We start from the raw sequence: 126,814 nt of genomic DNA on the forward strand, positions 1-126,814 counted from the left end.
TTTATTATAATTACATAAACTTGAAATATTATATGTACTTCTAATATAAATATGTTAATAATAAACTCGGGATTCATAATATATTTACAAGTCGTCGTGCACATAAGTTTTGTCCGACAAATTTTTACAAGATACTAAAGGTCTTTATGCGTCTCATCATCGCTGATGTTCTTATTCGGATCCGCTCGACCCACACTTATCCTAGGATTCACGTAAAATTCTCCAGTTGGATTTATGACCTCATCTAGGAGGAATCCACAGATTGATTCTTGAATTGCTTTGCTTCTTTCCGGTTCGATAAGGGCATTCTCTATGCAAGAAATCTGTCAAGTGCAAACACCAATATTTTGAATTAGTACCTAGACAGAACTAAATGCAATGAATTATTAGTAATGTTGTTCTACGTATATTGAATTCATGTTGTGATATCGAGCTGCGGCAGCAAAAATCCATCATGTAGTCACAAACGTAGTAGCCACATAGGTTGTTTCCTTCCGTCTGTCTCAAAATCTATATATACATACATACATACATATATATATATATATATATATGGGTTATGAAATATTGATGTTGATTAAAGAAACGACAGTAGATGTGCGATATGTATTCGTACCGGCCAGTTAGTTGTGAATTCTAGCGGGGCTGGAGGTGACGATATTCCTATATGTTTTTGGAGGAAGCGAGCCCATGCTTTTTGGATGATGTTTATGAGGTCTTGGTAATAATATGTTGGCTTCCTCAAGGAGTCGTACACTCGAACTCGGCATCTATCGATCTCAATAATAAGAAGGATCCAGTGAAACCTGTTTCATGCACATATATGTATAAGAAATATTGGATATATATATATACACATATATACAGTGAAGTCAAGAAAAAAGATAAAGAACTCACTCGAAGTTGTACGGAAGCAGAATGAATTGAAACTATTCTGCTTATGCAAGGCCCTGAATATGTTGTTCTCGGTCCGATTAGGCCATTTCCTGACACTCTCCTCATGTATATTACATGGGTCTATGAAGCTGACATGATATATCCCTTTTCTCTGGCATTCTTGAACCTTCATCCTACACGATTAAAAATAAAGGAAGAGGATGAGAAAACACATAATTAGTAGAGCTATGGTACTATATACAAATGGTAGGACAAAATACACTTACATACAAAATACACAGAGGAGAGACTTGTCTAGGGCGTCTTGATGGTACAGATCATAAAAATTTTCAAAATAAATACAAATGTCATCCAACCCCCGATGGAAATGCCTATCATGTACTCGGGCACGAAAACATACATCCTTCGATGCACTTGCTTTTATATACCATGCATGCAACTCACGCATCCTAGTTGGTAGCGTCGGAATCAACTCTTCCCACATAAGAGGTTCCCCCAACACGAAAGGTTTTTTATTTGCCCCTGGGTGAACCTCGATTGGAGCCTCTTCGAGCAGCTGAGCTTTTGTGAGGCCGCTTTCCAGCACAAACTGAACAGTAGCTGCATCCTGATCGGAGAGGACTTTGAGCGGGGGTATCGATTGCTTTGACTGTTGTCCGAGCTGGGGAACTTGGTTGCGCAGACGGTTTCTTGGCTTCTCCTAGGACTTTGTGATCTGGCGGTTGTAGTCCGATAGGGGTGCGCTGTACTTCGGTTGGAGTAAAGATCTGAAGTATTTCTTATCTGCCTCTGACCATTGATGCACCGGTGGAGGCTTTTTTGGCGCGAAATGGGCTCTGACTTGCTCGCGCACAGTTTCTTCCAATTCCCCCTGAGTCTTATGGTATGCTAACTTCGGTGGTGGAGGCTTTTCTTTCTTCTTCTTCTTGGGGGTGTTCCTCTTCTTAGGAGGCAGTGCGACCTTTGTGCTCTTCCTCGCCTTCGGAGGCGGTGGCGGTGGGACCGAAGGCTTCGCGCTCTCCTTCTTCGCCTTCGGAGGCGGTGACGGTGGGACCCAAGGCCCTGAGCTGGCACTTGAGTCCCTTGCATCATCGGGAGCCGGACTGGGACTCTTTTCTACTGCCGGTGCTGAGCTTGGAGCCGGACTGGGACTCCTTTGTGGTGCCGATGGTGATCTCGGAGCTGGACTGGGACTCTTATATGTGCTGCCAGTGGTGATCTCAGAGCTGGACTCTGACTGGGACCTCTATGGGCTGCTGATGTATCGGCAAATTGTATCCCAGAGGCAATCATATGTACCTCTTGTTCCAACAGATCCATGTGTGTACAGCGTGTCTGAGTTCCTCTTCTCCATCGCCTCCAGGGATCTCGAGGTTGAGGTCTTCCCATCCTGGCTTGACTCGATCGACCATGACCCTAGCATATCCTTCCGGAATCAGCCTGCCATGAATTGTCCCACCTTGGACAGGCACTTCAGCAATGCCGTGCACGACCAATTTGATCTTTTTCCTCTGCTGATACAGAAGCTCGCAGGGTGTCCTCACGCTGATGTCATCTACCGGGTAATGTTCTGACTCGTCCGCAACCACTGTGGGTTGACCTCCGGCTGGGTGCTCCATGGAAGTGACGCTGCTACGGTGTTGCGAGCCGGGGCTGCTCTCCAAATTGGTAGCTGATCTGGCTTCTTGTTGGTGTGCCTGGCTGCTACCTACCATTACCCCTTCAATCGAAGCTATCCTCTGTTCCAGGGCACGCATCTTATCTTCTGTTCAGCCTTCTTCCTAGATCGGCTTCGATAGGTCTCAATGTCAGCACTGAAGCCATGCTTCCATGGAACTACACCCATACCTCGCACACGTCCTGTGTGTTCCGGTGTCCCGAGAGCATGCGTCAGCTCATCTTTCTCTCTGTCCGTCTTGAAACTGCCTTCGAACACGACCTTTAGTGCCTCATCCAGCCTGTTGGCCGCTTCTCTTATGGCGTCGCTAGTAATAAGCGAGCCATCTTCCGGGTTTAGGGTGCCTCCATGAGCGTAGAAGAAATGCTTTGCTTGCTGCGGCCAGTCGAAAGTCGCCGGTACGATTCCCCTTGCAGTGAGGTCGTCTTCCATATTCTGCCATTTGGGGATCGTCGTCGAATAACCTCCTTGCCCAAGATGATGAAAGTGTATCTTCTTGCTCGTGTTCTCTTTGGCTTGTGCTGTCCTTTTCTCGCTGGTCTCGGACAGATTGTACTCCACAAATGCATCCCAAAAAGGATGTTGCTTCTTGAAGTGCTTCTCGAAGTCTGGCACATGGCCCTTCTTTATGTAGTCTTTGTTCAAGTTCTTCTTGAACGTCTGGAAAGAAATAGCAATCTTCTTCATGACCCAATCCTTAAAGATTTCTTCTTTATTCTCTGGAAAACTGGAGTGTTGTTTGACATCTGCCCATAGCATTTGCTTCTCTGTTTCAAGGATGATGTCAACATCATTATCTGTGCTTTTGGTTTTCTTCCAGAGCTTAAAGCTAATGGGGATGTTCTCCCTGACATAACATCCACACTGATTCACCACAGTCGTCTTAACCCCCTTGGGAGACTTGGGTTCCCCATCCGGGTGCAACGAGGTGATTGTGGTACGGCCCTCCATCTTTTTCTTCAAGCCTCGTTTACGTTTCGAGCTCTTCGATCCGGAAGCCTAAAATTATATATAAGTATATATGTTACTACACGTTTGACATTCATAAGTCTCTCATATCCTGTGATCGACTTTCCGGTTACCCGGGGATGTCATCTTCCACATGCATTTCTTCCCTAGTTTCGGCATCGCCAACACCAGTATCATTGAGATATTGGCTGCCATCATCCTCGTTTTGTACCTCTTGGAAAGACCCTGCGGCCTCGGTACCTGCCTGGATCATTTCATGGAGGACGTACTCATCTTCGAATTCACGTTGAAAGGGATCCATCTCGATCACTATGCAAACATATATAATACGCGGAGTTATGTGTGATACGAGGAGTTATAAATGACGCGGCGTTGTTGTATGGAATTACACGAATTAAAGCAACAAAAAAAAGATAAATTTAGAATTTAAATTTACAAGCTGAATATATCATGAAGTGACACACAATCCAACAACAACAAAATTTACATAAAATATGAAAATTATGTAAACTCAGATATAAGTTAAATACATCATAATGCAACAACATGAAAATTATTACTCATATATAAGTACATCATATTTTCAACAATAAGTACATGATTCTATAATTTTTCATGATTGTCCAACAAATTTCAACAATAAAAACATGATTCTACGATTTTCCATCTAATTTCTACGATTTTTCATGATTCTCTAACAATTTTCAACAACAAGTAAATGATTTTATGATTTTCCATATATTTTCTATGATTTTCTAGAAAGTCATACAATTTTTGCATAAATTTCTATAATATTCAAATATTTTCTACAATTTTCTACAATTGCTAGTAGTTTTTCTATCTTTTTCTACAATTTCCTAACTATTTCCTATAATTTTCAACAATATCCGATAATTTTCTACAATTTTCTAACTACTTCCTATAATTTTCTACAATTTCCAAACTATTTCCTATAATTTTCTATCTAATTCTCTAATTTTCTACCTATTTCATATCTAATTACAACTATTTCTAAAATAATAAAAAAATGCTAACGTCAGCACTGAGTAGTGCTGACATCAGCAAAGGGCTTACGTCAGCCCGCGTGTTCTCCTGGCCGGCGGGTCGGGGTGGGTCGGGCGGTGGTGTGCGGTGGCCGGGGAGGCAACAAGGCGGCGCGGCGGCGATCGAGGTCGGGCGCCGGCGACGGGCGACGCGCGATCGGCATCCAGGAGGCCGGGGCGGCGCGGTCGGCAGGTCGGCGTCGAGGTCCTGCGCGCGCGGCGGGGCAGCAGCAATGGAGGCGGAGGTCGTCGAGAGGCGGCGGCGGCGGGCGGCGTCCAGGCCGCAATGGGGATCGACGACGCCCGAGCTCGACGACGCAGGGTGGCGCGGCGGCGGTCGTGGACCAGCGGGACGACGGCGCTTCGTCGGTCGCGGGACAGCGGCGGCGGCGGCACGCGGGACCGCAGGTGACGGCGGCGGCCGGCGACATCGACGAGAGCGAGGGAAATCGAGAGGGGACTGAAATCGATCTAAATCCCAGGCTATTTATAGGGAGGGCAGTTTAGTACCGGGCGCAACCAAGGCCCGGTACTAAATTGGTGACTTTAGTACCGGGCCAAGGTCCTGCCCGGTACTAAAGTGCTCCCACTGGCGGGAAGTTTTCGTAGTGACAGGTTAGTACCGGGCCAAGGCCTTGCCCGGTACTAAACCTCCAAAATTATTTATTTGCACCAATTATTTTATTTACGAAATATGCATTTCTATTGTGTAATAAATTGACAATGGCATTAAAAAATAGAATGATATAATATTTTGAACATGCAAAAATTTTGTAGGGCACTTTGCATCTTGGAAAATTTTGTTGGGTACTTTGCATCTTGGAAAATTATAGAAAAGTGTTTTATTTATGTTTTAATTGTTTTTGGTGTGTAACATATTTAAAAAATCATATAAATGCTAATATATATTACTTATTTATTTAAAAAAATCAGGAAAATTACACTGAATGAGTAATTAATACATAGGTAAACAATACTAATCTATATTTTATATGATCACAAAATACAAATAAATATTACAAAAATCACTTCATTAAATGATAATAAAATAAAACATAATGGATACACAGTACTATGACTCAACATTATTCAATGGAACATTTACAATTTTTTTTGACGAACGTCCCTTGGTCGTGATCGCGACGTAAATAAAGAGCGTCCTCTTTAGCTAACAAGATGCTTGGGTCAACATCAACCGAGAACGGAGGACGGTCATCAAACTGATCAAAGTCTTCTGACTTTGTCCGAAATATCCTCAACTCCAATGATTTTTCGTTTTCCTGGAAGAACTATGTGGCGTTTTGGCTCGTCATCGGACTTGACTGAATTTTTCCTAGGCTTGCTTGACATGTCCTTCACGTAGAACACCTATGCGACATCCTTGACTAGGACGAATGGTTCGTCTTTATATCTAATTTTTTTGAAGTCCACAATTGTCATCCCACACCGGTCTATCGTTATGCCGCCTCTAGCTCGGTTCACCCATTGGCACCGAAACAAAGGAATCATCAAAGGCTCATATTCTAGTTCTCATATCTCCTCTATGACTCTGAAGTAGCTATTCTTATTTCCATCATTGCCTATTGCGTCTATACGCACACCACTATTTGGGTTTGTGCTCTTTTCGTCTTGAGCTCTTGTGTAGAATGTATACCCATTAATCTCATACCCTTGGTACTGCATGATTGTCATTGATGGGCCCCTTGGCACCCATTGAAGTTGCTCTGCAATCGTGCCGTCACCCATCAACTTTGCTCTAAGCCAAACAACAAAGTTATCAATGTGATGCTTAGTAATCCAGGCCTCAGGCTTCCCTGGGTTTTCAGACCTTACGATATTCATGTGCTCATCCATATATGGAGCCACGAGGGATGAATTTTGTAGAACTGTGAAGTTTGCTTTGCGGATTTCACTCTCTAGGATGTGCATATTAGATTTCTTCCCTAGTTTGCCCTTTCCCTTCAATCTCCCCTCGTGGCGTGACATAGGGACTCCTATTGGATTAAGATCATCAATAAAGTCAACACAAAACTCAATGACCTCCTCTGTTCCATAGCCCTTGGCAATACAACCTTCTGGTCGAGAACGATTGCAAACATACTTCTTAAGAACTGACATGTATCTCTCGAAAGGGAACATGTTGTGCAGGAATACAGGTCCCAGAATATTTATCTCTTTGACAATATGAACCAAGAGATGTGTCATAATATTAAAGAACGAAGGTGAAAACACCATCTCAAAGCTGACAAGGCATTGCACAACGTCATTCTGTAGTTGTATGAGCTTCTCCGGATCGATTGCCTTCTGTGAAATTTTGTTGAGGAAAGCACATAACTTCACGATTGCCAATCTAACATTCTCCGGTAGAATACCCCTCAACACAACTGGAAGCAATTGTGTCATCAGGACGTGACAGTCATGAGACTTTAAATTTGTGAACTTTTTTTCCTTCATGTTTAATCTTCCTTGTATATTTGACGAGTACCGGACGGTACCTTTATACTATTCAAGCAATCAAACATGCTTTGCTTCTCCTCTTTACTGAGAGTGTAGCTAGCAGGATGTAAATAGTGTTGTCCCTTCTCTCTCTTCTCAAGTTGAAGATCTTCTCGTTGTTTCATTTCTTTCAGGTTGCATCTTGCTTCGAGTGTATCTTTTCCCTGACCATAAGTACCAAGAAAACCTAGTACATTCACGCAAAGATTCTTTGTCAGGTGCATGACGTCAATTGCGTTGCGGACCTCCAAGGCTTCCCAATAAGGTAGCTCCCACAATATAGACTTCTTCTTCCACATCGGTGTATGGCCATTTTCATCATTCGGAACTGGTTGGCTGCCGCGACCCTTTCCGAACACTACATGAATATCCTTTATCATCGAGAAAACACGCTTTCCATCACGGAACATAGGCTTAGCACGAGTTTCCGGTTCCCCTTTGAAATGTTTCCCTTTTCTTCTCAAGGGGTGTTTGAGGGGCATAAATCGACGATGGCCCATATAGACGACCTTCCGAGAATTTTTCAGGTACAAGATGTCGGTTTCATCTAAGCAATGAGTGCAGGCCTGATATCCCTTGTTCGACAGCCCGGACAGGTTGCTAAGTGCAGGCCAATCGTTGATGGTTACGAAAAGCAATGCTCGGAGGTAGAAATTCTCTTGTTTGTACTTATCCCACACACGTACACGTTCTGTCTTCCACAACAGTAAAAGCTCATCAGCCAATGGTTTTAGGTACACATCAATATCATTGCCAGGTTGTTTGGGGCCTTGGATAAGTGCCGGCATCAATATATACTTCCTCTTCATGCATAGCCAAGAAGGAAGGTTAAACATACAAAGGGTCACAGGCCATGTACTGTGACTGATCCCCCACTCACCGAATGGATTCATTCCATCTGTACTTAAACCAAACCTTATGTTCCTTGGGTCCCTATCAAAATATGTGAATTGTCTATCCACAGAGACCCATCTGCAGGGTGTCTCATCAGCTGATCTTGCTTACGCTCTTCTTTGTGCCACCACATCAACTTAGCATTTGTTTTGTTTCTGAACAAGCGCTTCAAGCATGGTATTATCAGAAAATACCACATCACCTTAGCCGGTACTTTTTTCCTTGCGGGCTCACCGTCGACATCACCAGGATCATTTTGCCTGATCTTATACCGCTTTGTATCACAGACAGGACATGCATCCAGTTCCTCGTATTCACCGCGATAGAGGATACAATCGTTAGGACATGCGTGAATCTTCTGTACGTCCAACCCAAGAGGGCAAACAACCTTTTTTTGCTTCGTAAGTTGTCAGGGGCAGTTCGTTCCCCTCTGGAAGCATCTTCCTTACAAGTCCTAGTAGCTCCTCAAATCTCTTATCTGAAACACCATTAGCTGCCTTCCACTGCAGCATTTCCAGTGTGGTGCCCAATTTGTTTAACCCTTGATTGCAATCTGGATACAACACTTTCTTGTGATCCTCCAACATCTTCTCAAACTTCTTTGACTCCTTCAAAGTTTCAGTGTCTCTGTGTGCATCGACTAAAACCTGACCTAGTTCGTCAGGTGGTTGTTGTTCATCTGCAGCATTTGCTTCTGCCTCATGCATTGGTTCATCTTCAAAGACACCCGCTTCATACAAGTGAGCCCAGTCTGGGATGTTATCATCATCATTATTTTCTTCATTGTCTTCCATCGGAACTCCAGGTTCACCGTGCTTGGTCCAAAGAGTATAGTTATCCATGAAACCCTTTTCAAAAAGGTGGACATGTAGAGTATGTCTTCTTGAGAACTCCTTTTGATTTTTGCAAATGCGGCATGGACAGAACATGAAACCTTTCGACGACTTGTGGGCATCAGCATCATCGAGGAAAGTTTTAAGACCGTTAATCCAATCCATTGTGCAACGATGGCCGTACATCCATTGTCGATCCATCTACAAATAATATATTCTCGTTAGATAAGCAATTTCATTCAGTGGAAAAGAACTTCACAATTTTGTAATAACAAATATTTTAATTACATCCAACACAATTTATTCCACAACACATACACATTTTATTCCACAACACATACATTCCACAATGATCAACCGCACCGGCGCCACTCCCTCCAGCTGCTGAAGCCATATTTTAATGGAAAACACTATTATTTTTTACAATATTATAAATTCTTATAATTACAATAAAATCTGAATAAATTAATTAAAATAAATCACATTAATTTGCAAATTGATTGAAAAAACTCTTACAATTACAATGTAAATATGTACATCATTATATTCTCATATTCGAATTGCACAGGTACTTACAATGAAGTCTGAAATATAATGAAATTAGAGTTGTTATTGAGACATTAGTCATCATTGTGTGTTGTGCTATGTCATAGCTCTGTCTAAGCCCTTATTCTTCGTCAGTCCTGACCTCACCCTATCTACATAATGAAGGGTCTAGAAAGAGCTGTGACAGAGCAGGCACAATATGACTAATGCCCCAATAGCAACACTACTTTGTTTACATTTCACACTTGCTGGTAAGTGTCTGTGAACAACAATGCAAAATCACATTAATTCTCAATCAGAAAAACCTAAATAAATTAATTGAAAGAAATCTCTAATTAATTGAAATAAATCTCTATAACTCCTAATTATTTTGACACCCTTCAGTTCAAGGAGAACACTCTTTTCAATATCCAGAAACCATCTAGAAGAAAAAAAACTTTATTTTGGAAAATATATATGTCGGTAACATCGACCCTGCGGCGATGACACTGCCTTTCGGGGGGACACGGTGCGGTACAAGTACATCACTAATAGGCCAGTCGCAACACCAACATTTATGGTTGATAGGAACACATCACTTGGCACAGGTAGCATGCTCGTTGATATGCTCTCAGTGCAACAACGGCCACGCTGACTGCGCCAAATGTTGTGTTCAGATCAACCGCAAATGCTGGTGTTGCGACCGGCCCATTGGCGACGTCCTTATAGCACATCGTGTATCCCCGAAATGAAGTGCCACCACCATTGAATGGAGATTAACGACGTATACTTGTTTCGAAATAAAGATTTTTTAAGCTTCTAGATGGTTTCAATGTGAGCATGACTAAATACATCACTAGAGTGTCAAAATAATCCATTCATAATACAAAAAAATATATTATACTTATTTCAATAATTTATTATAAAAAAATTTACTTTTCATATGTGGTCATATATACAAGTAAATCACATGAACTCTCTAAACTCATTACAAAAATTTCCACTGTCCACGTATATATACTCATCTCATTCGAAAAATTAAAAAATATACTACAATCATTTCTAATATATAGAAAATGATTGAAAAATATCTCTATAAATTATCCACATTCAACCTAGCCAATAAACCTACTACCACATTCAAGTCATCTGTTCTATATATTTCAAATCATTGCACAAATCAAAGAAAAGCTCATTGTCACTATTTCTGAAAATCTCAAATTTCTCTAACTATGGAGCATAAAACGAAGCATGAAGACCATCAAAGAGGAGAGGATGAAGTTTCAAACCTTTGGAACACTTGAATGAGCGCAAATATCACCAAAAAAAAGGATCAAATGGCGGCACCACTCTAATATGAGAGAAGAAACCGAGGTCGAGCTAGCTCTCTGGTGAAATGGGCGGTGGCTCGGCTCGGGGATGAAGAAGGGCCGATATATAGTGGGAGCATTAGTGCCGGCTGGTGGCTCCAGCCGGTAATAAAGTTCTCTATTTAGTACCGGCTGGAGCCACCAGCCGGTACTGCTGGAGCCACCAGCCGGTACTAATCGGCTCCCATGGGCACTGTTCCTTTGGCCCGGCACTAAATTTGCACGTTAGTACCGGCCGAAATCGTGACCGGTACTAACGGCCGCGGACGAATGTGCGTTTTTCCGGTAGTGACAGTTCATCTAATGATGGAATGATAGATGGTGCATCAGCCGACTAACTAAACTGGACAATGGGTTCAGTCGTTCAGAACTATGTCCTGTAAAGAGTGAGTTGATATTATATAACTTCTTTTTTGCAAATCTTAAAAGTGACATTTAATATGTAACTAAATTTGAACATAGTCAAATGTGCATTAGGATTTACTGCCTTTTTAGTAAGCTTTCTTTCTTGAACTTGGCAGGAGAGCTGTGTGTCTTCTTAGTAAGTTATTAGGTTAATCCTAATGCATTTTCTCATGCCACTTTCTTCATATGGCTACAAGTATGGTAATCTTGCTAATGCATATATAGCGTCTTTGTCTTTTAGGCTCCCACCACCCAGTTTTTGTGTTGCTTCTTGTACTTGTATGATATTCTTTCTATGAAATGGACCCAAGACAAATATCATAAGAAATATACGCATATCGTGCATTTCCCAATTGTGCTCAAGCAGTATCACCATGAAGATATAGCTTTTCCATCTCTACTTTCATTAAATTATTGACAAGTAAAAAAATCATATATTACACACAACTAGTGTGCATGATACTATCCACTTAATAGCATTAGTATTATCCCTTTGTAATTCATCATGCAATTTTAACGTTATGCGCTTATCATCTAGGGCAAAGGAGGAGTCATCTTCGTGGTTATGTACGTAGGTGTGTTGTACATATGGAAGAAATGCTTTTTCATGCATGAATATGATTCTAACAGTTTCCTTCAATATTGTGGGTGAATTAGTTTTTAAGAAAAACTTGATTAACCTTGCTGAGATATAAAATAATTTGTTTATTTCGAAATTTAAGATATTTAGTTTATATTGTGGGGCAAACATCAATTAAGGTCACAGGGGAACTGTATGGCCCCCTTGCTGCAACTGCTTTTGCCCATTTAGTTGCAGCTGCAGCTGCAGCAGCAGGCCCATTCAGCCATATATGGAGTAAGGTGGACCAGGCTAGGGCTATAGACTACAACCATATATGGAGTAGGATGCAACTGGGAATTCAAAGAACAATTGAAAGTAGAGCAAGCATCTAGTGTGCGTCAACCGCAAAGCCAAGTCAATTACATTGATCATATCAGGCATATCCGCATGCCGGTGATCGCATGGAGAGAGATGCCGGGTTCGTCGTGTGTGCCCGCAGTGGTGGCCGCCGCCATGTTTGCCTCCGTGTCGTCGAACCCGACGATCTCAATGACGAAGAGCTTCTTGCACCCTCGACATGGCGCTGGTTCATCTTGGCCGGTAACAAGCACCGTCGTGGCAGAGTAGACGTGAGTGCTGAAGTCCTGCCCGACCCTGCCGTTGTCGACGACGCCGAGTCATGGGCCGTCGTAGATGAGGTGTTAGCTGACGCGGCCGCCGCGGGAGTAGACGCCGCGCAGATCGAGGAGCGAGCTCCACTTGTGTGCCCGGGATCAGTCGTCGACAGGTGCAGACGTTGCTCGTAGGCCCTGGCTAGCATGATGGCGTCGTCGAAGGAAGCTGGGCGGCGAAGGGTGACGTCCGTCTTGAGCGGGTTGACGAGACCGGTCGTGTACATGTAGACCAGTTGGGACTCCGTCAAGTCGGCGTCGCGGCAGGCAAGGGCAAGGAACTTGTCGGTGTAGTCGTCCACGGTGTCGTCCCGGCGGAGCAGCATGATCTCGCCAATGGCGCTGTCCGTCATGGGTGGGGCGAAGCGCTGTTGCACCAGCTGCGCAAAGTGACACCATGACTGCGTGCCTGTCGTCAACTCCAAGCGGGTAGTACCAGAGTTGGGCAGACCCCGTAAGATGCCGGGAGGCGTACGGGATGCGGCGGCATTCTGGCGTGTTCTAGCACATGAAGAACGTTTCACAGCGATTGAGCCAGGGCAGGGGGTCTTTTTTGAAATGTCGGAAATTTGATGCGGGCGCGAGGGTGGAAGCGTGGATCGGCGGTGTCATTGTCATTGGAGTCCCGGCAAGGTAGCGGCGGAGTCTCGCGGAACTGCAGTTGTCCGGGCACTGAGGCGGCCGCCCTGGCAACATCGTCCATGGAGGGGTCCTTGTCACCACGCTATGCCTTCTCCAGGCGTGACATGGCGAGGTTCAGGGTGGCGATCTGATTGGAGCCCTCGAACGCCGCTGCTTGGAGGGTGGTCACCTTGTCCAGCAAGCCATCTAGCTGCTTGGCGAGAGGGAGCAAGGGTTTGAGAGTGGCGGTCTGCGTGGCGAGGTCGGAGACATTGGCGGCGAGGTCGGTGAGAGTTGTGAGCATCTCGTCGACGGTGTTCTCCAACGAATTCTGCTCGCCGGTGGTTGACATGGATCCGGAACCAAGGCAATCTGATACCAAGGTGTCACGAGCAGCGGATGGATTGAAATTGGTGGGAGGAATGTTGCATAGATTTTGTGATCAAAAGAGGTAAGTGGCCGTGGCGTAGATTTTGTAATCAAAAGAGGTAGGTGGCCGTGGCCCTGGACCTCGCGGGCGTGCAGGAGTAATGGTTGATGCTCTCGATAAATTTTTTGCATGGCCAGAGCGAGAAGCCGAGGCTTGCTGCCCGGCTGTAGGCGCCACGCTGGCGGTGCACGGGATCCGCTATCGCCATCGGCGGGTGCCGAGACGGGGCTGCAAAACGGACGAGCGCGGAGTGGCGTCGCGCAATGGCAGCGACGCGCCAGCTTGAGCGCCTAAGCGAGACTGCAGGGAGGTGTGGATGGTGAACTGCCGAAGTTGGCAGCAGCATTTGGTGGCAAGAAGACACATTGCTGGGCTGGGGTGCTAGACTGAACTGCTTAAGAGGCTGTAGCCCACTCGACCGGACGGCCCACGAGGCCCCGAAGTCCTCTCACCCAATGCCCTAATAGCCCAATCTGAGTCTCGCGACTCTCAGTGGTAGAGGACTGTCGCCCTCGGATTCGGAGGGTGCCGTCGCACCGTCATGAGCCCCTGCCAGAGTTGAGAATGGGGGATATTGTCAGCACCCAACCGGAGGAAGCATCTAGTAATATAGACCGCCGCATTAGGAAGCCTAGTGTCTGTCTTGGCACGAACGGGTTCGCTTGATGTGATTGCGCGCACGTATCAGATCTAGCCCGTGTAAACAAAAGAGAGTTGCTAATTAAATATTGAATGCGTGCAAGGAGGAAGGGTATCGAACAACTTGTATGAACTTTTTCTTGTTTCTCAAATAACCTGTTTTGCGGAAGCCAATTCCCTGTTCTCTTATATTATTCCTATGTTTTTCATATACATCATTCTTCTCCTTCCCGACTAACTTTACTATTAATAGATATACTCTGAACCTCACCTAGAGGGACCTAGGGCAGCCGCCCTGGCTCGCCTTAGTGGTGGCTCCGGCCCTGGAGGCAGGAACACGAGCCATGTTCAGATACAATCTAATTGATCTACTAATCGCAGGTCATGCCTTATATATGCCAAGCCTGTAAAAAGTCGTGTAACAAACTAACCAAAACAATCTAGATGACTCACACCATATCTGACCAAACCGACTAGAACTCCTAGCTTGACGTGTTGCGTCGTTTATACTGGAGTCCGACCATGACAACATCAGGTCACATCCTACCGTGCAAAATGCAGGATAGCACAGGACGATGGACTGCTTTTCCTTGTAGCCCAGCCAGCTATAGAGCTTCCCATGGCATTGGCAAAATTATCTAGATACTGTATGTGCAGTACTGCAGTGTGCTTTTTTTTAGGAGTGAGAGGCACCGAGAAGCACGAAGAGGCTAAACAGCTGCAATAAGCACGACAAGAACACAGTGAATGTGTAAGAGAAGAGAATGGTGTGAATGTAGCCACATTCCCGTGATGCAGCAAAGGCAGGGGTGCAGCGGCAGGGTGTTTGCAGCGAACTGACTTGTTACTCGGCCTTGTGAGTTGTACAGGTCAAGAGCGTCATGGACAGCAATGACAGCAACAGTACTCAGCCGGCAGGCTTACTTTTGTACAGTACCTATTTTTTGCCAAGATTGAAAAGGACGAATTTTTCTCAAAAAAAATAATTAAAATTATAGGAGTTCCCCTCTTAATGAAATACGTGCTCAGGCCTCGGGCACAGTTGCGAAAAAAAAGTTATAGGAGTAGGAGGCAAAATTCAAGGATTGAAAGTACGGACAAGCCTATAGCCAAATCAGCATCACACTGCCAAGCGCAAGGCCATTTCAACTACACTAATTGTATCAGGTCAAATGCTACATCGCAGAATGCAGGAGTGCACTATTGCGCCGAAGAGCACGTGTACAGAGCAGAGCTTTTTTACCCTTCTTTTCCCTTGAAATCCTTTAATGCCTAGTCCTTGCCAAAACTTATCTTTAATTAGCCATCACCTACTTTCCTCTCTGTGATTGTCTTTATATAGCTCTTGCCATTTGTTCCTTATAGCCCTGCCCAGCTACATGTATGTGTGTGGAGTGTGATTTTGTTGGTAAGAGTATGAGGCACCAGGAAACACGTAGAGGCTAACCAAGCTGCAGGACGTGGTACTGATAGACCGTGAGCGTGATTAAAGAATGGATTGCTGTGGGTGTAGCCTCATTACGGTGATGCAGCAAAGGCAGGGGCGTCCTGACGGATACCGCGAGGTGGCATGTCACTCGGCCTTGTGTGGTTCTAGTGATATTCATGGGCAGCTACAGTTAGCCGGCCGGCATGCATTTTGCAGCGCCTATTTGGGTGCAGGCCTACCATTCTCAGAATCAGCTAGTACTCCAACAAGAAAATGACTTAGCAAGCTGATGGTGTTGGAACAACTTCCTCGGTACTCATCTGGAGAAGGAACCAAATGAAAAGAGTGACTAGATCTTCCGGAACACCTGTTATATATATTTGGGCTGTGAAGTCATATTAGTTGTAGAGTTCGATTTAGCTCTCATATTTGAACTCTAACAATATTGCCAAGCTCAAGCTCAAGGTAGCACAAGCAAGAGTAATGAAAGATTATGCACCCGGGAATAAAACACAATCCACGTATTGGACAAAGGTACCAAGAATATCAGAGAAAAATGATTTGGCTGCGATTTGAATAATGTTTTTTCGCTGAAGTGCACGTATGTACTAACAAACAAAGAGAACCTACAATCAACAAGTATTAATCATGTAGGCCTCTTTCGGAACACGGGATTATCAAAACGTATGAATATGAAAAACACAAAGTTGAGTACTTGAGTTGAGTTGGTTGTAAATTGCAATCTTATAGGAATTCATAATGCGAGAAACTTTCCAATGGAAATGTTTGGCTACAACACAACCAAAACACAGGAATTTGAGGAGAGAGAGAGAGAGAGAGAGAGAGAGAGAGAGATGTAGCAAAATTTTCAAGAGGTTGGACCTCATGCTAGATTTCCTACGAAATTCCTACAGATTCAAAATTTTCGTTGGAATTTTATAGGATTCTAGTATGTCCAATCCTTTGTTCCAAAGGAACACATAGGAAATATCCCTGCACCAATCCTTTGTTCTAAGGGGCTTACATTTTTTTTGAAAAAAAAGGTAGCAATTCTGATTCCTGACATGGCCTCCGGCCTCCCTCACCAAGCCTTATGAATGCTCACTGACTTAGGAACTGAGAGGCGTCAGGATATTATTAGGAATGCAGCAGCTGCGCGCTGCAGTATCGATCATGAGTACATTAGTTTTCTGAAAAAATAATCATTTCGTATCCATCAATGTTGTGGTTCAACTTTTGCCTTCAGTCTGTGCAGTGCTGCCAAGCTTCACTGAGGGTACATTAATTAGTTTTTCTTGTAGTCACTGCAAAGACTAATGATACTTCTATAAAAAAAAAGTTCATGAAAAATTACTTCCATTTTAATTTGCAAGGATAAGTCACGTGTGAACTGTACAGAAGTAGATGCACCGACGTAGTTGTGGTAGCCCTCGCCGTATATATACGGTGCCCTCACATAGGTATGACTCGTTTTCCAATCTCATGTGGCAACGGCATGGCATAAATTACTTCTCTAGCTACAAATGTATGAAAAATATGGCCTGCAAAACGAAATGTGTGGGAAAGGATACAACCGTAGGAGTCGGAGACATCATGAATCTACAGTAGAGTCTGAAACAATTTATACGTATGAAGGTCAAGAAGGTCATAAATACAAGAGCAATGTCACGAAGCATGCATAGACAAAGAAGTCTGAAACCGAAGATGCTGGTAACTCTGAACTTTCCGATGAGAGCGAATCTGAAGCCATTTCTGATCACCGTGAACCTTTAAAACTCCAAGGAATGTAAAGATTGGTTAAAGAAAATGATGATCGATCTAGTACTATTTTGCCATAAAAATATCAAAAGCTTCAGTGGCAGGTCATTAATTTTTCTATGAATGGGAGTCATTACATGTTACATATATTTGTTCTTCCAAAATTAGATCTTGTTAAGTAGAAATTTTTTTGGAATTTCTATACTGTAGCACTTTCGTTTGTAGTTGATAATTATTATCCGATCATAAGTTAACTATGCTCAAAAAATTCGTCTCGTAAATTACAGACAAACTGTGTAATTAGTTATTTTATCTAGTTATATTTAATATTTCATGCATGCGTTTAAAGATTCGATGTGATGGAAAATCTTATAAAATTTTGAAATTTTGAATGCAACTAAACTAAAAGGAGGGCTTAGGCTAAAAAGCACTTGCCATCAGGAGGGCCCATTCCCTCCCTCGAGAAAATACATTTTGCAGTCCACACCCTTTTTTCCACTACCTTTCACTTTTGACCCTCGTCGTGACGTCGTCTCCCACAGTCCCACGTCGATCTCGAGGGATTCCCCAGGAACGAAGCAAACGCAACTAGGAAAACCAGTAAGATCCGGCGAAGAATCAGAAGCAGGAGCAGAAGCCAAATTCACGTGGCGAGAGCTAGGCGCGGAGAAAGGGTCCGATGGATCAACAACCCCAGGTTATAGCTCAGCCTTTTCCCTCTTCTTGCTTCGTGAATAAGATTCAGATCAAACAATTAGGTTCCCCTCTCTCCTCTAGGTTTTGGTTTGGAGTAGGGATTGCTTTAGATCTCTGGATTTCTAGGATTACTTAGCTTGGTCCGGAGTGCAGATTGCGGTTTTCTTTGGACTGCTTCCGGATTTCAATCGGATAAGATAGACTGAAGGAATTGTGAAATTTTTGTCCTTCGGATAGCCGAGTTCGTCATCTGGGCTTATTTTCTATGACAAGTCGATGCGATTTGATTATTTTTTCCATGGATTAGTCACCTGTCCTGTGCCCAACTTATCTTCTGCATACTCGAGTTTTAGAGGTATGGCGGTAACTACTGTATGATAATATGTGTGCTTGTATTGTTTCAGGGGATTAGTGAGAACTATGCAAATCCGAAGACATGCTTATTCCATGTGCTCTTCAAGGTACTCTGCCCGCAGTTTCTGATCTTATATGCAACAAAACTGTGGGTAGGTTTTGGCTGATTTTGATTATTTCTCTGTGAAGGCAGCGGCATTGGCGTTCTACATACTGTCAGCGCTTTTTGTGAACAACTTCGTCATTATCTTTGTCATCACTGTGCTCCTAGCAGCACTCGACTTCTGGGTTGTGAAGAATGTCAGTGGAAGGATACTGGTTGGGCTGCGCTGGTGGAACGAGATTAATGACGAGGGAGAGAGTGTCTGGAAGTTTGAGTGCCTTGATGGAGAGGTTTGCATTTGCCTTCTCGTTGACCTTGTTGCTGTTCCTGTGCAAGTTGGGACTCCTAAATTGAATTAGCGATTTTATTTGCAGTCTCTGGCTAGGATGAACAAGAAGGACTCATGGCTGTTCTGGTGGACTCTTTATTTGACTGTAAGTAATGTTGAGAGCTCCTATATCTAATACATATGGAAAAGAAGCATATGAATGTTTTAATTTGTATACTTCAAATCTACATGCTGAGGGCATTGAAAAATTGGAACTGAACATAAAGCTATCCAAATAAATGTGTGACAGGTTAGTAAGAGGACTGATGTAGAGATGCATATAAAGTGCTAATTGTATTTCTTATTACTTGCTGATGAGGCTCAAAGGTTTTCTGGGAGACATTGGTTGTTACTTATTGGTATATGATTATCGGACTCCTGCATATCCGTGAGAAAAAATGTGCTTGTTTATTGTAGACTTCATTTCCTTTGAATGCTGGTAGCTCTGAAGTTTTGCTTCACCAGAAAAGAAAAGGAACTGAAATCTGGGTATGCGTAAATGTGTTATAGTGTTAGACACCTCTTCAATTGAATGCAATTAACTACCTATGTCCTTAGTACAGATTGTTTATTTGTTTTATTATACAATAGGAAAAATCTGTCTGCTTTCCACATATGGTGCTAAACCAGTTATATGCTTCATACCTTCTTTCATCTGCAGATTAGGACCATGTGAAAACAAATGTTCACTTTGACATAAAATTGCATGGGTTGGAATGTAACATGAATTGATTGGTATAACATGGCAAACAGTAGTTGTGAGGCCTTGGCTCAATGGGCCATACGCCCAGTACCTGTAAGCCCGCTTTTATAAATTACTGTCCAAAGCCTAGCAAGTAATAACTCGCAGGCATACCCTCTCCAAAATGGAGTTAGGCCTGAGCCAATCTGGATGCTTGGCTGTTATAGTGGGAAATGGTTGGGTCATTCTCTTTCATACCCTGATAGTTCGGCAACACAAGTGTAATGTCTGAACTTTAGAATCATTGCACCTACACTGTTTATGTATATGTTGTTTTGCAAATACAGACATAGTTAGGATTCATTAGGAACATAACTTCAATTCATCGTTACTAAGTTTAGGTTTGGGAATTCACTATTCAGGATGCATATCCCATACCATACAAAGAGATTGGTATGGAATACTAGGGAAAACATCAATTAAGCACTACCAGGTCATAGACTTGTTTTTTGCTGCTGTGGGGTAAAAGTGACCAGTTGCATTATTATAATGTTTTCTTTTACTTCTCTCTTTGCTTCATGTGTGTGTATGTGTATACATGTGTGTTCTGAACTGTTTTCGTCTTCATACAGAAGTTCATTTGCCTAAGTATGTATTAGAACAAATTTCAAATAGAGCACAGTTCCTGTAACAGTAGATTAAATGGGTGGCAGAGAGGTGTAAAGCTACATTCATATCCATTCATATGTTTATTTAGTTGGTATTTCTTCATGGAGCTTTGCAACATGTTTCTAGAATGTTTGTAAAGCAAGCATACCTTCATTTTCAGGCTGCTGCATGGATTATTCTTGGGATATTCTCGCTCATCAGACTTCAAGCGGATTACCTTCTTGTTATTGGAGTTTGCTTGAGCCTCAGCATTGCAAACATTGTTGGTTTCACCAAATGCAACAAAGGTGTGTATGCTCGTGTGAAAACTACATTCACTTGAACCTTGTTGAAGGACGTTGTGGTTGCTTGATTTGGCAATTTAGAAAAGTTGTGATTGTTGAATAAACCACATGAATTTCCTATCAATTGGTCAAAGCAGAGTTGTATTTTTTTCCCCTGTAGAAACAGAGCCACGACTTCAGAAGTTTGGTTTTAACTATTTGCAAAGTATAATTCCATGTAGCAAGATAGGTCGTTCTTATGTGGGGTGGACATAGCCTGAACCATTAAGCTATCTTTCTTTTGCTTTCATACCATCACAGAAATACATCTCCTATTAATAGATACATCATACATGGTGTCAGCTTCAGATCTAATATTGTAGCTAATTAACCTAATAAAACATGTAGGTAATTAACATATCACATGACACTTTATTGGGTCATCAAAGATGTTAGGCTACTTCAATTGCATTACATAGTTAAATTTTTAATGCAATGATGCAACATTGGACACCATTTTATCTCTATAAGCTCAAATTTTTTCTTTAACAATTTGCAAAGTATAATTCCATGTAGCAACATAATGTGGATTGTTCTTGTGTGGATCTGTTGCCATACCCTGAACCAGTGAACCCTTAAGCTATCTTTCTTTTTGTTTTCATGTTTAATGCTACATTGATCAGTTTAGGTGGTTCGTCCTTTACCCTGCATGTTTTTAGTAAATAGTCAGCTTATGGTGCTATTATCCCAGTTTATATTATTATATAGCATGTGACTGATTTTTCTGGAACATCCCTCATAAATTCATCTCATATCTATGGATACATGCTATCTTGTTGCTGCATGCTGATTGCTTTAGACCTAATATGTAGCTACTTAACGTCTCACATGACTGAATATATTAGGTCATCAAAGATTTTAAGCCACTTGAATTGCATTACACACTAAAATCCATGCTGGAATGATCCAAATGTTACAGTCCATTCTAAGTATTGTTATGGTTGCATTGCAGATGCCAAGAAGAACATCCAGGATTGGACTACAAATGCCCTTCTATCAGGGAGCGTCAGGTCACATCTGCAATCAGCATTCGGTGTCTGAACTCTGAACAGATGGCCTATGACATGGTGTCACGTAGGAGTATAGTGCTTGCTGTACAATTTACTGATAACATGATGGCACATTTTGATTTTGTTCATCTTACCTAATTAATTGTCATATGAATAGATGGATCTGCCTCCTCGATGCCCTTGGTATGTTTCATCTTCTGTCACCGAGGATGATTTTGACTAGAGTTAAATGCAGAATAGCACCTCTCTGTAGTAAGCACTTGCTAGCTCCTGATTAACTTTGAAGTTGGCTTGGCCTTCTCATTGATGTTGTTGTGTTGCTAGTTAACTGCAAAACATTCTGCTTGTGACGGAATGCCGTGTGTATTGGTACATATACAGTTCTGAGTTATCCAGGCGTGCTGTGGTGGTAAGCCTTTTTGTCGGAGTGACTATACTGTTATTTTCATCGTTTCCAAAATATGCAACGTCTGAGCTGGCGTTAGCCAGACTTCAGAATTTCAGATTGCTGCAAGAAAAGCGTGTTTGGTCATGGTTAGGCTGCCCAGTTTCCGGCGGCTGCTATAGCTTTGCTTAGAAGGAATTGCAAAGCTGTATGAAAGACCACTTGCAGTTGCATCAACTGCATGGTCTTATGGAGTCGATAACTCGATATGAATGCTTACGTTACCTTGTGAATATGTCTCAAAGAAAACAAAAAAGCATGCAAAGACATATATACTCGCAATGCCTGAGATTGACTTTTCATCTGTTGGTGTTGTGATCTGACTTCTTTATTATTTTTTATTTTTGAAAAAATACTTCTTTATTATTATTTCTAAAAGGACTCGTTTTTCGCTTTGACCCTTATCCCTACAAGAATTCACGGGCACCCTGTCAATAGTTTGGCCCTACCGTGTGAACCTTTTCCTTCAAGTTGGCTGCACTTGCACTGTAAATCTGTGATATTATTCACCCCAAAAGTGCCTAGCATCACAATTCGCAAGAATCTCCCTGAGCAACGCCCAGCGTGTGCTACTGTAGATATTTGGTGACGGTTCCCCACGACAAACACACGATTTTTTGCACGTGTATGTCGCTGGAAGCGAAAGGTTTTATTCCTTGTGGAGTTTGAATGCAAATTGCCTCAGATTTCTGAAAAAATGCAAGGACAGCGACTAGCCCATGGCTCACAGCCAAGCCGCTGCGTCCCAAGCGTTATCGATATCACCTCAGCCGAATCTCCGATCCGCGTCGGACGTTATCCGTGTGAGCTCCGGAGACAAGCAAACATTTTTCTCCTCTCCCCCTCTCTCTCTCTCTCCGTCTCTCTCATCGTAATTGGGAGGTCGTTTTCACCTAGATTACTAAATAAAATTCCGTTATTTCCTTGCCACAAAAATTTGTCAAGCGAAATCGTCCATCATCACGCGAAGGGTGACCAAAATCTCTATAATTAGAGCTAAGCCTTGTGCCTAGTTTTCTGTCATACCGTGTCATTCATTTCTAAGCTTTTCTGTTCCAAACAGGTCGCTTTCTTGGCTCTCGTCCACAGTTTTTTCTTCAGATCCTTTTCTGCCAAATACATAAAAGCATGGGAAGCAGCCAAAAAAAATAGTTTTTCCTAATAAAGGATACTAGCAATTCTCACGAGTTTCCAGCTAGTGGTCCATGCTTCTGTTCTTGAGTAGAGAGGACATGTGACGGAGAAGGAAAAACATACGGGGAACACCGTAGGGCGCGCGTTCGCCAAGGACTAGTACTAGTACTGTTCTTCTTCTTCCTGGCTTCTTCTTCCTGGGTTTGCCGGAGGTTGCCCTGCCGCCGGCGCCTCCCTGCCCGTCTCCGGTGGCTCACGCAGCCGCCGTCTCGACCTCCACCACTCTAACTCGTTGCCGGAGCTCGCCGGCGCCACCCTACCCGTCTCCGGCGGCTCACGCCGCCGTCTCGACCTCCCCCATCGCTGCCGGAGCCTCGTCGCCGCAACTTGCCCCCGCCCCAACCCTGCCTAACTGCCGTCCCCCACCGCCGGCCGGCGGCGCCCCCGCCGCCGCGCCTCGCCGCCCCGCGCCCACCAGCGCCCGCCACCTCCACCGGGCCGGCCGGCCACCCCCGGCCTCCCCCTCTATATCCGGGGAACTCCGGCGACCCAGCAACCCCAAAACAAGAAGGCCGCCGCCTCTCACCGCCGCCCACGACCGGCGGCGACCTCGCCGCCGACTGCCCCGCCCACCTACCGCCGGGCTGTTCGCAGCGCGCCCTATAAGAAATCTGGGAACATACGGCTAAGAGAGAGAGACTGTAGGGGTAGCAGAAAAACTTTCCACATTGTCACCGTCAGGCGCACGCTGGACGCCCTTGGTGCCACCTTAAGGAAAGGTATACAAAATCTAAGCCAAGTCAGCTAACAAATCTTATCCCCTTGAAAATTCCTTTAAAAAACGGTTTTCCTTGTATTTCTGTTTTTTTTGTTTGGTGCTGGCCTAAATTCAGATGCGGGAGTCTTGACAACAGAACGTGCGTTAAAGGGATGTTAAATTCATTTACCAGGGAAGCAAAATCTCTTGGCTGGAAAATGGTGCCGCCAGCTAAACAAAAGGTGTCCAAAACGCCTGCCACGTCAGCCGCAAAACCTTATCCACCTGAAGTTATATCCCTTTTTCCTCATGGGCGCCCCTTGTTTTTGGCCTAGTAGTGTTGTGGCGGCTCGCTGCACCCAAGTTCAGATTCAGATTTATTGCAAAAGGAATAGAAAGAAATGTGGCTTCAAATTAGATGTTTTTGTGGATATTTGACATTGTAGGATCATCAGATGGTATTAGTGAATTTTTTTGTTCACTCGTAGGCAGAGCAAATATTGTCCCACATTGTAGGAGACGTGCATGTGAAGTAAGTACTTAACCTACATTAAGTACGTTGATTTGAAGGAGTTGCTGTACTATATATTAATGAGAGATATAACGCGCTTGCACTGTCGTGCCATATGGGCACATGCGGTGATGAGTTGTATGTCCAAATCGCTCCGTGCCCGAGGGAACATGCATCGACAGGTGGCACGTTCTGACCTATCAAAGTTCAAAAGGGAAAGTAAACTAACGTGTGTCGATCAAGATCTATGAATGAAGGCGCTGGAAGCCGCCAAGTAGAATTTGTATACTTGGTGTCCATTTTACTCCCTGTTGTTGTTATTGTTATCATTATTATTGATCCAACTGTTCTATATGCACGGATGCATATTAGTCCATACATGTGTAAAATGTACAAACACTCGTAAACATGACACTTAGACCCTATTTGAATCCATGGACTAAAATTTAGACCTAACGTTTAGGCCACTACTGAAATATGACTAAAGTTTAGTTCCACTTCAACTAAAATTTAGTTTATTAGTCCTCAAAGCTCATCTAATTTGGACTAAATCAACCTGTGAACTGCGAGAAGACCAAACTACCCCTCACTATGCCCATGTAGGCACAACAGTAGTATAATCCAAGGTTAAAAATGGCATCTCTATATTTCCACCTAAAGTTAGTTCATGAATCCAAACAAACATGATTTAGTTAGCTAAAGTTTAGTCCGAACTAAAGCTTCTGTTCGAGTTAGCCGAGAGGTCAATTTTATTATTAGGAGGTTGGTTTCAAAAGATATGTCTAAAGTAGACAGTGATTGATAGAGCGTTTAGACGGAGCCTTAGAATTTCAAGGCTTTGCATCATTTAAGTAACAGGAGGGCACCCAATGGGCAAATCTCGCTACCATACAGATTTCCAGATCTCACGTGCAGCTTTCCTTCGGTTTTAAGGATACAGCGCAAGTGATAAAAAGCTCTTATGCAAAAACACACCATATAAGATATGGATATTTACACAAGCACGCACACTTATATATTCTTATGGCTCCTCTAAGCGACGATCTAATAGGTCTTCAGATTAATGGAATCATTGCAGACCACTCGTTGTGGATGCTATATTACATAACACTAAGAATAGTGATTAGCTGAAAATGTGAATGCTCATGTTAAATCGAATACTCTAAGATCGAACCTAAATACACAAGTTCTACCACATGAACTAGATTCGTCCCCGTGCGTTGCTACGGACAGAAAAAATTTATTTAGTGCAATACACTGAATATAAGCGCCATCCATGGTGTTGGATATAATAGGAAACATGCTATTTTAATGTTTATTGAGAACCACAAACATAAATTTTCACATAATAGTGTCAAACTGTCAATGCATATAAAGGTCCACATGATATCCAAATCAAAGCAAGTCTATTTATATCTTTCATGAAGCATACAAGGCGTCTCCTATCCACCCCTATTGTGCCTCATGGGGAGTCATCCATGAACAAAAATTTTGAAGTAAAATTGTTCATCTTGAAATGTAAATAAAAGAGTATGAGGCTATAATACAAGGCAACGTATGCTATGCAAACCACCTTCGTATGCAAACTACGAAAAAACTCCAATTTGAGCCATCGGATTAACATCCAAGGGGCATGGGGATGAGATAATTTTACAATCTGGATCCGCCCTTGGATTGGATAATCACACTTTTTCAAATCTCCCCTCCCACGCCCCTGCGCCCCTCCCCTTGAATGTTGATCCGATGACTTAGATTGGAGTTTTCATAGTTTGCATACGATGATGGTTTGCATAGCATACGTTGCCATAATACAATCCGTTAACAAAAAGTCTTGCTCTATCTAACATTTTGATTGAAATATTTTTGTACCTGAAGATGTCCTTCCGGGCCCGATGAAGCTCCTAACCTTCTAAAAGATAGCTGAAAGGAAATGCATGAAAATAAATAAATAAATACGGCAAGTCTCATAAATTTCAAAATAAGAAAAATATGAGAGTAAGTGCTAATGTCCCCAAAATGCTAAAGTTTAGCATTATTATATTCTATCCAAACGAAAGTGCTAATGGAGTAGGGCTAAATTTTAGCTAATACTTAAAAGCTTTAGCAAATGTATAAAAATCGAGGATAGATCCTCCGGTATCCACAAGGAAAGAAGAAGACAAACTCCTACTAGGATTTCTCCGTAATCCTACTAGGACTCATACTAGTAATCGTACTAGCACTCCTACCTTCATGATAATGCCGCCTTCTGGAGTATATAAAGGAGGGCATAGATACATAGGTCGATAGAACCACCTCAAGCCTAAATTAGGGCACATATGTCAACCTCACGCAATATAAACCACCAAACAAAACATATAACATTACACAATTTTGCAGTCCGAATCTTTCTAAACATTATGTGCACATTCGAGTTTCTGATCTCGGCGACACCGTGCCTACAACCCTACTATCTATAAATTCTATTTACAACTCTACTATCTATAGGTTCTAAAGTTTAGTACTTAACTTTAGTCCATCCAGATAGGACCTAGCTACTCAAATGGGATCTTACTCTCGTGTATGTGTAGAGGAATCTGATGTGCACCATCTTACCTTGAAAAGTTGTACAGCGTGGAACATTTCATGGACGCGTTATTGTGAAGAAGAAGAAGGAAGCGCAGTCTTCCAAAATTGCACGGATACGGTACGTATGTATTTCACCATACGGGAGGTTTTCTTCACCCTTTACCGGCCACCTTATCAGCCCGTTGCTCAGCTGTCAGCTCCGTGGAAGGCGACCGCTGGGCCCTACATGGCAGCCTCATTTACCCACCACGTCCGATCCAGTGGGTGTCGGTCACAGCAGACCGCTGGATGTTGCATACTACTCCAATTAAAATAACGCAAAAAATATAGTAACTGTTTGAATGATGTGGACGCGCGGCGGATGCTGGTCCGTTGGATGCAAATCTAGCGGCTGGATCTGCTCCTGGTAAAAACACATCGGCGGGTTAATACGGGCGTCACGGCTTCGGGATGTGCGCCGCGGGCGGTGCACAGCACATGCGAGGCACGGACTGGCTTTACTGCTTTATAGGATGTCCGCGCACGCGCCGGACCGACAGGTCGGTGGCGTACAGGTGGGCCAGGGTGGTTCCCCGTCTCAGGGTGGACCCATACGTCAGTGAGAGCACGCCGGCACGGGACGGGAACCCGGTGCGTGGGGGGTTCCATTTTTTGACGGTGGCGTGCGCCACTTTTTAATTCTCTCCCGACACGCTTTCGGTTCGTATGAGTATTTTTTTTTCTTCCGATTCGACGGGTCGCGCCGCGGCATCCCGCCAAGCCGCACCCGCACACGAGATCTGGTCAGTCTGTCCGCGCTCCCTCCCCGCCCTAGGCCGGGTCGGGCTCGCTCGTGTGTTTCCACGAAGGGCGGCGCGGCTCGGTGTGGTCTGGCTCTGGCCCTTCGCTGTCTTCGGACGTGCAATGACAGCAATGCCCTCCCTCCATTCATCTTCGCACTATATTTGTCCCTCCGCGATGGACCGGGCATGTTTTCTTCGTGTCCCCGTATTGGCGCTACGCGGTGCTCAAATTTGAAGCACAGGCTTGAAAACTACGTGTTCATTTGGTCTACATATGATGGAGCTCAAATTTGTAACGCCACGACCCCATTAAAGTTTACTCAGCCTCTATATATGCAGTCAAGCACGGAAACTACTTTTAACTACATTTTGTCTTGCTCACCCAAATAGCACGAAAGCTTTGCCACCTTAATCCTTGATACCTTTAAAAAGATTTTCGATCGAGTTTAGCTTGCTCAATGGAAAATGATGATAAATTACTGTTAGAATTCATTTTTTTTGCCTAGTAGCTAGGAAGCAGACTTCATAAACCATTGGATAGCACTTTTTTTTTTTTGAAAAATACAATGCAGACGGAGACACTCATACACCCATCCCACTGAATACCCGTACACAATCCTATCTCTATGGCACCTCTGAAAAGCAATCATGATGTCTCGTACTGATCACTGTAGTTGTTGACGTATGTTGGTGGAAAATGAAGAACTTTTACTTTTGCACAATAAAAATATCCAGGTAGAGAAAACTCAATCATGCTATAATTTTCACATAATTTGAACGAAATACTACACTTTTGATGATAAACTCTACTAGTTATAATAGGAAACGGGACTAAGGAACAATTTTGGCGAAAAAAACATCAATGTCAAGCAACAAAAAGAATAGATGCCAGATTTTTGGACATTAGAAAGTATACCACATAGTAAAAGGCAACTACATAATCCAAAATTGACATATACGAGTCCTTTTCTTACATGTATGTTGCTTTGTTTTCCTTGAGAAGAAAAAACCTCTGCACAGCGTACATTTTTTATACACACATGTGAAACTTGGGAGAAATACCACGTTTATAATGAGGTTCATACGCTGAAAATCTAAAATTAGACGATTTACAATTACTAATTGTACTACAAGAATGCATCAAAGTACTAATATAATACACGACTCCCATGATGGTAATTGCACCAACCCCCTAAAATCCAGAGAGGAGCAATGACCTAATCCGAAATTCCCTATTTAGCCAATGGATATGGAAAAAAAGAAGAAGCTTTAAATACACATGCACTTTAAATCCAGGGTGGGTCCCACCAAACACCGGCCCCGACCTTTATAAAAGCCCCACCCCACCCCACTCCCCGTTCCTTACGTTTTCTTCCGCTGCCTCTCAACCACCTAACCCAGAAGAAACCAGCCTTTGCAGTTTCGCGGATCGGCCCTCGCCGACCACTTATTTGCCAAAAGTTGCCGCTTGCCTGTATTGCCCCTTTCCGCGTAGCCCCCCTGAAAGTTTCCCCGCCTCGCACACGGGCCCTTCGCCGGAGCTTGCCATATGAATGGTCAAACCCCGATGGGGCTCGCCGCCGCCGCCGCAGCAGCAGTGAGGCCCTGCCGCCGCCGCCTCCTCTCGTCCGCCTCCACGGCGGCGTCAAAGTCGGGGGCGGGCGCCGCGACGCCGCTCTTCCCCAGATTGCCCCACCCGCACCACCCGCCGTATGGACGGCGCCTCCCCTTCCTCGTCTCCGCGGCGTCGCAGACCGGCCCGGACGCTCCGCCAATCCACACCACGGGCCCCGTCCCCTCCGACCCCCGCGCCGCCGTTTCCGGCAACCTCCCCTTCTTCGACCGCGTCCTCTTCCCGGACTCGTTCCCGATCGAGACCCCGCCCGCCAAGGAGGACGAGGACGCGGCAGCGTCGGCGCCAGCGCAGGCCGATGAGGCCGTGGCGCCGGCGCTGCCCGTGAGGGAGGAGACGGAGACTGAGAGGGAGGCCTGGAGGCTGCTGCGGAGGGCGGTCGTCAACTACTGCGGCGAGCCAGTGGGGACGGTGGCGGCGGAGGACCCCGAGTGCACGGAGACGCTCAACTACGATCAGGTCTTCATCAGGGATTTCGTGCCGTCCGCGCTCGCCTTCCTCATGCGCGGCGAAACCGAGATCGTCCGCAATTTCCTTCTCCACACCCTCCAGCTTCAGGTGAGCATCTCTCGGCCGATTCCGATCCTGCTTGCTTCCTCGTCTGGTTAAATTTGAAATTCCAAAAGAATTTAGTTATAGTTGAGTGCCAGTAGTGTCAATGGCGTGCACGTCAGTTTTTTCTGTAAGTTGCGGGAAGTATACACCGAATTTTGCATCGCTAGGAGATATTTGAAGATTTTTTTTACTACCATGTCGGGTCGTGTATTTATCTGTACGAGCGAAAATTACCGTTTGTATTGAACGCCTACCAGCTCGTGGTTATTTAGGTCTGAGATTCTATACAGATTTCTTTTCTGTGGGAGAAGTAGAGACAAGATTTCTATTTTGCCATGTAATTATGTCGCTGTCGTATAATAGTGCAACGAAGCACGGAAGCAGACAGGGTCTTGTGTTGGAGCATCGATGAGACGATGATCTTTTACTCATCAAACTAATGTCAGATTTTACCACAAGATCAGAAAAAATGCCAGTAAATTGGAAAAGCAGAGAACCTGAATTAAAAAAAATAAAATTAGATAGAAATTGTAGTTAAGATTTGGTGCTAAAAGTCCAATGAATAGCAATATGTAAATTCTCTAAATAGCATGTGCTTGCAATTTCGCTTATGATATGGCTTGAGTCTAAACCTGATTACAAGGGCAGATTGATAACACCCAACTCGCCCTCCTAAGAGGCTATGAGTTCTTGCAGGAATTACCTACTGCCTAAAACCCTAATGAGCCGCCGGCTCTTACATTTATAGAGTCTAGGAAAATAACTAAAACACCCTTGAAAAACAGCCGAACTAACAAAAAAGAAAATAAACTCTTGCTAATCCGTTGTGGACACCGCCGGCTTCTTCTTGCGTTGATACTTCTTGCCAAAGAATGTGTCCACAACAGCTTAAGCTGGCTCCGCTACAGTTGCCGGCCATTGTTTGGCTGCTGCAGATGTAGTATTAAGACCAAGATTTCTCTTGATCTATACCACCATGTAGTAACACTTACAATTACTATTAAACTGAATAAAAGAGAATTTATATGATTTTTTAGCTAGCTTCAATAATTGCTCCTTTTTTATGATTAGAGCTGGGAGAAAACTGTTGACTGTTATAGCCCTGGGCAAGGATTGATGCCAGCCAGCTTCAAGATTAGGACCGTACCACTTGATGAGAACAATGAAGGATTTGAGGAGGTCTTGGACCCTGATTTTGGTGAGGCAGCTATCGGCCGGGTAGCTCCTGTGGATTCTGGTATTTATCCTGTGCCAACATAAGCTGCCTATAATACTTTGCTTTGAAGTTTTTGTTATCATGTATCTTCGTTCTGCTATTTTAACCCCATTTCTGTTGGCAGGACTGTGGTGGATTATTTTGCTGAGAGCTTACTGCAAGATCACCGGGGACTATGATTTGCTAGAAAGAGTTGATGTGCAGACAGGAATTCAACTGATACTAAGTTTGTGTTTGTCTGATGGGTTCGACATGTTCCCAACTTTACTAGTTACAGATGGATCATGTATGATAGACAGGAGGATGGGAATACATGGACATCCTCTTGAAATTCAAGTAAGTAGACCCTAGATGCTGCCATGTCGGAATAAATTCTTTTCTTCTATGCAGGAATTGTCTAATTTGACAAAGAAAAATGCTAAGCTATTCTTGTTTTTCAAACCTAGATCTATTTGACATTTCAGTTAAACATATGTACTTATGGAAGCTTTTCTGTTACTCAGGCTTTATTCTACTCTGCTTTACGATGCTCACGAGAAATGCTTGTTGTGAACGATGGGTCAAAAACCCTCATCCGTGCCGTTAACAACAGGCTCAGTGCATTGTCCTTTCACATAAGAGAGTATTACTGGGTTGACATGAAGAAGATAAATGAGATATACAGATACAAGACAGAAGAATACTCCCATGAGGCAACTAACAAATTCAATATTTACCCTGAGCAAATTCCTTCCTGGCTTGTTGACTGGATTCCTGAAAAAGGAGGTTACCTTATTGGGAATCTGCAGCCAGCTCACATGGATTTTAGGTTCTTCTCTCTTGGCAACCTTTGGGCCATAGCTTCATCTCTAACTACTCCAAGACAAGCTGAGGGAATTCTTAGCCTTATTGAAGAAAAGTGGGATGATCTTGTAGCAAATATGCCCCTCAAGATATGCTATCCAGCAATGGAAGATGATGAATGGCGCATTATTACTGGCAGTGATCCAAAGAACACGTAAGCACCCTTTCTCGTTGAATGAATCTTTGCCCTTCCGTGTCTTTTGGTTGGAGATATATCCCTTTTGTGGATCTATTTCTTTTTATGATTAAACTTCTCTTTCATAAACATGACATCAACTGTTGACATCTAGCTATTTTGTACTCTATTTTATGCATGTGCAGTCCATGGTCGTATCATAATGGTGGATCTTGGCCAACCCTGTTGTGGCAGGTACATAGATACCAATACAATGTTATCAAATTTCTTGCTCCTTTTCATGCTTGTAGATGAAGGGCGGGCCTGGTGCAGCGGTAGAGCCTACCGTCTGTAACCGGAAGGTCCCGGGTTCGAGCCCCAGCCTCTGCACATTTGTGTGGGTAAGGCTTGGGGCTTAAAAACAACCCTTCCCCAGACCCCGCACAGTGCGGGAAGCCTACGGCACTGGGTACGCCCTTTTTTTCATGCTTGTAGATCATCGCTGACTGATCCTTGTTTCTGTTTACAGTTCACATTGGCGTGCATAAAAATGGGGAGGCCGGAATTGGCCCGGAGGGCCGTTGCTCTGGCTGAGGAGAGACTCTCAGACGACAAATGGCCGGAATACTACGACACTCAGTCTGGGAGGTTCATCGGGAAACAGTCACGATCTTATCAGACATGGACTATTGCTGGTTTTCTGACCTCCAAGATGTTGCTGGAGAACCCAGAGCTGGCTTCTATTCTGACCTGCGATGAGGACCTTGAGCTGCTTGAAGGCTGTGCTTGCTGCCTGTCCAAGAAGAGGGCTAGGTGCTCACGCCGTGCGGCCAAGTCGCATGCTGGGTAAACCTCTGCAAAGCACATGCTGTTCTTTCTACAGCGGATGCACCATGTATACTACCGTTCTAGGATTAACCCTCAGATGGAGAGACTCTTCACATGTACATTAGTATAGGTTTATGTTAGATACCCATCCATTCATTTCCTCAGTGGCCGCTCGATTCTTTTTGCTGAGCTGCCATTGATGGGAAATACCCTGGCTGACACCGGTGGTCGGAAGAAGAGGGCAAAGCATATTCAGAGTTTGTGCTCTCATATACACAGAAAAAGGAAATTTGTTCTTGTTATTCGATCCACAAGCTGCTCCCTTTTTTTGGGAGCGCTGTTGAAGCCCTAACAATTGTATTTCTTCAGTACTAAAAAGGAGACTAAACAGTGACACTGTTCCACTTGTTTCGTGAACTATAAGAGTGCCATGGAAAAAACTTTTGTTCTATTGGATTATGCCTGAAATTGGCATACGTTGCATTTATATTTGTTTGGCGTAATGTATTGTTTGCGAGTTGTATGGTTTTGGAATCGAACCAGATCATTTTGGCATACCTTGCCAAACTAACTGCTGAAAACCTAAGCCAGCAGGAGATATCTCGATATATGATATATCTCTATATATGCATGACGTCGTGCCTATGTTTTCACTAATCATAACATGAGATGAAACTGAGTTGCAACATAAAGCGCAGTGTATTTGTCGAGGAAGACAGGAGAAAATGAACAGCCACACTTCTTAATCAGTCTGCAAATATTACTATACATCAGCAAAGGTACAAACCAAGTTTAGCCGTGATACATATAAACTGTTTACATAAAACTCTAGATAAAGTGCACAAATACTAACTTAAAATAGTTAGAACTAGCTAGTGAAGTTCGATCCCTGCATACTTCAACCCGAAAATCCACCCTTGTGCTGCTTACCCTACATCCGATGAATTAGTACACAGGTCATGGTTCAGGATGAAATTAGCTCAGAGATATGTGGAATATGGAGTAAGAGTACATATGGGCAGACCAGATAATATGGTGTACTAATGAGGATTTTAAGATAAAACTGTAACTGGGGCCATATCTGCTAATCTGCACAGCTAGAAAGTTACACGGTCAGTTCTTAACCGGATCGCCAGCATTTGCGCCATTGTCCTGATCAAACATACATGGAATCAACATCAGAAACATGGAAATTTTAACAACCTAGCCTAGGAAAACAGCTAAGATTCACAATATACGTTGAATAGACCACACCAGCTAAAGACTATCTTGCATTTTCATCCTCGCTTCACGCAAAAGGTTGCAACCAAAGTTAATAAACTTCCTCAAGCTCAGCATTAAGCTGGTCTAGCTCATCTTGCCTATGCAATATAGGACTATTTCCCTAGCTTCTGCTAGTGCTCCCAGCAACTAGCAGCGCGCTGGGTCAATTTTGGTCCAACAGCCATAAGCTGGGTTGTTACAGAAATGAAATCACCCTTGGTAGTGCCATGATCAAAATTGCACGCTGGGCCAATTTTGGTCCAACAGGCATGAGTTGGGCTGTTATAGAAATGAAATCACCCTTGGTAGTGCCATGATCACAATTTAAGAAGGAACAAATGATTAGATGCTCGAGGAGCCTAACACGTGAGTCCGCTTGCCAAAGCAGGCTCAGGGTGACCACACGCCCGTTATGCAGATGCTAGCACTGTTAAACTCATAAACATTAAACAAGAGAACGGTTCCATTAGCCGCTTAATTAATCTATCCGGTAGCTCTATCGATTCCATTGCAAAGGCGCAGAGAGAGAAAACAGAGGGTCAGGGAAGGGTGGAAACAGGGGCGAAACCAATCCAAAAACTGAGCAGACCTGTTCCTATATAGACTTTGTACTTTGTAGCTTCTTATGAGATAGAATACAAGTCCAATGAAATCTAGAACGAGTGGGGCCCAATACGTGGACCCTGGAGCCTGGAGGGCACCATCGAAATTGGAGTTGAACGTGGCTAGCATCGCTATTCACCTATGACGATGGCGCAACGTGAGCAGAGGTTGATAGGATCCTGACCCAAAAAGAACGGTTGAATTGGGGTTTTTTTTCAATTTTTAGTGAGTTTTTAATCTAGCACTAGTGTTGCCCAATCTATAAGCCTATCAACTATGGCACACTAGTAATAAAATTCTAGGTGGGTAACCACACTAACATGCTTATTTTGCCTAGTTGAGATCACACTATCAAGGATACACCTTAGTCAAGAGAGCACACTAGTAAGTCTATGTCCTAGTCAAGCAAACAAAGCAAGAATAAAGAGAACTCAAATGCCATGCTTGAATATAAAGAGTAAGGACATGGGATAACCAGATTTTTTCATAGAGTAAGGACATGAGATAACCAGATTTTTTCATGTGGTATTAAGGAGTTGAACCCCCCACTCTAATCCATGTTGGAGCACTCTCTCTGCTCTCTAGGGTAGCCTCAGGTATTCAGAGTGTCAAATGTATCTCAAATAATCCGGGGGGTCTCCTTATATTGGCTAGGAAGTCCACCATAGCTATTTCCTGCTACTCCATAGAAAAGTACACATTGCCAGTTAAATCGGTCACACAAAGCTTGAATAGCAGCTGTTAAAGTAACCGACAACCTCTGATAGAGAGATTTTGCAAACATCATTTAACCCCCACTACTTAGAAAACAAGCCTTATGTCCACCCCAAAAGTACCAGTAGCATAGGTACCGGTTCATCTTCGTACCGGTACTTTTGGGGGTGGATGGAATCTATGAATGAGCCTTAGGTACCGGGTGATAACTTTTACATTAGTACCGGGTGGTACCACCAACCGGTACTAATAGACGAGCTTAGGTACCGATTTGTATAACCAATCGGTACCTTAGGCTTATCCATATGTTACTTTAAAAGGAAAATATCTCTTTCTCAATCAGAACTGTTGTTTAGCTGAGATGGTAAAGGAGCAACGCACAAGGCTAGAGGTCGTGGGTTCAAATCCCAGCCAAAGAATATTTTACGTGAATTTCGGAGACCTTAGGTACCAGTTATTTTTATCCAGTACCAAAGGCTTTTGGGGTACTAAAGGGCACTTCCAATTGGTGCATTAAGCCATTTTTCTAGTAGTGTCCATTGAACTGATGTGTATGGGTTTAACCGTTGTCATAAGAATTTGCTGAGCCAAACTGCTGCAACCCAAACATGCTCCCAAAGTAATACCAACACCAATGCACCAACGCCTGTGCCGTCGGTTAAACCGGCGCTAAAGCACATTCCCCCCAATTTCAAGGGGGCTCAGAAGTACAGTTGTCCATTGCACCGACGGGTAGTGTTGCTTTAAGTGGTGCAGTTGTGTTCATCGTCCTTCAAATATTTCAATGCACCAATCCATTATATTTTCAGGTTATCGGTTTAACGGTCAACTGTTTTGTGTTGGATCTTGAGCAAATGACTTGGAGTTGATTTCTTCTTTGACATTTTGTTCTTCCAAATGTTTTCTTGACTTCTTTTAGATGTCTAGAATTGAGTTTGAGCAGGTGTGCATGTTTTCAAGACCAAGCTATGCTAGGTCATGCTACTAACTCAAGACCCCCCTTAATAGTAAGGTCAAAGACTAAAATCTATGAAACCTGAATGGAATCAAGTGTACGTCAACTGCTTACGACACTTTATACTAGAAAAGGTTCATATTCTTCATGTTCAAGTCCTTGGCATGTATAATAGAGAGCCAAAAGTTTGAATAGAGTACATATATTTTATTAAAAATGTATCGTGCTACATCCAAAAGCTACAGCACAAAAATGAGATATAACTACAAAATCTCATGACACGAAAATGATATAGCTGCAACATCAAAAGGTAATGTGAGAAACATGAAAAAATATCATAAAAATTTGCAACATCACACACACACACACAGAGAGAGAGAGAGAGAATGCCACTTTATGTTTATATAAATGGCAAAATACACAAATCAGAACAAAAACTAGGAACATCTTTTCTTTTCATGTGAAGGACCTTGCAATAATTTAGGAGTCACTACTACAAAAATTGATTAACAACGACATTTTTTTAGCTCTGAGATGGGCACAGAAAATAACCACCTCTGTTAATGGGAGCATTAACAGAGGCGGAGGCGGTTCATAAAACCGCCTTAGAAAAATGAATAAAAGAGGCGGTCCAGTTACGATGACCGTCTCTGTTAATACTCCCATTAACAGAGGTGGTTGAGTTACAATAACCGCCTCAGTTAAAAAGCCAAGTCCTTAGAAAAGCCCAACCTGGACCAGTAGATGCCTCCAAGTATATATACTAGGCTAGGGTTTTTTCTTCCTCACTATCTCTCTCTGTCTCTCCCCGGCGCCCCAACCCGCACCCTCCCCCTCTCCTCCCATCACCTCTCCTCCCTCTGTCACTCCAATGGCATGGCGCAGCGGCGCTTGGGGCGGCGGCCGAGGCTGGCGGCCGCAGGCGGCGGTCGGGGCGACGACGGCTCTGGGGCGGTCGGTCGGTGCGGCGGGTGAGCTGTGCTGAACGTCGTCCCCATGGCTGCGGTCGGTGCGGCGGCCCCGAGCAGAGGCGGCGGCGGGCGGTCGGCAGACGGGCGGCGGTCGGCGTGGAGCACATCGCCGTCGTCCCCTGGGCAGTTTGTTCGCGCGGCGACCCCGGGGTTGTGGCCGGGGCGGAAGAGGCGGCTGTAGGGTCGAGATGGGCGACTAGAGGGGGGGTGAATAGTCCTTTCTAAAACTAATTGCGCCGGCTAACCGAAACTTATGCGGAATTGAAACTATTCGCTTAGCCAAGACTTCACCCCTCTAACTATGACTCTAAGGCACCTCCAAAAAGATCCTACACAAAGCAAATGGAGTGCCAAGCTAGCAAGAGCTCTCCTAACAATTCTAATGTCAAGTCACACAAGTCTAAGCACTAGTACTTCACAAACCGGGGGAGCTCCTACACAATTCTAATAAGCAAAAGCACAAAGCCAAACCTAAGTTCACTAGATGCTCAAGGACAAGGATACTCAATCCAAATCCAAGAGCTCAACTTGCTTAGCTACACAATCTAAGCAAGAGCAACTAATTAAGCTACACAAGCTAACTAGTTACACTAGAGAGCAACTACACAAGCACAAGATATAGATAAATGTAAATATAAGGCTTGTGATTTGGAGAATGCAAACCACCGAGAAGAGTAGACAAAATTGACACGGTAATTTTTATCCTGAGGTTCACTTAGTTGCCACCAAGCTAATCCCCGTTGAGACAAGCTCCAAGGTTGCCGCCGATCCTCTTGCTAGTGGTGACTCTCAAGTCACACTCCCACGTGGAGTGCTCACACCGAGCTCTAGCACATGATCCGGCCGAACCACTTGTTGCTCTTCACGTCTCGCTCAACTAGAGTTGCTCTTCGCGGCTCCCGCGGGGTGAGCACAATACCCATCACAATCTCTTCTCCGGAGCACCGCATAATCTTCTTGCGGGCTTCAACGAAGCCTCTTGCCACCAAGCCGTCTAGGAGGTGGCAACCTCCAAGAGTAACAAGCATACCGGCTTGCAACACGATCACCTAGTGCCACTCGATGCAATCTCTCAAAACAATCGCACTAGAATCGCTCTCTCACTCGATCGGATGATTACTATCAAGTTAGAGTGAGTAGAGGGCTCTCAAGCACTCTCACACATGGACACCAAGTCCCCAAGGTGCTCAGAAACCTCAAATGGCCGGCCACACTCTCTATTTATAGAGGGAGGCCCCAAACTAGCCGTTACACTCAAATCCCATGAAAACAGAGTTTTCACGGACTATCCGCCTCACAGAGACCGGACCGTCCGCCATTCAAAACCAACGGCTAGAACTGCAATGATTATGTGTCAGAGTCGACCGTTAGAGCTCCGGGCGGACTGTCCGCACCCTTGGGGCGGACCGTCCGCGGTTCAAAACTTCGAACCAACCGATTTGCAAACATCTCTGACTAAATCTGGAAGTGACCGGCGGATTGTCCACACCCCAGGGGCGGACCGTCCGCCGTTCAAAAAGTGAGCACACACAGAAACCGCAGTGTTTTTGTCCCATAATTTTCAGTAGGAGGCGGACCGTCCGCCCCCAAGGGCCGGACCGTCCGCAGTATAATTTGGACACCCAAGACAGAACTAACAAGTTTCTGCGCCCGTTTCAGCTTTTAAAGGCGGATCGTCTGCCCCCATAGACCGGACGGTCCGCAGTTCATTTTGGACCACCAACAGAGCCAAAAATGGTTCGGTTCGAGCTCATCCGAGATAACGGCTGACCGTCCGCCCCCAAGGAGCGGACCGTCCGCAGGTCTATGTCTAGCAGAAATGTACCTCGGTAAAACGGCCATAACTTTTAGCTCCAATGTCCAAATTTGGTGATCTTGGACTCTATGGAAAGCTTATTCAGAGGGCTACACAACCCAACTGAATATTTGATCCAAAACACAATGAATCAAAGCAGTATTTCACTCCAAGAGCCAACCTAATCTCTGAAGAACACCGAAAAGCCTTTCTTGCTTCCCCAAGTTGATAAACATCAACTCCAACTCTTTCTCCTTTGCAAAAGTGCCAACACCACCACGTGAACAACACCATGTGCATGTGTGTTAGCATTTCACAATCATTTTCAAAGAACTTTCACTTGATCTCACCACGCCACTCGATCCTAGCAACATCGAATGTTAGATCGCTCAAGTGGCACTAGATGACTGATATGCAAACAAGTTTGCCCCTCTTGATAGTACGTCCATCTATCCTAAATTCGGTCATGCACTTCTCTACACAACCTTTGACCGGTGAAATGAAAGGCCCTACAAGTCATACCTTTGCCTTGCGCATTCCATTTCATCTTCCCAAATATTGATGCCACACAAGCACCAAACTCCATCAAGCCTTTTGATCATCATCATGAGTCAACACTTGGCTTGATATTTCTTGAATGATATGATCCACTCCATATCATCACATGACCTCTTTGGTCCATCGATCTTGACCTTGCTCGCTCTTCACCGTTGCCTCGGTCCATCGGCGCCAAATCTTGCCCAAGCTTCACCGCCTCGCGGTCCCTCGCTTCAAAGCCTTGACTTGTCCTTCTCCATTGCAACCGGTCCATCAAGCCAAGCCTTGTCTTGATCTTCTCCACTTTGGTCACATTACTCTATGTCATGTCTCATATGCAATGAGTTCCTCCATCACACTATATGAGCATAGTATCAAGCCTTAGCCATTTCTCCTCCATGGCACATGTCGCTCATACTAGTGTCTTTGTGTGGACTAATCTCCTGTGTATCTCGACATAAACACTTATTAGTCCACCTAAGTTGTCACTCAATTACCAAAACCAAACAAGGGCCTTTCAGCGGCCCCGAGCGGCAGCTGCACGCGGCCGGCGAACAGGCACGCAATCGGCGGCTGGTGCCCCAGATGGGCTTTGGCGGGCCTGGATGGGCTTTGGCGGGCCCAGATGGGCTTTGCCAGGCTCATCGGGGGTTTTCTTTTTTTATTTATATTTAATTCATTAACAGATGCAGTTATTGCAACCGCTTTGGAAAATAGGTCATTTTGTGTGACCTTAGCTCTGAGGCGGTTGCAAAAATCGTCTTTGTTGATTGGTTTTGCCCGCCTCTGTTAAGTTTTTGTAGTAGTGAGTATATGCGACACGATATATGTAGAGGATAAATACTTTTGTGGGAGTTGTATTTGTATTTACAAGCTAATTTGTGACCAACTGATGTCAGTGGGTTTACTTGTAGTATCTTCTCAAAATTTCCATCTTCTCACTAGTACAAAAATAATTTGTTAGAAGGCCTCTTTTTTCTAGAGGTGCGAGGTTACTGTAGCATCTAGCCCGCTTCTGGAAATGTATTTTTAGGAGCGGTGATTGCATCACCCGCCACTAAAAATGATTTTCAAGAACGGTGATGGCATGACCTCCTACAAATGATCCTACGCAATTAAATTCATAACTTTTTTTATGATCTTGGATGAAGTCAATTTTTATATCAAAATTGTATAGATTGACGACACCTAAAATTTTGTAGTTGATATTTTTATTTAAAGTCATTTAATATTCTAAAAGACTATTATAATTTGTAATTTTTAAAATACAGAAGTATTGTGGGATATCGATATTGCAATTATATAAAAGAGGTCCAAATTTTCCATAAATTGGCATGGCATCATACTTTAAATAATTTGTTATCATTATAGAAGATTCATAACATTATGCTTAGAGTTTGATGTACATTCTCCATAAACTCATCGACTCCCCGCACTAGTATTTCATACAACTCAAGTCATACTTTAGGATTTCCACAATCTTAACCTCCATATAATGAAATATGCTTGGCATATTTTTGTTCTATATTTAGAATAAAATAGAAAAACTTTTTAGGGGCAGGCCGGGATGTAACGTGCCCCTAAAAAGGTATTTCTAGGGGCAGGTAAGGGTATGACCCGTCTCTAGAAATTTAATTTTAGAGTTAATATAAAAGAATAACATATCTCATAGAATCAGAATTGAATGTATGGTGTGGTAGAGAGTAGAGCATGCGTAAGGCTTGAGGTAAGTGGTTCGAACTCCGATTTATTAAAAGAATTGTACCTCTAGTAAAGAGATGTGTCGGTAGCCGATTGATTGGAATATTCTTTTTTATTTTAATTTTTCATTTTTTTAGAATTTGATTTGCAAAGCAGATCACACCATGATCTGCCCCCGAAAATAGCATTTCTAGGATCCTGAAAATACATGGCGGATATGTTACCCAATCCCTCAAATAGCTATTTGTAGCTACAAAAAGTAGAAGCGGGTACCGCACTCGCCCCTTACAAATACTATTTACGCGCTCCTAAAAATATTTTCTGTAGCAGTGTCTAAAATAATACAAATTTATATGAATTATCATAGTACCACAAATATGCCTACATATAATAAGCATCTATACAAGCCTGACCTCCATCACAAATTAATAAACGGCACGTGCAGTACATCTCACTGTACGAGAAGATTTGTTGCACAACGCTCTGGTCTCTAGACAAGACGGTGAGTCCAGATCCTTGTAGTGTAGTCTCACTTGCTGTATGTTGCTCAGATCACTGATCGAGCTCTCACGCTGTACGTTCAGTTGTGTTCGTCATCTGTCGTCATCGTCGTCACCGGAGGCGAGGAAATGGTCAAGGCGGTTGTGGCTGAGCCGGCCGTGCGCGTACATGGCCTTCTTGTACTCCGACCAGGTGAAGGGTCTGTACCGCCGGGGAGTGCCGGCGGCGACCGTCTCCGGGAGCGCGGAGATCCGCGCATGCAGCGGCGGCGCGGCGAAGTAGATGGTGGACAGCCGCGGCCTGCTGGTGCTGGCAATCACCCTGTGCCGGATGCTCACCAGCCGCCCGTTCGTCAGAGCCTGCACGTCACCAAAGAATGGCACCAAGAGAACACAAGGTTCAGGCGTTCAGCTAAAACTTTGTCAGAAGGGTAGCAACAAGAACTGGAGAAATGCGCTACGCCTAGGACTGACCTGAAGGAGATCACCGACGTTGATGAAGAACGCGGCGGGGTCAGCGGGCACCTGGACCCATTCGCCGCCGCCGCCGCCGCGGCCGTCTGGCAGGAGCACCTGCAGGCCGTCGACGTCGTTGGCACGGAGGACGCTGATGATCTGCGGGTCGGTGTGCTCGCCGAAGCCGATGGTGCCATTCGCGCCGCCGTTACTGTTGCCGGACTTGGCATCCTCCGCCGTGCAGCTCCGGTCACCAGGGCCCGGCAGGGCGTCGGCGGATGTAGGGTAGTGGTTGATCCGTAGGAGGGAGTCGCTGTCGACGGCCGAGATGAGCCGGCTCAAGGACGTCGGGTCCCTGAGGCCCAGGCCCTCGCCGAGCAGGTCCAGGACCCGGCACGTGAGCCGCCGCACCGCGTCCACGTACTCGTTCACTGCTACCCTGCAGAGACGCAGAGTTCGAGACTGAAATCGCCACAAACGTCTGGCGAATTCATGCTAAATTCAGAAGAAAAGATAGCAGAGGTTTCACTCAAAAGCAGTACGTACCTGTCTGTGACGATGCAAAAAGAAATAGAAAGAAAAGAAACAATAATGTAGGTAACCGATCGGAGATTTCAGGTACAACAATACAGAGCGATTCGAGTTCTTACAAATTTTGACAGAGAACATATTTACCATGACATTTTTGGGCAAGAGCAGAATAGGACAAGGAGCCTTGCCTCTTTTGGGGTAAAATGGGTGCCAACTGTGACTGCTGAGGCAAAAGGCAGACAGGGAAAAGATTGATTGATGAATGAAACCGCAGCGACTGAAAAAGGCTGCAAACCAACCAGAACAAGGAGGACAGAATATATCACCGAGGGCACAAATTCCCCCAATTTCGGGTTTTTTAGGACAGTCAATTAGTTGTACTAATCCTGAGAAGGTGAGGTAACAGCCGCGGAATTGGGTTGTTTCAGTCCTGTCAACAAATGCTCTTTCAGGTGTGATGCTAAACTCAGGAGCATGCTTGCTCATGCAAGAACACTCCTGAGTCCTGAGTAAGCAGGGGCGAAGCCAGCCAATCAAGTCACTCGGTCGGCTCCACTAGCACAATGTTGTCAATACAGTGGTGAACAGTATTGTACACTGGATTTTGCAAATTTTATCGGGTCGGACGACCTCTATGACTCAAGACAGTTCCGCTCCGGTGAGTAAACTTAGAGTTGGTACTGAATTTCCAACGGGGAAGCGATTGAAATGATCTGTCACGCTTTCTTCAGCACCCGTTGGGGCCGCGGCTAAATAAGGCTGCACGGTGAAAGACCCCATTGGTGGTACGGCCCCCTGGATCATTTCATCTTATCGTCTCTGTAGATGAGCAGGCAGCCCTTCCCACATGCCAATGGCCACCCAAGACGCGGCTCGTACGGTTTGGCTCCTTATGGCATGGTGCGTGCTCGGAATGACCTTTCCGCTTTGTTTTGCATCTATTCGTCCTACCCGATTCTGGTGGATCTGATGTAAAATGCAAGGATGGCAGGTGCACTCGTGGAGATTCCTATGTACCATTCTTTGTTTTAACTATTATTCCTATGAGAATGTGCCATCTTTGTACCTTTTTCTATTTATGGGATTTTTCCCTGTTCACCAAGGTACATGATAACAATCATGGAACATTTTTTACACTCACGGAACACTTGTTTACTTATGAAACATTGTTTTCTCCTACCTAGATGAACATGATTCCCCTGATCTGCTTATGGGACTCTCCTTAACCTTCCTTGATCTCACTTCTCCTCAATTGATGGTTTGGATAGTTATTGAATTGTGGATAGCTTTTTATCTCATGTTCTGAATTATGATGTGGAGAAACAATGTGTTCCACAATAAAAAAATGTTCCACCGTTGGTGGGCGGTGGGGATTTCTAATAATCTTCATGTAATATTTCTTATTACTGACTTGCTTGAAAAAAAAACTTAGTGACCAACTGCTAGGCTTAGCGCTGTACATGTAATATTCGCTTGTATTTTGTAAGGTAACCATCATATTGTGGACGTGTGGTCTTAATGCATGCAAACAAGCGTCCTAGGATTTTATTTTGCATACAAGGCTAAAAAAACCTTCATATCCGGGATTAAGGTATGCATTTTTTTTGTGAAAACTGTCCATTTGGAGGAATTGTGAAAAAACCCCATCAAAATACATGTTCATAATAAGTTTTGAATAATACTTGCACATCTCATATATTTAGAGGATGTTGTGGTGTATAAAACTTGAAGGCCAAATTCCATGAAAAAAATGTACTTTGTCAATCTCTACTATTTCTAAAGCAAACAATGTTTCCTTGGTCCGTCTATCGGAATCCTAATCGGAATCCAGACAAATCAATCCGAATCCTAATCACAAACCGGACAAATCAATCGGAATCCCAATCAAAACACGGACAATCAATGTCTCGCACAATCACAGCACGATCCGTACATGAAGTGAATGAACACAAAGTTGATGGTATTACGTAGCTCTATTACATAACCCGTAGCAACGCATGTACACTATGCTAGTGATATACAAAATTGAATAAACCTCAAAATTACGTAGAGCAACGATAAGACAAAAATTAAATGTAGTAAACTCACTGTTTTTTCCTTTTTCTTTGTTCTTTGCCAATTTCACATCTAACAACACTACAAGAAAGTTAACCATCATTCTTTGCTGCACATTAGTACCGGTAATAATTTGGTCCGGTACTAAAGTTGGCATGAAGCCATTTTAGTACCGAGTCCAAATTTGAAAGCTGCCAGAGCCATTTTAGTACCGGGGCGTAACACCCGCTGGTACTAAAAGTCACCTTTTAGTACCGGTTGGTGTTTTGGCCCGGTACTAAAATGGTGCAGCCATTTAGTACCGGCCAATGACACCGATCGGTACTAAAGGGTGATATTTAGTACTGGCCAGTGTCTTGGCCCGGTACTAAATGTTCGAACCGTTCAATTTTAACAGACCGGACCATCCACCGATGGGAATTACATGCAGACGTTTCGGATATCCGAACATCTTGACCGACAGATGATGTGACCTGTGGGGGCGGACCATCCGCGTTGGGACTTACCTGTAGATGTTTTGGATGTCCGAACATCTTTACTGGCGGACGGTCTGGCCTGTGGGGCAGACAGTCCACCGGCTAACGAACAAACGTGCATCACTTTTTGGACGTCCGAACTTACCAGCGTCCGTTTAGTAATGGCAAATGACACTGATAGGTACTAAAGGATGCCATTTAGTACCGGCCGATGTCTTAGCCCTGTATTAAATGGTCCTCCGATGTGTAGGTAAGATGGTAGGGAACCTATACGTGAGGCTGGAGGTCATGCGCTCGAATCCTCCTGACCGCGCACACAAATTTACGCGTGAAAAATTTACGTGACTTGTGGCTTGCGCCGCGTGTGCGGACAGGCCTCCTGAGTGTTCCTCAATTTTTCCCTTTATTTTTGGGGTGCAAACCATTTAGTACCGGTCCGTGTTACCGGTACTAAATGGCGTCTTATTTAGTACTGGACAACTGATAGGGCGTCCGGTGCTAAACAGAGGTTCCCGCCCCGGTACTAATGCCGAGTTTTCTAGCAGTGCAAATTAAGTTGAATTTGGTTTTGAAACTTATATAGTTGAACGTCTCCACCTTTACATGGGTGATATTTTGTTGTTTTTTTTAAAAAAACTTGCAAACATGTTTTGTTTCCAATAGGGTTTGATCGAAACCTATGTGCATGCCATATGAAAAATTGGCCCTCTACGTTGACGCCGCTTGATTAGAGATTCAGTTAAAATCCTTCTGTAATTCGGTAGCATATTCTTGTGTCAACTGTTTAATTTTGTTCCATTGGTTAAGCTAGCTGAGCTCGGCAAAACTCAATGAAATTCTACTGCTGGTCACATTCATCAGAAGCACAATACTGTTCCAGTGAGCCTACAATCACAAGCTTCTAAACCCCATACCCCCAACACTTTCCGCTTGCCCACCAAGTGGACGTCGCATCAGGTTTATCCACTTGCTAGATCAAATCACATGAAAACTCTGCTAATAATAACAGACGTGCATTGTTACCATACACAAATGGATTTTTCATGAATAAGTTTATCAACGTATGCAAGAGATATTGATGCAAATTTGCAACGAGAAGAGACGACCAAATTAAATGAAGGCAGCATGCATCAGTTGATGAAACAAGCAATAATACCATGCAAATATAGAGGTTAACAGGAGCAAGAAGATGTCGAGGAGCGATGCACGCATCATGCATGCACATAGCTGCAAGTAATTATCTACCTGAACCGCGACGGATCCTCGGCGTCGATGACCCTGGCCTTGCGCGCCACCGCGGCGGGATCCGCGTGCAGGATCAGGTACTCCAGCTCGCCGACGTCGCCTTTGGTGCCGATGTTCCGGCTGCCGTACCCCAGGGGGTCCGGCGGGCCGGCCGCCTGCTTCGCCTGCTCGGGGCGCGCGAAGAACGCCGACGCCGCGGCGTCCAGCCGCGCGGCCGCGCGCGCCGGCACGCCGTGGTTGACGGCCTTGAAGAAGCCGCGCTCCGCGCACGCGCGCACCAGCCGGCGCTCCAGCTCGCCGCGCCCGGACGGCGCCGACATGTCCACCGTCGGGATAATGCCGAGCGGGAGCGACTCCGGCGCCATCTCCTGGCTCGCCGCCGACGGCACGACCATGGCGCGAGAGAGGGACGGAGCGAGCTGGAATGGCAGTGGCCGTGGCCGTGGCGCCGCGCGTATTATATGGGTGCGTGCGCGTGCGTGGAGATTCCGCTTGGAATAATGACAGTTTGCTCTGGTTTTGACCCATGATCGAACGGAGCAGGTTGGATGGTGATCCCTCCCTTTCTCCGGATTGCAGGCCGTGATCTAATTTTTAGTCCCTGGGCCTGTGTCGATGCACAGGTGGCCCGGTAGATGAGTGCGGATCTTCTGTGGCTGTCACGTTGAAGTCTTAGATACACATTCAGCTGAGAACCGCGCGTAGCGCGGGTGGCAGGAGCCGGTGGGTGGCTTCCTGCCCACCAGGGTTCAGCCTCGGGCTCGCCTGGTGTCTCACCGGGATTTTCCCCAATTTCTCCCGCTGCAGGTTCTGCAGCTGTTGCCTCACACGTGGATGTACCACAATGGTCAGGGTTACGTGCCCGTCACGTTCGAAGGTCAGGGTGACTGACCGTCACGTTCGAAACTTGGTTTACTTCGGATACCTCTCAGTCACGTGCAGTCTCTTCGTATAGGGGTAGGTCTAGCTTGCGCACTAGGGCGTGAGTGTGTGAGTATGTGCGTGTAGTGGTGTGAGTTAGTGCGTGAGTTCAGATACTACAGCTTGTATTGAAGAGTTGAGGCATAAAAAAAAAATACACATTCAGCTTCTTATTAATTTTTACTCGTTGTTACTCATATGTTGTGCTGCTGTTTTGTGTTTTATCTGTCTAATATGTTTCATAAACACACCCTTTTTCATAGTAAAATACACATAATATACGTTCTTGAAAATTAGGTAGGCAAGCTTCCAATTATCTAAAATGTCACTAATTAAATAGTTAGTTAATCCTCATTCCTGTGCTGTAAATTATACATCGTTGTGGTTTTTCCATAACTTTTGCAATGTACCTAGATATATATATAACTTTTAGATTCATAGTGAAATTTTTTTATATATATAGCAAAATTTATATATAGATTTATCAAAACGATTTACAATTTTGAACGAAGGGAATACAAGCTGCTATGGTAACCACTCAATTGTACTTTATACGTATTGATCATGCGAGGTTTGCTTGCAATGTACACAAACAGAATCACAGGGTAGAATGTCACAGAGGATCAGATGCTCCGGTGGGTGAAGAAGCGTTCCGTTCAAGTACAGCACGCTGCATTGCCGTCCTGAATTAGTTTAGGCCCTGTTCAATTCTGACGTGTAAACCCCTTAAACACAGAAAAAAATGTCATATCGAATATTTAGACACATGCATGGAGTACTAAATGAAGTCTATTTACAAAACTTTTTGCATGGATGGGCTGTAAATCGCGAGACGAATCTAATGAGCCTACTTAATCCATGATTTGCGACAGTGATGCTACAGTAACCATCCGCTAATTATTAATTAATCATGAATTAATTAGCATCATTAGATTCGTCTCGCGATTTACAACCCATCTGTGCAAAAAGTTTTGTAAAGAGATTTCATTTAGTACTTCAAATCAGCAAAATTCCATCACAAAATTTTTTTGCGTTCCATCTAAACAAGTCCTTAGTCGTCTTCCGGAGCTAACCTAGCTTACATACCACACTGACAGCAGCCAGCAGGTTCGTCGTCCATGTATCGACCGGCAGATGATGCCAATGCCCGAAAGGGAAAAGTTTGTTGTGTTCTCCGTTCAAAGCATCAGGAACATGCACCACCCAAAAAGAGAAACCATGTCCTCTTTGTCCTAGCTGTGCTGGCTGGCTGGCCGGCCCTAACAATATTTTGAGAATATATTTAAGATTTCTATAGAAAATCAATAAATAATTTTTATTATCGAAACGGGATTTATTCGGACAAAAAACACATAGAATGAGGTCTAAGTCTTCTTTTTGGTGCTAGGTTAGGTATAATCAAAGTATTGAGATAGTTTCAATCTGCTTGTATGGCTATGGTTACAAGTATATCTAATCATTTATCAAGTCAGATTAAAATAAATCCGGTATTTTTTCTTTGGCCAGAAATCTAGCTCGACACAACCATCCGGTCAGATTTCTTAGCTCGAGCCGACCCGACCCGACATGTGGTTGGATCTGGTCAAACCTAATTTTTTTTCTGTATAAATTTTGAATCGGGTCGGGGTCAAAAAATTTCTAACCCGTAATCGGCTCCAGTTTTATGGTGGGTAAAAAATTTTGGTCCGAGCCCAACCACACATTGATCGGGTTGGGTTTTGGGTGGGTCGGATGAACCATGATCAGGTATAATTACAAGTTCCATGACCGTGCATTCCCTAAATATTTGCCTTGCGCAACCCTTACTCTAAGTAGTGAGAATACTGAGAACGAGTCGTAGCTCGTTTGGCAAGCTCGCCAGGTGCGTGAGCGAGCCCGCCAGTGTTTGAGCACCGCTCGAGCGGGGTGCTCATCCGGGAACTATAGTTTCCTATAGTCCGCCGTCTCTCATGCGTGGAGCCACAAAGAGACTGTGACACACTCGTTACCTACGGAGCTATCTGGTGATCTTAAGATGAATGTGATTTAGATTTGAGTGTAGTTGTAAGTTTGTTTGTACATGTGTGGTGTGAGTGAGGTGTGCGTGTGTAGAGTAGGTATATGTGCATATACGAATAGATACTAGAGCTGTACCTAGAGGAGAGACTTAAAAAAATAGTGAGAATACTACAATAACTTCCGTCAATCCCTAGTAGTGCTTATTCGCCAGTTTGATCGACACATTGTCTCCAACGCTGGCAACTGGCAACTACACAAAAGAACATCTTGTCGACGCTTTGATTTTGACTTTGAGTAGCTAGTGCCTCGACTAGGCCAGATCCCGAACATGTTGTCGACGCATAGTTTTGTCCACCGGGAAGTAGCTTGTAATCATGTTTTGAACATGATGGACAAGAAGTAGGGTGCTACGTTGGGCAACGCTATGTAACATTTATACATATAGTGAAAAATTCGGTTTACACACTTAAACTATCATAAAAATTTGATTCCCAACCTCTAACTATGAAATCAGGTAACAAAGATCATCCTACTATCAAAATTGGATAAATTTGACCCTTTAGATGGTTTCAAAGGTAGTTTTTATTTTGCAAAAATTAAAAATATTCAAGTTTAAATTAAAGATTCATAAGAAATTTATTTTAATAAAAAAAATACAAGATTGGTGCCATTATTTTTCTAAAAATATAACATATCTTTTTGCACTCTATTTATCAATTATTAGGATACAATTTTTTTATATTCCTAGTATTTATTCAATTAAGTCTATTATTTTTGAATAAATAAGATTCAAATAGAGCAAAAGCAGATAGGTTATATTTTTAGAAAATTTTTGGCACAGTTTCATATTTTTTATTTAAAATGAATTATTTTTAATTTTTAGATATAATTAGAATTTTTTATTTTTTTAAATACAAAACCACCTAAAGATTAAACTTGTCTGGTTTCAATAATTGAATGATTCTTATTAACTGGTTTTGTTGTTGAAGGTTGAAAATCGAATTTAATAATAGTTTGAGCGTGTAAGCTGAACTTTTTCCATACATATAATAAAGATTTATAGGGCAAATAAGTAATCAAAGGAGATGCAAATAACTACAAAATCAAACGGAATGCTACATCAGAAAGGAAGAACTAAATAATTTGGGCACAAGGATGTCTGAATTACGCATGTTGCTTTTCAAGAGAAGCCCTTTTCTGCATATAAGTAATGAACTCTTACTGCAAGAATTCCCAGCCCCGGCATAGCTCTACCGTTTTTACGAATCGCTACATGATGCGTGTACAGCATACGTGTCTTCTCATTTTTTTTTACCGTCCGTCATGCGCACATGCTGTTTTCCTTCGGTAGTGGGCTGCTTCCATTTCGGCTGCTTTGCTTCCATTTTGGGCCTCTTGATGATCTATGTCTGCTGTGCGTGTCGATCGTGTCCTCAGCTTCATCGCCCTTCGTCTTCCTCGGTAAGCTACAGCTCGGCTCTATCTTGTTGGGTATTTCCAGCCTCTACGGATCCCTTCGTTACGTTTGTGTGCCTCCGTTTCCTGTTTCTGCTTCTTCAGTTTATCCTATTTTAAATGCTGATTGTCATTTTGGTACGATCACTACTAGAAAATAGGCTTATAGCAGGTACCGGTTTTTCAAACCGGTATTACGTAGCCAAAATAGGCTTATAGCACCGATTGGTGAGACTCTTAGGTACCGGTTTTTCAAACCGGCACTACGTAGCAGGGACTAAAAGTCTGAGCCTTAGTCATCGGGTAAAACAACCGGTGCCTAAGGCTCTCGTAAAAGAAAAATATTGACATAGTAGCTAGAATTCGAACCAATGATTTCTTGACTCGCGTGTACCTCTCTTACCATCTCACCTACACAGCACATGTGACAAAAAGAGAGATATTTTACTTTTGAGATAGCACGTGAAGGACCCTAAGGCTCCTAAGGTACCGGTTGGTAACACCAATCGGTATCTAAGACTCTCCATAGGTACCGGGTGGTAACTTTTCCATTAGTACCGGGTGGTACCACCAACCGGTGTCTATGGATGAGCCTTAGGTACTGGTTGGTGTTACCAACCGGTACCTAAGACTCATTCATAGATTCCATCCACCCCAAAAGTACCGGTGTGAAGACAAATCGGTGCCTAAGCTAGCATAGGTACCGGTTCATTTTCATACTGGTACTTAAGGCTTGTTTTCTAGTAGTGGATCATTTTTTCCTATTATTATGTTGGGCAGCCTAAAAGTGATCGAGTGCTCGTAGCCTAAAAGGGGGAGGGATGATTAGGCAAACTAAGAACCTTAACTTCTGGCTCCAACTAATTTGTATAAAACATAAACTAAAACATGATATCTAGATGTGCAACTAGGGTTCAACTAGTGTAAAATCTCATCCCAAAACAAATTTTGCAACCTATAGTCAATCCTATCAAGATAATACTCTATGAAAGTAAAGGCACAGAAAGATTGCAATACATAAATGCGGAAGCTTAATGAAGGGATGAGAGGAAGCAAACTCTTTGACACGAGGATTTATCCCGTGGTTCGGTTAGCCACAAAGGCACACCTACATCTACGTTGTTGAAGCACTCATAAAGAGTATTGCTTATCGGCAATCAAGTCTCTTCTGGGGATACCGAGTCACAACAGTCACCTTGATTCTGATTTCCACTAAGGAGCTTCACCAAGAAGGGTGGGAGTCTCCACGTCTCCCGGACAAAGATGTCGACGCCGCTCCACACCAAGCCGGAGGGTCATTGACGTGCCGGCAAGCCACCAATGCTCCAAGAGGCCGGCGCACCGAGATACAATGTTGGTTCACTCTAGAACCACAACACAAGGCACAACACCTTGTTCTCTCACTCACTTAAGAGCTAAACTAGCACAAACACTCACAAAGCTGCGTTAAGGACTAAAGATTTGATCACTAAGCTCTTGGATGGCTTATAGATGTTTTTGGGCGTGGGTGTAATGTCTTAGAACTCCAGCAACCTTGAAATGGCCGGGGGATGGCATATATATAGGCCTCCAAGCCCATAGAGCCATTACTAGCCGTTGGGTGTTACTAGCCGTTATCCAATTTCTGCGTAGGGCATCGGAACTTCCGATGACTAGACATCGGTGTAACCGGTCACACATGGCTCTGAACTAGCCGTTGGCCTTTTGACGCGCCTGTCCTGCTAACTCAGCCACCATCGGTTAAACCGATGCATTGCACCGACGGAGCATCGGTTCAACCGGTGCTGAAGGGTTCTGCCTTGATTTTCCTACAACGTTGACGTCATTGCACCGACGCCTTGTTCCGGTGGCCACCGGTTCAACCGGTGCTGAAGAGTTGGCTCCTTCGCATTTGACATGCTCTTTGGTCAATAGTACGGTGAATGCACTGACACATGTTTCTTGACCATCAGTTCAACCGGTGCTACTGAGATACGGTTTGAGTGTCTCGATGGTGAATTGGACACATCTCTGCAGCGAATTGGACACATTGAATTGTATCCAAGGAACCTAAAACTCCTATAAATGTGATCTCACAAACTTGTTAGTCGCATTGATTATTTTGTCACAAAATCACAAATAATGATCTAATGGACCATGTTCCTTACAACAGCCCTCTTAGCATTTGGAAGGATTTCATTGACACGATCATGTAATGCTTCCAGTTAGAGTTCCAGACTTACTCACGTACTATATTTCAATCAATCTCAATAAAAAGGAACAGGAAAATAGGACACGATTACATTATTTTTCGGTCATTCCATTACCTGAAGATTGTCTTATGTACAGATGTGTACTCCTCTGCTCAATTTGTTTTTTGCTTGACAGCTTGCTGATGACTACTCTGTATCCAATAAATCATTTGATCTTATCGATGTTTTTGTGGTTCTATAGGTTTGCATTCTGTTCTAGCGTTTTGTGACTAGTGACATATGTGATCGCACAGTGTTCTCTGATGCAGTGTTTTGTTATTAGCAATAGTAAGTGACCTGCAGGCTGCAGCGCTGCCAAGAGCAGATAAACGGGCGCGGCGTAGTGCGCCGGCCGTGCAAGTTAGACTAAGCTCCCAATATGTTTGTTTGTTTGTTTGTTGCTTAGTACGTACATTAATTGGATTTATTTGGGCACTTGCTACAACTTCTCCACGTGGATGGATACATGAACTCAAGCCAGACGCCGGCAGCTTGGCCTCTCCTGTCGCTATCGGATTAGGCTGCTCTTGCAGCTTAAATAATTTCACGGCTTTTCAGAACAGACACGTAATTCCTTGAAAAAAAAGGTTATCTGACTTCTACCACAATATACATTTATAAATAGAGCTCTTCTACGATGATTGTAAAGCACCCATGAGTACTTTTAGATACTTTTACCTTAAATTTGTTTCTAGCCGTTGATCAAGGAAAAGTATTTATAAAAGTTAAATTAAATTAGTATTCGGCCCTACTTTTTGGTACTTGGTCCTATATTTTGAAAGTACCAGGTATTTTACCCTAGATACTTCTGGTATTTACTACCTTCACCGCCAAAGGATTTTATTAGATGGACGGCTCCTATTTTTTCAATCATTCTAAAATTTCTCTTACATAAATATGCTTGAGAGACTAAGTTGGGAAGTGCCTTCATGTATCGATCTACTCAATATCTGATGAATGATTCACACACGCGCGCACACACCACAAGGCTAAAATGCAACAAGATGCATTCTCTGTGGAAAATGCACCCACTTTAAAGTTGCAACAAAGAAACTACACTGATTGCAACAGATCGGAGAGAATAGACCAATTGCAACCAGACAAAAATGATTGGAACTGGACCGATCCGGTTGCAACGGGACGCGAACCAGTTCCAACTAGGTCCGAACCAGTTGCAACTCAAACCGATCTGGTTGCATCTAGTCACAATCCATTTGTAACTGAGAGGGTGAGTTTATTCTCTATACAAAATGCACCTAGGTGCATTATAATAGAACTATATATATATATATATATAATAAAACAAATTTTTATTATTTTAATAATCGACGAGCTATTACTGAGCATTGTTCAGTAACTTGGTAAATTTAGTTCAATATCTTGATAATTATTTCTATTAATTATTCTACACCGTTTTGTTTCAGCTTTGGATTATGGATTGTGACTTTTAAAATTCAACTCCTTATCTGTGTTGGTATTTCGTAACGTCTACTTCAAAAACAGAGTCGTTCAGCCTGGTTTCTCAACCTGCAAGGGGTGCGGGTCGGAGCGCCCCTGTCGTTGCCCCGTCAGTGTAGGAAGTGGGTCACAGATCGACCCGCACCTCACATTATACAAACCGCACTGATCCGTGGGGCACCTGGGGTCGAACCTACATGTACATATGGTTGTTTTTTGCTTTGAGCTGGTTGACTTGGTTTGGCATACCACTCAGCCATGCATGCGTACCCGGAATAAATGTATAGAAATTATGCATACTTAAAGCTGCTGGCATTTGCATATTAACTAATTGTTAATCTACATAGAATAGAAATCACAAAATATTATGTAATTTCAAATAACAAAGTGTGAAATACTACTTAAATCACAGAGACTCCAACAAGTCTGGCTGAGACGAACATTAACTCAGTCCTAGAAAAGATTTCCTGACAAAGTCATATGAGAAGCATGTTCAGAAAATGAAGTTTCAGAAATGAACAAATGGATCATATGCACAACACAGCTGAACTGTCTCTCATTTTTGCACTCTACAAGATCAACCCATGGATCTGAATATTTATTAGATAAACACCATCGATCTCAGCTCACTATTACCATCAGCATAAATCATTTTGTATCCTGGATGAATCCTGCAAAATGAATCTAAACTTCAACTCCTGCTGCAGCACTAAATTGCTTGAGGTAAAAAAAATGCAGAGTATAAATGCAGTGAACTGAACAATGGAAAAAGGCAGTATGAAAGCAGTGAGCTGAACTGCACAGAGTAAGCAGTAAACTGAACTGAATTGAACTTCACAAAGTATAAATGCACAAATTATGGAAAAAATACAACATAGCACAAATTATGGGGGAAAAACACACTTCCAATAACCAATTAAACATACCCTATAGCCGACAGCTCACACAAGGCTAAGAAAATGTAACTGGCCTCAAATAAGGTCACATAGGCACATAGCAAATCACGGGGATGAAAGGTTAAACTTTACCAAACTTTATACTCACAGCTAGCAGTCTATGTACTACTTATTTTTCCCTCCTTCTATGTCAGCTCTATGATCTTAGTGATTCAGACTTCAGATTGTACACCAAAAAAGGAGTATGACCATTATGAAAGGAAAACCAATGTTGCCCTATTCTGATTCCTCCTAGCAAATGCTGCTAGCTCTTTACCATTATTAGTTGGGAACATTTTTGGGAGCAATTAGCAATAAATTAACATGTATATTCATATGGATGTGTTTTAGTTTTCCTCTGAAGCCCTATATGCATAATGCCACAAGTTGCACCCCGTCCAGGGCAACCATGATTGGTTTTCTTGAATATGATAAACACACGAATACATTTTCTGAAGATAGAACCTACCATACTATCCCATGGAACATAGAAGTCAGAAATTGCAGCAGCAAGAAAGAACATTCCACAGTGCCCCAAGCAATTCATAGAAGTAGCTACCATCTGTAGTAACTGTTTGAAACAGGAAAAGAACAAACATGTCAGATTTAATGTTAGTAAGACATCATGCACACACAGGTAAGCTTTCAATGTCTGAAACAAAGCATAGATTTACAGGAATAGGATCTCTACTTGAAACTTTATATACAGTACACATGCGAGACAATACAATGGGTACTTGGCCTGTATATGTATGACCCCCAAAATCTACAACTCGATGAAAATTAATATTAATTGATGCAACTACAGTACACATCTACACGAGGATTAAGCATCACTCAACACGTCAGGAGCAAAGTAAAACAGGAATAATGGGTCGTAGTATACAGGGCAACCAAACATCAAGAAATTGCTATTGGAAAAAGAAATATTTAGCATCTAAAGGGAAGGTATGTGCAGATATCTCACCTTGGATCACCATCACGGAGGCAGCTCTTGAGATCCGATACCAAGCAGGAGGCTTCGCAGCGGGGGACTTCTTCGGTTTCGCCACGACCTTCTCCTCCGGCGCCCTGCGCTTGGTCCCGGCGGCGGTGGCCGCGGTCTTCTTCGGCTTGGCTGTGGCGGCGCTCTTCTTCGGCTTCGCGGCAGCCTTGGCCGGCTTGGCAGCGATGGTCTTGGTGGTTGCGGGCTTAATTGGCCGGCCTTGGGAGCCTCCTTTTTGGCGGCGGCGAAGTCGTGCCGGGCAGGAGAAGCAAAGCACGGAGAAGGAGCGGCGGCGCTGGCGTTGGATCGACGCCAGGGTCGATTGGGGTCGATCGGCATCACAACCTAACGCCCCTCTTTTGTTTAGGGCTGAACCGCTTTGGCCCATGCGCTCTGGAACGGGGCGGAGCGACTTCAAAAGAGGGTCGACCCGCACCCCTTGCAGGTTGACTGGTTTAGGTATAAGCTTCAGAAATGCCCGATATCGGCGCCAACAAATGCTTCGACATTTCATATAGCAATTGATAACCAAACTAATGAACCATGAATCATTCTGCAAGCGGACGGAATAACCGGTGCAACATTTTATCTAGTGAGTATACCAGAGTTTTATTTATAATTCCACAGGGAAGGCGGCGACTAAGTTGTGTAGGTAGGACATGAACTTATCTCAATAGAATATTTAAATATATAAATAGGGGTAAGATAATCATGGATGAAGGTTGTGGGAGAAGACAAGCAACTCTTATTTCTAACAAAGGGTAAAAGAAGGCAAGAAGCTAGATAGAAATTAGTTAGTCAAGGTCTATCTAATATTCTTTTAATTATCTATACCGTTTACTAACATTTTATACTTTGCATAGAGTGGTTAGGTACTATCAAGTTATTCCTAATACACGGGAGCACTATGCAAATGGTTGACAGATATGACTGTCAAGCCATCACAGACATTTATATCCTCCTACCCCCTAACCGAACGTGGAGGATTACGATGGCACTAAATAGGGCTGTCACCACCTGCAGGCTACCTCTACAAACCGTAGGGAAGGGCGACATCCAGCAACACTTAACTAACCCAGACACTATGTCTACACTAGTAAGTGATACTCTAGTATCCCGCATGGAGCCCCCACCCTTCGGATGGACAGACATCATACTAGAGCAAACATACGAATATTGGAGCATATAAAAGCTAACTAGAACTAAATCTCTAACCAGGCAAAGCATATAATAGCAAAGTAAACTAATCATGAAATCTATGTCTGTCACCATAGGGCATAAATCATGCAAATATAAATAACTATAAGATAAGTCAAGTATACACGACCGAAGAGATTTAGTAGCGAACACATACCTATTCCCTAAAGAATGTCCGGCGACCCGACAACTAATTCACCTAAGCTCCACTAGCCTTAGAACTACTCAAAAGAGAAAAATAAGAGGAGTGTTCTTGCTTGTCTTTCATTCTCTACCTCATTCTTACCCCCCCTCTCATATTTAATGGGGGAGCTCAATGGGCATCTTGCACCTGGTTGGACGACGCGTGGCACCTTGAACCGACCTTAGGAAGCTGCCACGAAGCTGCCTACAAAGGGGTAAGGCGATGGAGCCCGGGCCTCGGCCGACCATGGTGGTCGGCCGACTGCCAGGTGGGCCCCACCAGCCTCCCCTTGCTCTGGCAGGCCGCCACGTGTCCCCTAATTACTGTTCCACGTGCCTAGACCTCTGGTATGTCGGTTTGGTGCTACATGTGGGCCCTTTGATCCATGTGAGCCTAAATTCTGCAGTCTGATTGGTCGACGGTTTTTCCCGTGGATCACAAGGCCCTCATACCCTGCATTTTAGTCCCATTTTCCATCTTTGCATATTTTCTAGAGGCATAGTGGATTTCTACTTTATTTTAGATAAAAATACATATGAATCATTTAAACGCTAAAGATTTTCTGATCAAATTGACGCTTGAAATTGATTATTTGCAAGCGTCAACAGACTGTCACCTGACTTGTATCACTCAAAGCAAATTCACATTTGCCATAGAATGCCCTCAAAGCTTCTTCTGTGCTATTATAACTCTTGAAACTTGCATGGCTGAAACCAGTAACTTGCATCTGACATGTGTTCCGGTCACCATACACATCTAGTCTTCTCCCTTTAAAAACAACACACCACTTCATCTACACAATACAACATCGAAAACTATGAGTTTCATCATTACGCATAACACAACAAATAACATGCATCACACAACATATAACAGGTATCACATGGCATCACATAGACGAGCCATCACACAACACATAAATGGCTTCACATGGCACAGAACATGATTGACAAGCACAAAACCAGCTCAATTTGTCTGCACTCTTGTTGTTCAAGGTTTTCAACAAATAAGCAGACACATGCATTGCCTAATGTGCACTCAAAACTAAGATTGCATCAACTCATCTCAACCTAATATGCCTAGCTTTACAGAAGAGGTTTTAGTTCTAAAATCAAAGGACATGTAACTTAAAAGTTAGATGGATCCTCTCAAGCATCATGATGTGACCTAGTGGCCCAAAAAAGTTACCTAGCCAGATGTTCCTACAAAAACCATTAATCAGTTGTGACATGGATCAGTAGAGCAAGTCATGCATAGTGAGATGGTTAGTCAGCGACAGATCATTCTCCTTATCGTTCATGTCCAGAAAACCAAGTTCAAATCTCTTGCACTCCATGAGATGGTCAAGACAGAATATCAGATGTGTCTTTGTGAAGTTCCTGCATCCCAAGACTGCCTTCACAATTCTAGGGCCCCTCTCAGCATGGATGGTCTGCTTCACAACTCCAGCAAATCCCCAGACAACTTCAGTTAGAGCACCCATGGTTCCCCCTTCTTCCTTAGAAGCTGCCCTCTCCCTTTTTCCCGAGGCAGAACCATCAGCCTTGTTCTTGTCCTCAGTGGCATCAGTTGGCTGCTGCTGTGTTGGTGCAGGTGCTTCAACATCCAGATCAATTGCCTCCTGGGAAGGTGGCTCACCTAGAGGTTCATTGGACCTCATATCATACTGTTGACAGCTGAATTTGGCAGGCTCAGAGGCCGACCGATCAGACCGGTCTGCCTTGTGTAATTCGAGTAGATTTTGTTTTTTTGTTTAGAATCCTTATGTAAATCGACTTGGAAAGGGGTACGACTTCCCTGGCCTATAAATACAAAGGCTAAGGCCAAGGCCGATTGAGATTATTCCCAATGGAATCAATACAATTTACATCTACTTTTTTCCTCTCAAACCCTAGCTTTTTCCAAACCCTAATTGTTGTAATTCCTGTGTCTCGACAGCGTTTGAAGGCATTCTGAGTGGCCTGCCGACCTCAGAGCAATCCTAGCTGCGCGAGCTCCGACGGGGTCCTTCCCGAGCTCGTGTTCCTAGGTCTACGCGGCGTCCTGCTCCACACCGGTCAGACCGGTCGGTGGAACCAGTCAGACCGGTCCGCCAGGGCTTCGCTGGTTTCGATTGTTTTGATGATCTCTCGCGCGTTCTAGCGCACTCGAGTGTGTTGGCACGATTCTGTGTCAACACATACCTCTCTGTTGCAACTCCACTGGCAAAGATTGATCTGTGCATAGTTGGCTAGGTGCACATTCTGGAATTCAGCATCCTTAGGTTGATCCTGCAAGGATGAGATTAAGCATCACATATTAACATTTCAATTACACTATGCCATTGTGAATCACAATGAAACACATTGAAACAAGAACACATGTTTACCTTAACATGACCAGTGTAGTGCTTAACAGATAAGGAGATCATGTAACGATTTTTGTCCCACAGCGATCTACTGAGCTCCTTCAACCTACATATCTTGACCCATCTGGAACGCCACTTCCTCAGGTGATTGTACATCTGACTACCAGATACTTCTTGACCAGTGAACTCTGACAGATCTCTGGCAACCTTATTCAGGTGCACATCTTTGAACCCCTTGTCAGTATTAACCCTTCCCCCTCAAGCTCATTGAAATGACTCAGAATAAACCCAGACATGACACTTGTCCAGTTAAGCCTCCCAACTGCACCATTGCCCTACATAGGATTCCCCTATTATGCTTCTTGAACATCATCCACAAGCATACCAACATCCACACCAGCCATTGCCTACTTAAAGAACATGCAATAAACCACAAGGTATATATAATAGAAATTCTATAATGCAGCAAAGTTCATAAGTTCATTCACAGTCAATAATATTTGCGGTAAATAGTCAAAGAAGTACAGAACACCAGAAATCAAGTTGAACACTGCTTACATGAACATTGGCAAAGTTCAAACACAAATAGTTCTAAACAGAAGATACAACTATAACAAAGAGTAAACACATGATCTAGTTCCTCATGCGTCCCCGACTTTGCCACTTCTGCTCAACCCATGTATCCCTTTTAGCTTCCCAGGTGGCTTTGTCCATTACAACATCATTGGGTTTGTTTTCATCTAAGAGGTTGGGAGTCCAAGCAGCCTCTAGTGGTACGTGATCATCATGTCCATGTCTGAGTTTCCAGTTGTGGAGAATACAACATGCCAAGACCAACTTCACTTGGCTCTTGTTGGGATGGAAAGGCTTGTAGTAAAGGATTTTGAACCGTTCTTCAATGCCCCCAAAAGCTCTCTCTACTGTAACCCTTAGTGAAGAATGTCTCAGCAAGTTAAACAGCTCTCTTGCATTTTGAGGCATCCTGGAACCATACTCCCTTAAGTGGTACCTTGAACCCAGATCTAACTACATACCCAGCATCAACCAAGTAGAACTTGCCTAATAAGGGACAAGGAAGTGGGATCAGATATCATGTTCATAGGCACAACTTTAATGCATGTTCTGGTTTTGTAGTTATCTTGTAGAACTTTCAGACCATCTGGCCTTTGAAGTGCATCAGCTAGGATTAGAGAATCATGGGTGGGTGACCCTTCCCACCCAGCTTAGACATAAGTAAACCTTAGATCAAAGTCTACAACAACAAAGACATTCTAGGTAGTTGTATGCTTCATCCCTAGGAATGCAGCTCTTGATTTTTCTGGTACTCTAGCAAGCACATGAGTACCATTAATGGCTTCAATACAATCCTACATTTAGGACCACCAAAAGATCACTATGGATTCATGCTTCCTGTGCTTAATTATCATGGTTAAATTTTAAGGACGATCCTTGAAGTAGGGGTTCCACCTCCGGATATTTTGTATTCTTGTAGGGACAGAAGTAGATGGAGGAAGGATTACTCTGCTCTAAGCTCTCCAACAACATATAGGACCTCTTGGAAATACCTAATATTTTTTCAACAGATCTAAGGAATGGGACCTAGATGCACCTAAACCTTTGGTTGTGACCAACAACATGAAGGAACATTGCTACCTGTTCTTCAATGTTGCAGTGCATGCTATCCTTCAGCAATCCTCTAGTTGTGGAAAGGTCACACAACTAAAAAAGGGGGCTCTTCTCATCTTAAGTGTGTTAATGCAATGAGTGTCATCAAAATTGTAAATAAAAGCAAGATTTTTCTACCTTTGTTCATCCCCAGAAGACATTGGACCATAACTCACAGATGCCCTAGCATGTGCAAGATGTCTATACCTAACAATCATCCAGGTACTAATGACACCAACCAATGCTGCACCCCTAATTATCAGCTCCTTGCGCCTTGTAAGGACCTCATCCACAATGTCCATGTCTAGAAAAACAAATCCTTTCTCAGATTTACAAGCAGATTCAAGGCACCATGGATTAATAAGCAGATCTACCAGCCAAAAGACATGGAAAGACATATCGACAAATTATTCACACTTGACCCAACAAAACATCCTCAGATCCACTTAGCACAATGTCTACGCACATAAATCTATCTCATCACATCAAAAAAGAAACAAGGTGATGTTCACAGGAACACCAGAAATGCATCAAGGCATACCAAAAAAATCAAACCGTGGAGGGTAGCGGATGGGGATAAGACAGGAGTCCTAAAGCTTTCACCTTTCCTTCGCACGCAGAAGCAGAACCTCTAGCCTTTTGCTCGTAGTGATAGTGATGGAACTACATGAACGGCGGCCGCCAAAGCGAAGGAGACCTCGGGCGCATGCGACAAGAGGTGACAGTGCGAGAGCAACTGAGCAAAGCAGAGCCCGTGAGGCCAAAATGGGAACAGTGCCAGCGGTAACCCTAACGCTCGCCCGAGTTTTGCTCGTGGCCTCAGATGGCTAAACTAGGCCCACAAAAGTTGGCTAGCGTGGGCTTAGCGCAGTCTACATTGTTGGAGACGCAGCTCATTTACGTTTTTGGTTATGTAGGTCATACCAACCCAATTGCATACTCGGAGCTTGGCTATGGGCCCTAGCCAACCTAACAAACACACCAATGTTGTGCAAAACATTACGTGAGCATGTCACGTGCACCATGCAAGGCGCTCTTTGAGGTGCTGCTACACAAATGGGTCAAACTGGTTAGGTGAGCTGGTCAGACCACTTTCACCGGTCGAGGAGCCCGATGAGGTCCAATGAACGCTTGCTGGGGGACCCCGTTGGGGCAAGCATACCTTCGGCTGTTCTAGAGTCGGCAGGCCAGCTAGAACGGACTCGAAGGCCATAGAGGCGAAATAAGAAGAACAATATATCGTGGTTGGATAAGCTTGGGTTTGGAAAAGTAGGGCAAAGGAAAATATAAAAAGATAAAATATTCAAGTGGATAATAGCCTTAATCAGCCGTTCTATTTTATATTTATAGGGAGGGGAGGCTTTACCCTAGTTGGAGTCAAAACAAATACAAATCCCATGTTAAAATACCACTTCTAACACGGACTTCAAAGCTAAAATCAGTGTGACCGCCCAATTAAATCTGTTTGACCGATCTTTCATGGGTCAAATCTTTTCCGAAGTCATAACCCTAACTCCGAATTGGATGTTCTAAATATGCATTTGGATAATGTCGATGAGATCTACAAGACGGGGAAGTGAAATTCAAATTTTGATAAAGTTACCTAAATAGGTCGGACATGTTTGACTGGTTGCACATATTTTGATCGTCAACTAGTTACTGAAACTAGTTGCTACTTGTTACACAGACGTTCTTTTATAAGTTCTTCTTACCAATGAGCAAGAAGTCTATTAGGCTTTTCTAAAGCTTGTTTTAGAATCTATTTACATACAATAGCAACGCTACACGTATGCCTCAACTAGCAAAACCGGATAAGTTGCCAACTGCTAACTGTACCTATTCGAAGAAAGGGCGGAGCCCAATAAGGGCCCATGAGTGCCCCAGCACCCCCCCACCCCCAATTCCAAAAAATCTTTAGAGCAAGTGAATTTCAGCCCTATGGGCACCCCCAGGCCCAAACAAAGGCACCCCATCAGTCCAGCCAACAACTCAAAAGGAAAAAAAGCCCACCACGAGTCCACAATTAAGTTCCTTCCATTCGAAGCCTCGCACCTGTACCTATGTTCGCCTCCCTCGTGATCGCTTCGCCTTCCTGGCTCCCTCTGCCTCCGGCCGGCCCTTTCCCACAGGGCCTGCTCGCCTAGGCTCGCCCCCTCGCTGCCTGCTACTTGCCTCAGTGCCACACAAGCTCGACTGCTCGCCCGCTCCCTCCAGCACCAGGCATTAGCCACACCATCGCCCGTCAGACCGTCAGGCGGTCATGGACTCAAGGTCACTGGTTCAGGGTAGTGCGGGCCCGCAGTAGCGCCGCCGCCACCACCGGCTGTCCCGCGGCCTCAGCCAGACCGGCTGGTCACCACGGCGTAACGCTCCCTACCCGCCCAACAGGCCTACCACGGTGCTGCCCAATCGTCACTTCGCCAGGCAAATAAGAAGCAAGAAGGAGCTAGCTAATTGATTTTGAATTGCCGCCCAATCGTCACTTTGTCATGCCGCCACAAACAGGGAACACGTACTCGCCTACTCGGTGGTGTCGTTCGACTAGGGCAGTAGGGCTAGCTAGCTAATTGATTTTGCAATTTGATTCTGTAATTGATGCTGCAATTTGATTATACAAATGATTAAATTTTAGGTAATTATGGAGAGGTATTTTAAGCGGAAAGCTAGCTGCCCGGCTGAAGATGATATCAATTGGGATGAGGAGATTAAATATGACCCCGGCTTAAGGAAATAAATTGATTCTTATCATCCTAACTTGAGAGAAAAGGTGAGAAGAAAATACTTGGAGAATGGACCTTGTCAACCTCGCGGCATAAACTTCCCACTTCTAAAAATTGGAGACAAAGAGAAGTCAAGAAAATTTATGCGAGAATGGTTTGATGAGTTTGGTCCTTGGCTTGAATACAATGAGACGAAGCATAAAGCATATCATTTTTATTGTTTCTTGTTTAGAGAAAAGAAAGATGCAGGATATGATGCATTTGTGGTTAATGGTTGGGATGGTTTTCATAGGAAAGAAAGGCTAAGATCACATATTGGTGAGGTTGGTGGCTTACACTATAATGCAATGAAGAAGTGTTATGATTTGTTAAATAGAAAGCAACATATAGATGTTGCTTTCGATTAGATTAGTGAAGCTGCTAAGAGGCATACTTTACTCGGTTAAATGGGTCCATTGACATTGCTAGGCTATTGATGAAGCAAGGATTGTCTTTCCGTGGCCATGATGAGTCCAAAGAATTGTACAACAGAGGGAACTTCTTGGAGTCCTATGATTGCCTAGCTGAACATGATCCAATTTTACGCAAAGCCGTGACTACACATGCTACAAAGAATAGCTGTTTGCTTGCTCCAGAAATTTAGAGGGACATTGTTGAATGTTTTGCAAATGAGATTGTGCAATCTATCCTTGAAGAACTTGGGGATGATGTGTTTTGCTTGCTAGTTGATGAGTCAAGAGATGTTTCATGTAAAGAGCAAATGGTTGTGGTGTTGAGGTATGTTGACAAAAGTGGAACTGTGAAAGAGAGGTTTGTTGGACTTGTGCATGTGACTGAGACAACTTCTTCCTACTTCGAGTCAGCTATTGATTCTCTATTTGCAAAGTAAAAGCTAAGCTTAAAGCAAGTTAGAGGACAAGGATATGATGGTGCTAGCAATATGCGGGGTGAATTTAATGGACTAAAATATTTGATTATGAGAGAAAACAATACAGCTTATTATGTTCATTATTTTGCTCATCAACTTCAGTTAGTCATTGTGGCCATTGTGAGAAAGAATAAGGGCATTAGTGATTTTTTAACCAAGATTTCCATCTTATTAAATGTGGTGGGTGGATCAGCCAAGAGGAAGGATATTATGAGAGAAATAAATCATGAACAATTGACAAAGGCCTTAGGTTGTGGGCAACTTGAAACTGGAAGAGGCTTAAATCAAGAGCAATGCCTTCAAAGACCTAGAGATACTTGTTGGAATTCTCATTATAAATTCTAAAAGGTTTGGTTGACATGTTTTCTACAATAATTGAAGTGCTGAAAGTTGTGGAAAAGGATGATAGAGATTGGAAAAATAGAGACCAAACATCAAATCTGCTAGTGTATTTCCAATCTTTTGACTTTGTCTTCTATTTGCATCTCATGTTGACTACATTTTCCATCATAAATATCTTGTCATTAGCATTGCAATGCAAGCAACTAGAATCAATTTGGATGATCATAGAAAAGATGGGTGGACAAATTTATTGGATGAAGAATTTGTGACCTGATATCAGTAAGTTGGAAATGGAAGATGCATATGTTAATCCCCAAAACAAAGGAAACAAATCTGGAATCACAAACAAGCATCACTATCAAGTGCATTGTTTTAATAACATTATTGATTGGTTGCTTCAAGAACTTGATAGCCGCTTTAATGAGACAAACTCTCAATTTCTTGTTTGTTCAGCTGCATTCAATCCAAGAGAATCATTTCGTGATTTTAATGTGGAGAGTTTGATAAGCCTAGCAAAGTTATATCTTGATGATTTTGGCTCTATGAATTTGAAGTATCTTAGGGCCCAACATAACATGTACATTGCTGATGTGCGAGAAGACAACAGATTCTTCAACTTAAACACCATTACCGAGCTTGCACAAAAAATGGTGGAGACCAGGGATTACAAAACTGGTAGGAACCGGTCTGGTTTGACCAGTTACCGGTCAAACCGGTCCGGCCCGGGTCCGGTTTGGGCCGGTACCAAACTGGCCCAAATTCAAAATTCAAATTTGAATTCAAAAAAATGAAAAATCCCAAAAAAATCCTAAAAATACTTCAAGGTGCGACGAATCTAATGGTATCAAATTTTCTCAAAAATTCGTTCATTTAGTATAGTTGGCGGAATTTAGAAGTTAAATAAAAAAAGAAAAAAACCGACGGCCCATTAAGGCACACGGCGCTCTGCATGCATAGATAGGGTTCTGGACAGCCTAGGGGGGGTCCCGCGATCCCCAGAACCCTGTCCGCCCCCCACCCGCTCCCTGTCCGCCGCTCCCAGGAGACGACCGCCGCCCGCAGCCGGTAAGCCGCCCTCCGCGCCCGGCTAGCCGGCCGGTTAGTCCGGTAAGCCAGCCCGGGCTCGGATCTGGTCTCCGACCGGTGCGCAGGGGCGGTTAGCCGGCCGGTACTCAGTTCACACATGCTACTCAGGACACAGACCATGGAGCACCGCAATCGCAGAGGAGACTAGGTGGACCGACGGACAACGACACTCCACAGTACTCTTCTTCCTCGTACAGCGATTCCAGGCACTCTTTTCACTACCCCATTCCTGACATCAGCATGCAGCCACCGACGAGATGGGTGTACGAATGGGAAGACCCACATTTTTACACTATGTTAGTTCAGTAATGGCAGACAACATCGGCGTGGACGGGCCAAACTTGGCAACACTACAAGGCTGAGCTGCTTAGAGTGCGAGGTATCGCTTTGATGTCCACCGCCGAATACCAAACCGCGTCCCAAATGGGGGTCTTCCCATTCCTACGTTGAACTTTTATTTGATGTGTATAAGTGTATGACTCCGTATTTGTATGCACTCTTATTACTAGTATGCATGATTGTAAATTGTTGCTTTGGTGTGATCATTTATATTAATATTTGCATAGCTCATGCCGAAATTTTCTTTTATTTCACACGGGGGATCTATTTTTTAACCGTCGGAAAATTTCTTTAAATCACCGGTATACCGGCCAAACCGGCCGGTAAACTGGTCTAACCGGCCGGTATACCAGTACGAACCGGTTGAATTGAGATTTTTGAATTCAAATTTGAATTCGACCGGTACCGACCGGTTTTCGGCCAAACCGGACCGGTATACCGGTATCGGACCCCGGCGGTTTGGCCGGTCCGGTCGGTAAATTAAACCCTGGTGGAGACAGGAAAAAAATCATCATTATGCATTGGTTTATCAACTTTTAAAGCTTGTACTAGTGTTGCCTGTGGCTACTGCAACAATAGAAAGATGTTTTTCGGCCATGAAGCTCGTGAAGACATATTTGTCCAACAAAATTGGTGATGAGCACTTTTTATAGACTTATTTGCTATATGGAGAAAGAATTGTTTAAGAAAGTTACCAATGATGCAGTGGTTCGTCGTTTTTATGAAAATGGAAGGAAAAGGACAGAAATATGACCAAAAGTAAGACAATCATTTTTCCTTTTCTTTTTGGAATGAATGATTTTATCATTTCTTTGCTTGAAATTGACTTGTTCCTTCTCCTTTTCTTTAAGCAGGGATGATCTTGAGTATTTTGGGCAATTGTGGCATGCTATCCTCACCATATTATCTTGTGATGTAAATTGAATTTTGGACTTATACAATAGTGGTGAGGCATGTAGATACATTTTTTTTCAATTTCTTTGTTTCTTTTCTTCTATTTTTATTTTCCTTTCTATCTTTTCATCTAATTTCTACTTTAGTAATTCTTTTTTACATATTCTTTCTTTGTTTTCTTATTCCTTACTTTTGTGATTATTCTATTTCCATACATTTTGTGATTTATATGTTTTTGCTAATATTTTTATACGTAGTATATTTCTTTTCACATGCATATTTAATTGTTTGTGGTACAAACATAATGAGGAATAATATTATTTTTTATTAATACTTTTCTTTACTTTTTAATAATAACTTTATACTTTTTTCTTGATTTTTATTTTTTTGTTTAACTAACTTGTTAAATATGTTAAAGAATTGATGTAAAGTGTAGATGTGTTGTGTAGAGTACTTTGTAGTTTATTTTCTTTATATACTAATTTATTTAGTGCATGTATATATGCTCATAAGAATATTTTTTTGCTATTTAGATGCATTCGTTCTTCTTGTACAATTATTTTTCTTCGAGTTACTAATTTGTTCACAATGCTAAATCAAATGTTCGCTTTGTAGACTGAATTGTTCGACTATGTTGACTTGTTTGTTTGCAATATTTATTTTTTATTATTTATTGCGAACAATCAAATGTTCATGATATTTATGTTTTGTTTGTCATATATTATTATTTGTTCATTTTATTTTAATTTTTGTTTGTAGAAATAATTATTTGTTGGTGTTGTTAAGTTATTTGTTCCAAGGATCCGAAACTTATTATTGAGTATCAAAGAAAATTATTTTTAAAGAATATCGTGCAAATATAGGCGAAGCATGGTCATGTTTGAAGATTATGATCTTATTAAAGAAAGATAATAGCGCAACTTAAGTTTAATTTGGACGCTCCGTTTAATACTTATAGTTTTTTTAGTTTTAAATTTGCATGCATGTTAGTGACATCATCTTTATTGCATTTTTCCGTATGCATGAGCACCAGCTGGCAGGGCAATACTCAAATAATTAATGAGGCTGGTTCAACAAAGTTGAACTGTACATCTACTTCAAGCGATGGTTTAGAGTAACTCTAGCAGATTATCTAAATAAACTTCCATCTTAAATTTGGAGAATCAAACAAAAAATCATACTCCTGTAGATCCTCTATTGAAGCCTCCATTTTGGTGAGATCTCCAAATCTCTTACTCCACTCTCTATTTTTGGAGGGTCTCCTAGAAGCTCTCTATCTATCGACAAATGAATTTCACCCTTTTATATTACGAGGGTGAGATTTAGAGATCACTGCTGAATTAAGGTTAACTAGTCTATATCGCTGGAGATGGTGTTAGCGACCATCCCGAAGTGGTGTAATCGCGCCCAGCCCGAGCGAGTCGTCGTCGACCCGGCTAGCTGCCAAGAACATCCCCAATCGAAGGATGCCAAATCTGATCCGTGCGAGAGTACCAAGGCCACTGGGATTCTGGGATACGGTCACGCAGACGCAGTCAGCCGGCTGTCGAAGATGCCCTCGGCTGTAGCGCAGCGGCAGCAAATAAAAATGGTTATCCGGCGCTCACATGCGCCACCACCTATCCCTATCTTCCCTCAACCAAACCCGTGCCGCGCCGTGATCCTTCCTCCGAGCGAGGCGCCCCCTCCAATCCAATGGCAGGCGCCATCCTCTTCACATGATCTCACCGCCACACACTTCGAGCTGAGCTGCTGACTGTGAGCCGCTAGGCCCAGAAGCCTGCCGTGCCGTCCTCTGAATCTCTGATCCCCTGCTGCACATGCGTCTCTCCGCTAGCTCTTCCTCCTCTCCCAGCCTCACCTCATATGCTCGAATGGCGACAATGGCAGCAGCGCGTCTTCTTCCCCGGTCGTCCTCGTCCAAGCTCCAGCAGTGCAGCTTTGCTGTCCTCCTCCTCTTCTTCCAGAGCTCGTGCTGCCACGCAGCGGCTGTGGGTTACAGCCAGCAGGAGGGCGACCGGGTGCGGTTCCTCCCCGGGCAGCCGCCGCACCCGCCGGTGTCGCAGTTCGCGGGGTACGTCACGGTGAACGAGCACAACGGGAGGGCGCTCTTCTACTGGTTCTTCGAGGCCCAGGCGTCGCCGGCGAAAAAGCCTCTCCTGCTCTGGCTCAATGGAGGTAGTTGCTTCAACTCGCTTTTGCCTTTCTAATTACCTTTTTACTTTGCCGTTTAACTCTGCCATGCACAATGAATGACAGAGCAAAAGAGCTGGCAGTGTTCATTGAGTTTGGTTTCCCTTATAATTAGTACCTTCTGTTTTTGTTATGGCTCCAGTAGTGAGCTTGCAACGTGCAGGGATCATTGATCATGGGGGTTAGTGAAGCAGAGTAGCAGTGCTCTGTGCTGTGGACCTGGATCACCTTTTATATTTTATATATCCTGAATCAATGCTCAAATTATCTTGCTGTACTTGCAGTTAATAACATACCATCTCTTCCTGCTATTCTCTCTGCATTGGGCAAGAAAAATTAGTACAGTAATATCTGCGCCCAACATGCAGGACCTGGTTGCTCATCAGTTGGGTATGGAGCTGCTTCTGAGTTGGGGCCTCTCAGGGTCACCAGCCACGGGGCAGGGCTTGAGTTCAACAAGTTTGCATGGAACAGAGGTGCCTGAAACAACTATTCTTTTCTGTACTTAAGATCATTGCAATTTCATCAAGCATAAGATTTTTTTTTGCTGTATCCGTTATTTTTCTTGCAGAGGCCAACTTGCTCTTCCTGGAGTCTCCTGTTGGGGTCGGCTTCTCCTACACCAATACATCCTCTGACCTGACCAAACTTGATGACGCCTTCGTAGGTAATTTTCAGTGATATTTAGGGAGTTTATGCTTTGGTCATCGCTGTTTCACAATGTTTTACATGTCTGTTGCATCATTCGCTTTCGTAGCTGAGGATGCATACCACTTCCTGGTAAATTGGTTCAAGAGGTTTCCACAGTACAAGGGACGCGATTTTTATATCTCTGGAGAGAGCTATGCAGGTACCTCTTGCCATGAGCTACAATGCTACATGGTTGAAAATAGTCAATAAAGAAAAGCATTAATTCTACATGCTTTCTCACAGAACAAAGATAGTTCCCATCAACATCCTGTTCTCTAGTGCTACTTTGAATATATCTGGGTAATTTCCTAGAAGCTATTAAATTTGTTCATGCGCATAATAGAGGACAACCTAACCTAGACACTTATTTTGAGAGCACCGACGACTACTGATACTCTTCCTGTCCACAAAGTTTTAGTGGTATGCAAAGAAAACAATGTGGATGTTACCACGTAGAAATGAATGGTTTTTAAAATCAGGAAAATAGTAATCCTTGTAATTATTCGCAAAACCATACTAGTTTTTGGGTGACATCTCATTTTCCAAAAAAAAACTTCATTACCGCAGGGTTTCAGATTCCTTGTTTTTATCTAAAGACAAAGGAGTTTAAGATTTCTTTATACTGCATCAGTAACCCTTAGTGTAGGTATGGCATTGCTGACATGTCCATTGTCCATGATATCTTATCAATGGCACAAATTGGTGGGGGAAAGTAATGTTCCCTTTTTCTTCTTGTGCGTCACTCAAAAAGAGTTTCGAATCAATGCAGGTCACTATGTTCCACAACTTGCTGAACTTGTCTATGATAGGAACAAAGATAAGGCCAGCACATATATCAACCTTAAAGGTTTCATGGTGAGAATCTGGAGAAAAGCATCCTTTGACTATTTAATTTGGCCTCGTCCTTTTATTTTTATTTCATAATTGACTTATAAGGCACTGGCATGGTAGCTAACAAGTGGACAACAATTTTGTGCTTTAGGAGAGAAACATTAACTATTTTGTCAAAATGTATTTGTATCCATAAAATGACCCAAAAAAAGGCATTCCACTTTTCTGAACCTATAAAGTTGTTGCACTTTGAGGAAACAGTTCATTGAAATGTGAAATTTTTATACAAAAGTTGTGCAGCACTTACTAAATACCAAGTTCAGAACTTGACGTGTTGTAAGTTGTAACACATGGATTCTCCCAATGTAGGTTGGTAATCCACTAACTGATGATTACTACGACTCAAAGGGGCTAGCTGAATATGCTTGGAGCCACTCAGTAGTGTCAGATGAAATTTACGAACGCATCAAGAAGGTGTGCGACTTCAGAATTTCAAACTGGTCCGATGATTGTGATAAAGCCATGAGCACTGTGTTCAGCCAGTACCACGAGATCGATATTTACAACATCTATGCACCCAGGTGCAATCTTCCTAAGTCATCAGCAGCACTTGCTGTTGATCAAGCACTTACAGCTAACGATCAGGTAAGGAACAATTACATTATAAAACTATAAGTATACTGCTTCTGAGATCCTGACACCTTTTCTTATATATTGTAGGAACATTTCAGGCGTAGGATTAGGATGTTCTCGGGATATGACCCATGCTTTTCTTCATATGCGGAGAGGTACTTCAATAAGGAAGATGTGCAGAGAGCATTCCATGCAAATGTCAGTGGAACTCGAAAATGGCAAGTTTGCAGGTGAATCAGCCTTAAATTGTTGTGACATAAGTCTTTACATAGTAGCAATTTGTATAGATTTATTATTTTCTATTCAAAGCTGAACAAACTAGTAATTAGGAATTTTTTCCCTTGAACAACGTAAGAGAGCTGAATGTCATTGCAGTAAGAAGGAGAATTAAGGAAATATTGACATGGTTTGACTTAATAATTTACTTGGAGCAATTGGCCACAGGTACATGAGTGTGAATTTGACTTAATTCTAACTTTTCATGTATCACGCAGTGACTCAATTTTAAGGTCATACAATTTTTCGGTACTTTCCATCTTACCCATCTACTCTAAGCTCATCAAAGCCGGATTGAGAGTCTGGCTTTACAGGTATGCTTCCTCTTAATCATTTCTCAGTTCTCCTATCAATGCAAAATACACCTTGTTCTTACTTATCCAAGTACAAATATTTTCCTCTGAAAAGAGACTTGCCGTAACCTTTCTTAAACATAATGATTGTTATCTCTGATTGCTCAAACTTTTAAAGTAGATCTCATATCGGTGATGGTGACTCGATAATAACTGTGTCCATCATCCATGCAGTGGAGATGCAGATGGTAGGGTCCCAGTGATAGGATCGCGGTATTGTGTGGAAGCCCTGGGCCTGCCTATCAAGACACAGTGGCAACCTTGGTACCTGAACAAACAGGTCAGAAGTTCTGAAATTTTTCCACTGTTACCGTGATACCATTTGTTAGTCTCTGAATGTAAACACAACTAATGCGGAAGATATACGATATTGTAGGTTGCGGGAAGATTTGTGGAGTACCACGGTATGACAATGGTTACAATCAGAGGAGCTGGCCATTTGGTGCCCCTCAACAAACCAGAAGAAGGGTTCGCGCTTATTGACACATTCCTCCTGGGGAAACAGCTTCCCACACACAGATGACAAGAATGTTTAGGGTCGCGATGAGTTTTTTTTTTCGAAAAGCAATTGTCAAGGATTGGACAACATAAGCGCCGAAGCGGAGAACAACGAAAGAGCTTTGAAAGAAAGCTTAATTTTGATTGGGGACTGATTATTCCTATTGAACATGAATCTTCTAGTCACATTTTGTATTTCCTGCTGCCCTTCTTGGAAGTTTTCGGTTGAACAGAACATTGCAATTTTCCCCGTGATATTAGTAATTTACGCCAATGAAGTGGTGATAAATGGTAAAGAAATGTTAGTGGCATGAACCACTTACATTGTTTTCTTCAGAAGAATGAGAGCATGAACATCCAAAAACATTCTTATATGGCCACATTAGTTGAGAAAATAATTTAAACATATATTAGCACATAGGAAAATTATTAAGGAGTTCATTCTCTGCATTAATTTGGGTACATATAGAGAGCCTATACTGGATATATGTTACATCGATCTTAAATCGGTTATTTCTTCTCCCTTACTCATTCAGCATATTTCATTCTGGTAGTGGCTCTCAGATATCTTTTGTCGGAAGTTGCCTGTCCAAAAGGAAGGAATTGACAAGCACAAGTGCCTCTGCTGGCTTATCTTGAGGCACTGTGTGACCTGCTCCTCTGACAGTGGCCATTGTCAGCCCTTCATACTCAACATACCTTCCAACAACCTGTGATGTGTTTTATGACATCCTCTTAGTATAAATGACCAATGAAAGAAAACTGAAGTATAATGTTCATCTTACATAAAGATTATCAAAATGAATAAATATGTAAACTGTCGTCTTCTAGTAGGGTGGCCGACCTGATTCTCTAGGTACCATGGTTGCCACTGTGACTTGATAGGAAGACCAAGCGCCTCTACCCAATACCGGGTTCCAATAAATGGAACCCTGCCATCCACGTCTCCACTGTATAAAAAAAACACAAAGGAGCACCAAAAAATAGGGCCTGAGAATGCACGTCAAGTAGTTGTCATATTTAATAATCCAGCAGAAGAATTATAAGGGCATGCTGAGACATAACAAGAAACTAATTTTAACAACATCAACGAGTATGCTTTTGCAGTGCCTAAAGGAAACAGGTGAATTAATTGCAGGATCCACATACCTGTAGACCCAAATTCTTATTCCAGCCTTGACAAGCTTGGAGTAAATAGGCAGAACAGAAAAAACCTCCATATCGTAGTTGTTGAAAATAGGATCACTGGAACAAATTTGTATGATGAGATGTCATATATTGTATATATCTGATTTGTACGACATGCATCTCAACTCTCAAGGAAACTATTGCATATATGTCACCTGCAAAGACTCCATCTTCTATCCTTGATCCACCCACTGATATTCGCATGAAGTGATTTCTGAACATCCATCCTGTTCAAGTAAGCTTCAATATAGTTCGAGTAGCATGGATCGTTTCCCGAGTACATCCTCAATCTTTTGGACTTGTTCTACAATTTGCATTGAGTTATACTTCTTGTCCTACCTTCATATCTTAGTTGCAGTATCTGCTACAGTATGAACAACTCACTTACCTTGCCTTCTTTTTCTACCGAGCTATTGAAACTAGATAAAAATGCTGATCCATCAGTGTTGCACCTCGGTGCGTACACGTTGTAGATATCAATCTCATGGTATATCTTGAACAGAAGGTTCATTACATGGCTGCACTCATTGCTGGTGGGTGAGAGCCTGAAGTCACAAACATTTTTGACTCGCTCATAAAATTTATCTGATATGACTGAATGGCTCCAAGCAAACTCGACGATTCCAACCTATAAATGGTAGGTAAATTAGTTCTTAAGTCCCTTCTTAGTTTATGCTTGATCTGCGCAGACCATGCTGTGTGCAGCATATGCTTCAGAATATTCCAAATTCAGTCGATTAAAAACAATTGATACAGCAAAACCACAAGAAAATAATAAGCTTGTGGAAAAACTAACACACTACTCATTGGAGCAAGGAAAAAGAACGAGGAGTCAGTGTAAAAATCAAGGAACCCAAACACGGGAACAAAATTTGCACATTTTGCTTGACATCTGCAATACAATATTGTGATACATGAGAATGATAAATTTTAGCATCCATCATTACTATAATCATTATATTTATGACAATGATTTTGAATGAGACTTACTATCAATAATCTAGTACTTTCTCTATACTTACAATAAATCCTTTCAAATTGATTTTCTGATTCGCTTCAAGGTGCTTGTTGTGGTCATACACCACTTCTGCCAGCTGAGGAACATAATGGCCTGTTGCATCAAAGTTGGTCAGTGTCTTAATCATAAATACTGTATGGTGTTACACGTGTTTCACACATTATATTAGTGACTAGTGAGTGTGGCTAGCCGCATAGACCTCATATTTTTGTGCATGACCAGTTGGATAACCACCATGCAATGCTTGAATCTTCATATTTTTCTCCCTATATTTTCTTTGATCATACACTTTCCTATCCTTTGACCCTCAATATTATTAATTTGGTTTCTTACTTTTCTGGTAACAAATGAAAAGAAGAATTCTGATTCCAATAAGGCAGTCATATATATATTTAAACGGAATAATTCCCATCAACTGGGTTCCAGACCTGATAAAAAGGCGGTAGCCGGATCCTTGTAGTTGCGTGGACTGGAGACTGTAGAGAATAGGGTCTGGATGTTTAGGATAACCTTTTTGACTAGAGAATAATGGACAGTGGAAGGATGGAATTTATTCCAGTTTTGCACGCTTAGACTACTGGTCATTAAAGAAAGGCGAAAGGTGGTATCCTTCTATTGTGGCCTCATTCAATATTGCAATTTCTTTGCTGGAAGAAAGGGAGCTGTCTACCTCCTTACCTGCATAGCTCTCTCCTGATATGTAGAAATCATGGCTTTTGTATTGTGGAAACCTCCTGAACCAGTTAACTAAGAAGGTGTAGGTGTCCTTGGCTGCATCATTTTGAAATTTCAATTAACAAACCAAGCAGCTCAATCGAATTTAGCTTTCTGTTTAGTGAAAATCATGATTCAAAGATTAATACCGACGAAGCGATCATCGATGTTGTCTAGGTCAGATGTAGTATTTGTGTATGAGAAGCCAACTCCAACGGGAGATTCCAAGAACAACAAATTGGCCTCTGATGAAGTTTTAAACCAAGGAAGCAAAAGTTGAGTAATAGGGGAAAAAATATGGAAACTAGATAGAACAGCACGAGTTTTGTGACTATGGACAAAAGCAAATTGGTAAAGAAACAAGTTCAGTACAGCCCAGTTCACCTTGGGGACTCGGCTGTGCAAAACAGAGATGCATATGCTGATAGCAAAATAAACAGTTCATATGAGTTACTCCCTCTATTCTAAAATATAAGGGATCTCAATATTAAAAATTTACCAACAAATATAGGAAATCACGTATTAACTCTCGGCTTGAAAAAAAACATGATTTCCTATATTTGTGGGTAATACATGATTTACTACCTTTTAATTGAGAAGGTGGTGAAGTTATATATATTCTACACAAGAAAAACAATTGTTGTACGAAGTTTAATTTTAGTAGTAACAAATTACTTGTATTTTTTTGAGACGAAAGAAGAAATATATTAGACCATAGCCGAGTACATCATCAGGTTACAAGCACGCTGGAATACAACCTGATCATCTAAAAGTCTTGTATAGTCTAAAAACTCAACTCCAGACCTATATGACGCTTCGTATAGAAGGCTGCACAGGCAAACACTCGGCGTGCACATGCAAACACCCGGCAACAAACTCGAGAACAGAAGCCCAACGAATGGCGGCCAACACTCCTGCAGGCGAAGTGGAGAAACTTCTTCTTTCTTGTGTCTTCCGTCTTCTTCTTTCTGCCACCGAAGAAAAAGAAAGACTGATCTGCATATTCTCCCTAGTCCTTCATTGTGGTCAGATCTAACCACAACAAAACGGAGAAGAGACCGGAGAAAATTATTTCATGACGGCGGCATCATCTCCACCTTGATGTCACCACCCGGAAAACCAAATCTCCATGACGTTAAATCGATGAAGTTGTTGACGTCGGTATCGCCCTCATCTTCAACAGATCCGCCATGGAGAAGACGAATCCACCCTGCCCTCTTGCCGTCACCGGAGAGGAGGAGGAGGAAATAAATCTCCAATACCAAGAGATTTGGCATGGAGAGACTCTAAACCTAGAAGACTTTAACTCTAGATGACTCGATCTACTGGAGAAACTAGGAAAAAATGATGGATCCCCACTCCCTTCGGCCTCCAGCGAGATGCCGAAGGGGAAGGGAGGGGGACCAAGCGGTGTTGGAGGCGGGAAACGCCGGCGGCGGCGCTAGGGCTCCGAGTGTGGGGAGAGGCGGGGGCTATGAGCGGCGATTTACTTGGTTAGTTGAGGAAGCAACAAATTACTTATATGTGACTTGAAGATGCAACGCACCATCATCCTAGTAGCTGAACAAGGAGAGGAGCAAACCTTTATTCCATGCAAATTTGTTGAATTCCAAACCAGTTCCGTTGCCAGTGACAAGTAGAGGCCCCAACTCAGAAGCTGCTCCATAGCCCACGGAGGAGCAACCAGGGCCTGGAGATGGAAAGAATTATGTTAGACGGCCACTCAGAAATTAAGAAAAGATCTGTTACATAAAAAACATGGCTTCTAAGAATAATCAAGAATACTCTCTCCGTTTTTATATTTATAACGTTTAAGACAGGTTAGTTAATTAGTTCAAAAATATTTTAAAACGGAGGGCTCCCAGTCAACTTCGGTTGTAGAAATGACTATAACTAAGCAAGACTATAGCTCTTACAACTAGATCATTACTGATCATGTTTTGGGGAGCGTTGTAGCATGGCTGACGTGTACCACAAACTACAGCGCTAAAGGGGCAAAAAGAACAAGAAAGAACTAAGAACAAAGAGCCGGCCGCTTTCGTCGTACTTGCAAATTCTTCTTTTCATCTCTCTTAGTGCAATGATAAGTCATGAAAGCAAAAGAAATGACCAACAGCTAAACTTTCTAGGCGATAATAACCTCCATTGAGCCAGAGAAGGAGAGGCTTTTGAGCCGGCAACGTCTGAGCCTCAAAGAACCAGTAGAAGAGCGCCCTCCCGTTGTTCTCGTTCACGGTGACATACCCCGAGAACTGCGACACCGCAGGTCTCGATGGCTGCCCCGGGAGGAACTGCATCCGGTCGCCTTCCTGCTGGTCGTCTCGCGCTGAGATCGCTGGCAGCAACGAGAGAGCAATCAAGATGGTGAAGAGTACTGGATGCTTCACTGCCGTAGAAGAGGCCATTGTGTTTCTGTTGTGCTCCCTCAGAATGCAAGTTGTAATGTTGTATCTGTATGTGTTCTTGTCCAAAGACCACAACCATTGAGGGAGGCACGCGATGCGAGATGGCTTCAGCTATTTATAGCGAAGGTGCAGGTGCCCTTCAATTGTTTGTTTGTCGTTTAGGGACTAGGGTGCTTTCCAAATATGCATCACGCTCACGCCTGTGCGCAATACCAGTGTTGTGAAAGGTGTTGACTGTTGACCGGTCAGATGATTAGTTACTAGTTTAGTAGTACAAGTTGTGACTTATGACTACGCGTGTTGCTCGATCATTCCAGGATTATCTTAGACTATGTTTGGCAGAGCTCCTAGAGCAGCTTTTAGGCTGAATCCAGGAGAAACCCTGGCAAACACTTTTTATGATAGAAATGATTCTATGCTGATTTTTTGGAGTGGTTATCTAAAATGAACTAAGGAGCTGAGAGCTGAGAAAAGAAGCTTCTCCTGATTCACATCGTACGCTGATCTATTTTCATAAAGTTAATTTTAGAGAATCATAAAGAATCAGTTTTAGCTGGCGAATCACTTCTCTCAAACAATCATCTCCCATAGCAAATCAAAATCAGGTGGAGCTCTACCAGAATAGAATGAACGAATCGGCCTCCGCGGATATCTTTCTTAGGACCTGGGTCTCTTTCTTGGCTCTATTTCATTTTTATGTTAGAATGTTTGTTCCATTTTAGTCAAAATATATCGGCATGCTTGAATTGGTTCTATAAAAACTTCTCTTGGTCCAATGTTTTAAATATATATGTCCAGCAGGGGCACATATGCACTGAGTTGGATGTTCAGAATTTAGAAGCTTCAAAATGTATATAATCCAACAATGCCACTTGTGTTTAGTTAGAATATTAGTTATCATTAGGTTAGAATCGCAACAGTTTTTCTATAGTTTTTGTCAAACATTTACCTAGCTTGATCGGTCATCAACATATTTTTGTTATCCCCTCCATAGCTGATTCATGCAATTAATGTGATAATATATATAGAGCGTGTTCTTGCTTTTTCCTCCCCTCAATAGCTTCAACCATGGTGGCACAATTCAACTATATATAAGTTGGTCTCTCTCCACCATAGCCAAGCAATGTGGAACTAAAGTTCTCGCCATACCATGCATACATGAGTAGGTCTTTGGAATTTGTTAGAATTATTATTTAACCCAAGGCCCAAATCTTCTAACACTGCGAGTGCGAGGACAGCGTCCGTGAGGTGACGCTTAGGCTTTTTCCTTCTCTCTCCTGGTCAGTACTCCCTTGTCACAGACATGTAATGTATTGTGTTTATTTCTGTCGGAGCCTTGGGCCAGTGTTTAAAAAGGTGAGTCTTTGGGCCTGTAAGCGGGTGTGATTTGCGGCTGCGTCCGGCTATATGTAACACGAGACTCACGCCCTGAAAACATCTGCGCTGTCGAAGCTGTCAATTCCTGTACACGACACCGCTGGGCTGATGGGCGCCCATCCATAGCTTCCTCCTCCACTCTAGTACCACCCAGCACATGTGGTATTTCCTAGGTCCCCTGTTGTCCCTGATCTGAATGCATCTAGTTCAGAGTCTAGTGCTCCTCCGGGTGCGGGTTGGAATTAGTTCCAGTGGTTACTCATCGTATTCAAGAAGTTGGGGTAGATGACCGTGCTCCAAAACGTGTTTGGCTTCTTAATATGGACTTTCCTTAGTTTGAGGGATCTGATGTCCGCATTTGACTAGATAAGTGCCAGGCATACTTTTCTATGTTCCAAATACCTGATGCTTTCCGAGTGACTGTTGCTATTATGAACTTGTCTGGTCGAGCAGATCACTGGTACCACCAGGCTCACAAGGATGTATGTGGTACTCAATCTATGGAACAATTTGAACAGTCTGTGCTGTCAGAGTTTGAGGTGAACACACAGAGATATAAGTTGATGGAACTGTCAACTCTTTGACAAAACTGACAGTGAGATTTTTCTGGTTTCTCGGTTTGTTCTAGGGTTGTTGAAAGATGAGTTGAGACCTGCATTGGAGATGCAGCTTCCTGACACCATGGTCAAGGCTGCTATGTTAGCAGCTGTGCAGGAGTCTTTGCTTAGTAGAAACAAGAAGTGTTACACTAATGCTATGTCCACCAAATCATTTGCTCCTCCTGCCAAGCTTGATACTACATCTTAGTTTTCTGCTGGTGAATTATGGAAAGCTAGACAACCGAGGGAATTCAGGAAACAAAATGGATTGTGCTACAAGTGTGGAGAGAAATTTAACCCGATATAAGTGCAAGCAGCTAGCCAGCTAGCCTTCAGCTGAATTTCATAGCTGTGGAAGATGGAGGTGATGGGGCTGAATTTCATAGCCAGCTAACCAGCTGTGTTCGCTTGGCTGTGGCTGGTGGCTGGTGCTGATTTGTTATAAGAGAACAGTACTGCTGACTGGCTAATAGCTGGTGGCTGGTGTTGATTTAGTATGAGAAAACAGTACTGCTGGCTAATTGGCTGACAAGCCAAGCGAATAGAGCGCATTGCTGCGGGATGTTCTTGAGTCACCACAGAATCTATTTGCTCCTGAGGATGTTTTGGTTTCCTTGAATGCTATCACTGGCGCAGAGAAAAGTAAGATGATCAAATTCGGAGCACTGGCTTCCAATCAAGTGTTGCTTCAACTCCTCGACACTGACAGTTCCCATACATTCATTAGTGCTAGAATGCTGGAGAAAGTTCCTTGTACTGTGGTGTAGACATTCCTCCCATAGAAGTTAAGGAGGCTAATGGCCTTATGGCCAGACTATCCTTTATCATTAGGCAGTTCACAAGTTCAGTTGATGGATTCAGGGACACTCCTTTAGAGTTGATGCTTTGGTGCTCCCTCTTGGTGCCTATATATATGGTGTTAGGCATAGACTGGCTAGAACAATTTCGACCAATGACTTGTGATTGGCAGGAGAAATGGGTTCAAGTTCCCTATCATGAAACCTGATCAAGCTGCAGGGTGTGGTACCCAAGTCTGAACCTGATATCACTAGTATTTCTGCTGAGCGGTTAGTCAAGGCTGCCAAAGGCAAGGACATTTGGGAAATGGCAATGGTACAGTCAGTTCCTAAGCATGTTAACAATGTGCCTTCTATTCCAGCTGCTATCAAGATGTTAATTAATCAGTATGATGAAGTGTTCAAGGACTCCAAGTATCTACCACCATCAAGAATGTATGACCACACTATCTCTCTACTTCCTACTGCTACCCCTGTTAACTCTAGACCATATAGATATTCTCCACTACAGAAAGATGAAATTGAGAGGCAGGTTAATGAAATGTTGGCTGCTGGCCTGATCACCCCTAGCATGAGCCCTTTTGCATCTCCTGTCCTCTTAGTAAAAAAATGGTTCCTGGAACTTTTGTGTTGATTACAGGAAGCTTAATGAAATTACTATCAAGAACAAGTTCCCCATGCCCATCATTGATGAATTGTTGGATGAGCTAGCTGGGTCCTGTTACTTTGCTGAATTGGACATGAAGTCCGGATTTCATCAAATTCAAGTGCTTCCCTCAGATGAGCACAAAACGACTTTCAGGACGCATCATGGCCACTTCTAGTTTAAGGTGATGCCATTTAGTCTTACCAATGCACCATCCACATTCCAGTGTTTGATTTTCATATAATAGAAATGAGTTCCGGCATCTACAGAGTGTACACAGCCAAATGATTATTACAAAACATAGCCATCCATTGGCTAACTGGGGGAATGAATAAAGGAAAAATGATCTAAATCAATCCTAAGGTTATGCTTCCACCCGTTGTTGGTGAATGGAATATTTGCCAAATATTTGATAAAGTTTGTGCTCATCTTTATGGATGACATCTTGGTGTAAAGTCCAACTCTTGGGGCACACTTAGAACATTTGAGGCTGGTGTTTGAGGTTCTAAAGGAGCATAAATTGGTGGCAAAATTCAGCAAATGTACTTTTGCTCAGACTAAATTGGAGTTTCTAGTTTATTTTTACTTCAGCGTGCAAAACAACTTCATACTATATCTCAATTTGCATAAAATAGGTGAAGCTGAAGTTGGTAGAAACTCTCCCAAATGGGCCCTTAGTGTGCTTCCCATGTGCTCATGTTGCCCCATGAAGAAATGTCATTTTGGTTGGTCCAGGAAAAGAATCACTCAAGTTGAGAAAACGACACAAAGCCAGCATCGACTAGGCCCTGTAGGAAACATGTCCTTAATCTGAAAAATCAAAATAAAGATAAAGAAGAGACGAAACTGACACAGGTGATAACTAATAACTCAACTTCTGAAAGCAGGCCAGAGCTTTCCATACATCATAAACTTAACAATGATATGACTCGGAACAAAGCATCCCCAGACCTGATTAAAAGCTGTATAAAGAATAAACCAAGCCTCGCTGTTAATCAAAATCAGCAATATGACTAACAACTACCACAGTGAGCTCCCAATATTTTCGCAGCTACATGACCTGCCAACAGATATCCTAAAGGTACAATCATTTACCAACAATGTAATCTTTTCATTTCGGCAAATTTCATTCCGCAAATGTGTACCTAAACTTCGTGCTCTGTTACGTCAATGCCAATATGAGTAATTTTCACTCTTTCTCATTCAGCAAATTATTATGCAGCCATTAGTTGTTTTTCTTCGTTGGCAGTTGTCTGTCTGAAAGGAAAGAACTGATTAAGACAAGTGCCTCTGCTGGTTTGTCTTGAGGCACATCATGGCCTGCTCCTCTGATAGTGGCCAGTGTCAATCCTTCATACTCAATAAACCTTCCAGCAACCTAAATTCGATTCAATATCAAGCGAACATTGAAAAGAAGTGCATTACGGGAATGGGAATTTTAGGGCTTGTTTTAAGGTGAACCAACCTGATTGTTTAGGTACCATGGTTGCCACTGTGACTTCATAGGAAGGTCAAGTGCTTCGACCCAGTACCGTGTTCTAATTGTTACAGACCTTGGATGAAGAATAGGATTGAGAATAGAATTAGAAGAAGGGAGCAGTAGCTCTGCTATCTATATGAAGAAGATAGGTACATGGGCCATATGGGCCTACAGTGTATGGATCTTCATATTCCTAACACCCCCTTCAAACTCAAGGCGCAAGCGGAGGATTACTGACATGTTGAGGGCTTGTGTCATTCACTTTGACAAGAGTTGGGATAAGTGCTTATCTCTAGCAGAATTCTCGTACAACAATAGCTATCAAGAAAGTCTGAAAATGGCACCATTTGAGGCCTTGTATGGTCGAAGGTGTCGTACTCCTTTGAGCTAGTCGCAAGTCGGAGAACGAGTAGTATTTGGACCTGATCTTGTAACTGAGGCAGAAGAAAAAGTGAGGGTAATCCAAGCAAATCTTAAAGCGGCACAATCTAGGCAAAAGAGCTATTTTGACAAAAGAAGAGATCCCTTGCAATTCGAAGTTGGAAATCATGTATACCTTCAGGTTTCTCCAACCAGGGGTGTACAAAGATTTGGAGTGAAAGGAAAACTAGCTCCCCGGTATGTTGGTCCCTATGAAATCATCAAAATTTGTGGACCCGTGGCCTATAGAGTGAGACTTCCTCCACAACTATCCACCATACACGACATCTTACATGTTTCTCAGCTTAAGAAATGTGTCCGAGTTCCCACGGAGATTGTTGACCAAGAGGATATACGGGTAGAACCGGACCTTTCCTATGTGGAATACCCTATCAAAGTTCTGGATCGGAAAGAAAGAGTAACGAGAAGAAAAGTAGTTAAAATGTACAAAATCCAGTGGAATCATCACACGGAAGAAAAAGCCACCTGGGAGACTGAAACCTATCTAAATGAACATTATCGTGGTTTTCTAGCTTCTCTCCAAGGTACACACCTTCCACACTTAGTCTAGTTACTCGAATCTCGGGACGAGATTCTTTTTAAGGGGGGTAGGCTGTGACATCTCAGAGTTTTAAAATACTAATCAAGAAATCTTAAACATGATTTCATGCTTAATAAACAAGAGAATTTCAAATTATGCATTTCTTTTTGGAAAATAACTTATATGTGTGCATATGTATGTGTGTATATGTGCATAGGTCAGGAACCTCAAATAACTTTCACACCAAGGCAAATAGGCATATGAAAATGAATAGACATGTTCACCATGAAAAGAATTGTAAATGTCCAGTTGAACTCTAGGGGTACAAATGATGAAAATCACATGAAATGATAAGTTGTTTGATTTGTAGTTTTTGAAAATTTAAAATAACTTTTAAACCTTTGCTCGTTTAAACTTGTTCCTGAAATAAAAGTTGTAGGTTTTTAAGTTCTCTACAACTTTCGTATTCGAAGTTTTCTATGTTTCAAAAGGAATTTTTGAGAAAAATTTGAATTTTGAATCAGTCAAACTCCATTTCTCTCTCTCTCTCTCTCCCTTCTCTCTCTCCCTCCCCTGTTTTCTGCTGAGCCGAGGTCGCCGTCCGGGTCAAGGTCGCCGGCCACGCGCCGTGCCCTCACCTCGCCCCGTCCTTGGCTCCTCCGCGAAGCCTCTTGGCCTCTCCACGCAGCGCCATCTCCTTGCACGCACGCCGAGGACGGCCATCGACGCGCCACGGCGACGAACGCGTCGAGCCGTGCCGTGCGCCGCTTCGCTGCTTGCTTGCGCCCCTCACTGGCACTCCTCCCTTCCTTTGGCTTCGCAAACGAGTCTCCTCCCTCCCCCTCTACTCCCCTCCCTGCTCCACGCGCCGAGCTGAGCCCTCCATGGCGTCCAGGGCCGCCCGCCGCCGCCATTTGCGCCGCCCATCCCTAGGCTTCCGCGGAGCTCCCTCCTCCGGCCTTCCTCGCGCCCATCCGACCCCGCAGCTAGCTCCCTCACCCTCCGCTGGTGCTCCCCGACCCGCTCGCCGACGCCCCAGCCCGCCGGAACGCCGCCGCCGCAGGCCCAGTCCGCCGCCGGCCGCCCCTCTCCGCGGCGCCGGCTGCTGCGGCCATCCCGCGCCCAACCATGGCCACCCCTAGGTCCCTCTCACCCTCCTCTTGCTCCTCCCCCTATTTCCCCCTCGCCCCCGGCCGCCGCCGCCTCCCCTGTTTCAAACCCCGGCCAGGGACCTCGGGTTGAGAAGAACAGAAACCCGGGGGGTTATTTGAATAGCTTGTGACTCGTTTGAATAGTAACAGCAAGGGCTCCTTTGTAATTTTTTAGCTGTAAACTTTGAAATTCAATAGAAATTCGTAGAAAATTCGTAAAATAGCAAATCCAGTTGTTCTGGAATCCTTATGAAAATCTCTATGCAGTAGAATCATAATATTATGGTTGTTAGTTGAAACTTTTTGCTGGAAAATTAGATTTATGTTACCAGGTGCATAAAGGCTAGTTGTTTATTCTTTTTCTTAATTATTTCTTGAAGCCTTGTTATGATCTGAAATTTTTATGGTGGTTTTTTCATGTGACACTATTGTTTCTATAAAAATTTTGTGGTCAGTTCTCATGTATAGCTAATTCTTTGATTTAATCCTTGTTTAGTAGACTTTAATTATGATAAATAGTTTATGTTGATGATAAATCATGAAAATATTTCTGAGTGTTCTTTTTGAATAGTTTAGCTGGTCCATGAAGTTTGAACCCCAGTTCATGACTAGAACAGGATCTAAAATTAATCTTGTTAAGCTGCTGTATGTTTTGTTTATTTTCTCCTATTTAATTCTGTGCATAATAAATCCTGAAAAATTCACAGTAGCTACTTAATCCCTTTTTTGACCTACTTTTAAAGTTTGAGATTGTTTTATACTCTTGTATAACCTGTATAATTCAATCTTGTTCTAGGAGTTGTCTGATTACATGAATTGTTCTGGATAATTGGCTACAAGTTTTGGGATGAATTTTGCAGGATAGCTAGTTCTGTTTACCTTCTGTTGGATGTAATTTTTTTGTTGAATTTACTACTGTTTGTGTGCTGAGTTGTTGATTTATTAACCAACCATGTTTTAATTGCTATAGGAAACTACTCCCACTTGTTTAGGAAGTTAGTATAGTTTTCCTGTGCTGTTGATCATGATGTCTTGTGTAGTTAGATATGTTGAGTTACTACTCTATAAACGATTGCCCAGTAAAATATGAATGGAAGTGTTTCACTCTTTAACTTCGGGTTTTGTTTGATTTACAACTTTATAGTGAAGCAAGTTATAAGTTGTTATCATCACAACAACTCACCCGTGTGCATCTCATTTAGATACTACCACTCTCGCTGACGGAACATACGAGCTGGTGCCCGAGTCCGAGAGTGAGCAGCGTGAAGCTCAAGTGAATCTAACTGAAGCTACTGAAGATCCGAACCTGATTTCGGAAGAGCCCAGATCCAGTTGCGCCCAGGAAGGCAAGCCCCGGCGCATGTCCCTCTATTTTAAATAACGCAACTTATTATTGTTTCTATCTACTTGTGCATTTAAGTTACAGGAGTTGACTGGAACCTTAGTTGCATGATCCTAGGTACCGATGCTTGAACACTAGTATGTGTAGGTCGCTAGTTAGCTCTGCTAATGATTCGGTAGAAGTCGAGTGATTTCCTGTCACTCGCGAGAAAATATAGGAATTGGTTGTTTACTACTTGCTACAACTATAAGGTCTACGGGCGGGGTCGTGATACTCGGGATGCCCCGTCTGTTTAGTGAAAAGTAATAAGGCCGCAGTGTGTGGTAGTGGTGGTTAAGCATTTGAACGTACTAATCACATGCCGAGAATATGGTAATCGGTAAGCTTAAGTACTGGATTGAACCGCGGCCGGAACATACCTTCCCACCGTCTTGACGTCGTTCTCATCTAGCTAATGACGGGTGCAGGGCCGGGCTCTGTAGTCGAGGGCGGTGGGCCTGTTCCGTGAAGCGGGAATTGAAGGGAAAAGTCGCACGTGTGACTCTAGGAGTAACCACGTGACGTGTGTTTAGGTCTGCCTGGCCAGGTTAACAAATTCGATTCGAATCGTCCGCTTCTCACGGTTTGGGACTGCTTAACCCTTCTGCTACATAGAGTAAGAAGTGAAAGATGATGATGATGAATATGGTTGATTGATGAAAAATAATTGTTTCCACCATGTATGCTATTGGATAGATGCTCACCTAGAGTGGTTAATTGAACTAGAACCAGAAAGCTAAAACCTAAGATTAAGGATCTACTCTGTACTACTTTTCGGCAAAACAAACCCCTAAAGCCAAAAGCCTTGCATGTCTAGTTAAAGGGCTAAGTATACCCTCAGTCGGGTAAGCCTTGCTGAGTATTAGAATACTCAGCCTTGCTTGTGGCTCATTTTGTTTCAGGAAATACTTTTGAGGACATGATTGCCAGTTTGACCTGGCCTTGCACTCTCCCGCCTGGTTGGTCCGTGGAGTGGGATGCGTCCCCGGCCAATGATGACAAGAACGAGTGATGTCTTGTATCGGGCTTTCTCGAGACATCCATATCGTCGTTAGTTCTCGTGTTTACTTTCCACTAAAATAAAGGACTGGTGAACTTCTTATATGTTGGCTTTGAAAAGTACCTTGTTAAATTTGGAACTTGGTTTGTAATTCTACTTTTATGTTAAACTCTCTGTGTTGTAATATATTGTGAGGTGTTGTAATCTCTGGACTCGCCTTCGCGTGAGTTATGCTGCTTTGTTCGATCCAGGTTTAAGTGGTTTTATCGGGAATTCACCCGACAGACCTCCGATGTGCTCCGTCGGCTGTGCGAGTTAAACCTAATTGCCTTTGCAACGATGGTTAGCGCACTTAAGCCGGTTTATGTCGGGCGGTTCTGCCACAGCTGGTATCAGAGCCGAACAAAGCGTGCACCAGAGAATGTGACGAGTTTTTGAAGGATTTTAATTAAATTTTGACCATAACAATTGCGTTTGCAAAATATGTTGGTTCGTTAAGGATGGTGCCTAGTTCGTAAAGCCCTAGGGAAATTATGGGAAGTTACTAGTTGGCTATCTAACTTATGTCTTTATGTACCTGACTTCCAGCACTTTACTTTCCGTCAGACCTTATTTTGTGCTCAATCAACCCCTGAATTTTGTAACGACGCACCTACGCTAAGGTAAGAAGGTAAGAATCCTCAGTCAGCTGTGGGATCTGACCTTCCCGTCGGTGATGCGAGCCGAACGTTGACCTCAAGCAATGGCTTACTTGAGGTGCTGCCAATATACCAACTATCAGTTGACTATATTGGGAGTAAAGAATACTCAGTCAGCTGAGAGAGACTGACCTTTCCGTCGGTGATGCGAACCGAACGTTGTGCTCAAGCAGTGGCCTACTTGAGCTGCTACCAATATACCGACCTCGGTCGATTATATTGGGAGTAAAGGAACTTGTGAATACGCCACTGAGTAGTGTATATTAACGTTGGCCATACGACGGAAAATTGTATGGCTGCCGTTTCTATAGTAAATGGCAATGTATGGGTGAATATGTGGGCAACTGCATATGCGTTACCCATGTGGCATAGGACGCATGGGGGCCGTTCGTGAGTGCTGGCACGAAGGGTCCAGTCATGGATATTCATATATATACATGCTAGGCATCTTCTGCAGGTACACTAACCGCGATTACGTTAAGTTAAGAACGGGTAGAACTCGGCTAGATATATATAGGGAGAGACGTAATTTTGTGCTATGCTACCGGCGCTAACCTCGTAAGTCCAAAACTATTTGGCAATTGTTTGTTTTGTGAAGACAAATAGGTCGTGCATGCATCATGATTTTAAACTGGAAATCGATAAAAGTACTTGTGGTAGTGGGGAAATACTGAGGTTTGCACCTGAGCACGCGTTGTTTTTCACAATTAAGGTCTATCTAGACTCTGATCTGTCTGCCGTGTCTGGATATAGGAAATTACCAAACTCAGTAAAGGACTCTATCTGCCGAAGTGCTTGAGTAGAATACAAATTTTTCTGCATTTACTCTTTTGTATTTTGGGGCATTGTATATTACTTGCTCACCAAAGAGTTTTTGCATGTTCCAGATGGTGGGATCAACGCGTGGCAATCCGGAGGGTTTTGTGAATGCGAGTGGTAGCGGATCGCAACAGCCGCCACCCCCACCACCAGGCTTTGCGGAAGTCCTGTCCGCCCAGACTGAGTTGCTTCGCCAACTTGTCCAAGGGCAGCAGTGAGGTGGACATCACGCCCATCAACCTCAAGCTGCTGGTTATCAGGATTTCTTTGCAACTCAGCCTCCCCTGTTCAACAAGACAGAAGAACCACTGGATGTGGATGCTTGGATTCGCACAATCGAGTCCAAGTTTGCACTACTTCCGGTGCCATGTTCGGAGGAAAATAAGACTCTTTTTGCCGCACAACAGCTTCGCGGTTCTGCTTGTCTTTGGTGGGACAACTACCATGGCATGCTTCCGGCCGATCATGTTGTTACTTGGAACGAATTCAAGAATGCATTTAGGGACCACCATATTCCAGAGGGTCTTATGGAAAGGAAACTGAATGAGTTCCTGGCTCTTACTCAAGGGACTCGTACGGTTATTCAATATGCCCAAGCTTTCAATGGTCTTTGTCAGTACGCGGGCTATCATGCTGACACAGATGCTAAGAAGCGTGACCGCTTCCGTAGAGGACTCAATACCAAGCTCAAGGAACGTCTGAATCCCATTAGGGTCGACACATACAATGAGCTGGTTAATCTGGCAATTACACAAGAGGATTGCATTGTGGCTCATCGTGCTGAGAAGAAACGAAAGGCTCCACCTAGACCCTCGAGTGCTCAGTCACCGAGGTATCGTTTCGTGCAGAATGTTTCTCCTACAATTCCTCAGAAGGCCCCTCAGCCAGGGCGTTGGGTTTTCAGACCACCACAGCAACATGGTGTAATGCGACCCCCTGTTCCTCAGCTAACTGGTCCCAGACCATTTGCCCCACCACCAGCCCGTCCAGACGATAAAAATCGTTGCTTCAACTGTGGGAGTTCAGCTCATTTCGCCCGAGAGTGTCCGCAGCCTAAGAAAGAAAACCAGGGTCAAGGTTCTACTCAGAGCAACCAGAACAAGGGGAGAAGGCAGACTATTCAAGTCAGGCAAGGGCGTGTTAACTTCACCACTCTTGCAGAATTACCTGAGGAAGCGCCAGTAATGACGGGTATATTTTCTATCCGCAATAAGCCTGCAGTTATATTATTTGATTCCGGAGCATCCCACAGTTTCATTAGTGCAAAATTTGGTGCAAAACTGGGTTTGGATTTTTGCCACACAAAAAGTTCTTATATGATATCAACACCGGGTGGTAAAATTGCTTCCAACCAGGTTATACCGTTTGTACCAATTAAATTGGGAAGTATAGTCATCAAAACCGACCTCATCCTTTTGCCACTGGAAGGCATGGATATTATTTTGGGAATGGAATGGATGACTCAACATAAGGTCATGTTAGATATTCCCTCGAGAGCTGTTGAAATAAATTCACCAAAATATGGAGCCACTACTCTTTATTTGCCCTCCCAAGAGTGCTCTAATTCTTGTGCATATGCCACGAGCGAATCCAGAATAGAAGAAATCCCAGTGGTATGCGAGTTTGTCGATGTTTTTCCGGATGACTTGCCGGGAATGCCACCGGATAGGGACATAGAGTTTGTTATTGAGTTGCAACTAGGCACTGCACCCATTTCAAAGAGGTCCTATAGAATGCCACCTAAGGAATTGGCTGAATTAAAAATTCAACTTCAAGAACTTCTTGACAAAGGTTTCATTCGCCCTAGTGCATCACCTTGGGGTTGTCCGGCCCTATTTGTGAAGAAAAAGGATGATAGTTTGAGGTTGTGTGTGGACTACCGGCCTCTCAATGCGGTGACAATCAAAAATAAATATCCCCTTCCCCGCATTGATGTTTTATTTGATCAGTTGGCTGGAGCTAGGGTGTTTTCCAAGTTGGATCTTCGTTCTGGATATCATCAGATCAAAATCCGACCCTGTGACATTCCTAAAACCGCCTTCTCTACAAGATATGGACTATATTAATATTTAGTCATGTCCTTTGGCCTCACAAATGCACCTGCCTATTTCATGTACCTTATGAATTCGGTGTTCATGCCTGATCTTGACAAGTTTGTCGTGGTTTTCATTGACGACATCCTTGTTTATTCCAAGAATGAAGAGGACCATGCCCAACATTTGCGCATTGTTCTTCAACCCTCAGAGATCATAAATAATATGCTAAGTTTTCCAAATGTGAATTCTGGTTAGACAGGGTGAAATTTTTGGGTCATACTATATCCAGTGAAGGCATAGCCGTTGATCCTAGTAAGGTGCAAGAAGTGATGGACTGGAAATCTCCTGCTTCCGTTCATCAAATTCGCAGTTTCCTTGGTCTAGCTGGATATTATCGTCGATTCATTCCGGACTTCTCAAAAATTGCCAAGCCTATGACCGAGCTGTTAAAGAAAGGAATGAAATTCGTCTGGGATGAAAGATGTGAGAAAGCTTTCCACACTCTAAGGGAGTTGCTGACTAAGGCCCCTGTCCTGGCTCAACCTGATAATGCCAAGCCCTTTGACGTGTATTATGACGCGTCGGGTACGGGTCTTGGTTGTGTGCTCATGCAAGACAATAGAGTCATTGCCTATGCTCCACGATCTCTTCGGCCACATGAGCAGAACTATCCTACTCATGATCTCGAGTTAGCAGCCGTCATTCATGCTCTGAAGATTTGAAGACACTATCTTATGGGCACTCATTGCAATATCTACACAGACCATAAGAGTCTCAAATATATCTTCACTCAAGCCGATCTAAATATGAGACAAAGAAGATGGTTGGAATTAATCAAAGACTACGATCTCGAGGTGCACTACCATCCGGGCAAGGCCAATGTAGTCGCGGATGCACTAAGCCGCAAGACTCATTGTAATTGCCTAACTGTGGAATCTTATGACCAGACACTGTGTTCTGAAATGAGAAGATTAAATTTGGAAATGATTCCCCAAGGCACTTTAAACCACATTTCCATTGAACCAACCCTCCACGATCAAATTATCATGGCGCAACTACATGATGAAGGTATTAACATCATCAAGCAGAAGCTCTCCCAAGGGGAAGAAAAATATAAGTGTTTCCGCCAAGATCACCATGGAATTCTATGGTTCGAAAGCCGCATAGTCGTTCCAAAGAATCATGAGCTCCGAAAGCAAATCCTCGATGAGGCACACCTTTCCAAGTTCTCCATTCATCCAGGCAGTAACAAAATGTATCAAGATCTTAAACAAAACTTCTGGTGGACTAGGATGAAAAGGGAAATTGCTAAGTATGTTTCCGAATGTGATACCTGTCGGCGAGTAAAAGCCAGCCATTTGAAAGTAGCCGGCCCTCTTCAACCTTTGTCTATCCCATCATGGAAATGGAAAGACATAAGTATGGATTTCATTGTGGGATTGCCAAACACATCCCAGAAGCACGACTCTATTTGGGTTATCGTGCATAGACTTACAAAGACGGCCCATTTCATCCCAGTGCACACCACCTATAATGCCAAGAGATATGCCGAGATTTATCTCGATCACATTGTTTGCCTACATGGCGTACCTAAAACGATCATTTCTGATCGTGGTACTCAATTCACAGCACGCTTTTGGGAACAATTGCAAGCTTCTCTTGGTACCAAACTGATTCGAAGCTCAGCTTATCATCCACAAACCGATGGACAAACAGAGAGAGTAAACCAAATCCTAGAAGACATGTTGAGGGCTTGTGTCATTCACTTTGACAAGAGTTGGGATAAGTGCTTATCTCTAGCAGAATTCTCGTACAACAATAGCTATCAAGAAAGTCTGAAAATGGCACCATTTGAGGCCTTGTATGGTCGAAGGTGTCGTACTCCTTTGAGCTAGTCGCAAGTCGGAGAACGAGTAGTATTTGGACCTGATCTTGTAACTGAGGCAGAAGAAAAAGTGAGGGTAATCCAAGCAAATCTTAAAGCGGCACAATCTAGGCAAAAGAGCTATTTTGACAAAAGAAGAGATCCCTTGCAATTCGAAGTTGGAAATCATGTATACCTTCAGGTTTCTCCAACCAGGGGTGTACAAAGATTTGGAGTGAAAGGAAAACTAGCTCCCCGGTATGTTGGTCCCTATGAAATCATCAAAATTTGTGGACCCGTGGCCTATAGAGTGAGACTTCCTCCACAACTATCCACCATACACGACATCTTACATGTTTCTCAGCTTAAGAAATGTGTCCGAGTTCCCACGGAGATTGTTGACCAAGAGGATATACGGGTAGAACCGGACCTTTCCTATGTGGAATACCCTATCAAAGTTCTGGATCGGAAAGAAAGAGTAACGAGAAGAAAAGTAGTTAAAATGTACAAAATCCAGTGGAATCATCACACGGAAGAAAAAGCCACCTGGGAGACTGAAACCTATCTAAATGAACATTATCGTGGTTTTCTAGCTTCTCTCCAAGGTACACACCTTCCACACTTAGTCTAGTTACTCGAATCTCGGGACGAGATTCTTTTTAAGGGGGGTAGGCTGTGACATCTCAGAGTTTTAAAATACTAATCAAGAAATCTTAAACATGATTTCATGCTTAATAAACAAGAGAATTTCAAATTATGCATTTCTTTTTGGAAAATAACTTATATGTGTGCATATGTATGTGTGTATATGTGCATAGGTCAGGAACCTCAAATAACTTTCACACCAAGGCAAATAGGCATATGAAAATGAATAGACATGTTCACCATGAAAAGAATTGTAAATGTCCAGTTGAACTCTAGGGGTACAAATGATGAAAATCACATGAAATGATAAGTTGTTTGATTTGTAGTTTTTGAAAATTTAAAATAACTTTTAAACCTTTTCTCGTTTAAACTTGTTCCTGAAATAAAAGTTGTAGGTTTTTAAGTTCTCTACAACTTTCGTATTCGAAGTTTTCTATGTTTCAAAAGGAATTTTTGAGAAAAATTTGAATTTTGAATCAGTCAAACTCCATTTCTCTCTCTCTCTCTCTCTCCCTTCTCTCTCTCCCTCCCCTGTTTTCTGCTGAGCCGAGGTCGCCGTCCGGGTCAAGGTCGCCGGCCACGCGCCGTGCCCTCACCTCGCCCCGTCCTTGGCTCCTCCGCGAAGCCTCTTGGCCTCTCCACGCAGCGCCATCTCCTTGCACGCACGCCGAGGACGGCCATCGACGCGCCACGGCGACGAACGCGTCGAGCCATGCCGTGCGCCGCTTCGCTGCTTGCTTGCGCCCCTCACTGGCACTCCTCCCTTCCTTTGGCTTCGCAAACGAGTCTCCTCCCTCCCCCTCTACTCCCCTCCCTGCTCCACGCGCCGAGCTGAGCCCTCCGTGGCGTCCAGGGCCGCCCGCCGCCGCCATTTGCGCCGCCCATCCCTAGGCTTCCGCGGAGCTCCCTCCTCCGGCCTTCCTCGCGCCCATCCGACCCCGCAGCTAGCTCCCTCACCCTCCGCTGGTGCTCCCCGACCCGCTCGCCGACGCCCCAGCCCGCCGGAACGCCGCCGCCGCAGGCCCAGTCCGCCGCCGGCCGCCCCTCTCCGCGGCGCCGCCTGCTGCGGCCATCCCGCGCCCAACCATGGCCACCCCTAGGTCCCTCTCACCCTCCTCTTGCTCCTCCCCCTATTTCCCCCTCGCCCCCGGCCGCCGCCGCCTCCCCTGTTTCAAACCCCGGCCAGGGACCTCGGGTTGAGAAGAACAGAAACCCGGGGGGGTTATTTGAATAGCTTGTGACTCGTTTGAATAGTAACAGCAAGGGCCCCTTTGTAATTTTTTAGCTGTAAACTTTGAAATTCAATAGAAATTCGTAGAAAATTCGTAAAATAGCAAATCCAGTTGTTCTGGAATCCTTATGAAAATCTCTATGCATTAGAATCATAATATTATGGTTGTTAGATGAAAATTTTTGCTGGAAAATTAGATTTATGTTACCAGGTGCATAAAGGCTAGTTGTTTATTCTTTTTCTTAATTATTTCTTGAAGCCTTGTTATGATCTGAAATTTTTATGGTGGTTTTTTCATGTGACACTAGTGTTTCTATAAAAATTTTGTGGTCAGTTCTCATGTATAGCTAATTCTTTGATTTAATCCTTGTTTAGTAGACTTTAATTATGATAAATAGTTTATGTTGATGATAAATCATGAAAATATTTCTGAGTGTTCTTTTTGAATAGTTTAGCTGGTCCATGAAGTTTGAACCCCAGTTCATGACTAGAACAGGATCTAAAATTAATCTTGTTAAGCTGCTGTATGTTTTGTTTATTTTCTCCTATTTAATTCTGTGCATAATAAATCCTGAAAAATTCACAGTAGCTACTTAATCCCTTTTTTGACCTACTTTTAAAGTTTGAGATTGTTTTATACTCTTGTATAACCTGTATAATTCAATCTTGTTCTAGGAGTTGTCTGATTACATGAATTGTTCTGGATAATTGGCTACAAGTTTTGGGATGAATTTTGCAGGATAGCTAGTTCTGTTTACCTTCTGTTGGATGTAATTTTTTTGTTGAATTTACTACTGTTTGTGTGCTGAGTTGTTGATTTATTAACCAACCATGTTTTAATTGCTATAGGAAACTACTCCCACTTGTTTAGGAAGTTAGTATAGTTTTCCTGTGCTGTTGATCATGATGTCTTGTGTAGTTAGATATGTTGAGTTACTACTCTATAAACGATTGCCCAGTAAAATATGAATGGAAGTGTTTCACTCTTTAACTTCGGGTTTTGTTTGATTTACAACTTTATAGTGAAGCAAGTTATAAGTTGTTATCATCACAACAACTCACCCGTGTGCATCTCATTTAGATACTACCACTCTCGCTGACGGAACATACGAGCTGGTGCCCGAGTCCGAGAGTGAGCAGCGTGAAGCTCAAGTGAATCTAACTGAAGCTACTGAAGACCCGAACCTGATTTCGGAAGAGCCCAGATCCAGTTGCGCCCAGGAAGGCAAGCCCCGGCGCATGTCCCTCTATTTTAAATAACGCAACTTATTATTGTTTCTATCTACTTGTGCATTTAAGTTACAGGAGTTGACTGGAACCTTAGTTGCATGATCCTAGGTACCGATGCTTGAACACTAGTATGTGTAGGTCGCTAGTTAGCTCTGCTAATGATTCGGTAGAAGTCGAGTGATTTCCTGTCACTCGCGAGAAAATATAGGAATTGGTTGTTTACTACTTGCTACAACTATAAGGTCTACGGGCGGGGTCGTGATACTCGGGATGCCCCGTCTGTTTAGTGAAAAGTAATAAGGCCGCAGTGTGTGGTAGTGGTGGTTAAGCATTTGAACGTACTAATCACATGCCGAGAATATGGTAATCGGTAAGCTTAAGTACTGGATTGAACCGCGGCCGGAACATACCTTCCCACCGTCTTGACGTCGTTCTCATCTAGCTAATGACGGGTGCAGGGCCGGGCTCTGTAGTCGAGGGCGGTGGGCCTGTTCCATGAAGCGGGAATTGAAGGGAAAAGTCGCACGTGTGACTCTAGGAGTAACCACGTGACGTGTGTTTAGGTCTGCCTGGCCAGGTTAACAAATTCGATTCGAATCGTCCGCTTCTCACGGTTTGGGACTGCTTAACCCTTCTGCTACATAGAGTAAGAAGTGAAAGATGATGATGATGAATATGGTTGATTGATGAAAAATAATTGTTTCCACCATGTATGCTATTGGATAGATGCTCACCTAGAGTGGTTAATTGAACTAGAACCAGAAAGCTAAAACCTAAGATTAAGGATCTACTCTGTACTACTTTTCGGCAAAACAAACCCCTCAAGCCAAAAGCCTTGCATGTCTAGTTAAAGGGCTAAGTATACCCTCAGTCGGGTAAGCCTTGCTGAGTATTAGAATACTCAGCCTTGTTTGTGGCTCATTTTGTTTCAGGAAATACTTTTGAGGACATGATTGCCAGTTTGACCTGGCCTTGCACTCTCCCGCCTGGTTGGTCCGTGGAGTGGGATGCGTCCCTGGCCAATGATGACAAGAACGAGTGATGTCTTGTATCGGGCTTTCTCGAGACATCCATATCGTCGTTAGTTCTCGTGTTTACTTTCCACTAAAATAAAGGACTGGTGAACTTCTTATATGTTGGCTTTGAAAAGTACCTTGTTAAATTTGGAACTTGGTTTGTAATTCTACTTTTATGTTAAACTCTCTGTGTTGTAATATATTGTGAGGTGTTGTAATCTCTGGACTCGCCTTCGTGTGAGTTATGCTGCTTTGTTCGATCCAGGTTTCAGTGGTTTTATCGGGAATTCACCCGACAGACCTCCGATGTGCTCCGTCGGCTGTGCGAGTTAAACCTAATTGACTTTGCAACGATGGTTAGCGCACTTAAGCCGGTTTATGTCGGGCGGTTCTGCCACAATGCCGATATCGAGAGGGATCCTCAAGGGGTGTACCGTCATTAGGGCGAAGCTGCAGGTGAAGATCCATAGGTGTTGCAGCCGTCCGATTATCTGTAATGCCAGAACGGGCAATAAGGTCTTGTATGTATTTGGACTGAGAAATATAATATCCCTTTGCAGAATGTATGACCTCAATTCCTAAGAAATAGCTGAGAGGACCTAAATCAGACATCTGAAATTGCTCATCAAGCTGCTACTTTAGCTGAGAAATATATTCCACATCATCTCATGTTATCAACATATCATCAACATATAAAAGCAGCAAAGTACGTCCACGTGGAGAGAGATGAATAAATAAGGCAGGATCATGATCACTAGGGGAAAAACCAGCAGCCCAAACCACAATAACAAAGCACTCAAACCAAGCATGAGGAGCTTGTTTAAGGCCATATAAATCATGACGAAGTCGACAAACATGTCCTGAAGGAGCAGCAACACCTGGGGGTGGATGCATATAAACTTCCTCATGCAGGTCACCGTGAAGAAAAGCATTCTTAACGTCCATCTGAGAGATACTCCAAGAAGAAATAGCAGCCACTGCAATCAAAGTACGGACAGTAGTCATATGAGCAACAGGGGCAAATGTCTCATCATAATCTCGTCCCTGAATCTGTTGGAACCCTCTAGCAACAAGACGTGCCTTATATCTCTCAATAGAACCATCCGACTTGGTCTTGATTTTGAATACCCATTTACATGTAATAGGTACCGCATGTGACGGTAATGGAACAATATTCCAAGTGCCTGTACGATCAAGAGCAGCAAGCTCTTCGGACATAGCAAGCTGCCATTCTGGAATACAAGAAGCTTCATGATAAGTGGATGGCTCAACAACAACAGCACTCACACGCGGATTATAGCGTACAGGAGGCTCAATAGTAGTGCGATCCCGTAGATTATACCGTGGACCAGCCTGTAACTCATCAGAGATAGCACATGACTCATCAATATTGTTAGATTCATCTGAGACAGGAGTATCAGGACTGACCGAGGAAGTAGGACTAGGCGAAAGCCCTGTGCGACGACGAGTGTAGACATGTGTTATAGGTGGTTTAGAGGGTGGAGCTGGTGGCATAGTGCATGTGGTGGAAGGAGTAGGATCAGGGATAAGGGTAACTAACAGGAGGAGGAGGAGGAGGAGGAGGAGGTGGTGGTGGTGATATGGCAGCATCAGTAGATGAAATAGGAGGAAGAAAAAGAAATGATGTGGACTCCGTGGGAGAATATGAGGGTTGAGTAGAAGGGTTATAGAAGAAAGGACGATTCTCAACAATGTTACATCGCGAGAAATACGCATGCGACGAGAGGAAGGATCATAACAACGATAATCCTTATGCTCGGGGCTATAACCTAGAAAAGCACATTCAACGGATTGAGCAGTCAATTTAGTTCGCTCACGAGGTGCAAGTAAGACATAACATGTGCACCCAAAAACTCGGAGATGGTCATAGTTAGGAGGTATCCCAAAAAGAATCTCACCAGGACATTTCCCAGCAAGTTTAGAGGAAGGTTGTCGATTGATCAAATAAACAGTTGTAGAAACAGCTTCTCCCCAAAAATGAGAGCGCACAAAAGATGCAATGAGAAGTGTTCGAGCAGTCTCTATGAGATGGCGATGTTTGCGCTCAGCGATACCATTTTGTGCATGAGCACCTGAACATGATAGCTGAGGAAGAGTGCCCTCGGAGGTGAGAAACTGACGAAAGGCTGAAGACAAATATTCACCTCCAGAATCAGAACGAAAGATTTTAATAACAACAGAGAATTGGGTATGGAACATGCGAGCAAAAGACTGATAAATAGAACATAATTGTGAGTGATGTTTCATGAAATAGATCCAAGTATATCGAGAATGATCATCGATAAAAATAACATAGTATCTATGACCACCCTTGGATAAAAAAGGTGAAGGACCCCAAACATCCGAGTGAATAAGATCAAAAGGTCTAGCAGAATGTGAAGTACTACTAGAATATGGAAGTTGTACCTGTTTGCCAAGCTTGCAACCCTTACAATGAAAGCTAGAATCAATAGGAATATGACCTAGATGTCCCTGATGAATCAAGGTGGACAATCGAGACCCACAAAGGTGGCCAAGATGATGGTGCCACTTGGCAAACGATGAAGTTGATGATGACACAGCTGAGGATGCACGGGCAGCGGAAGAAGGAAGTCATAAGGTATCCAAAACATAGAGGTTAGAAGAATCCCTACGACGATGACCAGTCCCAATCACATTCCCTGTTTGACGGTCCTGAATGAAGCAAGATGACTCATCAAATCCAACAAAACAGTTCATATCAGCTATTTGACCCACTGATAGAAGATTCATTGCTAGCTGAGGTACACAGGAAACATCAGGTATATAGAAATGAGGAGACTGAAGGGAAACCTGATGAGTAACATGACAAGCTGTTCCATTGGCTGTATTGATATAACTACCATCAGTGACAGGCTTACAAGCTACCAATTTGGACCTGTCGGATGTCACATGGAAGGAAGCCCCAGAATCCAAAAACCAAGTCTCTGGAGCAATGTAATCTGAAACAGCTGCGATAGCAATTGTATTTGTTGACTCTGACATGTTGAAGCACTGAAAACACTTGCTGCAACAAAGAGCTAGGGACCTCAATAGCAGAGAAGATGACCTGCAGCCTCCACAAAACAGCAGTCCAGGGGCAAACAACAACAGGGGACCTTTTCTGTTCTCAGCCTTCGTGTGCAGCACCAGAGTACCAGAATGACAGGACCGAGCAGCAGATGCAAACGGACAGCAGCCCCGACTGGCAGGAGCAGAGCAACGAGCCACAAAGGGGGCAGCAGAGGCAAATGGACAGTAGTCCTGTGATCTGCGACGAGTGATGGGAAGGGGCCGCGACGAGCGACAGACCGATGCAGATAGGATGGCGACGGGCGGCGAGCGTGGAGCCGCGACGGCAGCTAGATGGTACGCCTCCGCGACGGGCGGGGGGCGGACAGGTAGCAAATGGGGCGCCGCCTCGACGGGCGGACGGCAACCAGCCGGCGGTGGAAAAAAATGGATCTCAGGTAGGGGACTATGCTCGAACCTGCTCTGATTCCATATTACAGACCTTGGATGAAGAATAGGATTGAGAATAGAATTAGAAGAAGGGAGCAGTAGCTCTGCTATCTATATGAAGAAGACAGGTACATGGGTCATATGGGCCTACAGTGTATGGATCTTCATATTCCTAACACCAATAACTGGAACCCTTCCATCCATATCTCCACTAAAAGAAAAATAAAAGGAAAAGCCATAGTTAGTCCCAAATAAGAAGTAATCCCTCCGTCCCAAAAAACAAGTCATCCTGGAAATTATAGGACAAATTAACAAAAAGGTTAAATGACCATGTTTGCCCCTATTTATTACCCATATTTAGCACTAATTGATTCTTGCACGCACATGCATTTTCTAAATAGGGTAAAATGACTTGTTTTTGGGATAAGTTTTGATTCTTAGGGTGACTTGTTTTTCGGGACGGAGGGAGAGTAATCACTTGAAGTATTATATAATGGCTGTGAGCATTTGCTTGTTGCAGAGGCTGAAACTTCATATAGAAGTTTCTAGTGGTTATGAATTCAGTAAGTCAGCTGAAGAGATTTATGGCCAGGTCGAGTTACAACTTGCATTTAACAATCACTAAGGAAACAGTTTGCTCAGTGCCAGTGACACTTGGCAAAGCCAGAAAAACATTCGACAAAGCTTTTGCTGAGTGTTTTTTGTCGCCACTCGGCAAAGACTTTGCCGAGTGTTGTATTGGCTCTCGGTAAAAAAGGTACGGGGACGGTGAGGAGATAGTGACGGCATCTTTGCCGAGTGCCATGATGGAGAAACACTCGGCAAAGCTAGAGCCTTTGCCGAGTGTTTATCTTGTGACACTCAGTAAACAAGGAGACACTTGGCAAATTTAGGGTTTCCGTTAGTGAACTTTTGTTGAAATGTAATGAATATTTGTGAGTATAAATAATGACAATCATGAACCTACTCTTATAATTTCTAGTATGAAAGTTGCAATGATGCTCTGATTTCAAAAGTAAACAAGCAAACTGCAAGAGCCAAACCTGTAGACCCAAACTCTTAGTCCAGTCTTGACAAGCTTGGAGTAAAGAGGACGAACAGTAAATAAGTTGTCATCATAGTTGTCGAATATTGAGTAACTGCAACAATTTTTTATGAAGATAAACTTTCATGCCCAGCATCGATTATCAAATTGCTACTACAGATGCACCACAAGGAAGATCATGCACATGTGCCACCTGCATATACTCCATCTTCTATCCTTGATCCATCAACTGATATTCGCATGAAGTGATTTCTGTACTTCAATCATGTTCAAGTAATCTTCAATGTGGGTTGAGTAGCACGGATCATATCCCGAATACATCCTCAATCGTCTGAACTTCTTCTGAAAAATTCACTTTCAGTCATCTTCAGTTCCCTCCTTCATTTTCATCCTATTATCGTATTTGCTACAGTACTGGCAGAAGTTATTGAACAGTGAAATTACCTTCGCAGTCTTTTCTATTGTGCTGTCCGAGCTAGATGAAAGTAGTGCTGACTCGTCAGTATTGCACTTTGGTGCGTACACGTTGTAGATATCAATCTTATCATACTGAGTGTATACAAGGTTCATTGCATGGGTGCATTCCCCAGTAAAGAAGATGGTCCTGAAGTTGCAAACATTTTTTACATGCTGGTAAAGTTGATCAGAGATCACCGAGTGGCTCCAGGCAAACTCAACCAGCCCTTTTTCATCATAGTAATCATCAGTCACTGCATTGCCAACCTATCAAAGTTAGGTGTGTATTAGCGACTAAATTTTTTAGAGTACTTGGGTGTGGACAGCATATGATTCAGCTATACTCCCTCCATCCCAAAATAATTGCACATTTGCGATTCAAAAGTTTTTCCAAAATAAAGGAGCAAATAGCACAAGATTCAATGTATAGCAGTAGCAGCAGGCGGTAGAGAAATTAACAAACAAAACTGGTGGAAGGCTTCGGATGCTCTCGTCCACTCGTTTGCTTCGGTGAAGCTTAGTGAAGCTGGCAGACATCCCCTACGGCTCTGCAACAGTTGGACATGCGAGATGTTTCGTAGGGGCAGTTTCATCATTGACCCTTGCTTTTGTTACCATGTTTTAACTTACTTTGGAATGGAGGGAGTAACTCTTATTTGTAGAAACTCACAGGAGGAATGATTATTCCAAAGTCAATTGCAAAAGAAGCATAAAACAAAAAAAAACACCACAAGGATTAATTACTGTTTTCCTTCATTTCTTGTGGGAATAATTAGTTTGCAGTTGCTAAAACTAGAATATCTTTATTTCCAAGTACAAAGATATTCAGCAATAATCAGAAAGAAACTCTTCTGTCCTATGACATGTAAAAGGAGCCTTCATGTGAGAATTCCAAAATTTGTTTGTCCATACAGATTCCTCAAGTTACAAGTCCAGTACAATGCCATTGATGGAGACTCAATTATTTTGTTTTTTTGTTACATTTTGTGTACTTTTAAACTAAAACACAAATATGGAAAGGAGATTTTTTAGACACTTACAATAAATCCTTTCAAATTGATATGCTGATTCATTTCAAGATGCTTGTTGCGCTCATACACCATTTCAGCAAGCTGAGGGACATAATGACCTGTTCCATCAGATTTGATCAATATCCTCCATAAAGATTGTATAACATGTGTTTCACACGTTGACTTGACTCAAGATAATCACCATACTTAACAATGGCACCTTTTCACTCTAGATTTGTTGGGTTAGCAATTTCTCTATTCTCTAATGCTCGTCTGGCGGATGCTTTGCCGCCCTTCTGTTCGTTGCCGTGGCGGATGCTTTGCCGCTGTCTTTGTGCTACTGTTTGGGCGGATGCTTTGCCGCCTGGTGGGTCGGGTGGATGCTTTGCCACCTCTTGTCGTGTTGTCGACCTTTGCATCATATGGCTTGTAGTATTTTTTTTTCAGGTTTGGTGGTGGTCGTTCCTAGGTTTGTGGGTTTGCCGTGTTCCCCCTGTATTTCTTGCTATTCTTATTTGTGTACGGGTCGAGTGCCACTTGCGTGGTGGTGCTTCGTTTTCGCCTTAATAGCCTCTGCCTATTAAGGTTTGTAATGGTCATTTTGCTTCCCTCTTAATGAAACACGTGCTCAGGCACGTTTGCGAAAAAAAATATTTGTGTTCCATTATTTTTTATTTTGAAACAAAATAGTTATTCCGATTCCACTATGTTGGACCCATTTTTTAAACAGAACAATGACTCCCATCAAGTTGCTTCAGGACCTAACAAAAAGGCTGTAGTGCGATTGCGGGATCCTTGTGTCAGGAATCAGGATCGACCGAAGGTTGTTCTATAGAGAATAGGAACTGCATGTATTTTAGGATGCCTTTTTTGACTGGAGAATAGTGGACAGTGGCAAGATAGGATTTATTCCTCGTGTACATGTACCCTACTTATCGTTAAAGAAAGGCAAAAGGCGGTGTCCTTTTGTTGTTGACTCATTCAATCTTGCGATTTCTTTGTTGGGAGAAAGGGAGCTGTCGGCACATTTACCTTTTTTAAGATTATGGAAAAAGTTCCGACCTTGAGTCTGCACATTTACCTGCATAGCTCTATCCTGAGATGTAGAAGTCATGGCTCTTGTACTGAGGAAACCTGTTGAACCAATTCACTAAGAAGGTGTAGGTGTCTTCGGCTGGATTGTTTGTAAATTTTCTGTTAGCAATCATAACAATAACTCAAACTTGACTTTCACAGTAGAAGAATCATGAGGAAGATCAGTACCGACGAAGCCATCGTCCATGCTATCTAGGTCAGAGGTGGTATTTGAGTATAAGAAGCCAACTCCAACAGGAGACTCCAGGAACAGCAAGTTGGCCTCTGATGAAATTTAGACCAAGGACATAAAAGAACGAGTTACAGGCAATTTCTGAAACTATACTGACCATCGCCTTATTTTCTGATAGAACTATAAACGCTTCTATTTGGCACAAAACACCAACCAGAAGACAAGTAGTGAACGACAACAAGCAGTTGTATACAAGCTAGATTTCCTGGGGCTTCAGAGTTCAGACATAATAACAAACAAACTTAGTTACATTCTGAGGCAGCAAAGGATGGAAGCTAAATAGATGAAGTTTCTCAAAACCACATCTATCTGGTAGAGGAGGTTTAACAGTATTACTAGCACTAGCAGCATTACCGATGTGACTTGTGGCTGTAACAAATCCTATAAGTGCGTGTAGCTTCAATGCGGAGCGGAGCAGGAAAGACAAGAGCTTACCTCTGGTCCATGCAAATTTGTTGAACTCCAACCCGGTCCCGTTGCCATTGACCAAGAGAGGCCCCATCTCAGAAGCTGCTCCATAGACCATAGCCCACAGATGAGCAACCAGGGCCTGAAGATGCAAATTAAATTCAGCTCACCATCAGTGCCTAAAGGCAAGAATAAAAGTACAAGACAGAAGTAACATGAACAAGAACTGCGTGCTTGTTGTTAAGTACAGTAATAAATTGCTCAACATCACGATCGTCACGGCCAGGCCAAGTCATGAAGCGCAGGATATCTTTGAACAAAGCAAGCAGGTGATCGACAACCTCCATTGAGCCAGAGCAGGAGAGGCTCCTGCGCCGGCGACATATGCGCCTCGAAGAACCAGTAGAAGAGCGCCCTCCCACCAGGGACAGAGCCAGTAATTTATTTTTTTCATTATTAGGAGAGGCTAACCATGCTAATTTATATTAAAAAATTAATCAAAATTCAAATTTTCAATATAAATTTGGGAGTCATAGGGGGGCCAGGCCCCTGCCCGCCTACCCTGTCTACGCCCCTGCCTCCCGCTGTGCTCGTTCACCGTGACGTACCCGGCGAACTGCGACACCGGCGGGCGCGACGGCTGCCCGGGGAGGAACCGCACCCGGTCGCCCTCCTGCTCGCCTCTAGTGGCTGCGAGCACCGCTGCCGGCAGCAATGAGAGAGCGACTAGGATGGGGAAGAGAGGACGCCGGCGTTGGTTCGCCGCAGAGGAAGAAGAGGCCATGGGTTTCCGTTCTGCTGCCTGTGCCCTGGAGCTGCACAGTGAGGTAGTGCAGAGAAGAGCTCTGTGTGGACAGTAGCGTGCACACTACCACTCACTGACTCACAAGCTCAGTAGTGTCACTGGGACTGGGAGGGAGATGGATGGATCTCTGCATGGTTTGGGCCATGGATAGCAAGCTGCCCTTCGTCTTGGTTTGTCATTTAGGGTGCTCCTCAAATAATGCATGTGGCCAAAATCGGTGGTGTGTGCTCAATCTCAAAAGGCTTTGACTGTTGACTGGTCAACCGTTTGCATTATTATTTCTGTTGTGCAGCGACTAGTGAGCTACGAGTGTCGCCCTTGCAGCCTCTCGAGCTTCGTGGATGATTATCCGAATTGAAGTTAAAGAGTAAATTTCTCAGGAATATTTAATTCATTTTTAGGAACACGGTACATTTGGAAATGCAAATTCACATCTCGTTTGCATCCAAGTGCTAATGAGTGAAAGTGCTAAACTTTAGCACCAGCTCATCCAAACAGAAGTACTAACGGGATGGGCTAAAGTTTAGCTAAGACTCAAAAATTTTAGCAAAGATATAAATGCTAATAGAAGCTAAAATTTAGCACTCAAATTTAACCCTCAATCATGTCTATATAAAAACTGAGCTAGGATAGAAATGCGAGTACCTAATGGCGAGTTTTATCAGCTAATTAATTATACTAGGCTATCAATTTATGCTACCGCGAGCTAATTAGAATTAATATAAAAATAAAATTTATAGCTAATAATTATAATTATCTATCTCACGCCCTATTTCCTATATTAATATCAAATACATACTCTAAAATATAATTTATTATTATCTAGTTGCAATAGATTTTATTTTGCATCACAACTTCATGTGTGTTTGATATAAATTTAATTGAACTATTTTTTTGTGAATTAATATTCTTGTCTCTTCCATCATATATGAATGCATGGTGACACATATCATTGGTAGTATCTTTATATAAATAATAATATAAATAATATTTAGTAATGATAGAAATAGTAATTTAGAATTTTATATTAGTGCACTTTAATATATATAATAATTGCATAATTTAGATTCAGATTTACGGGTTGCTTTAACTTTTAATGATGATATAATTGGATATTTTATATGCAAATTTAGAGGCTTATTTGCATTATTTTTATAACAATAAGGTGGGTAATTTACATGAAGATTAGGGGTTACTTTAAATCTTTTTATAATGGCAGAGCTGGGTAATTTAGATACATGTCTAGGGGGTTACATTAGTCTATTTTCATAATGACAGAGGTGGGTAAGTTATTAGGAAAAACAGATCCAATGACTATTATGATTAGAGTTGTCAGATTGATGGCAAGATGTTTCTGATTTTGCGAGAGTTTCTAAAATTTCCCTATTTTTTTTTAGGGTGTGCACCTAGAATCCTAAGTGACTTCACGTAAGGCTTCAAAGAAAGTCTCCAATTAGTAATAATAAAATATTATATTATTTTAGTTATTTCTCATCGTAGATTAATTACCAGCATGATATTTTGAGCTAAGTAATTAGCTAGTCCCTTCATTCTAAAAAAACATAAGTTATTCCGTAATCATAGGACAGACTAACAAAAAGGTAAAAAGACATTGCTTGTCCCTATGTATAAGCCATATTTAACCCTAATTGACTGCCATATGCACATTCACATACTAAAATTAATTAATAATAACTTATTCTTTTGATAAATTTTGAAATCTGGAATAATTTGCTTTTTGGACGGATGGAGTAAGCTACAAGTAGGTCATCTCATCTCATCTTTATCATCGTCATATTAAAATAATAACTTAGCTAATACTTAATCGTCCAGAATTTCGTCTGGAAATCACCAGAAACTATCACGGTTGCGAACCCAAAGCCGTGTTCGATTCGATTAACTTCCCCGAAACCCAAAGCCGTGTTCGATTCGATTAACTTCTCCAAGGCCATAAGCCGATTGGCCCACAAAGCTGGTTGGCCTGCTTCTCTTTCTTTTCTTTCTTTTCCTCCTGCTTCTATTTCCAATTACCGATTCCCAGTTAGGGCTTCTACTTCTATTGATCAAACTTTTTTCAAAATGGCTGAAATGTTTGAAACATTTCAAAATGTGACAGAACTTTTTTGATTGTTTGAAACATTCTAAAATGTTTGGAACATTTCTGAATGGTACATAACTTTTTAAATTATTTTTGAAACATTTACAAATGTTTTGAACATTTCGGAATCACTCAGATTTTTTTGACTACTTTGGAACATTTACAAATATTTTTCAAACACTATGAAATGTTACAGACTTCTTTCAGTAATTTAGAACATTAGAAAATGTTTCAAACATTATGAAATATAGTTATATAGACACCACAACTTGTTTTGCTGCACAAATCCAATTTTCAGCCCGATGATGAAGTAACGGGCCTCAAGTTCTGGCCCATCACTTCCCATCCCGTGCGCGCCGCACCTCAGAGCAGCTTCTGCCATCCGCACGTTCAGCCGCTCAGCTTCTGCCATACGTCCGCTGTAATTCGCCCGCGTTAGAAATAGACATCCCCGCGCGCGGATAGGGAGCCTGTCGCTCGACCACCTGCAGCCGCCGGTAAAGATTCAATTATTTTCTGCTTTCACAACGTCTGGTAAGTGGAAGATTGATTCATTTTCTGCATATTGAAATCTTTCACCTGTGTATGCGATGGATGATTGAGTTCATTATGTAAGTTGTTTTTTTTTTCCTTCCTTCATCAATTCAATAGGATTATCTCCTGACCGAAGAATTATGATACAGAGATGATTAGTAATGTTAGTGACTTGCTTGAGTCTTGGACTCTGAAATCCTAATTCAATTATTCCAGCATTGTAGTCGCTATGAATCATGATGAGTAAAAACGAAAGAAACATCTTGCTAATAATTGGAGATTAAGAAGCTAGCAAATGAATTTTATATTGAACTAAGAGTATAAGCAATCTAGATAATTTATACAATAGATTTTTGTGTGCCGGCATCTGGAATAGACGCTCTTGATGTGAAAAAGGTCTCAATGGTGCTGATCTCTCAAGTGTGGAAACTGTAGCTTACTCTGGAAGTCGACAAGACAATATAGAAAGGAAAGTAATTAATTTTCAACCATTGGTTATCATATTGCTCCATTTTAGTGTGTGAACTATAAACACATTATTTGCGTCAATAGAGATAAAATATAAGTTGAGAAAATAAACATGCCCCGCTCCCGAGCCACTAGAACATGTTGCTCGCACACGACATGAGAGCTTGCAGTTCCCTTATGTTGTAACCCTGGCTCATGAATTTCTACCTTAGGTTATTCTTGGCTATTTTATTTTCTGAAACAAAACAACACCCTTTCACTGATAAGCCAATCATTCTTGCACATTGAACCTTCTCTGTATCAAGTAAGTGCACAACTGCACACTGAAGCTGCCATTACATAATGGCATAATGATTGAGTTTCTCTCTAGCTTCCAGTGGTTCTTTCATTGTATTAAGTGAAAACTGAAGTTGCCTTCACGGATGATATCTCCTCTGTAAGTGAGATTGCTTTTTCACCTTTTGCTCCCCTTTGTTTTTTTAGCATGGCTGTATATTCTTCTTTTATAGTAGGTCAACAATTCGTGCATTGTTCATGATTATTTTTTATTGGAGTATACTGTATTACCTCAAATGGCTTTCTGAATCAGTATTTAGTTTTCCAGAAGTTGTGAAAAAATGAAGAGGGTCTCTCTCACTGAATATCTCCAATGGCTCTCTGATTTTTCATTTTGTGCATTCGTAGGCTTATGCTCTTTGTCACACATGATTAATGGAGCTCGTATCATTGAAATTACAGTATTAGTCTTCAAATAAGCTTAGCCAAGGCTGCAGGATCCGGTACCCTGGAAAGGTCAATGACGCTCCCTTCCTCCTTCCCTCATGTTCGCTTCAGGAATCTTGTAAACAGCTCCAGAACAGCCAAACATAAACTTAGCCACTGATCTCAAGAGGTAGCCCAGCTTAATTAATGAAACTCTTTATAATTTGTAGTTAAAAAATAAGAATATTTGAGTATGATGGCTGATGTAAAGCTATGGCTAACTTTTTCTTGAGAAAAGTTTACTATGTTCCAGGTCTTTGGGTTTGAAGTTGCATTTGTATTAAGAATTACTGTTGAAGAATGAGCACTGAAATATCTTCGCAATGGTTCAGACGTATATTTACTGAGATGATTGGGGTTTTTTTATATTTTTCTTCTTTTCTCTCTTTTTTATTGTATCTTGGATGAAAAGATATTGAGTGTTGCGTTTCTCTAGGGATGGCATGAATGATAGCAAGAGGTGCCTTTTATTACCTGGAGTTGCGGTTTGCTCTCCTCTCCTAGAATAGCGTAAAACCATTTCTATTTTCATCACTAAAGTAGTTTCTGAAGTTGTTACGATCATCTTGGTCTTGTATATGGTTAGTTGACATATAATGAGACTGTTATTTTTATAATCACTCTAAAGAAATAGCCATCACTTTGAGCTATATACTTTGGAATTCTTTTGGGGCTTTGCAAAACTAACAAATGGGTTGTGCTCCAGACCAACAGTCTCTGAACTGATTTTTTACCTGTTACCTTCCTAAATCTGTCCTTTAATTTACAATCTCAAACTCAACATCTGGCAGCATGTTTTCTATTCAAAATCTGATATAGGAAAAAAATGATTGGCTACATATAATTATCAAAGGGTAGGAATAGCTTAGCTCAGATGCTCTGCACTGGAATCGATTCTCGAAGGTGCTGGTGGTGCATGTCCAAAAGTTTGTGCAGCTATCAGTTTTTTTTACCAAAGAATGGATATTATGAAATTGCAAGATTATAATACTTCTCTTCGTACACCGGACTGGAGGTGAACAGTGGCGGATCCAAGAGTTGGATTTAGAAGGGGCTTATTTCTTCTTCTTCTTCTTCCACCTCCTCCCTCCTCTCTTTTAATTTTTCTTCCTCCTCATTTTCATCTTCCTCCTCTTTGTCCGTGACTAAAAAATGTTGGAAGGCTATGGGGGGACTCCAAGGATTCATGGGGGTAGGGGGCTCCAGCACCCCCTGCCCCCACGTTGGATCCGCCTGGAGGTCACCCCTCTCCTCTGGCTCTAGTTTCACTGTTCTTGATGTAGGAAACTATGTCATGTTGAATAACATAGTTAGTCGGGACATGAACCTGGAAGGGGAAAAGGTAGATATAAACTTCAGTGCAGAAGGTTATCATAGTAGTGATATTTAAGATTCACTTGCTAGCACCTAATAGTAGTGGTTTTAATTTACATTAAATTTCTAGCCCTATAGCCAAACTGAAACAATGAACAGAATGTGAATCTTAACTAATGCTATTCTATTTGTGCTTCCCCAGTTCATCAACCAGCTGGAATTCTAACCACAAAAGAAGTCCTTTCGGGGCATCAGCGCGGGGTAGGGGGAGAATAATTAGCTGACGAACTTCTTAACAGTGACACAATCTTGTGCTCCCTCTACATACTTGAATAATCTATATTTTCATGTGTTATGTTTCTGATTGCTTTGACACTATGTTACTAATTGATGCTTTCAAATCTCAATTAGCCTCAAAACAATATGCTGCTAGGATATCAACGGCATGCTATACATATTTATTATGATGGAAATTTTTTGTTACCGTAGCAATGTACGGGCATGAACCTAGTGGAAAAATAAGAGGAGGTAAGAGGTTAATTCAAGTTGGCTTCAAACCATGGATGGCGAGATGTTGAAGTGGCATGCCAACGAGGAAAGACACATAGGAAAAATTTAAAGTGTGTGAGAAAATTTGAAGACTAAAGCAGTTGCACTGATAGTTGAAAGACGATGTTAAGATTTAGTGGAAAATTTGAGGATGAAAATGAATATTTCACATTTAATTTCTCAAACAAATTCAATCAAGATAGCTTATATATGCTATGTTTCAAAATGTTTCTTGGGCTGTGTGAATGGACCGCATAGCAGATAAAGATTAAATAGAATTTACGTTAGATTTAGATCTGTACTCATTTTGATATAGATCAATAGTTCATCCATTGAACAAATAGTATAACTAAGAGTTAAATACACTAGCGGCCCTCGAACTTGTCCTCAGGTGCCACTTAGGTCCACGAACTTGCAAAATCAAAATCTGACACCCTGAACTTGTTAAGTTGTGCCACTTAGTTCGACGCCATGAACCCGCGCGGGTTATGGACCTAAGTGGCACAACTTAACAAGTTCAGAGTGTCATATTTCGATTTTACAAGTTTGTGGACCTAATTGGCACCTGAGGACAAGTTCGAGGGCCGCTGGTGTATTTAACTCTATAACTAATTACACAAGTTGTACTTCTCCTATTCCAAATTATAGATCTAGAAAAATCAAAAGAACCTATAATTTGGAAAAGAGGTATTAATAGCTAGTTTTGAGTCTTGTGACCGAAACACGCATAAAACCTAAGTCCGCCCTTTGAAAACAAATAGGAATATAGTACTCCCTCTATTTTTATTTACATGTCATATTAGGTTTGTTCTAAGTTAAATTTGACTTTGACCAAATTTAGAGAAAGAAAATAATAACATTTACAATACTAAATTTGTTTCATTGAATCCACCATAAATATAGTTGATAGTGCAAAGTTAGTTGATAGTACGTTGGATAGTATAATTGTTGCTATATTTTTTCAATAGACTTGGTCAAAGTTAGTTAAATTTGATTTAGAACATGCTTAATAAAAATGTAAATAAAAATTAAAAATGTAAATAAAAATGGAGAGAGAGCAGTACATTAGCAATCGTTAAACAAGGGGCTGGTCCTAATCAGACAAGCATGGGATGGGACTCGCGGGCGGCCCACAAGAACCAGAAACCATGGAGGACACGCGTGGGAGTTGGTCACTTGTTCCTGCGGCTTGGACGACGAGGAGAGAGAGAGTGCAGGAGCGGGCAAATCCAATCCAAAACGGCAAAACCCACCCACGGTATTGGCTCCCGCCCACGGAGACACCGGAAACAGGGACGACCGTCGCGCTGCACGATTTCCACAAAACCGGGATCCCCGCCGGCTGCCTAGTTTTCGTTTGCCTTTTTTCCGCTAGTCTGGTGGGCGCGGCTGCCCACGGGGCGTGGAGGCCACGCCGGCCGCCACCTCCGGCCTTCCGCCGCCAGCCACGTCGGATCATCCTGTCCTGCGCCCCGTGGCCGTGGAGTCCCCCTGTTTTCTCGATCTTTTTTCCTTCTTCTCGGTCCGGCGCTTTTCTGGTCAATTTGATTATTCAGAAATAATATAGTTGTTCATAATACTCAAAAATAAATTGTTCTCCGGAATCTTTTCAAGGCCACTTATCCTACCCGGATATGGGCGATTTTGTAAAATGAGGAGAACAGAGACTTGATTGTAGATGCATGTCGCGTCTTGGAAGTGACGGCGATGGACATCTTTGCGCGGAACGGGTGGTAGTTTACTAATAGGCTTTGTGGCTTATAATTTGCTTCCTGTTTAGCTCTCAAAGTTTGTAATAAGGACAGGATATAACTCTTTGATATAGAGGTCGGGACATTGTTCAATATTCTTTTATCTAAAAAAGAACCACAGCACTGCTGGGTATGGTGCTGGGTGGTAGGATTCGAGGTGAACCCAGAATTGCTGCTCAACTGGAATTATGTACGTGCACGCCGGCGTCCATATCTTTGATGGGATCTCGTGCTGAGAATGGGAGGGAAGCAATTCCTGCACTCGAAAACCAGAATCATTGCGCGCAGTAGGACGTTAGCAATCTGGACTCTGCATCGCACTGCAGTACAACGGGCGAGTTTAGCAGTACACAAGCAGCTTGCCGGAAGCAGCTTCTCCTGGTAAGAGCAACTCCAACCGTCTCTATAAAATGTTAATTAAATTTACAGATTTTAACTTTTTTTGTAAAAATAGAAACCTCCCTAAAAAGATAGGCTATCCAAGAGACTAGGTATATCTTAACTCTCCATATTCAAAACAGGAAAAACATTCTCTTTTCTTTCCATTGCCGATCCATCTTCTCTGCTGTTCCGTCGCCTCCTCTGTACTTCCATCGTGGCACCCATCCGTCACCGCCGCAAGGCTCGATCTCCATCGGCTCCTGCCATGCTGAAGCCTCTTGCCGTGCTCAATCAGAATAGCATGTGCATGATCTTGCATTGCTGAGTTCTTTGTTCAAACGAAACGAGTCAGCACTCAGCAGAAAGGGCGGCTCCCACATACAGGGCGAGGGAGCGGCTACACGAGGGAGCGGGAAGGAGTCGATGGCGAGCCCTGGTGCTCGCGAAAGAAAGCCAACAGAGGCAATCGGATTGCGAGGCTGATAGCGAAGGGAGGAGAATGGAGAGGCTGTTGGATCAAGATTTTTAGCTCAGGTTTTCTATTTTTAGAGTCAGTTTAATTTAAAGAGACCGTTAGAGTTGCTCTAAGAGTGGAAGCGAATCAGATTCGTATGGATACGAATTTGGATACCTTAGATATCTATCTTCCTATTTTTATTATCTTGTTTCTATCTCTAGGATTGAAACGGATCAAATTTGCATGAATACGAATCCGGATATTTTCACCCCGTTTCCATCCGCTGTTGGATGTGGCTGCCCGCCTCCAGTTTGTGGGAGCGCTAGAATCCATTCCTCGGTCACGGAGGGGGGACGACGACTCGACGAGCACCCGGTAACGACGCGGCGGGCCCCGCGACCTCGCTCTCCCTCTATCCATTTCGCCGCGCGGCGCCGAATCCGCCTTCCCCTACCTTCCCGAAACCACTGGCGCGGCGCCCAAATGCCCAACCCAAAGCCTCTCCCTCCCTTACTTATAAAACAGCCCACCCGCTCCACCTACCGTCGCCATATCTCGCTTCCGCACCATTCCAGTTCGCAAGCCACCTCCAAGTTCCAAGCTCCCCGTCGGAGCCTCGCTCGATCCTTCGTCCCCAACAACCTCGGCGCGGATCCAAGATGCGGATGAGCTGCAACGGCTGCCGCGTCCTGCGCAAGGGCTGCAGCGACGCCTGCACCATCCGCCCCTGCCTGCAGTGGATCAAGACCCCCGAGGCGCAGGCCAACGCCACCGTCTTCCTCGCCAAGTTCTACGGCCGGGCCGGGCTGCTCAACCTGCTCGCCGCCGCGCCCGCCGACCACCTCCGCCCGCCGGTCTTCCGCTCCCTGCTCTACGAGGCGTGCGGCCGCATCGTCAACCCGGTCTACGGCTCCGTCGGCCTGCTCTCGTCGGGCCAGTGGCAGGCGTGCCAGGCCGCCGTCGAGGCCGTGCTCAAGGGCCACCCCGTCGTGCGGGTCGACGCCGCGTCCGATGCCGCTGCCGCCCCGCCGCTGCTCGGCTCCAGGGTACCCGGCGTGGCTGCCTACGACATCCGCCACGTCGCCAAGGACCTCGACGCCGCCGCCGCCGCCGACCTCCTCCACATCGCCCGCGGCGGCCGCTCGCGGTTCAAGCGCGCCTCCTCCTCCAAGCCCCACCACAAGGCCAAGGCCGGCAACAACAGGCGCTCGTCGCACAGCCCTCCCTTGAGGCAACAACAGGAGCCGGAGGAGATGGAACCTAAGCCGATGGTCGTTGAGCACGACGAGGAGTCCGCCGGCAGCCACGACCACCATGTGCAGGGATCAGTGGACACCGACGTGGAGGCGGGCTCCCACGTGAGTCAGGCCGAGGCCGAGGCCGAGCCGCAGAGCCATGCGGCGCCGGTGAGCAGCCAGGTGCTGGCGGAGGATCAGGAAGAAGAGGATGTTGAGCTGGAGCTGACGCTCGGGCTCGAGCCAGCTGCCAAGAGGCAGGCGAAGGCGCCTTCTCCCCGTTGCGACCTGAACGCGCGCGGCGTCGAGCCTCATTGGCCTGCGGCTGGAGGCTGGACCTGCCAGCCTATGGTCAACCTCACCTCGTCCCTCAGAACAGTACAGCTTTGAGACCCCCGCCTGTTAGGAGTTAGGACTCTTTTTTTTTTAGGGCGTTAGGAGTTAGGACTCAGGAGGGAGGCAAACAGCAGCAGCTGGGGGAAAAAATAGATTTATTATGTTTCTATATTTTCCTTTTTTTACCGTTTATTTGCTCTCCTTTCTTTCCTTGTAAAGGGTAAAAGCTGGTCGACTGCACAGCATAGCGTTCTCCTACATGTGTGTTGTGTCCTGTACCCATGTGATGGTGTCTTTGTTCAAACTCTTTGAAAGTTTGGCTCGGGCTGTCACAAAATCGAACTTGTTTAGTCAACGGCAACTGAGACTTCCGAGATTCAAAATGAAATGATGAACAGTGAAAGGGGTCACATCTAAATACTCAGGGTCTGTTTAGTTCCACTATTTTGGATTTTAGAAAGGAATCTTTCAACATTTGAAGTATTAAATGTAGACTAATCACAAAACTAATTATAGATCTCGTCTGTAAACTACGAGACGAATCTAATGAGCCTAATTAATCCATCATTAGTATATGTTTATTGTAGATTTACTGTAGCAATTTAATGTCTAATCACAACATAATTAGACTCATTAGATTCATCTCGCGATTTACAGTCTATTTGTGTAGCGATTTATTTTTTGACTATATTTAATACACCATGCAGACGATTTACAATTTTTTTAGATTTTGGGATTTTGGATCTAAACACGGCCTCACTTTGTACCAGCTATTCAAATTTTATGTCCCTTCTACATAGTTCGGTTTTTCATATTCACTTAGTTGCGAATTAGCCTAACGGTTAGAGCACATGAGTAGCAAGTTAGAGCACCCGAGTAGCATGTAGGTCGAATTCTAGTTGGAGCGAATTTATGGAGTTGGTGTTAAAAATAAATCCTCTCGCCGCCAAAAGCCGGGGTTGGGAGGGGGAGGGGTTGTTCTCGATCTATGGTCGAGGTTTTCTTCTACCTTAATCACAATGCTTTTATGGAGGTCTCACTACTACAACAAATAATTTACTGCGATCTTTTTTTAGCACCTCTGAGGCGGGCATAAATAACACTCTCTATTAATGACCAGCATTAACAGAGGCAGTCATTTCTTATTAACTGATTCAGTTAAAGAAACCGCCTCGCAAAATCGATTAATAAAGGCGATCAACATAAAAGTGAACTCTCCGAGCCAAGGCATCATCATCTCTGAAATGCTGGGCAGTAGATAAATCCGGACGGCATGCGGCGACGCTGCCCGCTCGCTTCCTGGGACAGCCCACAACATGTCTGCCGGCAATCGCCCACTGGATTCTCCATCCAAACCGAGGATTTCGTCGGGCTCAACCACCATGAATTGTATACGCCCGTCGAAGCACCCAGGACGTACGTGCCCAACCACTGGGCAGCGGCCAAGGGGGATGTAACCGCGTCTGCCCCTGGATTAATAAATCAAGTGGCCAACTAGCTTAAAAAACTCCCTGTTGCCGAGCTCGGGGTCATCCGATCTAGTCACCCACCAATGCCCAAATGAAATCAGGTGGCCGCAATTCAATTCCAAGTTGCACGGAAGAAACCGCGGAAATGGGAGCCGCAGGTCGTCCACGAGCGGTGTGGATGCCAGCCAGTGGCTAGCTTGGCTTCTCCGTCGAGTCGCGCAAACCGCTGCACCGCCCACGCTATGCACGTAGAGAGGGGACCGATGGTGTCTGCGGATCAGGGCACCCACCACAACGGGCCATTATCCTCTATAGCAGAGCCATGTTAGCATTTGAGAACAAACAGTTGAGAAGAGAGATCTTCGCTAGATATAGCGGCTCTCGCTAGTAGCACGCATTACCTTTCCACATGAGCAGACCCACCACTCCATTACCTATAGTTGGCCATCCGGCCCAAGACCTGTGAGCCATCCCAAAGTTCGACTTTTCGGCCTGCTTCGAGCTTAGCCTGGCACGAAGTTAATCGGCCCGCGGCTGGCCTAGCAGGATCCTCGTGCCCATGCCAAGGCTAACGCCTCGGCATGTGGGCCGGGCCGGCCGAGCACAAGACGTCTGCTAAGGTGTGGGAATCCTGTTAATTTTGTATATATCTATAATTGCATGTATATGTGTAAATAAAAGTGTTTGAATATGAGAATGTATTAATATCTCAATAATTTTTTTGTTAAATTTGAAATTATAAGATAATTCTGGATTAAAGAAGAGATTAAATAGTTACATGAGCTCACAGGTCGGCCCAGCCCGTAGAGCCCGTATAGGATATTAGGCTGGCCCGTCACAAATAACAGGTCTTTCGTGCCGTGCCCGGGTAGAGACAATCGGATACGGATGGCCAACTATAGGTGAAGGAGTGGTGGGTCTGCTCATGTGGAAATGCGTGCTACTAGCGAGAGCCGCTATATCTAGCGAAGATCTCTCTTCTCAACTGTTTGTTCTCAAATGCTAACATGGCTCTGCTATAGAGGATAATGGCCCGTTGTGGTGGGTGCCCTGATCCGCGAACTTTTTTCTTTTTTATATTTAAAAAAATTAAAATTTCAAAAATATATGTCCGTTTTCAAAAATTTCAAAAATATACCCCGGTTGCCCTCCCATAGGGCGACAGGCCCAATGTGTAATTTTTTTTTCAAATTTGCAACGAAGTCCCTGGAGAAAAAAAACAAGCCCTGTCGCCCGTTGGGGGGGCGACAGGGGCCTGTCGCCCGGCCCACGGGCGACCGCCGCTGGGCCCGGCCCACAGTCGCGGCAGGGGGCCTGTCCCCCCCCCCCCCCCCCCCCCCGCGGGCGACCGGGGTCTCCCCCCTTATAAAAGCCCCAGCCCTCCCCTTCCCTCCTCATTTGAGCCCGAAAATTCCACCAAAAATCCAGAAAAAAAGAGAGGAGTGAGGAGAAGGAAAGCGGCGAAGCCCTGCCGGATTCAGCACTTGTGATCTGCAGGTTAGTACATTTAGTTTAAATATTGTTATATTTAAGTACTACGTATTTAAATATGAGTAATTTAATTTAATTAGTGCTATAGTAGATCCATTTAAGTAGGAGTTCAATGATACTTTAGTTTGTAGTTACGTAGTAGTAAATTAGTTTAGAAAATTAGTTCTACGCATTTATTATTACAATTGCAGTGCTATTAGAGACATGTTTATAAATTAATTATGATTTAGAATAGAATTTGGCATATGCAGTATAGAATTCGAGAGTCATCACGTAGTTATGAATACTTATATGTTATAGTTGAATTCCATACTTAGTTTTTACGGATTATTGAATAAGGTAGTGAAGTAAAGAGTATAACTCGATAAGTATTATGTGATATACAGATATGTCGAGCAAAATGCAGTTTCAAGTATTTTATGGTGAATACAATGTTATCTATGGGCCAAATGGAGTAGATCTTTCTGCCTTTAAGCGCACATCTAGCGGCATAGATAAACCTCTGGAAAGGAGTTTTGGTTCCATATGTAAGTGGCTGCAGCGTGGGTTCCATGTTGATCCGTTGACACATGTGATCACTGTCCAGTCTCTTGATAATTGGGAGGTAGAAAGTGAATTATGGGAATTAATGATGATACACAACACTGATGACTGGCAGAAGTACATGCAAGCAGCTCTAGAGCGTGGGTGGCCTCTGGCCATTCTTGTTCAAATCCGGGATAAGACACAAAATGAAGTCCAACATTGTGCAGATCAAGGAACTCCGAGTATTCGAAGAGAGACCAATTATGTTGAGCAAGATGAGTCAGAAGAGACAGAGAACCAAAACATGGGACCACAGGGCTTTGCTGATGAGGGAGAGAGGATACATAGCATTGTGGACGAGATGGAGGCAGAAGACCAAACCGCAATAGAGATGGAAGAATATGAGGACTCATCTGATGACGAGCAGTACTCATTGCCAAAAGAGTGGAAAGAGCATGGTTTTGGCAGTCATATCGCAGAAGATGTACGAAATCAGGAGTGGGAGTACAGAGGGAATGAGGTAGTGCAAGGTGCAACATATCCAAACATTGAAGCCGTAAAAGATGCTGTGAGACTATGGGCAATCTCATTGAAACGAGAATTCAGAGTCGTGAAGTCTGGCAGTAAAGAATATGAGGTGAAGTGTGTGAATGCTGGATGTCCATGGCGAGTACATGCATTCAAGGGAAAATGAAAGTCAAACTGGAAATGTTCCATTGTCACAGAGCACACTTGTTTGCTGTCAGAAGTTATTCCCTCGCATCGCAATATATCATGCGACTTTGTTGCAAAGCAAATGTATGGGTTTATTATGGACAACCAAAATTATGAGCCAAAAATGATTATTCGACACATTGAGCAGACTTACCAGTACACCATCAGTTATTTGAAGGCATGGCGGGCTAAACAAAGGGTGTTCGAGATGCGGTTCGGCACATACGAGGCATCATATGATAACCTACCTCGTATGTTATCCCAGGTTGCTGCTAGAAATCCTGGAAGCTTTTATGACACATACCTTTTACCAGCCGTGACTAGGGGACAAAGAATTATGCAACGAGCCTTCTTTTGCATAGGTGCTTCTGTTAGAGCATTTCAGTTTTGTCTTCCGGTGATCTGCATTGATGGCACATTTTTGACTGGAAGGTATAAAGGTCAGATACTCACCGCAATCGGTGTAGATTGTAACAACCAAATTGTTCCGCTCGCATTTGCATTTGTTGAGAATGAGAACATAGACAGTTGGTATTGGTTCCTTGAACGAGTGAAGAATCATGTTGTTGCTGCACGTCCAGATGTGTGCCTTATTAGTGATAGGCATACAGGTATCCTGCAATCAATACTGAAATTGCAATGTGGAACTGCGACAATGCCTCCATTATGGCCTGATGTCCAAAACAGGTGGTGCATTAGGCATATGGGTGCAAACTTCTATGAACACTTCAAGAACAAGGATCTTAAGAGCCTGTGAGGTTGTGCACCCAAAATCAATAGAGAAAATTCAATGCATTATGGCAGATGCTTGATCAGTTGACTGCAGAGCTAGTGAAGGTAAGGGCATCAGGAGCAGGCACGAGTCAGGCTGCAGAGGCTAGGGATTCAATTGAGAAGCCATTTTCACACTGGATTCGAGGTGCACTAAGGAGAAATGGTCATTCCTTTATGATACCAACGGAATACGGTATGATATTCAGACAACGAACCATGTAGAGTGTTTCAATATGGTTATGCGTTCTTGTCGTGCCTTTCCACTTGTGGGAATTGTTGAGTTCATCATGTATGGGTGCATGAAGTATTTCAGAGAGCGTTACACGGCTGCAAGCATAAACATCAGCAACCCCCAAATTCAGTTTTGCAAAAGAGTGACACGATATATGCAGGAGAAGATTGAAAAGGCAAAACTGCACCGCGTCATATCCACAGGTACAATGGAGCATAGATTTGAGGTTCTATGTAAGGATAGAAGTGGTCGTGGTATCCGTAGAGATAGAGTGGTACAGGAGAGTTTGATTACAGTTGATGGCAAAGCATTCTGCTCCTGCATGAAGCCTAAGTTATTGCATATGCCATGCTCCCATCTCATTGCGGCATGTGCAGAGTCTGCGTTACAGCCAGGACTATTTGTTTCACCGTACTTCAGCAAGGAAGCAGCTGTATCCACATGGGGACATGAGGTATATGGGATTGGAATTGTGGGGCCTTTCACTCAGGATAATGAGAATAAGATGTTTATTCCTGATCCAGCCACTAAGAAAGGCAAAGGCCGCCGTCAGACACGTCGTATTCGGAATGGTATGGACGAGTCGGAAGCAAGCAAGGCACAAAAACGTTGCAGCCAATGTGGATCATTGAGTCACAACTACAAGAAGTGTCCTCAGAATGCACTTCACGATGCTGCTGACGTCGGTCCTTCCGGAAATCCCAGAGATGGAGCACCTCCTACGTTCAGACGAGCATCGGCGAGAATTGCTCGTGGAAGGCATTCGGTGTCATGATCCACAATTATATTTCATTATTTGTAATATGTAGTAATGAAATATGGCAGGTATGTAATGAAGTATTATTGTATTTATGTGTCTAGTTTGTATGAAATATATATTTAGCTATGTGTTCTCATATATTTTTGAATGCAGGTATGGAGATGGACTCCTTGCTAGACCCAGTGATCGACTCGAGCCACAGGTCTTACTTTGCAGCTGTTGAGCACCGAGCCCTAGAGGTGCTACGTCCTCGTCCACCCGGCGAGGCGATCTCTATACACAACGATTGGTGTGACCGGTATGTAATGAAATATTATTGTTTATGACTTATGTATTCGCCGGTATTCCTTTGTTTCGATATTTTTTGTTTTTTTTCCAGGTTACGTGAGGCCGGCCTACTGACTCTGAGCCGTCTTGTCGAGGTTGGGCCTATTCAGCTCGACCGATCCCTCCTGACGGCGCTCGTTGACAGATGGAGGCCGGAGACACACACGTTCCACCTCTCGCTGCAGGACGTGGCCTACCTCCTCGGCCTCCCTATCGTCGGGGAGGCTGTAGGTCCGCGTGTGGTGGCGGCCTCATGGAAGGATGAGCTGGAGGCCCGTTTTGCCCTGGTTGACCGCGTGGATGAAGCAGGTCCGATCAACCCGCACCCGCGAGCAGCAGGTCCTTCGAAGACATGGTTCCTATAGTTTACAGTACGTATTCATTCCAAATATAAATTTAATTGTTACAATTCACATGTTCCATTGATAGTTGAAACTATTTATCTTAATTGTTTATGCAGCCTGCCCTTTTGGCTGCGGATGCCGACGAGTACAGTGTGACCAGATTGCTGGAAGCGTACCTACTTTGGTTGTTTGGTTACATCATGTTCAACAACACTCATGGCAACTCGGTCGATAGGATTCTCCTTCCGTATGCACGGGAGATTGCGGATGGGGACGAGGACGTACCGCCCTACAGCTGGGGTGAGGCGGTACTTGCAGCCACTTACCGTGGACTCTGCGATGGGTGCATGAAGACACATGGGAACGCTATCCTGTCAGGGTGACCACTACTGCTACAGCTTTGGTCGTACGAGAGGCTAGCCGTTGGTCGCCCCTTGGTCAGCCACGAGCCTTACCACGGGGGCATGTACGGCGACGAGGAGGATGAGAGGCCCACTATGGAAACTATCTGGATCTGGCGTCAGATATGTTCGCAACAAACCTAATTTTGTTATTCATTGTTACATGATGTATTAGCGCACTTTTAATTTTACTTATTCGGAATGCAGAGGTCCTGGGCACATGCGCGGGTTAAACGCGCATATCCTGAGTTTGTTTCGGAGCTCGACATGCTGACGCCCGAGGACGTTGTCTGGGAGCCTTACAGCCCAGAGGCTGTGGCTACCCGTGCACCAGCAGGCCTGTCTTCGCACTGCTCCGCGAATGCGAGCCTGTGGCTTACTTCCGCCGTCCTGGTTTATGACATCGCGGTTGAGGCATATTGCCCCTGGAGAGTCAGGAGACAGTTTGGGCAGCGCCAGGAGTTTCCGGTGCCCACCGCGTTGGAGCGTGTCAGTCGCCAGGACCACAGGTAATTATGAATGAACTTGGCTCATACATTCGTGTCGATTCTAACGATTCTTCGTGGTCCACTTTGTAGGTTGTCAAGGAGTGGCTTGCCGTGCTCTGATGATTGGCTCACCAAGATCCAGCCGTGGGTGGACCAATGGGAACATGCAGATGAGCACTTGGTCCATCCAACAGGACCACACACAGATAGCTCCTTTAGGGCTTACCTCACCTGGTACTTACCCCGGACTCGGGCTCGTCTGGTTTTTGTTGACACTCACCCGCAGCCACACCAGGCGAGGCCTCAGGATGGCTATGCCCGGCACCACGTGGAGGCACTAGCTGGCGCGGTGAGTCTCTTGATCATATTTGCATATATATATATAATCATATTCATAAGATAATTCATGTGTTTGTAACTTTACTGAATTGATGCAGTTTCGACTTTGCAACATGATGGAGACGGACTGCTCGACTTACCTGACGAGGGTACGTGCCGGATCCCCAATGACCCAGTTTGAGCAGATAGAGGCATGGTCGAGGCAGCGTGATCAGTTGCGTCAGGTAACGCACAACTTCGGAAGCCGTGTGCAGTACGAAGACAGCCACGGGTCGTCTCAGGCGTCGTCGTCGTTCCCGTGTCCGTCGACCATACACGGGCCGACGTCGCAGTTCTTCCCAAGTACAGGTAACGTACATATCTCTTTAAAATTACATCAAGTGTTCCTACATATTTACTAATATCACATACAGGATACGATCCAGCTACTGCGTTCGGCCATACTGGAATGTTTAGAGGGACAGCACCAGTTGGCGGACCATATCCAGGGATGGTACCGGGGCCACAGATACCGGCCTACACAGGTTAGTTTATGTTTCGTATTTCGGTTTCTACATGTCATTACGAAATATACGAGCGTACGCTAACATCCATATTTTTTGCGTAGAATTCTACCCTGATGCGGGCGCCGGACCTTCTTCTTCCTCCTTTCGACCAGATAACGAGACATTCACCTTAGACGACTTCGACAGCTTAAGTCCAGAAGAGCCTGCCGCGCAAGGTGACTCCGATGTCTTGGGGTATTCACAGCTAGGAGGAGCACCACTTGGGATCTCTCAGCAGCAGACACCGCAGCCCCTTGCGCGTCCTGAGCGACAGGTGAGGTCTCCGGATGTTCTCACCTACTCCGAGGGACATGTCCGTGCCCAGCAGAGGGCTAAGAGGGTCCGACGCCCTAGGGGTGGTTAGATGTAGATGATGTTTATTTGTAATGAGATAGCTGTGGACCGCTTATTTGTATTCGATGTTTATGATTGTGGTAGGTTACTTGTCATTTGTTTTTATAGATATTATTTATGTGAACTTATTATGTTTGTGGGTTCCATAATGCTCGTGAAATAAGGGAAGTTCTTGCGATTTTTTTCCGTGATTTAATGAAGGACAAGTAACATGCGGTAGGAGTTAGCGGCCGAGATCTTGCCGACGATGATGACGAATACACGCTCGAATAGCTCAAAATAGGTCCCTGCAAAAATAAAAGTCCGAGAAAAAAAAGAGGGGGCCTGTCGCCCCCCCAACGGGCGACAGGCCCCTGTCGCCCGTTGGGGGGGCGACAGGTCTCCCGCCTTTTTTTTCTCTTCAGGGACTTCCTTGCAAATTTGAAAAAAAAAAATTACACATTGGGCCTGTCGCCCTATGGGAGGGCGACCGGGGTATATTTTTGAAATATTTGAAAACGGACATATATTTTTGAAATTTTAATTTTTAAAAAATATAAAAAAGAAAAAACGGCCTGATCCGCAGACACCATCGGTCCCCTCTCTACGTGCATAGCGTGGGCCGGCCCCCTAACACATATAAATGATCGAGATAATCGGATCGGGTCTAATCAAGTCGGGCCAAGTTGGGCTCAGGCTGTGCCGGGCCAGGTGGCCCGAATAGCCAACTGTACCGTTTCCACTCCCTAAATAGGAGAAAGGGGATTGATGGAGGGGACAAGTAGGGATGTAAACGAATCGGATACGGATGGATATTACTGATATCATATTTGTTTTCATATTTTTGTTCGAATACGGAGTCGAATATGGATAGTGCTAGTTTTTGCCAGATAAGATTGCAATGGATGTCAACATCACATAAAAATAACTTTTGAGTATTCGGATACGGATCGGTTATGAATATTAAATACTCGAAATCGGATACGAACAGATAAAAATTCTTCCAAATCCGATCAAATTTGAATACAGTCGGAAAATATCCGTACTATTTACATCCGTACAACAAACGAGACAGTCACGCGGAGCACGCACTACCCACGCCAGCCGGGGCCGCCCGAGCGGCCTTGCCGCTCCGGGACAACGCAACGGGGTGGAATCGCAGCCTGCCACCATTGGTCGAGGGATAGGGATGGGGCAGAGCGAAGGGTTCGGTCGCCAATACACGGAGGTGAGGAGAGCAAGGGCTAGCGCGTCGCGAGCGGAGACGAGGAACGGACGAGCAGGGCCACAGGCGAGTGCCAGGGCGTGGAGGACGGACGGGGTGCGTCCGCGGGCAATCCGGAGCAAGACGAGCAGCGGGTGGCACGGGCTCGGAGGAGGAATGGAGCAGCGTTGTGGCCTGCGGAGAGCTCTACGCTGCCTCAACACGCACGGCACGGTCCCAAGCGGTCGCTGCTGCCAGGGCTTTCGGGAAATGGGTGTGTGTATAGGCTGTGTTTAATGCCAAAACTTTACACCCAAAAACGATATATTAAATATTTTAACACATGCATTGAGTATTAAATAAAATTTATTTATAATTTTTTTTGTACCAATGAGTTGTAAATCGCGAGAAGAATCTAATGAAAATATTTAATTCACAATTTTTAACAGTAATATTACAGTAA

At 43.5% G+C, this 126,814-nt stretch overlaps 6 protein-coding genes and 2 pseudogenes across 9 annotated transcripts; 4 read left to right on the forward strand and 4 right to left on the reverse strand.

Moving 5' to 3' along the window:
* The first annotated feature begins 17,674 nt into the window (after window positions 1-17,674).
* Window positions 17,675-21,805, forward strand: LOC120674392 (Golgi apparatus membrane protein-like protein ECHIDNA). Its single transcript, XM_039955570.1, has 6 exons — window positions 17,675-17,917; window positions 18,321-18,377; window positions 18,460-18,663; window positions 18,748-18,807; window positions 20,213-20,339; window positions 21,328-21,805. The coding sequence occupies exons 1-6, from the start codon at window positions 17,900-17,902 to the stop codon at window positions 21,414-21,416; spliced, it is 555 nt and encodes a 184-aa protein (XP_039811504.1). The 5' UTR covers window positions 17,675-17,899; the 3' UTR covers window positions 21,417-21,805.
* Window positions 21,806-28,942: 7,137 nt separating this feature from the next.
* LOC120673594 (neutral/alkaline invertase 1, mitochondrial-like) lies at window positions 28,943-33,223 on the forward strand. 2 transcript variants are annotated; one of them, XM_039954514.1, is made up of 6 exons: window positions 28,943-29,773; window positions 30,842-31,007; window positions 31,111-31,322; window positions 31,490-31,983; window positions 32,151-32,255; window positions 32,440-33,223. In XM_039954514.1, exons 1-6 carry the CDS (start codon window positions 29,132-29,134, stop codon window positions 32,792-32,794), a joined length of 1,974 nt encoding a protein of 657 aa, XP_039810448.1. In that variant the 5' UTR covers window positions 28,943-29,131; the 3' UTR covers window positions 32,795-33,223. The 2 variants fall into 2 exon arrangements, with proteins under 2 accessions (XP_039810448.1, XP_039810449.1); XM_039954515.1 differs by having other exon boundaries at window positions 32,151-32,199; window positions 32,474-33,223.
* An 8,681-nt stretch (window positions 33,224-41,904) lies between these two features.
* LOC120674646 (gibberellin 2-beta-dioxygenase 2-like) lies at window positions 41,905-46,983 on the reverse strand. Its single transcript, XM_039955796.1, has 3 exons — window positions 46,575-46,983; window positions 42,286-42,706; window positions 41,905-42,171 (listed from the first exon to the last, which is right to left on the reverse strand). The coding sequence occupies exons 1-3, from the start codon at window positions 46,967-46,969 to the stop codon at window positions 41,905-41,907; spliced, it is 1,083 nt and encodes a 360-aa protein (XP_039811730.1). The 5' UTR covers window positions 46,970-46,983.
* A 7,951-nt stretch (window positions 46,984-54,934) lies between these two features.
* On the reverse strand, window positions 54,935-57,001 carry LOC120676913 (histone H1.11R-like). 2 transcript variants are annotated; one of them, XM_039958249.1, is made up of 3 exons: window positions 56,540-57,001; window positions 56,042-56,143; window positions 54,935-55,308 (listed from the first exon to the last, which is right to left on the reverse strand). In XM_039958249.1, the coding sequence occupies exons 1-2, from the start codon at window positions 56,943-56,945 to the stop codon at window positions 56,067-56,069; spliced, it is 483 nt and encodes a 160-aa protein (XP_039814183.1). In that variant the 5' UTR covers window positions 56,946-57,001; the 3' UTR covers window positions 54,935-55,308; window positions 56,042-56,066. The 2 variants fall into 2 exon arrangements, with proteins under 2 accessions (XP_039814183.1, XP_039814185.1); XM_039958251.1 differs by lacking the exon at window positions 56,042-56,143.
* A 12,874-nt stretch (window positions 57,002-69,875) lies between these two features.
* LOC120673999 (serine carboxypeptidase-like 26) lies at window positions 69,876-74,051 on the forward strand. 2 transcript variants are annotated; one of them, XM_039955060.1, is made up of 10 exons: window positions 69,877-70,437; window positions 70,821-70,928; window positions 71,024-71,119; window positions 71,210-71,302; window positions 71,912-71,997; window positions 72,343-72,618; window positions 72,694-72,836; window positions 73,101-73,196; window positions 73,410-73,515; window positions 73,612-74,051. In XM_039955060.1, exons 1-10 carry the CDS (start codon window positions 70,080-70,082, stop codon window positions 73,756-73,758), a joined length of 1,509 nt encoding a protein of 502 aa, XP_039810994.1. In that variant the 5' UTR covers window positions 69,877-70,079; the 3' UTR covers window positions 73,759-74,051. The 2 variants fall into 2 exon arrangements, with proteins under 2 accessions (XP_039810995.1, XP_039810994.1); XM_039955061.1 differs by lacking the exon at window positions 71,210-71,302 and having other exon boundaries at window positions 69,876-70,437.
* An 86-nt stretch (window positions 74,052-74,137) lies between these two features.
* LOC120674000 (serine carboxypeptidase-like 26) lies at window positions 74,138-79,120 on the reverse strand. Its single transcript, XM_039955062.1, is given in 10 exon segments — window positions 74,138-74,443; window positions 74,578-74,683; window positions 74,883-74,978; window positions 75,077-75,225; window positions 75,310-75,549; window positions 75,908-76,032; window positions 76,618-76,710; window positions 76,803-76,898; window positions 78,236-78,343; window positions 78,794-79,120. Coding segments are annotated over 10 exon segments (1,428 nt in total). The 5' UTR covers window positions 79,059-79,120; the 3' UTR covers window positions 74,138-74,293.
* A 4,582-nt stretch (window positions 79,121-83,702) lies between these two features.
* On the reverse strand, window positions 83,703-106,614 carry LOC120674647 (annotated as a pseudogene).
* Window positions 106,615-115,369: 8,755 nt separating this feature from the next.
* Window positions 115,370-116,823, forward strand: LOC120676647 (annotated as a pseudogene).
* The last annotated feature ends 9,991 nt before the right edge of the window (window positions 116,824-126,814 follow it).

The sequence above is a fragment of the Panicum virgatum genome, chromosome 5N, assembly GCF_016808335.1.
Source record: "Panicum virgatum strain AP13 chromosome 5N, P.virgatum_v5, whole genome shotgun sequence".
NCBI lineage: Eukaryota > Viridiplantae > Streptophyta > Magnoliopsida > Poales > Poaceae > Panicum > Panicum virgatum.

Excerpts from the sequence above, each read along its gene's own strand:
- LOC120673594 (XM_039954514.1), top strand. The coding sequence starts at position 29,132 with ATGAATGGTCAAACCCCGATGGGGCTCGCCGCCGCCGCCGCAGCAGCA. Across the intron at positions 29,774-30,841 it reads TCCACACCCTCCAGCTTCAG|AGCTGGGAGAAAACTGTTGA; the intron begins GTGAGCATCTCT and ends TTTTATGATTAG. Across the intron at positions 32,256-32,439 it reads GCTCCTTTTCATGCTTGTAG|ATCATCGCTGACTGATCCTT; the intron begins ATGAAGGGCGGG and ends TCATGCTTGTAG.
- LOC120676913 (XM_039958249.1), bottom strand. The coding sequence starts at position 56,945 with ATGGGCCAAAGCGGTTCAGCCCTAAACAAAAGAGGGGCGTTAGGTTGT. Across the intron at positions 56,144-56,539 it reads CTCCGTGATGGTGATCCAAG|TTACTACAGATGGTAGCTAC; the intron begins GTGAGATATCTG and ends TGTTTCAAACAG.
- LOC120673999 (XM_039955060.1), top strand. The coding sequence starts at position 70,080 with ATGCGTCTCTCCGCTAGCTCTTCCTCCTCTCCCAGCCTCACCTCATAT. Across the intron at positions 72,837-73,100 it reads CGAAAATGGCAAGTTTGCAG|TGACTCAATTTTAAGGTCAT; the intron begins GTGAATCAGCCT and ends TGTATCACGCAG. Across the intron at positions 73,197-73,409 it reads TTGAGAGTCTGGCTTTACAG|TGGAGATGCAGATGGTAGGG; the intron begins GTATGCTTCCTC and ends TCATCCATGCAG.
- LOC120674646 (XM_039955796.1), bottom strand. The coding sequence starts at position 46,969 with ATGGTCGTGCCGTCGGCGGCGAGCCAGGAGATGGCGCCGGAGTCGCTC. Across the intron at positions 42,707-46,574 it reads GAGGATCCGTCGCGGTTCAG|GGTAGCAGTGAACGAGTACG; the intron begins GTAGATAATTAC and ends GCGTCTCTGCAG. Across the intron at positions 42,172-42,285 it reads ACGTCGGTGATCTCCTTCAG|GCTCTGACGAACGGGCGGCT; the intron begins GTCAGTCCTAGG and ends GGTGACGTGCAG.
- LOC120674392 (XM_039955570.1), top strand. Across the intron at positions 18,378-18,459 it reads TATTCCATGTGCTCTTCAAG|GCAGCGGCATTGGCGTTCTA; the intron begins GTACTCTGCCCG and ends TTCTCTGTGAAG. Across the intron at positions 18,664-18,747 it reads TTGAGTGCCTTGATGGAGAG|TCTCTGGCTAGGATGAACAA; the intron begins GTTTGCATTTGC and ends TTTTATTTGCAG.